The sequence below is a fragment of the Cibotium barometz genome, chromosome 46 (assembly GCF_041138505.1).
Source record: "Cibotium barometz isolate CiBa-2024 chromosome 46, ASM4113850v1, whole genome shotgun sequence".
Classification (NCBI taxonomy): Eukaryota; Viridiplantae; Streptophyta; class Polypodiopsida; order Cyatheales; family Cibotiaceae; genus Cibotium; species Cibotium barometz.
In genome coordinates, this window is record NC_141091.1 from 2,853,655 (window position 1) to 2,974,640 (window position 120,986).

The window sequence follows — 120,986 nt, forward strand, 5'->3', positions numbered from 1 at the left end:
AACAAAACCCAAATCGCAGGACAATGCTCTCACAGTAACTTAATGTTCTTCTTGGCACAAGTTAAATATGCTATACAGAGGGAGCTTTCTTCTTAATGGATTGTTTATAGGAAGTGCTGAAATGCCGGTTTTGAGAGATTGACCAGCCTTACGAACCCTCAGCATGCCATATGGGCCATCGAGAATTGAAAACATAATTATTCAGTGAACTGTGTCCCTTTGAGCCTCATTGACACTTGCATTGACTTTGTTTCTAAGATATACCAGCACTCTATAGTTCCCCAATAAATTTCTTCCTTCTTCAATGCTTTTTCGAAATTTTCCCTTTACGAACATGAAAGCGCTGTAGGCCAGATGGTAAGGTTTCAGGTAGCTCCATGGCAAGTGAAGGTATTGGGTTGAGTACTGTCAAAAGCCTTATGAACACAAAAGCACTGTAGGCCACAACAGGTAGCTGCATGGTTAAGTGAAGGTATTGGACCGCTTTGGCAGGCCAAGCAGCCTTGTGCTCCAAAAGGCATACATGAGCTGGCAAAAGTGCTCACCAGCTCACAGACGGGCAGTTCCTTTGTAAAGGGCAGTACAAACTGGGCTCTTTATTCTACCAAATGCCATGGTGCCATCTCAGCAGGTTATCATGAGTACCACTCCTTTCTGAGCTGGGCCGTAGGCTGGGTTCATTAACAGTGGGGCAGCTCAATGGACAGCCTCGAAGTAAAAGCGGCAGTAGGTCTATTCACAAGCAATAGACAACACAAAGCTGATTCGCTGAAAGTGCGCCAAATCAGCTTCCTACACCTGTTTGTAAGCCCAGCCTGAACTTACACTACTGAGTTGCATTGCAAATGTGGCAATTCATATGCATGAATTCAGAACTGAAGTTCCCCTTTAATTAATCATATGACCCTTTTCCCTTGCATCAAAAAAACATCCCATGAAGGATCTTTTGAGCTAAACATTAATGCATCTTTGCTTTGATAACCCCTTCCAACACTGAGGTGATATCCCCCATGTCCTACGAGCAACATTTTAAAACCAAAGACTCTGCTGGTCGATCCAATGAAAACCTCTATACTAAAGCTACTGCTTTTTCAAAATCAGAAGAGCTAAAAACACAACAATGGGATCGACCAGAAAGTCCAGGTAATATGAAAGAAAGTTTGCAATTATGAAGGTGAGGCAGCAGCATGCCTTCCAGTTTGACCCTTGGACAGCCGCAAATCCATGCCTGTTTTGAATTGAAAAAATGAATAGTCTGTCTATTACAATTAGATGTTTCAGCCACAAGCCAGTGTCGCTGGATTGTATCCTCATAACAACTTCTCTGTACGTGTCCTCTGCTCAAATATAAAGCAACTCTCCAGTGTGATAGCTATCGGCTAATGTCACAGTGTTACCACTGGTCTTTGGTGCCGTAAGCTGATCATATCATGAAATCCCGTGGACCAGATATGTTGATGAAAAATCTGATTCCATTGTATCCTGTCAAAATCTGACCGAAATTCCTGTGCACAACTTGCTTGGAATGCAGTCATGATTTTTCTGAAACAGAGCTGGAAAAATCAGAATCCATGCCCTTGGCCTTATCTGAAAGGGTCTTTGGTGTTGCATGTATCATCTCATCTGACTCTGCCATGAAAAGAATACAGAATACAAAATCCTGGAAAACGCCAATAATTCTGAATTGCAGCTCCATTGTGTCTCACACAAGCATGAAAGTGAGCATTTTCATTTTGTTCAGGATCCTTCTGTAGCATCATCAAGGCTTCCTAGAGCTGTATCCTTATTACTATTATCCTCTACATTCAGCTCCACAGAACCTTGAGCTTCCATTTTTTTTTTAATTTCCTCTTGTACTATTACTGTGCGTAGCTCAACAGAGGATTGCAATAGCTCCACTAATCTGTCCCGCAAACTTTTTGGCTCTTTTACATGCTGGACTTTCTTTGAAACATCGTGAGCTAGCCTGGGTTGTTCCAAATGAATTCCTCGCTGCTGCCAGTAGCCTACTCCTGGACAAACACCCTGAAACAAGAGTAGCTTGTCATGCACATCCTTTTGGTTTCCATGTATAACTGTACATGGCAAACAAATCATACCTTCAATGGAGCACTTGACTTTCCAGGTATATCTGACCCTTCTTCTATAAAGCCTTCCGAAGCCCAAGAAGAACACCAGCTTTCATTATAAGCCTGCCTATCTGCGGCAGTGGAGTTCAATGACAACCACGTGTCTCCGGTTTGTGATGATTCACTGCAAAAACTTCCAAGGTATGTACAGTGCTCCGCATATAATGATATCTCTGGGGTCATAGGAAACAGATGCCCTTCTGTGCTGAATATATATCTGTAGAGTGACATGTTAGTTGGTGTTCTCTCTCTCTCTCTCTCTCTCTCTCTCTCTCTCTCTCTCTCTCTCTCTCTCAAGGATGACACGTTATGTGCCTGGACACATGAGGTTCTTCTGCTGCCTACTTTATTGTACACACAGGGTCTATGAGATTACATCGACTCTGTCTATCCTTTCAGGAGCTAGTCTTTTACTTTTTTCATGTTGTCTTGACATCCAGTTTACTAATGGATACATGTAACAGCTTTTTGGTCTCATAGTCCCTTCTGGATCTTTCATAGATGTTAATAATATCTTTCTTTCTTTTCTCTCTCAGGGTGTCATTGGTCAGTGATGTCTTCCCACCACCTTTGGATTGAGTCAAGGAGATTTGAGAGCATCAAGGAGAGTGGTATACCATCTATTGGGGGCTGATGCTCCTCTTATGTTTCATGTTTCATGTTCCTTGTATTCCATGATGAGATTTCCATGGAAATTTTTGTATTGTTCCAGTGGGATAGTTTTGTTTTGTTCTATTTTATTTTCTATTCCATGATGAGATCTTCCATGGACATTATTGTATCACTTTGGTCTCATAGGCCCATTGGGACCTGGGTCTTTAGTAGACGCATAATCTCTCTCTCTCTCTCTCTCTCTCTCTCTCTCACGAGCGAGGCTCTCTTCTCTCTACAAATGGCATCAAGGCATAGTCTTCTTGATACGATCAGCAGCAAGGCGCAATCTTCTCGATCCTCAGGCGACGAATCGCCAGGGCAGAGGCAGAAGTGGGACGGCAGAGCTCCGTGCAGTGAGGGAAACTATGGCAGGGGCACGCATGAGCAGTGGTGGAGATGTGGGCATCAGCAAGAGCCGTGGCGGGGGCATGCACTGACCACGAGCCATGGTAGGAGCGCGCACTCAGCAGGGGCCATGGCGGGGGACTTAGGTTGAGGGCATAGGCAACGAAGAGGGCGGGGTACAAGTAGCACCCCCCAATAAAAAAAATTCTTTGCAAGATAGGCGTGGGCGTGTTAAATATTAATAGTGATGAATGTGGGAATAAACAGGTGCTAGATGGTTGTGTAAACTCGCACCTATAGTGCATGTGAACAACCACTAGTGTGAAAGTTCTTTTGTGTATGGGAACAACCTCTTAAGAGGATCTTATGTAACCAATGATATATGTGGGTAACACCTCTTATGGACACTTGGCATCATAGGTTTGATATGTGGCATATGTGGTGGCAACCTATGTATACAACTTGTAAAGGGGGGTCTTTCCTATAAAAGGACATCATTATAATGTTATGTATGCCTAATCTTTCAAGCTTATCTCGTGCCCTCTCTCAATCACTCTTGTTTAAACCTTGTGATTAACCCCTAATACCCTACATCTGGTATCAGAGCCTTTGCCACTACTATGCACACTCAACATTACCACCGTCTGAGCCTCTGCCGATTTCTTTCACCGCCTGTCCAGAGCCAGCCCCGCCTTTGCCCCAGAGCCCATCGTAACTGCCCCAGAGCTGACCTAGTGGCCAGCGAGCCACTGCCGCCCAACCTGCCAGCTGTGCCACCCATCTCTCCGGCGAGCTAGCGTAGGGGCAAACATCACCACTAGAAGTTCCACCAGATCCGACGGTGCTCAACCCGTATTTGCCACCGCACCTCCAAGATTGGTGGCTTGACTTTTTCCTGGCACTCCATCCTCCACGCCCCTCAGCAGTTGCGCTTCGCCATCGTCGCCAGCTGCCCGGGATCTTGTTCATCACTGGCAAGACTTATATGTATTGGTTTTTTTTTTTGGGGCCTTTCTCTCAGAGATATCTTTTTGGATGAGGCATCCATTGGCACTCCTGAATTCAATGCAAATCTAGGCACTTCTGCATCATCAATGCAATTATCTTTCCGGAGCATTGTTTAAGCTTATTTAGGTGTACATCTTGGTTTTGGTATTCTCTTGTTTCTTGCACATAAATCTGCTATGGGAAATCTCTTATTCTGAGGATGCCACAAAGAGCACCAATTTCAGACCTTTCTAGGTTTAGTGGATTCATGACAACCGAAGACAGTCTTGACACTCCCAACTATTCATTATTGTGAAGCTTCATGATGAAGAGTCTTTTGATAGCCAAGGGACTGTGGGAGATTGTTGATCTCATTCCCCCCCCCAAAAAAAAGACAGGTTCTTCATGTCCAAATCCATAAACTTGGCCATATTATCAAACTCATCCTCTGCCTGGAGGAACTATTCTCGAAACATTGTCTCAAACTCTAGACTTGGTTTATTCATGAGTTCTCTCCATGTCAGGGCTTTCCCCTTCAGGAGACCCCCAACCATCTGAATCTTCCCGGCTTCCGGAAATGGGTAGAGCTCTAAGTGTACATTCCTGCTATTGAGCCAAGAATCAACCAATTACTGCCCAGCTGACGTACAACCACCTAATTCCGCAAAAGTTGGATCTCTTCCCGGAACTCTGCCCGGAGTGTGCCATCTTCTCCTCGAAGTAAGCTTTCTCAACCCCTCTACCATCTCCTGCTACACCTCCAGGTGTTCCCCCCACCCTTGAGGATGATCTTCCTCATGTTTGGAAACCTCATCAACAAAGTGGAGTCGTGCCGCCATGGTAAAGGGAGATAGAAAGAAAGAAAGGTCTGCTACTGCAAGATACCTATGTGACCGATTCTGAAATTCAGAAAAGCCGGGGAAAGAACATGCGTTTCACGCAAGAAACTGCTCAAAAGCATGCAAGACAAGGTGACCCACGCACGAGAGATGAAGAGCTGGCTGAGAATCCTCCTCAACTCCAGGGCTGTGTGCAGTCCTCTGCGCAACACCCACTGGCTGCAACTTCTGTCCGGCTGCTGTCCTGTGCATCATCTGCCTAGCTGTAATACCTGCAGTAGGCGCCCAGTTCACAGCACAAACCAGCCTTAGTAGACAGCCACTTGATGTCCTCATGGAACCCGCACATGATCGCTTTTCTCTGCATGTCTGGCAGCAGCCTATTCATAGGTGCTTGCCCCATGCTAAACAACCACATACACCATGAAAAACACAGACAATCTGCAGTGCTGACAATGCAGAGACAACCTGCGGTTTCCTCCGAAAAAAAAGGATTTCCCACGACAATTTCACCCGCATGCATGCATACAAATCTCCCCTTCTCCCAAAATCCACATCAATCCTATCCTGCCAGCAAAACCCTATAGTAAGCACCTACTTCTTGCAGATTCAAAATGCAAATATGGTGACCGTGAGATACCTGGCTTCAGCAACCTTCAAAAACACAAACAACATGCAAACCTTGCTTTACCGCCTCCATACTTAGGTTAGCTCTGATACAAACTGCAAGGGACTCCTCCCAAGGATCACCTAATACACATGAATAAACAAGATTAGAGAAACCAGGTAAGCTCACCATCCAACTGTAAGTTTGCGTGCCAAACCTCCCCCGAACCAGGGCTAAGGTTCCACTCCCACAAGTCCATGCCAGTCATACCTGGTGTCCCATACCACTAGTGCCTACCCTTGGTAAGACTACCCGTGATCCGCCATGTCCATGGTAGGTGTAAGCCTCTTGGTCAAACTATATGCCCAAATAGTAGTGCAAGAGAACCAGATCTGCCATCTCATATGAGGTCTTTAATTCAACTTTGAACATCCTCACTGTTTCCAGTCAGCAGCATGTCATTGACATAAGTACGAGCACAGTTAACCCCCATGATCCTCTTTAACATAGAGGGCGCTCTCAGTTGGATCCGCTTAGTTGCACGAGCCAAGATGGCATGGAGAGTCATCATTCAGTCTCACTACAAAGGCAGCCTTGGTATTATTGATCCTTCTATGCACAACACAGCCCTTCGGGGCAAGTTGGTCAGCCCTCAAAGGACTTTCTCATGGCCCGTATCTACACCTGCACTCCACTTCTTAGCGGTCTCTAGTTGATGGATCTTCACAGCGACGAGGACCCATGGCCTTAGCATGGTGTTCGAGGGGACCGATTCGCGACCAGCCTCTTCTGATCCTAGGATAACATTCATTATGCGCTTCACTGGTCTCCCCCAATCCCAGGCGAGGGCAGACTTCATCAATTTGGAACCCCTTGATTACGCTTCCTAGTGGCAACATGCTTGGCTACCATCCTCACCGCTGGCCCGGTCTCTTGGAGAGAAGCTCACACCTTAAGATGGATTGCCGCAGGCTTAGGAGAGGAGCCTAGCTAGTGCAATGCCGTTGTGTCTCCAGAGGGTGTCCACATCTAGAATAGAGAGCCGAGACCGACCTCCAACTGCCAGCTGAGTGCCCATTGCCAAGCTCCTGTGTGCTATCTACCACAAGAAAAGAGGAATCTTCCGTGGCCGCAAGCTGTCCCATAGTGGCTTCCAACAACCACAGAGGAAGCACGCAGGGATGCCGTGTCTGCTCGTGTGCTGCTGCTTGTTGGCATACTGTTAACCTCTAGCATCTGAATCATGTGGCCCAGACAAATAGTGCTCTCAAAGAAGGGATGTCGAGAGGGGAATCCTTGGGGGCAAAGGGATTGTGCCACTGCCACTCTCTAGGATCCCACTGTAGACGCATCAGTGGGCCCTCCCATAACCATAATCTCCAAGACTCTCACTGGCCTTTTTGGGCTAAGGTGGCTCATCATGCCATCTGTGGCCATGAAACCCGATCACTCTCACCCTCTGCAAAGTGCAGCTGTGGAGGTCCTCTATCGAGGAAGGGGGGGGGGGGGGGGGGGGTTCCAGCTCAATCCACCCTGTGGCCTTATAGAAAAAGCCATGAGGGTGCTTCCATTTGTAGCATGGACTGCCATCGGGATACCATGTCTGGTAAAAACCCCTACCCACTCAGGGAGAAGTGGATCCTGGACCAGTACGAGCCGCACAAGAGGGATGGAGTCGTCGATGTCGAGGGTGAGTCTGTCTCTGCCTCGGATCCACGGTCACCGCGAAACGTTTCACTATTGAAACGAAACGATGCTAAAACAATTTATTTCGGAACAAAACGTTGCAGCAGGTTTGGTTGCGGATCCTCCACATTTTCACCATGGACGATGCACCAGCCCACACCACAGCCTCTGCTTCTGAGACAACACCAGCCCTAGCATATGAGGAGTGGGACAGGAGCTCGCCCCCCTTTCTCTCATCACAATATCATGACAGCCCCTTTATCAGTAGCCCCAATCGGGAGGAGCCCACATCAACACTACTGCAGCGTGGCACATTTGGCGTGCTCGCTGCAGCAAGACCATAGAGGCCACTACCATGCCACGTGCTGAGCCCATCAGGAGCATATGGACAGCTTCGGAGCGGCTCTCAACGTATTTGAAAGCACACAGAGGCTTTTTTGCGGATTTGGAGCAGCGATCCTTTCCTTGGGGTCAGAGAGAGTGAGGTTACTTAACATTACAAGCCACCTGTTTGCCTATTCCCCCCTCCCCCGCATGGTATGAGAGAGCCTTCTTCTGTGAGCTGCCAGCCAACAAGGAAGAGCCCGTCTCTCTCCCCTATTCTTTTTCTTGTCTCCCATGATTGAGAATCGATTAAGTACTTAGCCGATTCAGCTGCATTTTTGGTAACTAATGGCAAGATCTTTTCTTTTTTTTTTTGGGGGGGGGGGGGGGGGGGGGGGGGGGGGTAGATCAATCACACAAGAGGTGGATAGAGAGAAGAAGCTACAATCAAACCTATCTAGAAACCATCCATCAAGCAAGCAAGATTCAATAGAGCACAAGCAAGAGGGTAGGGGAAGAGGGAAACCTCACAAAGTATTCTAAGAGACCCCCCGCACCCCCCCCCCCCTCCTCTGATGCAACCTCTGTCCGAGAGTGGCCAGCAATGGTGGGCCCTAGAGGAGTTCTTAGTGAGTGAGCCCGATCCATCTTGCAGCCAGATGCCCTCGATCCATAGCACCACAACCCTCCGTCCGACAGAGGTAGATCCAGGAGATTCTCCACCAATATGACATGCTACCATCACACAGGCTTGACATTCCCTTCGCCATCAGATCAGTTCTAGCCAAGGTGGGTATCCTCATTAGCTGATCACCACATATCTCACTCTACACATCTCCTAAGTACATGTACATACGCTAGTGTTAGATGTTTTCATTTTTAGTTTTCCATGGCTTGGTATATCCATGGTACAATTGTATCACTTTTGGTCTCATAGACCCTTGGGGTCTTTCGTAGATGTTAATATTACTTTTTTTCATTCTCTCTCTCTCTCCCTCTCTAATATTAGCTGATCACCAGTTTTTTCCAGCCTAGAGGGGTGGAGAGAGAGGCAACAGAGCCCATCACAGTGGATACGAGAGTCACAGCACGCCTATGAGAGTCACATTGGATCGGGCACGCACACTCTAGAGAGTCGGACCCCGACCACCCCCAGCTCCTCAGCCCCGGATTCAGGCGATCCTGGCCCACTATCGAGCAGCCTCATCCTCACAGCAGACTATCGACATCTCTAGTCTTCTGGTATCACCCATGATGGACATCCTCGATGGGCCCTTGACGTTTACACAAGGTTGATTGACTGTTTTTATTCAGCTCTTCCATATGCCATCACTTATTATTGTACCCTATACCTGGCAAGTAGGATCTAGATTTTTCATCTTGTATAATCTCAGAGTCTGAGATTTAGCTTTCAGTTTTCAGTTTTAGTTTACTGTTGTTTTCTCTTATTTCATCCATGACGAGATTCCATGGACACTATGTACACATCATTTTGGTCTCATAGACCCTTTGGGTCTTTTGAAGACGTTAATATAACTCTCTCTCTCTCTCTCTGTGCACACACACACACACACACACACACATAATAGACACAAACTGTCATCTGAAATAGGAATGCTTCAAGTACACTCCACTTAAAACTTCTTACGGATAAGGTCCTTTCTCCACCAAGTTATCTCCATCAACTGCAAGGTCGAAAAGAAGCCAAAGGTATTTGACCTGAGTTAAAATATAGAGAAGGCCATGTTTCAGTATCTTCAACCAAAATTCAGATGTTCAAAACCCCCCAGCCTAAACATAAACCCTAAAGGGTACAATAAAACTAAATAATCTATATCCCACCTCAAAAACAAGAACACTCTAATTCCTGCTGCTTTTGTCTTGTCTAGTTAGTAATTAAAACATGATTGGCTTTTGCATTACTAGAACATACAGTTTCTGCAAGAAAGAAGCTCTCCATGTGATCATCTTTTACATGTGACTCAACATCAGCAATGTGGCAATACCCGCATGGACAGCGCGCACCATATTGTATACTAGCCACAATATCACGACCTACATCTAGGTACCTGCAAAAGCAGCCTGAACCCATCAACTCATCAATCCCACATGCCTGCCAACAAATCAGTCCACTGTATGCACATTTTCAATGTAGATCGTTTTCCTAAACACTTTCAAGTATAGAGATCACACATGGAGTCCCTAGTTGCTTTGTACAGCCAATAAGTGCTCTCAATCAACTCAGGTCGTAGAGGATAGCTTCGTTGACCTGGCTGCAATCAGGCAAGCAAAGCCTTACACAAGAGAAAAGCTCAATACAAACCTCTCCAAAAAGGCCTGCAGCAATACAGCTTATGTTTAATTCATGAAAGAGCTTTGATTCTTATTTCACAGCACCAGAAGAAAAAGTGACACTTTCCAACAAAACACACAGTAACACGGAAGGATAAGGTGAAAACCATTGGATTTACCTGCACGCTCGAGGTTGCCAAATTGAAACCTTCAGGAGTGAACCCATACCTTTTCCACACATTGAAAAAAGCTTTGTGAGTGCGTATGGCAGGTTCCAAATCTCCAGCAAGAACCTGTTACATAGATTTCTTTTTGTTCAATCAGATAAATTCCTTTTAGGTTCAGATATTTGAGGTAAGCAGCAAAAGAATAATGTGACACCAATGGCCTTCTACGGAGGTTTGCCTATAGTAAAGCTATAAGCACCATGGTGGACAATACAAATCAAACAGAAGCATATGCATGAGTTGTGGCAGTCCCAAAACATGCAATTGTCCACCTATATCACCGAGCAGGTTCTCATGCATGACATGAGAACATACACCCACAATTTTCAAAAACCAAAAAGTTGGTGAGTCATGTATTGAAGGACTCATGGTGTCAAGGGCCTTTGTTGCAAGCAAAATGTACTTTAGAAATGGCCTTAGGGCCATTCTATCTACACAATGTGCTTGAGCATAGGATCTCCTCGTGGAACGCTCTTGGTACATGACTCGAAATCTACAAACAAACCAAACAAACAAGATGGGGGTGCAGGCCTGACTCACCTCCCAACCTCGACAGCCGTGGGCAAGCCCACAAGACTTGGCTGTCCCCACTGAGCCACGAGTTGAGCTAACTAGATGGACGTACCGACCAATCTCTACCTCGTGACGTCCCATACCACCACAAAGCTACCCTCGCGGGCCTCGAGACTGCTGCCGGCCTCGGTTGCATGAAGCAGGTGCACGTCTGCACTAGATCCAAGCTCCTGACCATAGAGCTCTCACAAAGACACGCGAGACTCTATATGACTAATGACTAACCTTGGCCACCCTTTTATAGGCTCTTGGCCGGTCATCGGGCATCCACACTTGGGTGCCCACCCGTCCATACGTGGGTGCCCGCCCGTTAGTCTATCCCTAACTCAGCTCGCCATTCAGCCTGCTCCAAGCTTCCCCAAACCTCGAAGCTAGTCTTGTGTGGGTGTAGCACACGGTAGATACACACTGTGCACATGACATACTCCCCTTCCTCTAAGAGCTCACTCTTGAGCTCACTAAAAAGCCAGGTGTCCCCACCGAGCCACGAGTTGAGCTAACTAGATGGACGTACCGACCAATCTCTACCTCGTGACGTCCCATACCACCACAAAGCTACCATCGCGGGCCTTGCGACTGCTGCCGGCCTCGGTTGCATGAAGCAGGTGCACTTCTGCACTAGATCCAGGCTCCTGACCATAGAGCTCTCACAAAGACACGCGAGACTCTATATGACTAATGACTAACCTTGGCCACCCTTTTATAGGCTCTTGGCCGGTCATCGAGCATCCACACTTGGGTGCCCACCCGTCCATACGTGGGTGCCCGCCCGTTAGTCTATCCCTAACTCAGCTCGCCATTCAGCCTGCTCCAAGCTTCCCTAAACCTCGAAGCTAGTCTTGTGTGCGTGTAGCACATGGTAGATACACACTGTGCACATGACATACTCCCCTTCCTCTAAGAGCTCACTCTTGAGCTCACTAAAAAGCCAGGGTACTCTCTCTGAAGAGTAGTCAATGTCTCCCATGTAGCGTCCTCCTCAACACGATCCTTCCACTTAATCTTGTATTCCGTGATAAGCGTATTACACAATCTTCTTTCACTAAATCCAACAATCTTTTCAAGTTCATGTGGAATAAATGTCATGTCCTCGACATCTATGATTTCTTGAGGAGTAACTAACTGGTCTGTTCCACCCAGTACTTCCTTACGTCTACTGACATGAAGGCAAATCCAATTCATATGCGACTGAACCAATCCGTCATGTAATACGAAATGGTCCACAGCATAGTCACAAGGGACGGGGGACGGGGGACGAGGGGCGGGGACAGGGACGGGATGGGGGACGGCCATAAGTAGGGAACGGGGACGGGGGAGGGAACGGCACTCAAAAAATACTTTTTTTATTATAGAATGCACTATATATCCACGCATCTCTGGAATCTTGCGTGTGTCTCTCTCCCATGTCTCTGCTAGGAATACAATGTCTGCATCTTCCAATACATCATTGAGGCCTGCCCCTTTGTGCCAAGGGAAACCTTTGCAATTCCAAAACATCACTTTGAGGGGTCTTCGGGTCCCATGGACAGCGAGTCCCTAGAGGGTGTTACCTGATTCTTTTGCTTCTTGTCTTGTCTCACGTGCCTCATAAGACTCACGTCTCTCTTTTTGTTGTTTGGGTGTTCTATCCTCAGTGACAAAGTAAGGTGTCCCTTCTACTCTACACTTATTCTACTTTGGAAGTACATCAAAATGAGCACAAATTTACACTAAAATGGTAAGCTTTTGAGTCATATTAATAATTAAGTAGAGTCATGACTCAAGAGTCAGGAGTCAGGACTAAGCCTTAAGGAGGCAGAATACATGGACGGACTCAAATGAGTCAATGACAAAAAAGTGCTGAAGACTAGAGGCTAGAGGCTAGAGCTAAGTAGTAAGGCCCATGAATCATGATCCATGAATGATCATCCACGTGAAGTGCTCGCCTCATGGTCATGGGTAGCTTGTGCCAAAGAAGCATCAAGCTCATTCTCAGTCTCATCCTCAACTGGCATGCTGCTCCTGCACCTCATCCTCTTGTTGCTCTTCTTGTTGACTCATCTCCCACTCGGTGAAGGAATCTGCCTTCTTGGTCACGCTCTTGCAAAGCATTCGCAAGTTCGCGCTGATGAAGACAAGGTCATTGGCACGCTCTACCCCGAGTCGGTTCCTCTTCCTAGAGGCAATGTGGCTGTAGGTACTCCAAAGTTGCTCCAAGCAAGAGAAGCTAACGGCCTGGCTAAGTATGCGGATGGCAAGCTGCTGCAGCTCCGGTCCATCTAAACCAAAGACCTCCCACCATAGAGCAGCACCAACTTTGGAGCAGTCAACCTGTGCATCATGACAGCCATAGGAGCCATGAAATGACCTGTACATCGAAAGCTGGTCCCTGATCTTGCGCCTAACTGATGCATCAGGCACAAGACGATCCAAGATAATCCTCCATCCAGCGCTCACCTCCCGGTCGCTCTCCTGCTTGTTGCCTTGGAATTCTGGGTCCACCACATAAACTGCTGCATGCAATGGAGAGTAGTAGGAATTCCACCTTCCTATACACAAGGCATGGATCTCCTTGTATCTGTCTTTGTCAGGCACGAAGTCTTTCAGCTTCTCTATCATGCGATCCATGGCCTCGTAGACCTTGCCTATGCATGGTTGCATAGCGTCTACAATCCTCAATAGGTGGACTATGGGCCTCACCATAGCATCTGTGGTCTTCACACGCTCCCACCAAGAGGCGTCATCCGCCCGTAGCCTACACTCTTGGCTAGTGTTTGTATGGGACTCTTGCATGGCGACAAACTCGTCGCTAAGGAAAAGCCCCCTCAAAGCACCGCTACAATCCTTCAACCGGCCCAACATGAGAAAGTTGTAGGCAAACCGGGTGTCGGAATATTTGAGGAGAGAGAGACAGGACCTCTTGTTGAACTCATGCCGAAGTCTTTGGTGGTTGAGGACAAAGGAGACCATGGTGTTGGCCTCCTCAATGAGCGGGCTGATCCATGGTAATGCCCCGATGTCCTTGAGGAGGTTGTTTAGGCAATGAGCCATACAAAAGGACACCGTGACATGTCCATACATACCTTGGAGAATAGCTCCCGCCGCCCTATTGGAAGGCTCCCCATCTGCAACAAAGCCCACTACATGCTCGGGGCCAACGATCATAGTTACCGCGGAACGGCGTTCCGCCTTCCTGGAACGCCGAAACGCCGCTCCAAAGCGCAAGGCGTGCCCGGAACGTGGAAACGGGAGCCGGAACGCAGCACTTGCCGGGGAACGTGGCGGAATGCGTGTCGGAACGCCGGAACGCTAGGGCGGAACGCACGTTCCGGGCGTTCCGGAAAAGTGTACTTTCGCTAAGTCGCCGGCGGCCGTTTTTTTCCAGCGTACGGCTCTAGTTCGCTTCTGCGCCTGCTTCGTTGGCTGCGCCTGCTGCTTGAGTGCTCTCCCTACCACTCCACCCTTCCTCTTGGCTGCCCCCTTGGCTGCCCCACACTCTCCATTCCACCTACTACCCCACCCTTCCTCTTGGCTGCCCCACACTCTCCCTACCTTGAGCCTTGGCTGCCCCACAGTGCACACTCTCCCTACCTCCTCTTGGCCCCTCCTCTAGGCTCTTGGGCCTTGGCAAGTTGGCCCCTTCTTTTGCTCGGGTGGCACTCGTGACTCGAGTCTTGAGCACTCAGCAGGTAAGATTTAAAATTTACGCAATGAACATTGGATTTTGGAGATTCTAGTTTGCTGCGTTTTTTTCCACTTTGTGGACACTTTACTTATGTCTCATGCAAGGGCATTTTGCATGTTTTTTTAATTTTCAGCCATTTATCAATTTCAATGGCACCTCCTCATGGCAGAGATGCAGAAAACAGATCCCCTTGGTGGAATGAGGTGGATCTTGTGTCCAGATAGGGTCACGCAAGTGGAAGTGCCACTTTTGTGGATCCATTAAGACTGGAGGCACGGATCGTGTGCGAGCCCATTTGTTGGGGGTTAGAGGCAAAGGCATTTCTGTTTGCCCTACAGTGTCAGGAGCAGATATCATACGATTGCAGGCACTTGCAGATAGACTTGATGCAGCAGGGAGTCGGCCCTCTGTTCTTGATCCTCGAGGTACATCATCATCAGCTACACCTGCAGGCGTGGCATCTTCAGCGAGTGCATCTACCCCATTATTTGGGGCTGCTCCACAGCCATCCGCACATGGAACAAATGCTTCCCAGACCCAGGCTTCACGAGGTCCAGTGCAGGCTAGTCTTGTGGCATCATGGCACCCTGGGGGGAGGGCACAAGTAGATGCATCAGTGGCACGGTTTTTTTGATGCTGCAGATGTTCCTTTGGTAAAGGCCCGCAACCCATACTTTGCAGATATGGTGAAGGAGATTGCTTCTTTCGGACCTGGCTATGCTCCACCTTCATCCGAGGCATTGCGCACTACACTTCTAGCCACAGAGAGGACGGCCATAGAGGATGCCTTGGGACCCATTCAGGATGTATGGCGTAGATGTGGCGTCACTATCATGGGTGATGGTTGGAGTGACACCAGGAGCCGCTCCATTCAGGGTATCCTTGCCTACTCCAGAGGATGTAGCTTTTTTATTAAAGCTATTGACAATTCAGAGGCGGGCAAAACTGCAGAGAGATTGGCAAATATTTGGAGTGAAGCCATTTAGTACGTGGGTCCCAATAATGTCATCCAGTTTGTTTCTGATGGAGAGAACTCAAACAGGGCAGCAGGGAGGATCATTGAGGATAGGTACCCACATATTTGCTTCACTCCTTGCATGTCACATGGGCTCAACAATCTCCTCAAAGATATTGGTAAGATGCAGTGGGTGGAGCCTTCTATTGAAATGGGCAATCACATTGTTTCATTTATCACTCGCCACCACTACATTTTGGTTGTATTTCGACAGAGATCCCCAAAGGATCTCTTAAAGTATTCAGATACACGCTTTGCATATAATTTCCTTATGCTAAAGCGTCTTTTTGAAGTGAAGAATCATTTGAGGCAGCTTGTAGTTTGTGAGGAGTGGGATGCATGGCGAGAGCGTACCTCAGTGTGGCAGGTATTCGATGCAGGTCCATTGTTCTTGATGACACTTTTTGGGACACTGTTGAGGTATTGTTGCAGGTTGTGCGGCCAATCATTCTTATGTTGAGGCTTCTTGATGGAGATGAGCCTTGCATTGGCAAGGTGTATGAGGGGATGGACAGGATGATTGAGAGAATCCTATCTCTATAGACTTTGGATGGGGGTAGGAGACAGGAGCTATCTCGTCTTGCGACAGGCAGGTGGACAGAGTATCACTCTGCATTAGAGGCTGCTGCATTTGTGGTGGATCCAGAATTTCAAGGCAAAGGACAAGAGACAGATGCAGAGGTTGTGTAGGGTTGGGAGGATATCTTGAGGAAGCTTGTACCCAGTGCAGATGATAGGAGGAGGGTTCGTGAAGACCTTTCCTTCTATCGACAAAAGAGAGGCCTCTTCGCTTTGCAGGATGCACAGAATGATAGGTTCAAGATATCCAGTGCACGGTGGTGGGAGGATTATGGGGCAGATACACCATTGCTGCAAAGATTGGCCATTCGAGTGCTTAGCCAAGGTGCTAGCTCCTCGCCATGTGAGCGCTTATGGAGCAGTTTTGGGAACATTGCAAGCAAGAAGAGGAACAGGCTTGGTGTCCAGAAGGCAAATGATCTCGTATTTGTTAATGCAAACTTGCGTTTGCTTAACAAGTTCAGGGCTGAGTGTACTCCAGAGCCATTTATTGGATTTTGCCTTGATCTTGATGACAATGATGGTGAGGATCAGCCAGAGGGAGAGGATGATGTGGAGCAGCATGAGGATGAGCAGATTGAGGGACAGCCTGGACAGGAGGATGAGATCCCACTTGCTGATGACTAGTCTTTGACTCACCAGTTACCTTGGCCCTTGAGGCTAGTTTTGTACTTGTCATGCGATGTACTTTCTTTTTCAGTTTCTATATATCCACATGCGATGTACTTTCTTTTCAGTTTCTATTTGGAGTTTGGACTCTTTAAATTTTTAATGTTTAAGACTTTAAAGTTTAATCTTGGATATTTTAAATGTTTTATCATTTTAGTCCTAAATGCCGACATGTCATATGACGTGGCGTTCCGCGACGTTCCCGATCCACTCCCGTTCCCGTTCCCGCTCCTGTTCCAGCATCCGACGTTCCCGGAACGTTCTCGTTCCGTGGTAACTATGCCAACGATCTCCATGGTGGTAGCCCACTCCGCCGCAAGCACATCCGCGCTCTTCCCAGTGCCGGATGCATCATGAGATGAGATGAAGTATATCTCTCCATGGGAATATGCAACCATGCTGTGAATACTCCTCTTGAGGGTGTCACTCCATCCATCCACAAGGAGGGAGACTCCGTTCCTCTCCCATTGCCGCTTTGTGTTGTCAGCCGCTTGCTCTACAATGCGCTTCTCCTTCTCGAGCAATGTAGTGCACAAGCTCTCGGACTAGGGGGGCGTATAGGTTGAGCCATACTCCCCAATCTTCTTAACCATGACCTTGAAGTATTCCAACCTATTCAAGAAAGTAATTTACTAATGAGAAGGGGACTAGGATGATGAAAACATGAATGATGAATTGGCAATGATCGATTGCACTTACCTAGCCGCTTGAAAGGCAATGTGGTCGTGGAAGAAGAAGCGGGCCACCGCCATATCCACCTCCTCCTTCAACTTGGGGTTCCAATTCTCCCCAAGTGTAGATTGTCGCTGTGGGTCACATAATGATTGAGAGGCCGTGGAGATGGAGGGTGCCGGCATCGTGGATGGAGTAACATTCCGACTTGATGGTGAAGGTGATGGGTGCATGATCCCGATCCACCACATGACTCCATTGTAGAGGCTTGAGTTCCTCTCCCCATCGTCGCGGGATCCACGGCCACTCGTGGTGTCCTTCTTGTCGCTTCGACCGCTTCGTAGACGCTAAGCTTGTCAAGAAGTTCCCGTCTCTTCTCGGGTGTGACATTCGTGCAAAACCTCACCTCATGCCCACTCTTATGCAAGAGGTGGGCTCGCACTTTGTCGGCGCCACCCGTTCGCCGGTACGGGCAAAGCTTGCATACCCATGGCCGAGAACCGCCTCCATGAACGGATGTGATGTAGTTAACCTCCTCCCACCATGTCCTACGAGAAGCCCCGGCACGTGAGGAGGATGCCATGGTTGAAGATGGCTTGACTCTTGAGCCTTGAGGAATGAGAGAGAGAGAGAGAGAGAGAGAGAGAGAGAGAGAGAGAGAGAGCCTTGAGGAATGAGAGAGAGAAAGAGAGAGAGCCTAGAGGCTTGGAAGTTGGAAGACTCAAGAGGCTTGAGGGAGAGAGAGAGAGAGAGAGAGTCTAGATTCTAGAATCTAGATAGTAGGGCGGCGGCCACCGGGCCTTGTGTGAGAGCCTAGAGGCTTGGAACTTGGAAGTTGGAAGAGAGAAGAAGCTTGAGCCTTGAAAGCTTGAGCCTTGAGAGTTGTGTGTGCTTGTAGCCTTGTAGAGGCTTGTTCTTATATAGATAGGCAAGAGAGAGAGAGAGGAAAGCCTCAAGGGCAAGAGAGAGAGAGAGAGGGCCAAGCCTCAAAGGCTCAAGGCTCAAGGGCCAAGGCCCAAGGCCAAGCCAACAGCCATAAACGGCTAGAAACGGGAAGTGCAATGGCCAAAAACGGCGAGTGCAACGGCAAAAAACGGCGAGCAACGGCTCTCTGCCGTCCCCTCACAGTGCCGTCCCCGACCGACGTCCATCCCTGCGCCGTCCCCTGTGAGAAACGTGCCGTGGGGGACGTCCCCGTCCGTCCCCGTCCCGAATCGCCGTCCCCGCGTTCCAAGCTGCCGTCCCCTCCATCCCTGTGACTATGGTCCAGAGTATCTAGGGGATAATTTCGGAGATCGACCTGTCCGTAAAGTCTCGGAATCTTTCGGAACTCGCAAATACACTATCGTTCCTTCAGAGAACTCTCTGGGTGAACGATGTCTATTAGAATAAAATCTGTCTCGGTCTTGAGCACTTCTAATAGATTCCTTCGCCACTTGTAACATTTCTTACATATCTTGCAAAAAATTACGAAATCAAAATCTTGCATTAATTCAGTCCAACAAGCTTTCCTTCCTCTCAAATCGTCCGCATCACACACATACTTGATTGATTGATGATCAGTCAATACCACAAACTTGGAGCCATATAAATAATGTCTCCAAACCTTGAGAGCGTGAATCACAGCATAAAGCTCCTTCTCAAGGGTTAGCCAACGAGATTGAGTGTCGTCTAGCTTTTTACTTTCAAAAGCAACAGGTCTACCATCTTGAAATAGAGCACCTCTGATAGCATAGTCACTGGCATCAGTTTCAAGAACATAAGGCCGACTAGGATCGGGTAATGCTAAGATAGGTGCTTCCTTGACTTTATCTTTCAAAAGTCTGAAGGCCATATCCAAATCGTTATTCCAAGTGATAAGCTGATTTGACTTACGTCCACGACCTTTCAACAAGTCGGTCATCGGTAGTGTGAGCTGAGAGTACTCTCGCATAGATTTCCGAAGAAAAACAACAAAACCGAGAAAAGAACGAAGTTGTTTCACTGTTTGCGGTATAGGCCAGCCCAGAACCTTTTGAACTCGGTCATAGTCAATGCTCAATCCATCTCTAGTGATCTTGTGTCCCAAGTAAATGATGTCTGTCATGAAAACTCACATTTCCTTAAGTTAGCATATAGTCGATTCTGTCTTAAAATAATTAAGACAATCGTGAGGTGTCTAACGTGATCCTCAAGAGTACGACTATATATCAAAATATCATCCAGAAACACAACCATAAATTTTTCCAAATGTTCACGAAAAAGATCGTTCATCATTTGCTGGAAAGTGGCTGGAGCATTGGTTAACCCAAAAGGTAATACGAGAAACTCGTAATGGCCATACCTAGTCCAAAAGGCGGTTCTTTCGACACGCCTTTCATGAATACGTATCTGGTGATAGCCAGTACGTAAATCTATCTTCGTGAAATATTTCGCTATTACTAACTGGTCAGTCAGGTCATCTGATCTAGGGAGAGGATAACGGTTCTTAATTGTCATCTTGTTCAATCTCTTGTAATCTATACACATTCTCCAGGTGTTGTCCTTCTTTCTCCTAAGCAACACAGGTGTATCCCAAGGTGATTTATTGGACGGATCTGGCCCATCCTCAAATAATTCTCGAGTTGTTTAGCCAACTCATCTTCCTCAGCTTGGCTCATCCTGTAAGGTGGAATACTAACAGGGTGAGCACCAGGGATCAGGTCAATACGATGATCTACTGCCCTTTCAGGTGGTAAGCCCGATGGCAGTTCCTTAGGAAATACATCTTGAAACGAATCAAGTATCTTCTGTAATTCTTTGCTTTCAAATACACTTAATTCATTGACATCCATAGATCGTATGAGAAATGAAGAAAGTGGAATCAATATACAATGGAAAGCAGTATACAAAGAAGAATCCATTATATTACCAAAATCAACTGTATTTACAAGAGGTCCCTGAGAGGGATGTATACAATCACCTAAGATACTATACTGGGTGTTCCTATGTTAAAAAGAAAAAATATGACTAGACCAATCTATCTGGACTTGAAGAGTCTTAAACCACTCAATCCCTAATAACAAGTCTACATGTTCTAGGTGCATAATATAGCATTCCAGAGTATCTTTGTAGTCCTGAATCTCGATCGGTAGCATCTCCACCTTTCGATTCCATACTTGCCGACCCGCAGGTAGGCGTACCTCATAGGTATGATCGCTGGGCGTTGTATCAAGACCCGATTTCTGCACAAGTTTGTAGTTAACAAAGTTGTGTGAACGGGTCTAGAAGAATGTGGATTCTATGGCCATTCACTTCTCCATAAACTCGGTGAAGATCATGCAAGCCAAAAACTTTAGAGTTGAACAGACGATCAGAACATGTACTAGGGTGAGAAAGTACAGTAACTTACGTACCTATCAAAGACAACTGGTTAGCTGCCTTTGGCTTGGGTCCTGAGTTGTGGTCTTTGCACCGTTTTGCTTCGGACACTCGTTACGCATGTGTCCTTTTTCTTCACAGATGAAGCAACGTCCCTCCTTCTTTAGCTTCAAAGCCTTAAGGAGACGTTTCTTCTTCGCTGGTGTCGAAGTTGAATTCTTTGAAAGTTGGTCCGAAGACTTTCACCCATTGGTGCAGAGAACTTCCTTTTGTGCTTGTTCCCCTGCTCGGTAACGGGTTTAGACTTGGAAGAGACCATTGTATCATCATAGATACGAGCGGAATGAATGGCCTCGTCCAAAGTTTTGCATTTGTTATTTTTAACCTGTAAACGGTATAAGTCGGGTAAACTGGCTACGAAAAATCCCAAAAGAGTTGTGGGATCCATCTTCGTAGCTTTCATCTACAAGTCTCTAAATTTCTGGAGGTAGACCTCATAAGTGAGGTTTTGCGAGGTCATGGTCAAAGTAGTAAACCGGACAACATCATAATCATCCTCCTTCTAGAGGAATTCTTTCTTGAAGACGTCTTCGAACTGTGCCCAAGTCCTTGGTTTAGGGTTCAGTTCCTTTCACCAAAGCAAAGCTTTGCCTGAGAGGAAACCTGCTGCTAATTGGATCTTTTTTCCATTATCATATGGATGAAACTGAAAATGGACTTGCCACTTATGTAGCCAAGTGTCCACTATCTCCTTGGTACGCTGCTTTTGCTTGCTCCCAAACTTTTCTGAAGTAATATTGGGGCCCAAAGCAGATGCCAAGGTATCCATATCCGAAAGAGTAGATAGGGTAGTGGTCAACAAAGAGATGGAGTTCTTCAAAGCCTGTATCTGCGCGGCGATTTGTGCGTGACATTCCGAGGAAGAAGCTTCGAGAGCAACTTTAAATTCTTGGAAATCTGATTTTCACACATAATCGTCGAAAAGATTGGCATCGGTATCTTCCGTAGCTGGCAGGCCTTCAGATTCGATAAGGGGCTCCAACTCGGATTCTTGGGTCGATATCTTGAAGAGGCAAGGTGAGAGAAAAAATATCTATCTTGCACAAGGAAAGTGCTAGAGAACCTGAGAGCTTGAGAGCTTGAGAACTTGAGAGATGTGTGGCAAGAAACCCGCTTAAGGGAAATTTATAGGCTTCCCCAAAAGCTAACTGTAGCTTTTGCTTTTTATTTTTTTTATTTTTTTAATGATATATATATAAAGAAAACAGAATATATATATATATATATATATATATATATATATATATATAATACTTATTAAGCAGTAAGTGGGTTTTTTAGCCCTTTATTAAGGTTTAGCCAAAAAAAAAAAACGAAAGCAAGGTAGCGTGGCATGGGTCCTTGTTTTTTATTATTATTATTTTTTAACAAAAGCTAAAAATATCGAAAGCTTTTTTTTTCTTTTGATCCGGCGACTGCTTTTCTCTGTAGGAATCTTAGCGCCACTCGTTGACTGCTCTTTGCGCTCGCTTGCAAGCGCCAACTGGAGTGCCTGGAGTGCCGCTATGCGCAAACCTGCCTGTCTGTGTGCGCCGCCTGCTTGCCAGTGTGAACTGTCGGACAGTATGTACCAGCCCGCTTACCTGTGCGAAGGCCGCCTACGCCTGCCAGCGCAAAGCAGCTCGACTGCTTGCATATAGTCTGGCTGCCTACGAGCACTGGCCCCGCCCGCCTGCCTGCCTGTGTATACCAGCCGCCAGCGACCAGTTATCCACCTGCCTTGGCTGCGCATACAAGCTTCTTGGCATGTACAGGTTGTGCTACCACCACCCAGGCATCACTTCTCTCTCTCTTTTAACAAACAACAACCGACTCGCTTTTTCTTTTCTCTCTCTTCAAACTGTTTAAACAGTTCAAGAACATACAGCCCTTCTTCTTGCTAAACAAACAACCCTTTCTAGACCACAATCTCCATCATCACGGGTTCCTATGATGAAAAAGCACATACTTAATCTGAGAAACAGCAGTATGCAAATAAAAAACAGCAAGCTTCTCGAACTCATACCTTTTCTTCGATCTCTTTTTCTCTACCTACTGACTTGCTCGTTCACAAGGCATGCTCTGATACCACTGTCAAATCCTCGTAGGATCTCCTCGTGGAATGCTCCTGGTACATGACTCGAAATTTGCAAACAAACAAGACGGGGGTGCAGGCCTAACTCACCTCCCAACCTCGACAGCCGTGGGCAAGCCCACAAGACTTGGCTGTCCCCACCGAGCCACAAGCTGAGCTAACTAGATGGACGTACCGACCCCCATACCGCCATGAAGCTACCCTCGCGGGCCTCGAGACTGCTGTCGGCCTCGGCTGCATGAAGCAGGTGCACGTCTTCACTAGATCCAGGTTCCTGACCATAGAGCTCTCACAAAGACACGCGAGACTCTATATGACTAATGACTAACCTTGGCCACCCTTTTATAGGCTCTTGGCCGGTCATCGGGCGTCGACACTTGGGTGCCCGCCCGTCTATACTTGGGTGCCCGCCCGTTAGTCTATCCCTAACTCAGCTCGCCATTCAGCCTGCCTAGCTCCAAGCTTCCCCAAACCTCGAAGCTAGTCTTGTGTGCGTGTAGCACACGGTAGATACACACTGTGCACATGACACATGGACTGCCAGGAGATCTTAACAGTCAGCCATAGACCAAGTTTTCTCAAAGTTATGTATTGAAGGGCCCATGCATCAAGAAAAAGCTTTCTCAGTTGGTCACAACCAATCTCATCAGACAAATTCGAGGTAATGCATAAGGGCACGTGCCACATCTCGTTACAGTGCTCTTATAACAATAATAAGGCTTAAGTCATGATTGGACTCTCGATAGGGCTGCCTTTGCAGGGGAGATAGGCAGAGTTCTATTTTCTCTCTCAATATGAAGTTTGCGGCAAGGTCCTAATGGAGTGATCAAACCAGTAGCCATAACCTGTTCTAAGTTGCATGCAATGCTAGAATGTTGTGGTCAATTGTTGAAGCATGAACAATTGATGAGTGCTCAATATATCGATGACCAAGTTTTCTCAACAAAATGACAAGTCATGTATTGAAGGGCTCATGCATCAAGAAAAAGCTCTCTCAGTTGGTCACAACCAATCTCATTAGACGAATTCATGGTAATGCATAAGGGCATGCGCCACATCTTGTTAGAGTGCTCATATAACAATAATAAGGCTTAAGTCATGATTGGACTCTCCACAGGGCTGCCTTTGCAGGGGAGATAGGGAGAGTTCTATTTTCTTTCAATATGGAGTTCGAGACAAGGTCCTAATGGAGTGATCAAACCAGCAGCCATAACCTGTTCGAATTTGCAGCTGCAATGCTAGAACGTTGTGATCAATTGTTGAAGCATAGACAACTGATGAGTGCTCAATATATTGATGGGAAGATGAACAACAAAAGCTTTTTAACCCTTTGTGTGTTCCATACATGGCTGCTGAGTCAAAGTGGATTTGATTTCAAACTGCTGTAAGTGAGCCTGAAAATACTGCCTCTACAAAAGCATGCAAGTGATGGATGTCCTTTGGCCCACTTCATATGAAACTTGAGGCTGTGAACACTATGCCAAAGTATGTGCATTCTTTCCCTATCCCCATGGCCTTCAACTGTAACCGCAGTGCAGGTCGCATGAAATACTCAAAATACTTGATTAAGATGCGCGCGCACGCACACACATGCAAATGAAGCATAGATGCAGCTAGCAATCCTATGTGTATGCATGATGTGTTATGTATGTTGTACACCACATTGAAGCCCCAATAGTGGGCCGCCACACCCCGGCGGCCCTCTCTTTCCGTCCTTGGGAATTTTATTCCACAAGGGAATCCAAATACAAAAGCTCAGCGGATGCTCGGTGAAACTCTCACCCAGAGCACCAATTTTCAACCAAAGCGCATCACACCCTACTAACCCAACTTGGGGCCCAAGAGCACACATCAAACCAATCAATTATGGATTCCACAAGATTCTTCTTACCACCAGGAAGACAACTAGATCACACTGGAGTAGATGGCAATTGCAGCAATCAGTGGAAGCTGACCAACCCACACCCAAACTTATGGGCACTGTCCACACCCAAAAGAACCCAAAAACTACCCGGCACTAGTGATCCTGGTCCATCCAACAAGAAGACCACTTAATGAAATAGTCCATGCTGCTGAAACTCCACACGGCTGACATCAAAGCGAATCCCATCCGTATAGCTCTTTGATGCCAATGTACAAGAATGACAAGGCATTATGTCCTGTTATACAACAAGGGCATGGCAGTCTGCACTGCTCTTGAAATCAACGCTTGGCCCTCTAGGCAGCCCAAGGATTCGACCATTAGCTAGCCTTCAATCCGTACAATATCTTGATTGTATTTTGTACAACACTAGTACCTACCGTACCATAGTCGTCATGGTACGAAAATACGATACCGTACGGGAATTTTCAGTACGATATGAAATTTTCGGATACCGTACAATAAAATACGGTTGACCTGCTCACACTGCCCACACAGCCTTAGCTTCAAGCTTGAATGTGAGGGAAGGTTGGGGGGGGGGAGGAGTCTACAGTGCTTGAGGAGCCAGAACATGGAGATGTGTCTCTCCCAGTTGCATCTCCCAATTGTCTCCAAAAAAGAACCTGCATGGGTAATGCAATACCAAAGGTCTCCCAGTGTAGCGTTTATGACTAAGGAACCATCCTTGCACAAATACGAGCAGTGCATCTAGGGTGATAGGTTTAGGGACTCCTCTCTAGATCAAAATGGCCATGTCCAAATCTTCTCCCTCGTACATAACTTGAGGATATGACTGTCTAGCCTACCTATACCAGGGATCTCCAAGTGATGCAGCAAGATTCTCTCATCCTACCAATCAAGTATACACTACCAGTCTACCTTGCCAGATTTTTTAGGTCTCTCAGCAACCCCATATGGAATACTGAGTGGACACGAAAGTTGCGAAGTATTACTTACGGGCATTTGGGATCTTCGTTAAGCAGGATTTCTATATTTTTTTTAGCATTTGAAATTTTTTTCTCAAGGTGGGGGGGGGAGGGGGGAGATCCATACCGTACGATAGCGTATAGTACTGTATGGTACAAATGGGTTCGTACCGGTACGAGAAACAACTATGTGCTGTACTAGCCCCCTGACCAGCTTAACGAGCCCTTTAACCAGCTTTAACATCCCTGAGACGAATTGTACAAGTCCGTTGACCTGCTCACACTGCCCACACAGCCTTAGCTGCCTGTTCACACCGTCTAGCACTCTATTTACACTGTTTAAGCTGCCCAACAGCTTGTTTACAGTCCAGCAACTTTTCTAACCTGGCCAGCAATCTGCCCGCCATGCCCAAACTCCATACCACCTCTGGAGTTTGTATGCACGTCAGTTAAGTGAGCGTGCACATCCTTACAGCGTGCCTGGCTGTAAACCTCATGGAGAACCTCAGGATTAGCATACATGAAAGAGTGGGAATTTGGGCTGGTCGATCAGCCTTAAATATGTCTTGGTGTGCTTTTCCACAAATCCATGTTGGTTTTCCCCATAACAAGTCACTAAAGGTGTGCTTTTCAAGTTTGTCAATAATAAACCTATTAAAAAAGGTAAGCATGAAAAAATAATAATATTTCAGAGTGTGAAATTAATACAAAATAAAATAAAATGATATTTCTTTGGCTTAATTCTCCTATCTTGCCGAGTCTGGCACTAATTTTCCAAACAGAAAGCTCTTGGGAGATCACAGACTCCATATACCTGCAAATGACAAACCACTCTTGATCTTGTCACACACAGCGATGATACCATGATCAAGACGTTGTCACACAATCCTTATCACCATGAATCGGCCCCCTGCGACTAGGTGATGTCTGGCCTAAGTCCATGCTCAACAGGGCTAGTCCACCCTCAGCATGGTCAATCTTGCTCTAGCTACACACGGCTTGCTCACAGCAGGTGAACAAGTCTCTCCAAGTCCAACTTGGGATCAAGCCTCCTGGTTCAACTTAGAAACCGGCCATGATGCTTCTGGAACCAACTTAATCAAGCGTCCATAACTCTGCTTCCCTCGGCTTCCACGTAGGAAACCTTCCCCACGCCAATTCAGGTACTTGCCACGGACCTCCAAGTTCAATAAAGAATTCCAACCAAACAAGTACATCCATGCATAGGCCACCTTAATAATCTGACGGTTAAAAATTCCCTTGCCTCCCTGGCTTCATTTCCAAACTGTCTTCTTCCAAAAGTTCCACGTCTTTAGAACTCTTCCAATCGATGTACAGCCCTAGCTATGCCTTGGGATTAGCAGTCAACCCTAGAGCAGCCTGAGGAACAACCATCAACTTCCTAGGAGAGTATGCATCATATCTGCCTTCATGTGCTCGATCAAGCAAAAATCAAGATCTCTGAGTGTAGGACAGTTTTCACATGAGGGTGAAAAACCCAAGCTTTGAAATGTAACCATGGCAGGTCGCGTGGAATACATAATGAATCTCAAATTTAACTTAATTAAGCAAATGAAGCTGCAGCTAACAATTTTGTGTGTATGCATTGTGTTGTGTGCGCCATCATACACCACACTGAGGGGCCATGTACACCTGAGCCCCCCCTCCTCTTCCTCCCCTTGTCCGGAACTTAATGGAATTCAAATACAAAAGCTCAGTGGGCGCTCAGTTAAACTCTCACTTAGAGCACCAATTTTCCAACAAAACATTGCACCTCCTTGGTAACTTAACTTAGGGCCTAGGAGCACACATCAAACCAGCCAATGATGGGTTTCAACCAGGCGTTTCTTGCCATCACAACTGTAACTAGGTCACACCAGAGTAGCCAGCGTCTTTGGACATAGGCACCTAAACCTATGGGCACGGGTGGGAATTGATAAGTCCACACCGAAAATAGCCCAAAAACTACCTGCACCAATGACTAGTCCATCCAACAACAAGACTACTCACTAAAACAGTCTAAATGAAATTTAAGATAAAAGAATATTTATTGGCATAAATATCACGTCTCAGCATTTCTTGGCCCACGTGAGTTTTTTATGAGCTTCACTATTGTTCCCTTTATTTGATCTTTTGCAATTCCCTTCTTTTGATGCAGGTCTTTCGTGCACGCTTGCATTAGTGCGGATTCCCTCATGGGAAAAACTCACATATCTGCTCTGTTTTTTACCTTACTGAGGACGATGAGGCCATGGAAGGGGCTTATTCAGAGCAGCTGCTGCAATTTTTGGGAAAGATAAAGCAGATCAGCCATTGTTTGTCTGTGTAGGTAAAGAGAAAAGAAAGCAGAGTGAAAAAAAACCCACACATAAGTTTAAAAACGCTAGAAAGATGCCTGCGCTTTTCTTTTCTTTTTTTAAGCCCTGCTTTTCCTCTGCTACCTGATAAAATAGGACGCTTCTCCTATTAAAAAGTACACATCCATCAAGTGCCTCCCCTCTCTGTCCATCGATCATTGTGCAGAGACGGCCACTGCCCCTTGCCTTGGTTCAGACAACCAGATGGGCCTGCAAACCCGCTGGGTCTCTTGTTGACACTCTTCTGCGCTGCACTTGGGTGGTGAAGACGTGTTTTCACACCTTCGTTAGTTAAGGTTTTGGGTTTGTACTCAAGGCTCTTCACATGCACTTGTTCAGGCTTTGATTTGGGGTACCGCCAAGCGGGATGGAATGCCATGGGTGCCCTGTAGCCGCCCACAATCTTGACGCTGATTTGGACGTGAAGAAAAAGCACGTAGGGGCAACTTCCTCTAGAGTGACCTATGCATGTATTGATTCGCACATGGCGAAATAACTGCATTAGAGTACAGTCAAATTCGTCAACTTTTACATGCGCCGTTTCTGGGCTGAAGTCCACGATCTCGAGGCCGCCATTCTCCTTGCAATTGTTTGACACATTCCCTTCTATGTTGGATATGCATTGATGTGAATTCAGTCTTTATACATTTTAGCCCAAATGGTGCCTTTGAGTGCTGGCCTTTTTTGAGCACAACTAGCCGAGCTGCATCATTTTTTAAGCTGACCACTCCTGCTTGTCCACAGTACTCTGCCACTACCTGTCCTGGTATGCCAATAGTGTCTCTACTTTAAGCAACCAAAACCCTTAATTTTTGAGGAAAATACAGAGATTATTTTCTACATGCTAGCAGAGGCAATGTTCAAATGGCTTTTCACAGCACAAAAGGTAACTACCTTAATCATCAGAGCAGTTTTCTCTCTTCTTAGAAGCTTTCCCTTTATTGGAGATTTGATATCAGCATTGCTGATTATCATTACAACAATAAAATGCACAGGATACCTGCAAACCGGGCCAAAAAGCTTGCAAACTGTTGAATAAAGGCCAGACCACCACTGCAGAGTTCATGTTTACCTCCAAATACCTGATAAGCCATTACCAACCACTTTAGTAACAGCAACATCTGCAATTTTATGTATTTAAATTCTCTTTGTATTTTTAATGATATCAGCTTTAATGCTATTTGATGTAAATGATCTGGGAGAGTAAGTGCTTCAGTTGCCATAAAATAAGCCATTCTAAGAGAGTGAGCGCCCTGCCTTGCCCTGCAAGTTTTGAATCTTCCTAAAACCAACATCGTGTGCAGAATCCCTCTGAGAATGTGAGTAGAAATTTTTTTAGCAAATGTTAGCGATGCATTCAGTGAGAGGTGAGGTGACATCTTCTATAACATTTAGGCATTTTTGCCTTCCACACTTGCCAGCTATGCTACAAACAGCTCCCAAACCGTGTCATCCATACAAGAAAATACTGTGTATCTTATAAGAGGAACTAAATCTTTGCTATATATTCTTGCATGACCCTACTAAAAGCCTCTGAGATCCTACGCATGGCATCTGAGTGAGTGCTCCCCACAAATGTGTTTCTCTACATGGTCCATGAGCAGTGTAACCTTTTGTAAACTTTGATAGGCTTCCTGCATACTCTAGAAGCAGGTTTGAGTAATCTCAACCTCAATATAGCATCCTACAAAAGGAGAGACTGCTATGACTACTTTCTGAGTTCACCACGTGTGCCTGTGCATGAGAAAACACAGAAAGTAAGTGTTTTATAAACCACAATTGTCACCTAATAGAATTTTTGTTGTCCTTGGTTTGAAGCCCAATACTCAGCCCTGTTACTCCCCATAATGCCAAAAGCTGAAGGATCAGGAAGGGATTGTAGTGTGGGAGCAGGAGGAGCACCCGGCACTCCCAATATAAACATGACTAACTGAATAAAATATTATCCCCTGAAAGTCATTAACCATCCAGCTCACCAACTGAAGAGGGTAAATGTTTTAGCATGTTACCCCTGTTTAGTCACAAAAATGGTTGCCATAGCTGCCCCTCAAGGGCAAGGTGAGAGAATTGGCATAGCAGACCCTTCAGGTGCAAGGTGAGAGAGAAAAAAAGAAAGAAAGTTATATTAACGTCTTCAAAAGGCCCATGAAAACAAAATGATGTGTACAGTGTCCATGAAATCTCGTCATGGATGAAATAAGAAAAAGCAACAGTAAACTAAAACTGAAAACTGAAAGCTAAGATCTCAGACTCTAAGATTATACAACATGAAAAATCTAGATCCTATTATGCCACATATAGGGTACAATAAGTGATGGGATATGCCGATATGGGAGAGTTGAATAAAAACAGTCAATCAACCCTATATGCCTGGCAAGGGCCCATCCAGGATGTCCATCATGGGTGATACAACAAGGCTAGAGAGAGAGAGAGAGAGAGAGAGAGAGAGAGATTGTATTAATGTATGAGATTGAAGGTGGCCTCAGATTGAATCAGTAGTACAAAAATATTTTTCAAAGTGAGAAAGGTGACGCAGGACAGCAAAAGTAAAAGTTGGATGACTAGTAGTTTATCCCTTGCAATGTTTCTCGACAATGGAGCACCTCCTTGATGAAGGAAGAGAGAAAGAGAGAGAGGGAGGGAGGGAGGGAGGGAGGGGTTTTAAAGAAGTTAAATTCTTAAGCAATGACAGGGTCTCATGCTTGTCTTTCAAATTTTTTTCCCATGGATCTGTATCTCATGGAGCCATTGTATTACTCTTTGGTCTCATAGACCTTTGAGGTCTTCTGATGACGTTAATTTAACCTTTCGTTCTTTTTTTATTTCTCTCTCTCTCTCTCTCTCTCTCTCTCTCTCTCTCTCTCTCTAGTGAATAGTTTTGATTTGTTCTATTTTATTTTCCGTTCCATGATGAGATATGCCATGGACATTATTGTATCACTTTGGTCTCATAGGTCCATTGGGCCTTTAGTAGATGCTTGGAGCCTTCCGTAGACATTAATATCACTTTCTTTCTCCACAATGTAAAGCTTGTTAACATAATTGCAAGAAATTTTGCAGATCATAAAATCTTACCATGGGTCATTGTAAAGGTATTGCATAACAGCTCTATAGGCTTCATTGAAGATGTATAGATACTCCTCATCTCCCAACAATAGATATGCCTAGCAGCAAGCCAGCAGGCTCGATTAGATAATTGAGAAAACAAAAAAAATGACATTAGTATTGGAAGAAAATGGGAGCACAATGGAATGAACTTATTATTTCTCATGGTCCAGCTGTTGAAGACATCTTCACAACTCAAGTCATCGAGTCGTTAGAAGCGCAAAGAAATCAAAAGGCACTTTACAAAGGATACACCTCCAATTCAGACAATAAACTTAGCTTTGTAATTTGCTATCGATGTAGCTGAGTAGCTCATTATGAAAAAGCATAGAGATAAATGAGCGAGTCATTTTTTCATTATCTCATAAATGACAAAATATTCAAACGGACAGAAACGGCACACCACGAAAGGTTTTGAAAATGCCAAAAAATGAAAAAGTAAACACCATATAAGCCTGCTACCTGTTAAGGTAATTCTTCTAATGCTAAATATAGATTGCTGATGCACTATCATTCCCTATGCAAATACTAGTTCAAGACTGAAGACACTCGCAGCATGATTGCCATGAAAGTGGCTGCCAAGTACAACTCCTCATGCTACATAAACATTGAAATGATTCCACACGAATATGGCAAGGAAAAAGTTGAGAGAAATAGAGGAGAAACATGGGGTGGATCATAATAAGGAAGAGATGGCAAGGAAATTTGAGAAAAATTAAAACCTAGAAGAAAACATGTGTGTGAAAAATCTTGAAAGGAGAGAAGGAAATGAAAAATGAAAATAGAAACGGACACAAACACGGAGACTCGAGAGAAACAACATTTCTGCACTTCTGGCTAGAAAACGACCGTTTTATGATCCTGTCACACAAATGCTCACACCGTCTTCTGTATCCTGAGTTTCGTGAGTTTAGCAATCCACTTTAATACTTCAAACTTTAAAGAGATATGAGAGAGAGATATGAGAACTGTACACCAGATTGGGTCCCGAATTACCCCCACTGAAGGGCCCCCTATCCCGATAACGAGATAGTATTTGCTTTATTTCTTTAGAGAGAATGACTGTGGACTGTAGATAAGCCAAACGCAAGATCTCGGAGGATCAGAGATTGGCTGAACTGTACACGGCCGATGACCTGATCTCGAGCCTATGCACTCTTCCCAAGGGCATGAGGAAGGGCTGCACACCTGAGGCTGAGAAAAGGAGACGGTGGACTGTTCTAAGCTATGTTAGAATGCTGTAAATGCTTATGAATACTGTGTTACCTTCACCAGATGACTGTTGCATGTATGGATGATGCACAGAAGGCAGGGAACTGCTGTAGAACTGATGCAAGACTGAAAACGCAGGCTGTACTGCTGCTGGACAGAAACGCAGGTGTACGGCTGCTGCTGGACAGAAAACGCAAATGACTGTACGGCTGCTGCTGGACAGAAAACGCAGGCTGAATTCTGGTGTTGAACTGAGGCTGGACTGTATGCTGAATCAGGGCTGATTTGATGCTGAATGCAGGCGACTGTTCACATGCAGAACATGCAGGAATCTTATGCTGATTTGGGGCTGATCTGATGCGCTTATGGCTGTAGGGCTGCTGAAGATGCATGCATTGGAGAACCAAGGTTGGCTGAAGCAAACTCAAGCACTCCAAGGGCTGGATGAGACTAGTCTAGTGCTGAAGGCAAGGAAACTCCTAGGGCTGAGGAGGAAAGCTCTTAGCACACTGAAGACTGAATGAGAAACTAAGCCCTATGCAAGCCTATTTATACTAACTGGAGGTTGGTCAAGTTGGCTGGTCATTTAATAAAGTTTATATTTATAAATGACAAATAATGCAAATAATGCTAAATAAATACTATAAAATATGGAAAAAATACCAGATAAATCCTAGTAAATTCCCTAAGGCTTCTGGGATGTTCTAAATGATGCACAGGCATATGAATGCATAATATGCAGGATGCAGAGTGCTTTCTGATGCAAACCCTAAGGCTTCTACTGACTCTACATGCATGAATGATTCTCTCCAAGTGGGTTAAGGGACTTGACTGACTGACTGACCTGCGAAGGCTAAGGAATGACCTACGTAGCTCGTGCCTAACTTATCCTGGACTGAGGATGTACAATGGGGTCACGGCATGCGACAAATATCATCCTACTCGGTTCTAATACTGTACAACTGTTGCACTGCTGATGATGAGTCATCTTGTCACCATGCACTGAGTGCAGAGTGCATGTGACATACAGTGGTTCTCACATCATGGGATAGACATTGAGCGGTTGCCACCTTTTCAGTATGATCAGTCTGCTCCACGGGGTTACCTCTCTCTCAATGAGAGGAACAGAGTGATGAGAAAGGACATATGGCAGCGCTACATACAAGAGACATGGACAGCACCAGAGAGCCCACTACCACCGAAGATGCTGTATTACAGAGACCACTTTATGAGCATCTCACGGGATGGGTTTATACAGCGACCGCGGTATATGGATGTATACATGCCACACAGCTCTCGCGTTGCTATTGGATAGCTACGAGTCTCATCACATCAGCTAGAGATAGAGGCTGGGAGAGCGGCACGGGTTCCCAGAGCCGAGCAGATATGCAGATTGTGCCGCGAGGAGGTGGAGACTGAGGATCACTTTGTATGTAGATGTAGAGCCCACCAAGGGGTCAGAGATAGTTATGCAGGATTGTGTGAGGAGCACTCTTCACTACAACAGTTGATGGAGGCCTCGGACCAACAAACAGCTTGGCAGACTACGACTAGAGCTTCATAGTTCTCGAGAGAGACTCCTCACAAGGGGTGGGAGACAGTCCCAGCTCACAGATTTGTCCAGAGAGCTATGCCACTGCCAGCAGCTGATGTACCACGTGGGGTGACCGCACAGAGAGCAGAGGAATTGAGAGCCAGGAGGAGACCTAGACAGACTAGACACAGAGCACCCCGACTCCGTCACCGAGAGATAGCAGCTATCCGGATGAGACACCAGATGGAGACACAGGAGAGGCTAGCTCGCTTTCATTCAGACTCAGGGTACATGTTCACGCCACTCACAGCCTCAGCATCGGCGATGTATGATATCTTATATCCCTCCTATGGCACTGGATGGAGTTAGACATAGATCTCCATAGCATGCTTGTACTACCCCTTCAGCATATAGAGATGCATCTTGCCTTAGCACTCCATCCACATCCCCACCCCCCTTTATATTGTTTGTATATGGGCTCCACCGATCCATGATGATTCACAGTTGTATCCAGGCACATGCACACTTTTTCTTTCCTTTCTTTCCCTTTTCTTCCGATGACCGGAAGAACACAGTTGTATTATTTTTTGTCTCATAGGCCGACTTTGGCCTCTCGTAGACGCTCTCCCTCTCCCTCTCCCTCTCGCTCCCTCTCTCTCTCTCTCTCTCTCTCTCTCTCTCTCTCTCTCTCTCTCTCATACAGTTTACATATAGTGGAGAGCTTGTGGAGTATGTTACCTCATATGTATACCTTGGGATCACTTTTCTTGGACCTCAGTTCTCGATGCGGTAGGCGGCCGAAACTAGATTGATGAGGGGATATGCAACGCTTGGCTCGCTAGAGAGGCAATGCTCAGAGATATAGTTTCAGGAGCCGAGGACGAAGATTTGGCTATTTGATACTCTAGTTACACCTGCCCTACTATATGGTGCCCCCATATGGGGTCCCAACTTATACCACAAGTCGCACCGGCTGAGAGTGGAGACTACCAGATATGGGCCCAGGGCGGCCGCACCAGCGGACAGGATATGCCAGCTCTGTCACACAAGGCCCGAGACAGAGATCATTACATATGTCGATGCCTTGTATACTATGAGTTGGGGGGGGGGGTTCCATTGCCTCTTCCGAGCTAGGTTCGGACCACTTTCCAGGATCATGGACTTCCTGAATCAGAGATGCCTGGGACTTTTTCTTCTAGAGCTCAGTAGACACAAGGAGTTCTTAGTGAGATCCAGATCAGTTGTACTTGCTCGAGGAACAGCACAGAGAGCTCTCGCCGACTTCTTCCATACCAGCACTCCGAGGGCCGATCCACCCATCATACCCAGACCACAGGCTAGTGCAAGAGCTTGGCCGAGAGGTGTGACACTCAACAAAGCCACTGAGTTATGCAACGCTCGACACCCTAGACCCCATGGCCACGCCACCAGAGGAGGATCCAGGCCATCATCTCCTATCATCGCAGGACCTTCTCGCGCCGGCTCAGTTTTATCACCTTAAGCACCATGTCACAACGGCCCATGAGAGATGTATTAGGGTGATATGAGAGCTCTCTGCTCATGTACCTAGATCAGATTTTATAGTTCTAGACTTTTGTTATCTTTCTTTATTACTATTTTGTACCCAAGATGATGTACCTTTTTTTTTCCGAGGAAAGATCCTTTTATTAGTTATATAAAAAACGCCCGTAGGGCTACAAAAGATCCTCTCCTGCTCATAAGAAAACAGAGCAGAGAACAAAACAAGGCAGCCAGGGAGACTCTCCCTAGGTGCTGAAAAGTACAAGCATCAGTACAAAGAACTGAGGAGCTATATCATACAATAGGAGGGGGGAAAAGCCAAACAGGTGGCCTGTAGTGCCAACGGGGGGAACCCCGCGTGTAAGTATAGAAGGGGCCACTGTGCCAAGTGGTGTGAAAAGCCTGGCGCCACAAGATCGCCTCATCCGAGTCGCCCCGGATGCGGTCATACTGTCCTCGCAGGGTGTGGATCAACTCCTGCCAAATCCCCCGAACAGTCTCTGCTGGTGGCTCCAGTCTCCCCTCAAAGGCCCTGAAACACCGGGCCCTCCAGGTGAACCAGATGGTGAGGCTGCTGAGGAGCTCCCATCGTAGATCCCTCTCCTGTGTCCAGCTGGCCGACGAGAAATCCGCTGAAGGAACAAGGCGAGGCTAGCCCCTAATGAATCTGATGGCCTGGCTGTCCTGCTCCGTCTCATAGCCCATAGCAGGCCCTGACGAAGTCGACCAAGCAGCGGCACCCCACGTATACATACCCTCTGGAGAGAGGGGGGCCAGAATGCGCAGCATCCGCAGCCAAATCTGCTGCGCCTGAGGGCAGTCCCATAGGCAATGTCTCTGCGTCTCCAGAGGGTGGCCGCATCGGACGCAGGCCGCCGGAAGACCGCTGTAGGCAAGCCAGGTGCCAACTGCTAAGTCCCTGTGGGCGACCAGCCCACTGGAAAGTCGAGATCCTGCGTGCCTGTCGACTAGCCCAGAGCCGGGTCCAAAAATCCTCCACGAACTCCTGTGAGAGTCCCTGTAGCCGCCAGTGCCCCGATGCAGCTGGAGAGACCATCCTCCTCGCCGTCAAAATATGTCGCCCCAACCGAACAGTATACTGGAAAAAGGTGATCTCTGTGGCCTCAAGGGATGCATAAGGATCATGCCACTCATACTCACCAGGGTCCCACTGGAGCCAGGCCAAGGGGCGCGCTGCATATGCCCATATGCGCCAATCAGGGAGCACATCTGCAGGGTCTGGGTCAATATGCCACTTCCGAGAAGCGGCGGCCACTACCCGTATCCTCTGAAAGATGCACTTTGCAACCAAAGACGACTCCACCTCCACTCTCTGAAGTCTGCCCTCATCCTGGATCTCATAGTAGAGGCATCTGCCATCCTCAGTGCAAGCTCTGACAGCAATCAGGATCTCCAACTGTGTAAAGGCTCCCATCCACCGTGGGGCCACTAGCTCGAGAGGCGTGAACCACTCCTCTGTGAGTGCCTCCTGAATGTCATCCCTCATAATCAACCCCCCTACCAATCTCCAAAACTACGTGCTGGGCCTGCCGCCAATGGTCCCCAGGCTAGACGAGGCTGAGAACCCAGCATATGACCCTGCTCTGTGCGAACCGCTGGGCTCCAGATGAGTGGCTGTCTGGCCCGCTCCTCAACACAAGGAGGAGGTCTCTGAGAGAGCCCCGGTCTCAGCAACTCCCAAGCTCTCAGGATGCTCAAGGCAAATCTGTCCTCCCATCCTCTACTGAGGCCTGTCCTCCTCATCTCTATGAAGATCCATCGTATCTCTGGTGCCCAAGTGCCCCCTACTGGGGGAGCCCGAGCCTGCAGCCGCTGCAAAAGAAGCTCTTTCCAAGGCTCAGCGCTTGGAAGCAGCCCCCGAACAATAAGCTTCCCCAATAAGGCTCTACTCTGATCAACTGGATCTATAATGCCCAATCCTCCCTGGGCCAGCGGAAGTGTAATAACTGCCCAAGCAACCTTTGCCCGGGCTGGCTGACCATCCCGCCCAGACCAAAGAAAGTTCCTGATCAGCCTCTGTACCTGGCTGATGCAAGAGCTCGGGAAGATCCAGCAAGACGTAATGTACCACATGGTCGCTAAAAGCACCTGATTTGCCACCACCACTCTCCCAGCCAAGGATAGCCGAGCTGTACTCCAATACAAAAGCTTCTTCCGAATGCTCAGAAGAAGCGGGGCAATCTGCTGCTCAGGTGTCAAATCTAGTCCAATCTGGCATCCCAAATATCGCACTGCTGTGCCAGGAGGAATCCATCTAAAACCCGGGTCTGGGCTCCATGCCGGAGTGGGAGCGCTACTGATCCAAAAGGCCACTGTCTTGCGCCAATTGATCAATGCTCCCAAAGCTGCACTAAAAACCTGGAGCGACTCCTCTACCCGATGAAGATTGGCCTCCTGGCCATGCAAAAATAAGCCCGTGTCATCAGCAAACTCAGCATCGAGTAGGTCCTCCCCCCGCACTGGGAACTGGAGTCCTCTCAAACCAACCTCCTCTGCCGTCAGATACATGCTCATAGCCTCAGCAAAGAAGAGAAAAAGAAACGGGACGAGAGGACACCCCCTGACGGACTGATCTGGTCAGCTCAAAACTCGGCCCCCGTCCTCTTGCAATCAGCACCTGGCTACGAGCTGTGGAATACAAAGCCGCCACCCCTCGAATCCAACTTGGCTCAAAGCCCAGGCGAAGCATAGTGCCCTCTAAGAAACCCCAATCGACTCTATCGTATGCCTTCTAAAAATCGAGAAGCATCACGACCAAGTCCTCCCCAAGAAATCTAGCTCGGGCCGTCGCCTCCCAGAAGGTGAAAATGTTGTCAAGGATACTACGCTCCTTGACGAATCCTGTCTGGGTAGCATGAATCAACTCCCCCAGGAAGGGCTGGATCCTCAAACTCAAGGCCTTTGCTAAGACCTTGTAGACAGTATTGAGGTTCGTAATAGGTCTCCAATGCCGAATATCATCTGATACTCCCTCCCCCTTGGGGATAAGAAAGATCAAGCCCTCTGAAAAGCTCTGTGGCATCACCCCAGTGTCCAAAACATACTGAAAGCCCCTGCGGAGGCCTGGCCCCAAAAGGTCCCAATAGCGCATAAAAAAGGCAGGCGTCAATCCGTCCTCCCCTGGGCAACTATGGCGCGGGAGGACCCTCAAGGCCTCAGCAAGCTCAACCTCTGAAATAGGCTCACCCAGAACTGTACGCATACGATCTGTGACCCTCCTCTGCACATGGGCCCACACAGTCTGTCTGCAAGCATCCCGAGCCTCAGTGGCTCGCTCCGCTGAAAGCAGGTCTCTATAGAACCCAGTGGCAATGGCTCTGATCTCCTCGGGCTCGGTAGCTACCGATCCGTCCGGCCTCCCAAGCTGGCGGACTCCTGCTCGAGCATGGCGGGATCCAGTAATCTCAAAAAACTCCCCAGTCACTCTATCACCAAGCTGCGTCCACTGAGAGGCCTGGCGACGATAGTAAAACTCATGTCTCTGCTCCTCTGCCTCTCTAACCTCCTGGCGTGCCTGGCTCAGCTGGGACGCCACCCACTCACATGCAGGCTGCTGCTCCTAAAGGCGCTGAAGCGAAGCAAGGCTGCGTCTCAGCCGATGCTCCTGCTCGCGAGTCTCTCCCAGCCGTGTCAAGGCTGCAGCGTGCAGAAAAGAGCTAAGCTCGATGAGTCCCTGGGCACACTGGCCTGCTGCATCCTGGTCGGAGCTCTGACTATCATGCCATATCCTCTCAATGTCCTCAGCGAGACTGGGATCTGTAAGAACCCTCTCTGGGATCCTCAACTGCAAGCTGGTCTCCCGTGTCCTCTCCTCAAGTGTCAAAATAACTGGCGCATGGTCTGAAAAAGAGGTGCCAGCGAGAATGCCAACGGAGCCCCCTCGCTCCCCTAACCTCTCGCCAACATAGAAGCGATCAATCCGTGATAGATTAGTCCCTCCCTGCCGGCGATCCGACCGAGAGAAACTAAGACTGTCCTGAGAGCAGGAGAAGGCCCCATGCTGCCATGCATCAGTGATCCTCAGTGACATGCAAAATCGCTCCCAAGCTGCAAGCTTCGTGCCGTGCACTGTAACATGACTGCCTCCCACCCTATCGGCCGGGTCCTCAAGCATGTTGAAGTCTCCCTCGACACACCAATGTGCTGCCTCTGGCAATGCATCCGTAACCTGGGTCTAGAACTCTGCTCTGGCACTAGCATGGTTGGGCGCATAGACATTGAGCAAGCCAAAGAGCTCATCATGCGTCCTCAGAGAATGACATACTGTGCTCTACCAAGCACAATGATCCCGCGATCCACAATGGCCTGTTGCCATACATCCGCAATGACCATGCATACTCCTCCCTGTCCACCCAAAGGGCCAAACCCTGCAGACCAAAAGGTGTCCCATCTACCAGGCATCACCGACCCATATCTCCGGATCCTGCTCTCACCCAAGTGGTGCTCCTGCATCATCAAAATATCAATACTGCCCCCAACCAGGCATCTCTGAAGCTCCTGCCTCAAGCAACCACGATAACGTATATAATGTGCTCCGCCAAGGCCCTGTACATTCCATGAGATGATCCTCATGGGTGACCTGCTGAGGTGGATGCTGTCTCAGCCGTACGGCGGGCCTTCGCTAGCGGCTTGGATGGAGAATAGTCCCCATCCGAGCGGCTAGGAATCTGCCCGCCCGGTGTGCTGCAAGAATCACGGATCAGGCGCCAGTGGCTGTGTCCCATGGCGACTGCCACTATGCGAACGACCAAATGACGAATCCCTGAGGCATCCACACTCCCGGGATCCAAGAAAAAATGAGCCAACTCCCATAGTCGGCCTATCACATCTGTCACCTCCAGATCGCTCACATGGTGAGAAAACTCAACTGCCTGAGTCTTCAAAGTGCTAAGAGCGAGCTCTAGAGTCCACTCCCGGTCGCATGGGCCACAGAGAGGGAACGAGAAGGCCACTGTTGAATCAAGTGCCTCCTCCCCGCGGGCCGGAGGTATCACTACATGCACTCTGATGGGTGCCGGCTCATGGGGGCCCTCTGCTCCAAAAAGCCGTGTGAAGGAGTAATCAAAAGCCTCCGAGCGCTGTCTAGTGCCGAGACGACTCAGCCGACTGCGGATAGATGATATCCGTGAAGCCTGAATCGGCATGGTAAGCCTCGAGCAAGGTGTCACCATTGAGCTATCTAATGGTCCTCTTATCTTCTTGTGTGAGCTTTGGGCTCTGGATGAGCATACTCCGTAGTGGTGCTCCATCGCTAGGACTGGCACGGCGTGATTCGTAGTGCCAGGGACGGGTGGATTGCACACGGTGTATGTTTCTGGATTACCACCGCTAGGACTGGCACGACGTGATCCGTAGTGCCAGGGACGGGTGGATTGTACACTGTGTGTGTACCTGGAATTGACTTTCCGGTGGGCCTGCTTGTGCCCGGAAATGTCAAGTATTGTGCAAGTACATGAACGGAGATTATCCTTTAACAATGTTGCATTGTGCACTCATGTTTGCCTGCCTTTGAAATGTTTTCGCGTGAACTGGTTTCGTTTGCATGCCTGACATGTGTGTCTAGCTCAGGGGTCGGGGACGCCCTCCCGTGAGCCGTGGAATGCGTTGTCTTCTGACAGGTTTTGTGGCGTGTGAACAGGTGGGAAATCCTTATTTTAATAAGAGTTTTAAGTTATAAGCCTTATAACTTACAGGTTTCATACTTCATTAAAAGTAGGTGGACACTTTATAAGTGTGGGCACCCTCTTTTGGCCTGGGCACCCTTTTATAGCATGTGGGGTGGGGGTTGGCCACCTACCCCACCTACCACACCCAATCCTTTGCATGGGAAGAAGGCGCCTCACTTCCAGCCCTCTCCCTTGCATTCGTGAGGAGAAAAACACGACTGCTTGCTGGGATTTTGAGAAAACAGGCCGTACAGCAGCTGGAGCACTCATTATTCTCATGAAACAGGTCGTACAGCTCCTATTCCAACTATTGTTTGAGGACTGAACCACACAGCAGGTACAGCAGGTATATTATCCTCATTTCTTGCTGATTCTGGTCGTACAGTAGGTACAGCAGGTACAGGAAGTACAATATCATCATTACCTGTTGATTCTGGCCGTACAGCATCTTTGGAACCCTTTTCCCATGGACTGAATGGTACAGCTTCTCTCTTTTCACTTCCACGCGTGGATTCAGGTCTGGACAGCTCTCTTTTTCTCTCACGTGTGTACTCAAAACAGCTAGCAGGTGCCCTCTTCACTTCCCCGTGTGATTCAGGTCAGTACAAGCATTCACGTGTGATTCAGACCAGCAACAGGTCTCTTCACTCCCACGTGTGATTCAGGTCAGGCCAGTGGGGTTCTCCGCGTGGATTTAGGTCATACGCATTCCCTACAAGTGGCCCAGGTTGTTTCACTCTTCCTACTGGCTGTACGGTGGCTCCAGAAGATTTTCATCGCGAAGAACGAGGAATTCTCCTGCTCTCCTATGTCTGGACTCCTCTTCCATTCACCGAGTCAACTCCGTGAGGGTGCCCCATCGCTAGGACTGGCACGGCGTGATCCGTAGTGCCAGGGACGGGTGGATTGCACGCGGAGTGTGACTCTGGAAGGTGCTATGGACGGGGCAGCCCTTGGTGATTGCAGACTCGGCATCAACAAACATATTCGGGTTTGATACTTTGTTTTCATTGTGCATTGCTTACTGGAAATCTGGCCTTGGGCCCGTGTACTTGTAACAAATTCTCCCAAGTAATAATATCATTCCTTGGGGGGGGGGGGGCCGTTCCGGCCTCAGTGTGGTGTCATCTATCTATGCTCAGAGTTGTTAATTACTTTTTTGCTATTTTGTCTTGTGCTATTGTCTTTTAAGAGTGTATATTAAAGTGCTAATTGGAGAAGTGAGTCCAGGAAGGGGTGACCCCTGCTTGGGTCTCGTTTCACAAGGTCGGTGCTCAGGGCCCTCCGGACTGCAGGTGAGCGCTAGGGGACTGCCAGGGCCTCCCGGGGAGCTGAGGCGGGCGGGGGGGGAGGAGGGGGGGGAGAAGGGGGTGGAGAAGGAGCCGCTGCCGAAACCGGAGCGGGGACGGGAGGAGGCGAAGGTGGAAGCGAGCCGGGAGGGGGGGACGGGGGAGGGGGGGGTGGGGGTGGGGGCGAAGGAGGGGGTGCTGGCATCTCCTGGTCCTCAGTCGGCGCCGGGGTCTCCTCCTGGAGGGGAGCAAAGCTGTTCCTCACGGGAACCCAGTGATGCTGAGACTGTGGCTGCTGCTGCATCGGTCTCTGGGCATGCTGCTGTGGCTGTCTCCCTCGACGGCGCCCCTGTCCAGGCTGCCACTCCGAGGTCTCTGTGGGCTGAGTAGGTGTCCCGGAGGCTGCCTGCCGAGCCACATCTGTGGGCGGGCCATCAGGGGCCTGCTGCTGCGGTGAAGGTCGGGGTCTCCTGCGAGGGCAGGCCTTGGCCAGGTGGCCGACCTGCCTGCAAATAAAGCATTGGTTCGGGAGCCCCGAGAACTCCACTCTCTGATCAATCCACCCCCCCCCCCTATCCTAGGTAACTGAATGACCTTCGGAAGGGAGGAGATGTCAAGAACCAAAACTCTGACCGAAGGTGGCCCAGCTGCTCTAGCCACCACTGAAGCTGCTGTGGGGCCAGTCTCAAGCAGCGAGCCCACCAGTGCTCCTAGCCTCGAAAGGAGCGGAAGGTACTCGCGACGGAGTCCAGGGAAGCAAACTGTAACATGGAAAAGGCGCTCTCCCTGCTAGGTCAAAGCCATGCTGCCAAGGTCTGAAGAATGCCCGAGCGCCCCTGATGTCAAGGGGACTCAGGGCAAGGACCTGGGCCATGCTCTGGGCTGTCTCGAACTCGATCTGGTAGTGTCCACGGCCCAGTAGCTGAACCTCCAGGATCTTGCCCACATCTGCAAACAAGCAGGCGGGCCTAGAGAAGATCCCGGATCTCCCCTCTGCTGGGGCGAGTGCCGACTATACGGCAGATGGTGGAATGTGCCTGGAGGCGTTCCACCTCTGCGGCAAGGTTCGCTTCCTCTTCTGGCGAAAGAGAAAGCTTGATGGGGGTATCCTCAGGGGCGGGCGAGGGGGCTGCGGAAGAGTCCCTCTGAGGTATTTAAGAGATGAGAGATTTTCCATGATAAAAAAATATTACATTAATAATAAATTTAATTAAATTTACTTCTTAGAATATCTTTTTAGTTGTTTAACTCTTTAACAACCAAAATATGACAATAGTGTGAGCTTATATGGTCATTTACTTTAGCTTTACTAAAAAATCGATGTCTCCACTAAAGTTCTCTCTCTTTTCGCCCTCTGCACCCCCTCCTGCTAGCCCCCCTTGCCCTCCCTCCCGCTAGCCCCCCTGCCCTCTCTCTCTCTCTCTCTCTCTCTCTCTCTCTTTTCGCCCTCTGCGCCCCCTCCCGCTAGCCCCCTCTGCGCCAGCCTCCCGCTAGCCCCCTCTGCACCAGCCCTCCCTCCCGCCAGCCCCCTTGCCCTCCCTCTCTCTCTCTCTCTCTCTCTCTCTCTCTCCACTTTTCGCCCCTGCTCGCCGCCCCCCCCCTCTCTACGCCCCCTCCCGCTAGCCCCCCTACCCTCTCTCTCTCTCTTCGCTTTTCGCCTCTGCTCGGCCACCCCCCCCCCCTCTGCGCCCCCTCCCGCTAGCCCCCCTGCCCTCTCTCTCTCTTCGCTTTTCGCCCCTGCTTGCCGCCCCCCCCTCTCTCTCTCTCTCTCCCTCTCCCTCTCTCTCTTCGCTGTTCGGCCGCCTCGCCTGGGCTGGCCCGCCCCCTGCCTCCTTATGCCCACCTACCGACCCACCCACCCACCCACCTACCCTCCCTCCCTCCCTTCCTTCGTCAGGCCCCCAAGGCAGCAACATAACTCTCTCTCTGCTGAATCTCTTCTCTTTTCTCTACATGGCTTGCCCCCCCACCCCCCCCCCCTCCCCTGCTGCTGCTGTTTCGCGCTACGCGAAGGTGTCATGGATTAATTTCCAGTCCATTGGCTGTGCGAAGTACTACAAAAAGTCATGGCCAAGACCGGAGTTAAAGAGGAGCTCGTGAAGGTGGAGGACAAGCTCAGCACAATTATCAAAGACAACAACAAGATGGTCGACTCTTCCGTTACCGCAATCATAAACCGCCTCTCTAAACTCGAGAAGGGATTTGACAAAATCCAAGAGCTCGAAGAGAGAACATCCAAGCAAGAGGTTGAGATTTCAGCCTTAAAGGAGGAACTAGTGGAGGCCAAATTGCATGCTAAAAGTCAAGCGGCTGAAATCTCAGCCCTCAAAAAGGAGTTGGAAGCCACTTCACAAGGCAAGCTTGAGGATGGAAAATTTCAGCCCTCCTTTATTGAAGAGCTGAATACCATCAAGGAACGAATGAGGATCATTCGAGAGGAGGAGGAGCAACATAAAGAGAAGACATCTTCATGGGTGGAGGTGATCACAGAGACACAAAAGAAGATGGTATGAGGCGGAGAAATGGATCGAGGTCGCCAAGAAAGGGAAAGGTAAAGAATCGCCACCCATCCCCACTCCCACCATCATCAACATGACCCTTGAAGAGGAGCAAAGGAGGAAGACCCGGGCCTTACATGTACGAGTGTCCGGTCTAAAAGACCGTGATGATGCGAAAGGGGAAACCAAGGAGCTCTTCTCTATGATGGGCATTGAAGCCACGCACACAAAGGCATGGAGAGTGGGAAAGAAGAGAGAAGGTAGTGGCAAATCTTCTAAGGAGAGAGCACTTATCATTCGTTTCCCCTCCATGGAAGTGAAGAAGGACTTCTTGAAGAGACGTCCTACACTCAAGAAGACGGGAATATTTCTTGGAGATGACCTCACACTCTCGCAACTTGCCCACATGAAAGAAGTTATGCCCAAGATAAGGGCAGCCCGAGAGAAAGGGAAAGTGGCCTTCTATAGAGATGGTAGAGTGGTGATTATGGAGAGGCGCTCTTCATGACGGCGCGAGACCTATGGGACTACACTCAAAGTTGCTACTTGGAATTGTAATGGATCTCTACGCCTTGATGTAGGGGCTTTTGAGGATAGTTTCACTGGGAGGGACATCATCTTCTACTGTGAGACGCATCAGGCTCCTGGACAGTCCATGCCACATGTTAGTGGATACTGATGGGAGACAGCTTGTAGACAGGAGACTCATTTAAGAGCATAGAGGATGGGGCTCAGGAGGAGTGGCAGTATTGTTTAGAGAGGAGCTGCAGCCACTCATACATATAGTCCGCAGAGATGAGCAGGCTAGGTACATGTGGGTTAGACTGAGGGCAGAGACGGGCAGATATCTCTACATTGCTATATGCTATTTTGCTCCTAGTACATCAATGTATGCATCACCTAGTGGGCAATCTCCCTTTATTATTTTGGATGATGACATTTGGGAGTTCTCCAGGGATGGTGACATCATTCTCTTGGGGAATCCCCAGAGATTCGCAGATGCGATCGAGATGTTTTGTCGCGCATTAGGAGCATTGATCAACTGGCACAAGTCGTGTGGTTTCGCACCCGCCCTGACTTGGCACCCAGTTGAGGCTTTCCGGTGGATCCTGAGGGGCACTCCCGTTTGCAATCTTGGATGCCAGGTGGGCATTGATATTTCTCCTGAGCAACAGCTCGCCCCTCTTCTTCTCAGTATTCAAAAGAAGCTTTTATATTGGAGTTCTGTGAGACTCTCCCTAGCAAGTAGAGTAGTGGTGGCGAATGAGGTTCTTCTTGCTACTATGTGGTACATCACTTCGTGTTGGGCCTTCTCTCAAGCTTGTATTGGCCAGGTACAGCGTTTGATCCGGAACTTCTTATGGGCCGGTTGTGACGGGAGGCCTACCAGGGCCAAGGTGACATGGAGAGTGATCATTCAACCACGACGTAGAGGGGGGGCTAGGCCTCATTGACCCTCCTATTCAATGCCATGCCTTGCTGAGCAAGCTAATTGTTCGATGACTCCTTCCCGATGGAGAGCCTTAGAAGGATTTCTTCTTGGTCCGGATTTCAGCCCGCACCCCGAGTCTAGGGGGCCTTTGGCCGCAGAGTATTAGATGGATCTTCACAGTGATGCGGGCCCGCGGTTTTAGTCCAGCTTTTGAGGACAGATTTTCTGCCAATTTACTTCGAGCTTGGGATCACCTCAGGCTGGCCCTTGGGTAGTTAGCTCCGGTAGCTTCAGAGGAGCGACTTTGGCAACCATTGGTCTAGAACCCCTTGATCCATTTACCCAGCGGCCACATGTTGGGGACCCGACCTCATGTATCATGGGGAGCGGTGAGCATAGGACCTACCAGGTCCCTTAGAGACTAGGTCGCACACAGACAGTTACCCCCGGAGGTGCAAGAGAGAGACCTGACAGGGATCCTGTCAAATGCACAGCGGAAAATGAGAATTGCTGTGAGAAAGAAAACGCAAAAGTATAGAGAGAGAGAGAGAAGGTGTATAAACTCTGCTATATATAACAAGATCCGGTACAAGCGGAAGTGGGGGAACAAGGGTGGTATTTATACCACCCTAGGCTGCTGGGCGGCCAGCCCAAAAAACAGCCGATAGCCATTGAAGAGGTCCACGACTGAAAAACCTCCAGTCGGCCAGCACAAAACCAGTTGACCAGGACCATATCAGGTCGGCCAGCAATACAACAAGGCGGCCATGAGAAAGACCAGTCAGCTAGCTTTTAGGATCCCCCACGACAAAGAAAAAAATAGCGAAGAGCATGGAAAAATTGGAGACTACTCCTAACTCAGGCGGGCACACCCACAACATAGGCCCTCACTCCCTACTGAGTAATATGGTACAGATAGGAGATGACTCTAACACCCCCTCTCACCTCCTGGATGTGGAACCAACCCCAGTGAGCTAGAGTGCTGCCGAAGCATCACCTGAGGTAGAGACTTTGTGAAGAGGTCCGCTGCATTGTCCTCTATGATGTCACAAGCCAAAATCTTCTCATGAACAAATTGATATTGTATCTCTATGTGCTTGGTCCAGGCATGGAAGACTGGGTTCGAAGCAATAGCTATACAACTCTGGTTATCGCACTGGATGACCGTGGGTTCCTTCTGTGGAAACCCAATCTCGCCAAGTAACCTCCGCAACCACACAACCTCGCAAGCAGCACCACAAGCAGCCCGGTACTCTGCCTCTGTAGAAGACAAGGCAATAGTTGGTTGCCTCTTGCTGCTCCAAGAAATAGCTCCTGAGCCAAGGGTAAATCCGTAGCCTGATGTAGATCTCGTGTCTAGATCTCCTCCCCAATCTGAGTCACTGCAACCGTGGAGTCTGACTCGGTCCGTCATTCCCCCTCTAGTGTCATAGAAGAGTCCAAGATCCTTCGTATCCTGCAAATACCGCAAGATCCGCAATCCTACGTTTCAATGAGTCTTCAAAGGTGTCTGCATGAATGAGCTCAACAACCCCACTGGAAAGCTCAAGTCCAATCTGGTGTTCAGCAACCAAATCAATGAACCAACAAGCTTCCGATACAAGGAGGCATCAACCTGCTCACAAGGATCATTAACTGTTTGGTATTCGGGTCCATCGGTGAAGAAATAGGCTTGCAGTTCTCCATCCCAAAGGTCTCCAGCAACTCATGAACACCTCTGGGTCTGCCAAATCTCCAATCCCAAAAAGAAATGGAGTAAGCATAAGTCGGTCATCTCAAACTCCTTTGACAAGGCAACCTTCGTCACAGCTATGTGCTCCACATGACTGCCAGTGAGAATAAGATCATCCACATAAAGGATAATCAAAGTGACCATATCGCGTTCCCGAAAGAGATACAAGTTAAGATCTGCAATTGATCTTTGAAAACCTTTCCGTAGAAAGAAGGAATCAATCTTCTGATTCCAAGCCCTGGGAACATGCTTAAGACCATACAAGGCCTTCCGTAAACTGTAAACCATCCCCTTGGATCCCGAAACCTCAAAGCCTGGAGGTTGCTCAATATACACCTCCTTTGCAAGTCACCATTCAGGAACGCAGATTTTACATCCATCTGATACACCGGCCACTGCTGAGAAGAGACAAGGGCAAGAACTGTCCGAATCGTGGTCATCCTTGCTGTCGGTGCAAAGATATTCTCATAATCGATGCCAGGCCGCTAAGCATAGCCCTTAGCCACAAGTCTCGCCTTGTGCTTGTCCACTGACCCATCAGACGTATACTTGGTCTTATAGACCCACTTGACACCAATGACTGACTGTTTTGACGGCCTCAGAACCAACTCCCAAGTGTTATTCTTCTCAATGGCTTCAAGTTTCACTTGCATGGCTTTCCTCCAAGTCTCCTGGGAACGAGACTCCTTAACAAAAGTGGGCTCTTTGTCCCGAATGATATGAGACATTAAAGCATAGTTCACCTGTAAAGGCTCCTCTAACACACGAACGCAAGAACTGGAATGTCCCTGCCTGTTGCCAACATCTGGCAAGCCATCCACCATCTGGTACTGGAAAGCCCGCCGCAACGTATCCACATTCAAGTGGCCATGACAAAACTGCCACAAATCACCTAACTGAGGACTTGTAAGAGAGTGCTGAGAGTTTGTAAATCCCATTCTCCACTCCGTCTTCCCAAACAACCTTGCCTCTTGCTTTGTCTCGGAGAGCAACAAAATGCTCATCAAACTCCACCCTTATGCCAGCCTTGCAAACCTCATGCGCTAACAAAACCAAGAGCTGGGACATAAGGAACTCAAGAGGAATGCTTCCCCCCTTTGCCATCAGGAATAATCTCCAACCTGCCCTCACTGTGAATCGGGATAGTGGATTTGTCACCAATGAAGATGTGACCTATCTGGCATAAAAGATCCTGTAATAACTCTCGGGAAGGAGTCATGTGCCTGGTAGCACCACTATCGAGAATCCACCCCCAAGTATCCCTGGCGGTGAGACCAACTACCTCCCTGCTCAAAGAAGATGAAGCATCTGTGTCCATAATCTCCAACTGCACAAAAGCTGGAGTCTTTGCAGCTACAGCTGAAGAATCAGCACTCTTCTCAGTATTCTGCTGAGGACACTTCCTCCAATAGTGACCCTTCTAGCCACAATGGTTACAGGTCTGCTCGGCCTTCAAAGCATCACGCTCTAAGTCGGGCCTCTTCTCACAAGACTTCTCCGTTGAGGACTTCCCTTTGCCCTTGTTGTTGTTGTTGTTGCGGCCTTTCGACCGTTGGCCAATCAAGGCCTTAGAACCTCCGCCCAATGGAGGGTTTGTAAAATGCTCCAAAACCATAGGCACAAGCTCCTCCCATGTGATGGTGCTGAGCCTCCCACTGGTGATTAAAGAGGAATAGAAAGCTAAATACTGAGAGGTCAGATGAGACAGCAAAGTGATGGCCATGACCTCTGAAGATATCTCCTTCCCAGCCTGAAGAACCTCCAACTGAAGAGCCTGGAGTTTGTTGATGTGGTCCCACATCGTCGAGGTCTTTGTAGGATTCATCACTCACATCTCCACTTCCAAGGAAATCTGCTTCATGGGTGATCCCTTGTTATACAAAGAAGCCAAGTGCTGCCAAATTCCTCGAGCCAGCGTCATATGGTTGATATGATTAATCACCTGGAGTGTGGAATTAAGGAAGATGAAAGAACGCACTCCGGCATATTGACACGATCCCATAACTGTGCCTGAGCCTCCCATTCTTTCCTAGTAGAAGGTAAAAGCTCCCCGTTCTCCAACTCTAGCCGTGGAACACCAACCACAATGAAATCAGCCAAGTCATAAGACTCCAAGACAGACTCCATCATTACCTTCCAAATGCCATAGTTGGTCCCGTCCAACTGTCGATCCACCGAGAATGTGGGGAGAGTGGGGATCTTCACATGCTTCTCAGCCATCTCAAGCAAATATGCCATCTCAAGGGTTCACAAGGTCTTGTGAAGGGAGCGTGGGTGGGGAAAAAAATGAAGAAGAGGCTGCAAACAGTGATAAATTCCAAGTCCCGAACAGCCCACAAAAATTCTCCAATCAAAACCAAAAAACAGCAAACCCTCAAGCTCTCACTGTCTACAAGCTTCAAGCCACCTGGGGCTCTCATACCACGTTGGAATGCACAACGGAAAATGAGACAACTGCTGTGAGAAAGAAAACGCAGAAGTATAGAGAGAGAGAAGCTATATAAACTCTACTATATACAACAAGATCTGGTACAAGTGGAAGTGGGGGAGCAAGGATACCCTAGGCTGCTGGTCGGCCAGCCCAAAAAACAGCGGACAGCCACTGAAGAGGTCCACGACTGAAAAACCTCCAGTCGGCCAGCACAAAACCAGTCAGTCAAGACCATATCAGGTCGGCCAGCAATACAACAAAGCGGCCACGAGAAAGACCAGTCGGCCAGCTCTTAGGATCCCCCACGACCAAGAAAAAAATAGGGAAGAACATGGAAAAATGAGGAAAAAATGGAGACTACTCCTAACTCGGGCGGGCACACCCACAACAAAGGCCCTCACTCCCTACTGAGTAATATGGTACAGACAAGAGATGACTGCTAACAATCCAGGGCAGAGATAGGCTCAGCATCAACATGGACTCAGCTATCCCTCAAGAGTGGTTGACTCCTATCCCAGACCCGACTCCACCGGTGTGGCTAGGCGTGTTTACCAGGCATGATATTCTTGTGGCAGTCCATGGGGCAGATGAGGGTAGGGGTCTCATGGCAGATTAGAGAGATTTGAGCTCCCCTTAGAGGATTTATGTGGCTGCACCTTACAGAGGGTGAGGGTGATTGGATTTCAAGCTTGGGAGTGGCACATAGACCCACCACCTGCCAAGGTGGCTAGGGAGAGATTCTGGCGGCTATGGATATGGGAGTGCCGACCTCTCACGCGCCTTGAGTGGGACCCAGGCGAGTGGACTTGGCATGACCCCGCTGATCGGAAGGAGACTCTGGATGCCCCCTTCTTTGCATATACAGTGCGGCTAGGCCGCACTATCCAGATGCCAAAGATTGATGGCTCCCCGGAAGCAGTAGCACACTGGCAGCCACAGGGCCTCTCACAACGCTTCCTCTCAGATTTTTGGAAGAGGCTTTGGGACAGTTTTCGACCTAGAAAGTCAACCCTCTTTCTTTGGCTAATGGCACGCAGGAGATTGGCAGTCAGCACTTGGTTTGCAGTTGGAGGTAGGCTAGTAGCTTGCCCGAGGTGCGGCCACCCCGAGGAGTCTCAATGACACTATCTTTGGGATTTCTCGAAGGCTCAGCACGTTTGGCGGCAGATTCTCCGCATCTTCACTATGGACAGGGCATCGACCCGGATCATTACATGGGGCACTATCGCTTGGGCCACAGAGGCTGAGGTGGTCAGGGCTCACGAGGAGGATGGGGGAGGGCTACCCCTTCAGGTCTCTCACCACCGCATTTCGGCAGTACCAATTACAGCCCCACCTACAGATCACTGGCGACCAGGCTCATGCCAGCGATGGGAATTTTGCAGTAGCATCGCAGCCTGGCACATATGGCGAGCTAGATGCAGCGAAGCCACTGAGGGTACCCACACTCCACCGAGTCTATCAGAAGCATTTGGCTTGATATCATACATACCCTCTACGGCCAGTGAGAAAAGTTGCAAGGAGCTCTGACCGCATGAGGAAACGGCAGGAAGCTTTCTTGAGGCTTTGGTGGCCTGGCCCTTTTATCACTAATAGAGGTGATGACCCCACTTGGCATTACAGACCACCTGTGTGGTTGTCCCCGAGATAGCCTTCTCCTCATAGAGCAGCCAGCCAGAGGAGAAGTGTCTCTTTCCCCTCTTTTGATTATTTGATCCCCGCCCTGTACATGAGGCGAGTTTGTATCTAGCCCTTCGTGGTTGTATTTAGCCCTTTGTGGCTGTTTTTCATTAACTAGTAGAAGGATCTTTTTCCCGTTTAAAAAAAAAGTCAAGAAATTATTTTGGCATATTTCATTACCAGTATTAGGCTCACCTTTAATAGGTATTCGTAGAAAGAATCTATGCTTGTGCCGATACCAGCATCCTGTTAACACAGTAACAAAACTTGAACCTCAGCCAAAAACTATCATGTACAAGTCTTGAAGCTGTAAGCTACATACACTAAAATAACCTTGTGAGTCCACTCTCCAGAGAAAACATTGATATGTGCTCCCACCAGACCAAGCTGTGACCGCTGTGCCCACAACCCTCTGACTGCATTTCTGGCAACTGTCTCAAACACTGCTAGCAAACTTTCTGTTAGAACAAAGTGGTCAACCAGGCACACTTTTTTTATCACTAAAAAAGGCATATGGTAGAATTTCAACAAAATCCGGTGCTTTAAGATTCAAGGGAGATTCATTGCTGCCCAGTACCAAAAGTAACCACATTGTTCCACATATTTGCTGACTGCATGTACTCCAGTCAGCATTTTGATCTTATAGCTAACCTTGCAGGATCAAGATAGCTAGGAGAGGCTCTAATGAGAGAACCTATGGTTGCTATAGGTTTACCTGGATCCTTGCTCAAGCGGCTCAATACTCCAAACTCTAAAGTTAGAGTCCCACCACCTGCTGTAGATGTCACCTGTTAAGAGAAAAAGTGTTTGTAAATTGAAGCTCGTTACAAGAAAACACATTACAATTACTCATATTCCCAAGAGGAGCACGATAAAAGTTCTAGCATGTTTTATGATTGCCTTGTTTAGTAGTTTGCACAAGCCTTGTGAAGAAATAATAGAGCACTCCCAGATTAGATTTGGGGGACAGGACATTAAGGCTACTTTGCAAAAATCTGGCACACTGCTTCATGATAGTCTCTTGCTTCCACCCGCCAAACAGAAACAAGGGTGCCCTTGTAGCTCCCTTTGATACCCATGCAAGAATTGCTGCCCAAAATAGCATTGTGCCTTTCAAGAAAGGGGTCCTCATTCAAACAAAATGATGAAGAGAATGCTTAGTAATTTACCTAAGAGACAGCCCCAAAAATTATTTCTAGTTCATATGTTCAATCATATCGCTTCAAGAAATAGGCAATTGATAGATTGATACTCAGCAAATAATCCCTCCCAAAGATCCGCAAAGCCTGAGAGTGCAAAGCCAAGCTGTAGCCAACGTCCTAAAAGTGCATCTCTGGCCCTGTCTCTATGGCCCGCACAATAGAGAGCCAAAAAATGCTCTAGCAACCGATGGGAAGGAGCAATCCCATTACAAAGGCTCTATGTCTCACCCTAGTGATTGTAACAAAGATAGGCCCGACTATGCCCAGTTCACAACCACATTTTCCTTGTGAAAGAGCCTGCAATGCATGTCTCAACTCATCCTTTGAAAGGGGGCATCCAACGAAGAACAAGACTCTGATTTCCAAATCGGGAAATCTTCAGAAAACAGGCCAATAGCAAGAAAAGGTGAACCCTAAAATGGAAAGGTACAGACTCTCAGGAACAAAGATAGGGACAGAAGAGGGCTAACCACAGATGAAAAACCTACCTATCTCAAATAGAAGGATTCGAGATTATCCCATAGGAAACAGAAATAGAAAATGAAAGAGAGCAAGCAACAGAGTCGCATGCTGCACACAAACCCTAATCTATGGCTACTTTGCAAAAACCCTAATTTGTTGTTATTGAACATCTGAAGTTACTATAAGACTTGATTTGGGGCATGTGAAGCTGCCCGATGGCTGTCCTACGGACAGCTTTGGAAGCTGATTTGGGACTGTTTAGAGAAGGGCAAAGCTACTTGGGAACCTACAGAAACTCCTCCACTTGTTCTTGAGGTCATTGACTTGTACCTGTGTGGAAGGTTGTCCAAACTAATTGAAGACTCTTAAAGCACTATTGAAGACTCTTGAAACATATTTGAAGAGTTTGGATCGTTTGAAAGACTAGGAATATCTTGAAGAGCTTGACCAAGTAATGGAAAGCATATGTGCAATGAGGGTCCTTTGAACACCATTGAAGGCTCTTGGTGAAGATTATAAAAGGTATGAGAACCAGTAGCAAGAAAGTATTGCTGCTCACACGATCTTTTGGCCACCTTGGAAGGCTCTTGAAGAGAGATCTGGGAACCTATGGATCTCCAAAGACAACAACAAAGTATTGTTTGTTCAATGTATTCATTTCTTTTTGTTGTATTGCAAACCTGGTGATGTGAAGATCACACACAAGCTTGTACTACAAATACTCCCTTTTGGTAATAAGGTACCTAAAGAAGGTGGGGAGGGAGCTCAGCCCATCTTTGTCCGTGAAAATGGTTTTGATGATCTTGGTAATTTTTCTTCCTAAATGATTGCAAGGTGGTTAGAAATGTAATATACGATGCGTATGATGCGTACGATACGTGTTCAATAAGTACAAAAGTAATGATAAATAAAAAAAGGTGCATTGAGGATGCCACTCTTTTTTCTGGCCTGAATAATATAAAATATGGTATTTTGCAAACAATTATGTACACATAATACGTGCAGGTTGCATAGTAAAGCATATGGGATGCATGGATGAGGCATAGCGGCTGCTTGCTAAGGTCTAGGACAAATAGGAACTTCAGAGTTTATACAGAAGCTTGCGCATTTTGTACAGCAAAGTACGGAACACTCCGTACGGTATCCCACAGTGCACAAAGTATTGTACCGTTCACCAGTTGAGTTTGAGTACCGAATGCAACTATGAATACATGTGTACCGTTCACCAGGTTGAGTATGAGTACCGAATGCAACTATGAGTATGTGCAAGTTTAATTGAATTAATAGTTGAGTGTTTCCCCGGTTACATCCACACAAATCTTCTATAGATCATTTGGAGCAACCAGCCAAGGGAGAAAAAACTAGTTCTGAAAAGCAGTAAAACCAGCCCCAAAGAGCATCAAAAGCATCCTGAATAGCAGAAATTAGCACACCGGTTTCCTATTCCCACTAACTTCAGCACTTGGAAGAGGAATTACACAAGGTTCCCTTGCTATTCACAACCCGAAATCTGAGAACACAATAGCTAACCACATGGTTCAATACTCAGAAAATCTAGAAAAAATTCTCTGTGAGTTTGTACAGTTTATTCACTTCAACAATATACTCTCGCACACAAAACTACAGAGTCGTTATGGTAGGCCATCTCATGGCAAGAATATTTGGATCAGCAGTTGAGGCTCATCTTAGTGATCGGGTAGAGAGACAATGGATCCATGCCATGGGCCACACAGGCTTTGGGCAAGATCACTGCACATTGGACCACATCTTCACACTTCAAGCCATCATTGTGGAAGCCAGCAAGCACACTTATGTCAAAGTGCTTCATCTTTTCATTCCAACTTTTAATGTGCAAAGTTCAAGCATCCCAATCATGTGGCAGGTGAAATGACACAAATTACTTCATGCTGTTTCTTGGTATCAATTTCTTAAGACTTATCACAACTACTACTCTCAACACCCCTTTTAAGCACGTCCAACAGATCCTTAAAAATTTCAAACTTAGGTTGAAAAATACAATGTTTCCTTGCCTTGCTTTCATGATCATTAACACCGTAGAAAAGATTCACAGAACCATAAGGTATACCTGAAATTACCGATATGAACTCAGATGGCATTAGGAAGCAAATTAAATGACCATATTACTTAAAAAAAATAAATTGGTGCAAATAATTATTTACAAAGACCATAAACAGTTGCAAAACCTGTGGGAGTTTCAAAAGCAGGTAATAGCCTTCGGCCTAGATCCTCCGCAAGATGCAACAACTCATTGTCATAGGTATCCACCTGCAATCCCTGCAATACATAAACTTTACATGTGAATTGAAGTGCTCATACAAGTTCAAAGGATCCACTTAAACAATTAGAAGAGCAAAAAAATAGTTTAATATGTCATTAAAATAAAAAGAAAAACTTCACCGTGGCAGGATCCTTTGCAATAAGATGAGCTGATAAGAGACCTCCCAGAATGCGTATATTTGTCTCAAAAACAGAGACAGTCTTATTCTACATAGACCAAACAGATACACTCATAAATTACACTTCAAACCTCCTGTCATCTAGACTAATATCAAATGATTAGAAACTTCACGTTATTTCCCAAACTTAACAAACCAGAGTGCAACCTTGATTCCCTGAGTGTCTACACACAAATCTTCAAATCATCAACTCCATCATGCAAAGCATAGACAACGTGCTATGACATTCCCTACTCGCATTATCAGTGCCCAATAGAGTAGATGCAAGTTCATGCATAAGGATATCTCACCATAGTAGAAAAATCTTCATAAATAAACCATCAAACTAAATTTGTCCTGCAGACTCTGCCATGATGAACCCTAGAACTAAAGAAAAATACACGCGCGCGCGCCTGCACGCGCGCACACACACACACACACACACACAAGTGCATGCGCACATAGAGTAGCTGGTTGGGCAAATAGAAAGAATTAATATGAAGCCACTGGCTGCAATACTTGGATGAAGACTTCAAACGAATCTGCATGTCCACTAATATTACAAAATGATATGCCAATGAAAAGTTCAAGTTTCTTTCCATACTTAACAGAAACCAGCAATCTTGATTCCATGAGTCCACTCCATCATCCATAGTATAGACTATGTGCTATGACATCTCCACTCATGTCATCAACGCCCAAGAGTAAATCCTTGTCCAAATCATGCAATTAAAATAAAAACCATACAAGCATGTCAACCCTGTGTGTGCGTGTGCACGTGTGTTTTATTTGTTTAATCATTTATGTATATACCATCAAGAATCATTTCAGCCCAGAGAAAACTCCCACTCAACCACCAAAATCCAAGTTTATCTATTTCAAATCCTCCAAATCAGCACAAGTCTCTAGCATGGGATTTCAGCTCCAAGTTTTTCTCATTAGCTTCACATCAGCCATCTCTTTCAACCATCCTCTACCATTGGATGCCAAGCAAAGAGAGCATCCAGTCTATATCGACAAATGATTTCAGCATGCAATCAAGAGGCAATAATGAGTTTTAACCGAAAGCAGGTTTTCAGATTTTTCTTGAACCTATAGCACTTGGATAATACAGTCAGCAGTAATCGAGTGCCGACAAGTGCATGTCTTCATTGTGTACAATGTCAGCAGCATGATCATCCTTGAACTGGAAATTCTGTGTTTCTTCAGGCAGGAACGCTCATCCCTGCATGACCGTTAGATGTCGCCGAATATATGAACTTCAACAAACGCAGGTTCCATGGCATCCAAACTGGTATCAAGAACCACATATAGGCTTGTTCTGCAATGACTAATTACTCCATGTAGATACATAATTAGGTACATAGATAGATAGGTAGATAAATAGATATATAGATCAAGCCCTCCAAGGCCAAGATGGATTAAGGGTTGTTGTACAAAAAGTAGATAGATACATGCCCTAGAGGAATCATACAAGGGAAATGATGCCATTGGGATGCCCTAGAGGACTCATAGGAGGGATATGGTGCCATTAGGATACCCTAGAGGTCTCATAGAAGGGATATGGTGCCATTGGGATTCCCTAGAGGGCTCAAAGGACGGATATGGCACCATTGGGTTATTTAGGAGGGATATCTAGTATTATATTTGGTCATGTTTGGATGGCCCATGACATTCCAAACATGGTGGGGGTCCATCCTAGTATTGCCCTATGGCAGCATATTACATTTGTCACTATGTATTAGTTCTAGGATGCACAATTTTAAGGTTGATGGATGATGGGTGTAAGTAAATATGAAGAGGTGCAAGTGTGCACGATTGTGGGATAATATAAAAGGGCATGGATGATGTTGTTCACATGAATGGTTGGTTGAATCTAACAACTACCATCTTCATCATCAATGTAATCGTGTATTCTTCATGCAATAATGGAATAGCAATAATAGTGTTCTTCTCTATCATTTGGTGTGCTAATGTGTGTGTGAGAGAGAAAGAAAGAAAAGAAAAGATATATTTAACGTCTACGGAAGGCCAAATTTGCCCATGAGTCCATGTCCTGAGTATCATGGAAAGAAAAACTGAAATGAAAAGCTAATCCTAGTCATATGTAGCTCACTATGCAGTCACTATCTAGCATGCTATAGATGTACAATCGTAATAAGCCGACTAGGGAAAAGATCCTCCACGACTAGGGAAAAAAAGCCCAAGACTCCATAAAATGGGGAATAATATGGGAAAACATATGTGAGGGGTGACCAGCCCCTATAGCTAACATGGTCAGTCTTGGAGGCTAAAATAGGACACCAAACAGGAAGCCAGCAACAAGGGGATGATGTCTAACAAGAAGGATGTCATCATACATAACTAGATGAATCCAGGAACATGCCCAAATTCACTTTTTAGGAACGTGCATGTTATATACTCATGGTAGTCAACCCACAAGACTATATAACTATCGACTCCAGTATGCATAAGTAAGGACTAGATACTACGACATCCCCACTAACGTCATCAGTGCCTGATAGTGGGTGTAAAACTTTCTATCAAGATATGCTCTCACACACGCACTCCACACACACACACACATAAGAGCATATATTCACACAAAGCCCTTCGTACTAAGTTTCTGTCAAACCTCCGGAGATGCAGGGCAGACTCAGACTCGGACAAGTCATGATATCATAGTCAAATGCAAGAGCTCTGTAAGATAGTCCCTTTTGGTCCACTCTTACTTGACTCGGACAAGTCATGATATCATAGTCAAATGCAAGAGCTCTGTAAGATAGTCCCTTTTGGTCGACTCTCACTGGTTTTGATAAGTGGAACCAAAAAGCAGAAAAATCTTAAGTTTATTGTGTAATCTGTAAGTGAAAAACGCCCCCAAAAATATATATATATATATATATATATATATATATATATATATATATATATATATATATATATATATATGAGGAGGATCTATTTCATTATTTTCAACATTTGAGAGTTTGCAATCTATTGGTGAAGCATCATCTATCAATGTGGTGTGGTTTGCTGCTGGTCATTTTTGACCACTTTTGACAACTTTTGTCCAGTTTTGTGTAGTTTTGCCAGAATTGACCAATGCATGCGCTGAGGTTTGAGCAACATTTGACTCATACTGACCAACACTGAGCAGGGTTTGACCAGCGTTAACTGATGTTGGACTCATTATTCTACATGGAAGCTGCTATTCAATAATATCTTATAAATTGGGTGTTGCCTTTTGATAGCAATAACACTCAGTGCTGGTATGGACCTGCAGGCCTAAGGCTCTATATTTGGAAAGCATCAGGAGAGATTATTGGTACATAGTTATCTGATTTTGACTGTGTATGGTGTGACTTGGCTCTAGTACAGAAAGTTCCTCTCGCCAGGTAGCTGATATACTGCGAGAAATGGCTTTAATTCTTATGAAATAAAAGATACCCTACAAAAGAGAACCAACCTTAGACCATGTCCGTGCTTAGCAACAAGGACAATGCCAAAAGAAGCAAGACATTACCCCCAGAATCAAATGTTTTGGTTTTTTAGGGAAGCTGAGACAGGAAGTGTGGTAGGAAGGTTTTCCTTTGTTAGCTTAAAGGTTCTATACCCGTTAGCATTCATTGCAAAAATTACTGTCTAATGAAAACAAAGAAACTGTTGTGTGAGATACAGGAAAAGGATGTTTACTTTGTCAAAACGTAGATTTTTTCCAAGCCATTCAACAGCAGCACTGAAACCAGTACGATCACCGAGGAGTGCAAGCATATCCAAGGAATCTACCTGAGTAGCACTCATATAAAAAACCTCAACCCACAAGCTGAAAAATCAACGCGATCCTTGTTATTATGAATGGGGACAAGTATCATCTGAAATAACATTTACTTTAAGTTACCAGAGTTAATGCATATCCACCAAGGGAGTCTTCTCCAGTGCAGCTTAAAGGCCTCAATTCATCAAGAGGAAACGCATGCTGCATATAGCCCTCAAAAGCGTGATAGAACATGTCTCGGACCTGCCATCAAATCAGGCGAACTGTAATTTCTACAGCAACATATGTATTATGCATCACTACATGTAATTGCGATTGCCGATGCATCTAACAAGATAGAGACCGGTGCACCTACTGTCATCAGACATGACCAACTCATGAGAAACAGTAAACCATCAAGTTACTGGAGTCACTAAAATTAAATTGAAGAGCTTGTAGAGGCAATCGTTTCAAGTCTACTCTTGCTTCATTCTGATGAGTGTAGACCCAGGAGCAACACAACAATCCAAAACCAAAGCAAGTTACTGGAGTTACTGAAATTAAATTGAAGAGCTTGTAGAGGCGATCATTTCAAGTCTACTCTTGCTTCATTCTAGCTGCACCCACCTAAGGACCAGCACCAAGAGCTCTCACTGAATTCTTCCAAACTACGACTCCGAGAGCAGATCCACCCACTACACTCGACCTCCAGGTTGATGCAGGATCCCGGCCGAGAGGAGTGACACTAGACAAAGCCATCGAGCTATGCAAAGCCCGACGCCCTGACCCCATGGCCCCAGCCCACGCTCGCGTCACCACAGAAGGACCAGAGCCATCATTTCCCACCACCACAGAACTTTCTCCCGCCAGTCAGCTTAGCGGGATATTTTAGGGTGATGTGAGAGCTTGACACTCTTTGTATTGGGATCAGCTTTGGCATTTCAGCTCTTGTTCCTTTCTTTTTTTGGGAGTACCCATGATGATGAATTCCATGGACATGATGTAATCTTTTGGTCTCATAGGTCATTTTGGCCTTTTTAGGCGTTAATATAACTTTCTTTCTTTGTTACTGTTGTGCTCACAATAACAAGTCCTTTAATCAGTTGACAATTAAAATACCATTCACTTTAGAATAAAATGAGAGGAGACACCTGCTTCGTCCGTGGCATTGCCTACAGGTGGATAAGAAGGGCCTACGGGCAGTGAAAAATGGTAGCTAAAGGAGGATCTTGGGCCTATGGCCAATCGGGGAAAAAAAATGGGAGAAGACACACATTGGGACCGTAACGTGCCGACCCTCCCGATGGACCTCTGTTAGGGTTAGCAGCAACAATACACAGCGCGTGCGTGCGCACACACAAAGTGACGCAATCGCGAGGGAGAGATGGCACATAGCTCAATTAGATTTCCTTGAAGTGAGTGTACTATACAAAGAAACGAGTACAAAGATATAAGTGAAATAAGAGGGTGTTCCTATGCACGCGTAAAAAACCTCCTAGTGGGGAAAAATGTGCCTTGGCTTGTCCTAGAGTGTTCACACACCACTGCCCATGACATAAATGTCTACAAAACCCACTTGGAGTGATGATGTGAACATGTACAAGGATATGGCTTATCAATCCCCAAAAGCAAATAAGCTTAAACCTTTGCAGAAAGCTTCAAGCTTTTCACAAGAAAGAGCCTTCATGTTGGGTACTCGGAGCTTCGAATGCGTAAACCAACCCTTGTATGTGTTTGTGTCCACGTGTGTGTGAAACAGCCCTTAGATGGCTTAGTGTGTTTATGTGTGTGAACAACCTCTTATAGCCATTCTATGTGTGAATGTGATAAGCAGTGATGTCATAGGCACTTGCCACGTGTCAATGCCCTAGTGTGTGTTGTGTCAAAAGATAAGGCTCTAAAGCCTATAAAAAGCATTGTACTCCCTAAAGCTTTTATCAAATCAATCATTGAGGTGTGCATATACCCTCTCTCTATCTCTAATCAAGTTCATCGCTAGCTTTCTCTGTCTGCATACACTACCAAACACCATGAATTTGATTGATCCCCCATAGTTGTTGCTTCAACTATGTGCTCTCTAACCCTAATTACCACATTCATGAACAAATCTACCACATTGTCATGTGTAAAGACATACACCAAGCTGATCTCTCTTGCACGAAGCCTTTCCCTGACATAATGGTAATGCACCTCAATGTGCTTTGTGCAAGCATGAAACATTGGATTCCTTGCAATTGCCAATGTGCTTTAAGAGTTGGTGTAGATGGGAGTGGAGGACTGTTGTCCAACACTAAGATCTGCCAAAAGGCGTCTAAGCCATACACACTCCATGGTAGCTACAAATGTTGACTTGTACTCAACCTCAGCTAGATGTGGCCACTATTGGGTTGTTTCTTGCTGAGCCATGATATGCATAAACCACCAAGAAAGAAACAAAACCCGCTAGTGGACATTTTGGTGTTGTAACATCCTCCCTAGTCCGAATCGCTAAGGCATGCACCTATGACTCACCCCCCTAGGATAGAACAATCCAAGGAACTAAGTGCCTTGTAAAGGTAGCGGAAAACCCACTTGGCACCTTACCAATGCCTGGTACCTGGGCAATGCATAAATCTACTCAATTGTGAGACCCCATATTGAATGTCTAGTCACGTGTTGCATAAGTAGATCAAGCATCCAACAACTTGTTGATATAGTGTCCAATCAAAAGACTCACCTGAATTCTAAATGCTTAGCTTCACACCTATCTCAACAGATGTAGCCACAAGCTTACAATCCTCAAGACTAAACCTTTTCAGCAGTCTCTATATATACTTTGATTACATCAACATCATCACGCGGTGAACTAAATGCCCAGATAGTAATGCAACAGACCTAAATCTGACATCTCAAAGAAGCCTGTCATTCAACCTTAAAGGCTGAAATCTTCTCAACGTCGGGACCTGTGAGTAGCATGTTATCAATGTATAATACGATGACCAACAAATCCTCTTGAATCTTCCTAACATAGAGGATGCTCTCTATGGGACTGTCACAAAACCCATGTGCATCTAAATATGCATATATCTTTTCATACCATGCTCTGGGAGCCTGCTTAAGGCCATACCAAGATTTCCATAACTTGTACACTTTGGCTTCCTCACCCTTCTGAACAAAACCATGAGGCTGAGATACATAGACCTCCACATGCAAATCACCGTTCAAGAAGGGCTCGCCCCTCCCTGCCCGTTTGTTGTCTTTTTGCTCCCTGCTCATAAATATTTTGCCCTTTCCTTGTTCATCCCCTGCTGGTCCTTTGCCCGTTGCTCTGTGTGTGTGTTGCCAGTGTTATTTCCTGTTTTATACCCCTTCCCTTCCTTTTCTTGTTCTCTTCTCCCTCATCATGGCTTCAGATGCAACCTTGTTAACCACTTATGAGCGCAAGGAGCGCACTCAAGTTCACCTCACCGATGCCTTGCAGAAGCAGCGTGTGCTTGAATTTTCTCCTTTATTTTATGGCAGGCAAATGGTACATGCTATGCCATGGTCCCCCAATAAGGACTATCAAAGTCTCATACGACATCATTGTCCTGTCTGGGTGGAGGTGGTTAATTTCCCAAACTATATGCGAGAAGAATTGCCAGGATTGGCCGCTGCACTGGGCCAAGTTATCTGCCCCCCTCGCCCTGATGGGAATCGTAATAGATTCTGTATTTTGTGGGACACAGATACCCCTACCCTCCCCTCCATTGCAGTCGAGGTTGAAGGTTTGCCAATGGGCCAAAAGTACTTTGAATTGAAATGGGGAATTTTTGCAGGTGCTTGTTTTTCATGCCATAAGTACGGGCATCTGGCCTCTGAATGCCCTATTGTCTTGCATCCCCCTCCAGCCACTGCTATACCTTCTCCCCTGGTTCAGCCCACTCATAAGCAAGAGACTATTGGGTCCAAGAATTTGGATAAAAATGCCTCCAAAGTTGGGAAAGTGGCTTCGCAAATGCTAGACATAGCTAAAGGCAAGGACAAAGGTAAAGAGAAAGAGAAGGCCCCTGATAATGATGGTTTTTTACAGCCCAAGAGGGTGTTGAGGCAAAGACCCCTTCAATCTCGCCACTAGGATGCATCTACTCCTACTCCAGGCCAAGCCTCTACCTCAGCCACTCCCCCGGTTCTTCTCAATTGGGTTGGAGTTCTCAAAAAACACATTCCTGTTTGTGAGTCTGAGGAAGGGCTATCCTTTGACCCAGGGAAGGAAGGGCTGCAGCCCATGATGGCTGATGCTTAAGCACTCTTTGGTTGTATATTCTTGGTCTCCTCCTTTGTATATATCCTCATGCTTGACAAACTCCATTGTGTCACTCTTAATGTACAGGGCCTCTGCAATCCTTCTAAGTGGAGGCTAGTGTGGAATTATGTTTTAACCAAGCAGCCGGACATTCTCTGTTTGCAAGAACATAACCAACATTCTATGGCTGGCCAGGCTGGCTATTTTGGGGGCTATGATATCCACTATGCAGGTACTAAGCATTTCTCGGGTCTTTGCATATTAGTCAGACATGAACTGCAGCCCCAGCTTGCCTTCAATGATTGTGATGGCAGATGGATGGTGATTCAATGTGATGTCAATGGTGATATTTGGGAATTTGCCTCTGTTTATGCCTCGCAAACTTCTGCTTCCAGAGCTTCCATGTGGCATGCTATTGCTTCTTACCCATGGCGATCTTGTGCTCTCTTTCCCCCCCCTCCCCCCCCCCCCCCCCCCCGAAAAAAGATCCTTTCATTAGTTATATAAAAACGCCCGTAGGGCTACAAAAGATCTCTCCTGCTCATAAGAGAAACAGAGCAGTGAATACAGCATGGCAGCTCGGGAGACTCTCCCTAGGTGCTGCAAAATACAAGCATCAGTACAAAGGACTGAGAGGCTAAATCATACAATAGGGGGGGGGGAAGAGCCAAACAGGTGGCCTGTAGTGCCAACGGGGGGATCCCGTGTGTAAGGTGTAGAAGGGGCCACAGCGCCAAGTGGTGTGAAAGGCCTGGCGCCGCAAGATCGCCTCATCCGAGTCTCCCCGGATGCGGTCGTACTGTCCTCGCAGGGTGTGGATCAACTCCTGCCAAATCCCCCGTACAGTCTCTGCTGGTGGCTCCAATCTCCCCTCAAAGGCCGTAAAGCACCGGGCCCTCCAGGTGAACCAGATGGTGAGGCTGCTGAGGAGCTCCCATCGTAAATCCCGCTCCTGTGTCCAGCTGGCGGACGAGAAATCCGGTGCCGGAACCAGGCGAGGCTGGCCCCTAATAAATCTGATGGCCTGACTGCCCTGCTCCATCTCATAGCCCATAGCAGGCCCTGATGAGGTCGACCAAGCAGCGGCACCCCACGTAAACATACCCTCTGGAGAGAGGGGAGCCAGAATACGCAGCATCCGCAGCCAAATCTGCTGCGCCTGAGGGCAATCCCCAAGGCAATGTCTCTGTGTCTCCATAGGGTGGCCGCATCGGACGCAGGCCGCCGGAAGACCGCTGTAAACAAGCCAAGTGCCAACTGCTGAGCCCCTGTGGGCCACCAGCCACTGAAAAGTCGAGATCCTGCGGGCCTGTCGACTAGCCCAGAGCCGAGCCCAAAAATCCTCCAGGAACTCCTGTGAGAGTCCCTGTAGCCGCCAATGCCCCGCTGCCGCTGGAGAGACCGTCCTCCTCGCCGTCAAAATATGCCGCCCCAGCCGAACAGTATACTGGAAAAAGGTAATCTCTGTGGCCTCAAGGGATGCATAAGGATCATGCCACTCGTACTCCCCGGGGTCCCACTGTAGTAGCCGGGCCAAGGGGCGCGCTGCATATGCCCATATGCGCCAATCCGGGAGCACATCAGCAGGATCAGGGTCTATATGCCACTTCCGAGAAGCGGCGGCCACTACCCGAATCCTCTGAAAGGTGCACTCTGCAACCAAAGGCGACTCCACCTCCACTCGCTGGAGTCTGCCCTCATCCTGAATCTCATAGTAGAGGCAACTGCCATCCTCAGTGCAAGCTCTGACAGCAATCAGGATCTCCAACTGTGTAAAGGCTCCCATCCACCGTGGGGTCACTGGCTCGAGAGGCGTGAACCACTCCTCTGTGAGTGCCTCCTGAATATCATCTCTCATAATCAACCCCCCTCTGAAGTGACTCAGCCTCTCCACCTGTATCTCCTCTGGGAGACTGCGCAGAAGGCCTGCCAGTCTCCAAAACTACGAGCTGGGCCTGCCGCTAAAAGCCCCCAGGCTAAACGAGGCCGAGAACCCAGCATATGACCCTGCTCTGTGCGAACCGCTGGGCTCCAGATGAGCGGTTGTCTGGCCCGCTCCTCAACACAAGAAGGAGGTCGCTGAGAGAGCCCCGGTCTCAGCAGCTCCCAAGCTCTCAGGATACTCAAAGCAAATCTGTCCTCCCATCCTCTACTGAGGCCTGTCCTCCTCATCTCTATGAAGATCCAGCGAATCTCTGGTGCCCAAGTGCCCCTTGCTGGGGGCGCCCGAGCCTGCAGCCGCTGCAAGAGGAGCTCTTTCCAAGGCTCAGCGCCTGGAAGCAACCCCCGAATAATAAGCTTCCCCAATAAGGCTCTGCTCTGATCGACTAGATCTATAATGCCCAAACCTTCCTGAGCCAGCGGAAGTGTAATAACTACCCATGCAACCTTTGCCCGAGCTGGCTGACCGTCCCGCCCAGACCACAGAAAGTTTCTGATCAGCCTCTGTACCTGGCTGATGCAAGAGCTCGAGAAGATCCAGCAAGACGTAATGTACCACATGGTCGCTAACAGCACCTGATTTGCCACCACCACCCTCCCAGCCAAGGATAGTCGAGCTGTACTCCAATACAAAAGCTTCTTCCGAATGCTCAGAAGAAGCGGGGCAATCTGCTACTCAGGTGACAAATCTAGGCCAATCTGGCATCCCAAATACCGCACTGCTGTGCCTGGAGGAATCCATCTAAAACGGGGTCCGGGCTCCATGCCGGAGTGGGAGCACTACTGATCCAAAAGGCCACTGTCTTGCGCCAATTGATCAATGCTCCCGAAGCTGCACTAAAAACCTGGAGCGACTGCTATGCCCGAAGAAGATTGGCCTCTTGGCCATGCAAAAATAAGCCCGTGTCGTCTGCAAACTCAGCATCAAGCAGGTCCTCCCCCCGGACTGGGAGCTGTAGTCCTCTCAAACCAACCTCCTCTGCCGTCAAATACATGCTCATAGCCTCCGCAAAGAAGAGAAAAAGAAAGGAGGCGAGAGGACACCCCTGACGGACTGATCTGGTCAGCTCAAAACTCGGCCCCCGTCCTCCTGCAATCAACACCTGGCTGCGAGCTGTGGAATACAGAGCCGCCACCCCTCTGATCCATCCTAGCTCAAAGCCCAGGCGAAGCATAGTGCCCTCTAAGAAACCCCAATCAACTCTATCGTATGCCTTCTCAAAATCGAGAAGCATCACGACCAAGTCCTCGCCAAGAAATCTAGCTCTGGCCGTCGCCTCCCAGAAAGTAAAGATGTTGTCAAGGATACTGCGCTCCTTGACAAATCCTGTCTGAGTAGCATGAATCAACTCCCCCAGGAAGGGCTGGATCCTCAAACTCAAGGCCTTTGCTAAGACCTTGTAGACAGTATTGAGGATCGTAATAGGCCTCCAATGTCGAATATCATCTGATACTCCCTCCCCCTTGGGGATAAGATAGATCAAGCCCTCTGAAAAGCTCTGCGGCATCACCCCAGTGTCCAAAACATGCTGAAAGCCCCTGCGCAGGCCTGGCCCCAAAAGGTCCCAATAGCGCATAAAAAAGGCCGACATCAGTCCGTCCTGCCCTGGGCAACTATGTCGCGGCAGGACCCTCAAGGCCTCGGCAAGCTCAATCTCTGAAAGAGGCGCACCAAGAACTGAACGCATACGATCTGTGACCCTCCTCTGCACATGGGCCCACACAGTCTGTCTGCAAGCATCTCTGTCCTCAGTGGTTGGCTGGCTCCGCTGAAAGCAGGTCTCTATAAAATGCAGTGGCAATGGCTCTGATCTCCTCGGGCTCAGTAGCTACCGAACCATCCGGTCTACCAAGCTGACGGACTCCTGCCCGAGCATGGCGGGGTCCAGTGATCTCAAAAAACTCACCAGTCACTCTATCACCAAGCTGCGCCAACTGAGAGGCCTGACGACGATAGTAAAACTCATGTCTCTGCTCCTCTGCCTCTCTAACCTCCTGGCGTGCCTGGCTCAGCTGGGCCGCCAACCACTCACATGCAGGCTGCTGCTCCTGGAGGCGCTGTAACGAGGCAAGGCTGCGTCTCAGCCGATGCTCCCTCTCGCGAATCTCTCCCAACCCTGTCAAAGCTGCAGCGTGCAGAAAAGAGCTAAGCTCGATGAGTCCCTGGGCACACTGGCCTGCTGCATCCACTGACTATCATGCCAGATCCTCTCAATGTCCTCAGCGAGACTGGGATCTGTAAGTACCCTCTCTGGGATCCTCAACTGCAAGCTGGGCTCCCGTGTCCTCTCCTCCCATGTCAGGATAACTGGCGCATGATCTGAAAATGAGGTGCCAGCGAGAATGCCGACGGAGCCCCCTCGCTCCCCTAACCAGTCGCCCACATAAAAGCGATCAATCCGTGATAGATTAGTCCCTCCCTATCGGCGATCCGACCGAGAGAAACTAAGACTGTCCTGAGAACGGGAGAAGGCCCCATGCTGCCATGCATCAGTGATCCTCAGTGTCATGCAAAACCGGTCCCAAGCTGCAAGCTCCGTGCCGTGCACTGTAACATGACTGCCTCCCACCCTATCGGCCGGGTCCTCAAGCATGTTGAAGTCTCCCCCGACACACCAATGTGCGGCCTCTGGCAATGCATCCGTAACCTGGGTCCAGAACTCTGCTCTGGCACTAGCATGATTAGGCGCATAGACGTTGAGCACGCCCAATAGCTCATCATGCATCCTCAGAATGACATACTGTGCTCTACCAGGCACAATGATCCCTCGATCCACAATGGCCTGCCGCCATACATCTGCAATGACCATGCAAACTCCTCCCTATCCACCCAAAGGACCAAACCCTGCAGACCAAAAGGTATCCCATCTACCAGGCATCACCGAACCATATCTCCGAATCCTGCTCTCACCCAAGTGGTGCTCCTGCATCATCAAAATATCAATGCTGCCACCAACCAGGCATCTCTGAAGCTCCTGCCGCAAGCAACCTCGATAGCATATAAAATGTGCTCCGCCCAGGCCCTGTACATTCCATGAGATGATCCTCATGGATGACCTGCTGAGGTAGATGCTGTCTCAGCCGTGCGGCGGGCCTTCGCAAGCGGCTTGGATGGAGAGTAGTCCCCATCCGAGCGGCTGCGAATCTGCCAACCCGGTGTACTGCAAGAATCACGGATCAGGCGCCAGTGGCTGTGGCCCATGGCGACTGCCTCCCGCTCTGACAGAGCAACCTCGTGTATACATACATATCCAGGGTCGCGTGCTAAGTCTGCCACTATACGCACGACCAAATGACGAATCCCTGAGGCATCCACACTCTCGGGATCCAGGAAAAAATGAGCCAACTCCCAGAGCCGGCCTACCACATCTGTCACCTACAGGTCGCTCACATGATGAGAAAACTTAACTGCCTGAGTCTTCAAAGTGCTAAGAGCGAGCTCTAGAGTCCACTCCCGGTCGCAAGGGCCACAGAGAGGGAACGAGAAGGCCACTGCTGAATCAAGTGCCTCCTCCCCGCGGGCCGGAGGTATCACTACATGAACTCGGATGGGTGCTGGCTCATGGGGGCCCTCTGCTCCAAAAAGCCGAGTGAAGGCGTAACCAAAAGCCTCTGATCGCTGTCTAACACCGAGGCGACTCAGCCGACTGCGAATAGATGATATCCGTGAAGCCCGAATCGGCATGGTAGGTCTCCTCTGTGGTGCTCGAGCGAGGTCGGTGCTCAGCGCCCTCCGGACTGCGGGCGAGCGCCAGGGGACTGCCAGGGTCTCCCGGGAAGGCGAGGCGGGTGCGGGGGGAGGAGGGGGGAACGAGGGGGGCGGAGAGGGAGCCGCTGCCGAGACCGGAGCGGGGGCGGGAGGAGGCGAAGGTGGAAGCGAGGCAGTGGGAGGGGATGGGGGTGGGGGTGGGGGGGGTGAAGGAGGGGGTGCTGGCATCTCGTGGTCCTCAGTCGCTGCAGGGGTCTTCTCCTGGAGGGGAGCAAAGCAGTTCCTCACGGGAACCCAATGAGGCTGAGACTGTGGCTGCTGCTGCAGCGGTCTCTGTGCGTGCTGCTGTGACTGTCTCCCTCGGCGGCGCCCCTGTCCAGGCTGCCACTCCGAGGTCTCTGTGGCCTGAGCAGGTGTCCCGGAGGCAGCCTGCCGTGCCGCATCTGTGGGCGGGCCATCAGGGGCCTGCTGCTGTGGTGAGAATCGAGGTCTCCTGCGAGGGCAGGCCTTGGCCAGATGGCCGACCTGCCTGCATATGAAGCACTGGTTCGGGAGCCCCGAGAACTCCACTCTCTGATCAATCCATCCCCCCCCTATCCTAGGTAGCTGAATGACCTTAGGAAGGGAGGAGATGTCAGACACCAAAACTCTGACGGAGGGTAGCCCAGCTGCTCTGGCCACCACTGAAGCTGCTGTGGGGCCAGTCTTGAGTACCGAGCCCACCAATGCTCCTAGCCGAGAGAGAAGCGGAAGATACTCCCGGCGGAGTCCAGGGAAGCAAACTGTAACATGAAAAAGGCGCTCTCCCTGCTCAGCCCCGCTGCTAGATCAAAGCCATGCTGCCAAGGTCTGAAGAAAGCCCGAGCACCCCTGATGTCAAGGGGACTCATGGCAAGGACCTTGGCCACACTCTGGGCGGTCTCGAACTCGATCTGATAATGTCCCCGGCCCAGTAGCTGTACGTCCAGGATCTTGCCCACATCTGCAAGAAGGCGGGCCTGGAGAAGATCCCGGATCTCCCCTCTGCTGGGGCGAGTGCCGACTATACGGCAGATGGTGGAATGGGCCTGAAGGCGTTCCACCTCTGCGGTGAGGCTCGCTTCCTTTTCCGGCGAAAGAGAGAGCCTGATGGGGGTGTCCTCGGGGGCGGGCGAGGGGGCTGCGGATGAGTCCCTCTGAGGCGAGGCGGGAGGAGTCTCCATCAGAGTCTGAAGCTCAGGCGTAGGCGAGGCGAAAGCGGAAATCCTGCAAGAAACGGGCTGCACACAGAGAGGCGGAAGACCGGAGAAAAAAGGAAAAGCAAAACCCCCTGGGGGGCGGAAGACAGCACGAAAAGGGAGGGGGGGGGGGGTAAAAGTGGCGAAGGAGAAGCCCGCGGGGGGGGGGGGGGGGCAGCTGCGCGAATGTGGGGCGGGGAGGAGAATGCTGGCGGAAGGGGGGTCGGGGCGCTGCCGAGGCGAGGTAGGCGCGAAGAAGGGGGTGGGGCGAGAAGGCGAGGCGGCGAGGAGGGGGGGGGGCGAGAGGGCGATGAGGGTGCGCAGCAGCGAGGGAGGGGGGGCTCAGCAGCGAAGCAGGCGAAGGGGGGCAAGAAAGAAGACGGCGAGCAGAGCAACGAGGGAAGGGGGCGCAGGAACTACAGCAGGCGGGGGGGGGGGGGGGGGGGGGGGGGCAAGAGCAAGCGCAATGGCGGGGGGGCTGGTGTGCAGTACGCGCAAGCAAGGACGAGGGCGCAGCTTCAGCGAGCTCGTCTGAATCGTGATCTTGTGCTCTTCTTGGCAGAGACTTTAATAACTCTCCCATGCCATCAGACAACACTACTCATAGATCTCATATGATCCCTTCTGAAAAGCGATCATGGGAGGAGTTACTTACCACGACACATGCACAAGATTTATGGACAGCCATGCACACTGGAATAGTGGGCTACACCTATCATCATAATGCCTTTACTAACTACTGGGCTCGCTTGGATAGATGGTATTTACTGCATGCTCAACAATATACAGATTTCAGTCTTCATATTGAGGTTGATCACTCTCTTGGTCTCTCTGACCATGCTCCTTTATGGCTGAATATTCACTTTGGTCAGCCCTGGGATGACATGCCTTTACATTCCATTCGGATGAAACATATCAATAAAGGATACCTGCAGCATGCACAATTTCAACAATTGATCCGATATGCCAGAATTCCTCTTGCAGCCCATGTCCATTATGACTGTAATTTTGCATGGCAACGCCTTGTGGACAGGCTTCAGCATGCTATTCATGAATATGGGAGTAATTTCATGCCTGACTGGAGAGCTAAAGTTCAGCATGCCAAAGCAGTAGTTCAGTCCTTGACTGCACATTCCCAATTGCAGCCCCTCTCCTCTCAACAAATGGACACTCTCTCTCAATCAACAGCTCTCTTGCAAGCTAATGACCGACAGAAATTGGCCAAGTGGCAGGTTCGGGCAAGGATGACTCAATTCATGGATAAAGGTTGCTCTTCAAAATCTTTCTTTCAAGGGTTACATGCTTCCAGGAGGAAGACCTCTTGCCTCAGAGTCCGTAAACTGGATGGTGAATGGACTCGGTCTTTCTCAGAGCTCCAACATGAATGCTTTTCTTATTTTCAGAAACTGTTTGCACCCCCTGCTACCACTTCTTTGCACGAATTACAAGCTCGGGATACTCTTTTACAGCATGTTCTTCCCATTCTCAACCCACAGGAAGCTCTCAAACTTGATATGCCTTTCACTGATGTGGAGCTTGATCATGCCTTGTCCCATCTCAGCACTGGTAAGGCACCAGGGTATGATGGCCTCACGGTGGAATTTTTCTTACACTTTTGGGAAGACCTTAAAGGTGTTATCCTGCAAATGATTAATAAGGCTTGGCATACAGGAGTACTCCCCCAATCATGGAAGCATGGCATAGTTAAACTCATCCCCAAGCGGAATTTGTGTGAGCATCTCATGGATTGGAGGCCCATCACATTGATGCCTGTTGTTTACAAACTCTTTGCTAAAATGCTGGTGCACCGTCTTCACCAAGTGCTTTATGAGGGTCTGCATCCCTTGCAATATGGCTTTGTTCCTAGGCGACAGATCCATGATAATATTGGCAATGCTCTCATGGCTATTGAATATGCAAAATATTCTGACCAGGATGTTTTTATTATGCAAGTGGACTTTGCTAAAGCTTTTGACACGGTCAACTGGGATTTTATCTCACAGACAATGGCTCAGATGGGATTCGGGCCAAAAATGGCTAATGTCATCTACTGCTTGTATGCTGACTCTACAGCCCAATGCATCCTTGGCAATCATCTTTCTCAATCTTGGTCCTTGGGTCGTTCGGTCAGACAAGGGTGTCCACTCAGTGCCCTCTTATATGCCATTGCCACTCACCCACTTCTCAGATACTTGGATCATCTTACCGCGCAGGACCTTCTCATTAGTCTTCAGATTCCTGGAGCCCCTCCCTTTATGGCTCAGGCATATGCAGATGACTCCTTCTTTATGCAGCATAATTCTCCACAGCAGTTGAAGACTCTTATGGACACTCTCTCTATATATGGCATGGCTGCTGGCCTACATGTCAATTTTGACAAATCCAGCCTCATACCTCTGCATTTATATGATTGGCATGTTCTTTTATGGCCCGGACACATTATGCAGCCCTATGATGTGGTCCGCCATCTTGGTTACCCTATTGGCTGGTACATCACTAGGAAACAACAGTTAAAGTGGATTTTTGACAAACTTCATGCCAAGCTCCACTACTGGAAGCTCTCCACCTGGCCACTCCATGTTAGGCTCCGGATTGTCCAGTCGATTATCATGGCCTATGTTCAGTACTATTTGCCTTTGATACATTGGACCTCTCAGGACACTTCTGCTTTCATGTCTCAAGCTATGGAGCTATCATGGAAAACAAAGTCTTCTGCTAAAGCTTTAAGACTTATGCGGATGGCAAAAGTTTGTTCCCCGAGGATGCATGGCGGATTGAACGTGCTGAATATTGCGCATCATGTCTTGGCAAGGAACATTCCTCTCCTACTCACCTTTTTTCGTCAGACGCAACCATGGACTCATATGCTTGCAACCATGTACACGGCCTTACGCACTTCTACACATGGTGCATGGATCACTGATCACTGGGAGGTCATTTTGGGCAGATTTGTAGGTTCTATCCCACGCTGCCCTTTTGCCACTTCACTTATTTGCGATTGGAAACAGGTCCTTTCGCATGCTCATTGGGCACCCTTCCTTTTGTCTCATGCCAATTCCCTTCAGCAGGAAAGCATTTACTGGAGTGCTGTTTTTTATTCTCCATTGGCCCTGCAAGAGCCGATTCGGGCATACAATCTCAGCACATTGGGGATTAGGTGCATAAATGATGTTGTTGATGCTACTGGTCAAATGCTTTCCTTCCCTCAGGCTATGGCTTCCTATCCACTAGCCATGAATCACAGGTTCATTTGGAGGAAAATTGCTGACTTGCTGCAGCCTTTTCTTCCCATCCCTCCTTTATCTAACAGGGACAGATTACGGATTGGCAGTTACACCCGGTGGGCTCAAATTCTCGTCCTGTTATTCTTTCTGACCTAATGGTTAGGACGACATACTCTTTCCTCCAGCCATCACCATGGATTCATTCACATGCTAATTCTCTTTGGCATATGACAAAATCACTTGCTTGGTGGCGAAAGAATCTTCGCAATTTATGGAGGAGTAAATTGCCTCTCAAGCAAAAGCTTTTCCTATGGCGTTGTCTTACAGGTTCCTTATCTCTGGGGGTCACTCTTGCTAAACGAAGGATTGCATCTACTTCTTGTCTTCGATGCATGGCCCCTTCTGAAACGGTGCCTCATTTGTTTTCGACGTGCTCCAGCACTAAGGCCTTCATCCGCAAAATTTCCATGTTACTTCGCCTTTGTTTCCCTAACTCTTTTTTTGGGAAACACTTTTGGCTTTTTGGCAGACTCCCTACAACCACGGTCCATTACTCTTTACTTTTGTACTGGGTCAGATATTGGGCTTTCTGGACCATATGGCAGGATCACAACATGAGATATTTTGGGAAACCTTTTTTGCAATCTTATCAGTATTTTAGAAGCTCCTTACGGCAATCTGTTTATGATGCTTGCCACCAAGGAGATCTTCATCAGTCATGCCTGGAAATAGTTTCTCTTTGCTTCTGATTTCCCGTTGAGGCTCTCCGTTTTGGAGACTCTCATGTAAATTTCATTGATAATATACTGTTCATGGATTTACCCAAAAAAAAAAAAAAGTGTGTGGAGCTGCGCAAGCCTGACTCTAACTAGGGATTTTCGACCGTACCTGTTGCATGTACCTATTTTGCCGGTGAAGGTCTCGCATGAGTGTTCTGTTGTGAGAGAGCCGCTTGCTGCGTTTTGGAGGGTTTCCAACCCCAGCGCAGTGCCCAGGACCCCTCCTGTCCTGTTGCGACCCATGTGACTAGGGTTTTTGCTCTTTCGACCTCCCTATTGAATCTGCTGCCCACCTTGTGAAGCACCTTCTCTACGTTTTCTCCTGCTGCCCACCTTGTGTGTTGTGTGTGTGTGTGTGTGTGTGTGTGTGTGGTTGACAATTGTTTTGGCGCTTGTAAACAATAAACAGAACAATGCTTTCACCAAAAAAAAAAAAAGTGTGTGTGTGTGTGTGAGAGCAAACTCCCTTTTATGCCTACTTCTTCTTCAGAGCGGATTTTCTCCTACAAACACAGGAAAGACATGGGGAATCGCATAGATGAAGATGACCGATGTTTGCACGAGAGTTTGTCAGAAGAATTTGCTCAAGCAAGGAATACATGGGAGGGTCCCTTGCCAAAAATGAAATTTCAGATTCTGGTGCAGGATCTCATGGACCCAATGAAGCAGTATGTGCAAAATGTAGTTATTCTCTTTTTCCCTGGCAAGAGGCCTTCAGCCCAACATGTGGCTCAGTGGATAGTCTCCGTCCTGAAAAAACATGCTGGAGTTTTCTTTGGTGCCCATGGGTTTTATGAGGTCTTGCTTTTGGATAATGATGCAAAATATCAACTGTTAGAGATGTCTCCTCTTATGTTCAACACACAAATGGTGCATGTGTTGCCTTGGTCGCTCACGAGGGATTTCCAAATTTTGATAAGACATAAATGCCCGGTATGGGTCGAGATACTTGCTTCCTGGGATTGTGGCAGGATTGGAGAAAGTAGTTTGTCCCCCCCCCCAGAATGAATGGAAACATGAATCAATTTTGCATATTGTGGGATACTAACAAACCCACCCTTCCAGGCATTGTCATTTGACTCAGGGGACCTTATGATAGGAGAAAGGCCTTTCAAATTGAAATGGGGAAAATTTGCAAGCGCGTGTTTCCAATGTGGGAAATTTGGACATATGTAGTCACAATGTCCCGAACCGCAATTGCAGCCGCCTCCCTTGGCTATCCCTAAAGAGCCAGATCTTGTCTCTGCAAGGCACAATATCCAATAGAAGGCTAAATCAACAGACGTTACACACATTTACAATAATGTAAATGAAAAAAGCAAAGGAAAGCAAGTCTCGGTATCTCAGCCAGTAACTTGATGTCTACCTCCAAGCAAAAGGGCAAAATGCAGGTCTCAGAGGCTTCGCAGGGTTGGACCTTGCCAAAAAAGCCTCTTAAAGCAAAGCGACCAATAATTGAAAGAAACTATATGGTTCCTATGTCTGATGGCAAGCAGCCAAATGTCTATGCGAACAAGGGAGACGATGGTATAACCATTGCTGATGCTTGGGCAAAAATTGCAAAAGGCACAGATAAGGATGTCCTCACAGTGTCAGGACAACAATCCTATCTTGGGGAGCATTCTGATCCTTACTTTGAAGATGATCTTGGTGATGATGTTTTGGATCCAAGTGATGTTCCCATGAACACCGCCTGATGTCCTATAATTAAAGTTTCATGGCCTTGTACATACTCTCCATTGTATATACATGATTGCACCGATCAAATGCATTACACAATCACCCTCTTCATGTGGCAGGTAGCACATAGGAGCTTGGTAGTTGGCACTTGGTTGGCCATCAGGGGTAGACCAGCATTATGTCCGAGGTGTGGCCATCCCCCGGAGTCTCAGCATCATTATGTTTGGGATTGCTTGAAGGCTTAGCAGGTTTGGAAGAGGATCCTATGCATTTTCACTATGGATTGGGCCCCCGCCCGTATTGTTATGTGGGGCACAATTGCTTGGGCCACTGAGGCCGCAGTTGTCATGCCATATGAAGAAGAAGGTGGGGGACTAGCCCTCCAGATCTCTCATCTTCGCATTTCTGCAGTACGAGTTCCACCTCCACCTACACGTCGCTCGTCTCCAAGTTCTAGCTAGAGATGGGAGATTTTCAGCAGTATAGCGAGCTCGATGCAGTGAAGCCATCGAAGGTACCCTCACTCCGCCAACCGAGTCCATTTGGAGCATTTGGCTCGATATCATTCATACCCTCCATGGTCAGTGGGGGCAGTTTCAAGGAGGCTCAAACCACATGCGGAAGCGCCAAGAAGCCTTCTTGAGGATTTGGCATCACAGTCCCTTTCTTAATGATAATGGTGGCGAGCCCATTTGGCATTATTGACCACCTGTGTGGTTGTTTCCTCCTCCCCCCATTGTACGAGATAGCCTTCTCCTCTTAGAGCAACCAGCCAAAGGAGAAGAACATCCTCCCCTTTTATGCATCTTGATGTTGGATTATATCATCTCCAGATGGTCTACATCACCATTTTCATGCTTGTATTGGCCATTTATGAGGCCCTGCATTGGCATATCTTAGCAGATATTATTCAACATTTTTCTACCATTTTTTAGGTATTTTTCAGCATTTATATAGTATTTTATGCTATTGATAAGGGCTGACTCCCCTTTCCACCAGTTCATCTCATTTTTCAACATTCACTTGAGGTCATTAGCAGCTGCTATTGCTTCTAACCATTGTACAGCACCTACGGGCTTCCCTCGTGCTCAATTTTCAGCAATAAACATCAGTTTCCAGCATTTACAGGTCTTGTACCTGGGCCTGTATCTGTGTTTTCTATTTGCTTCACTTTCTTTCATGGTATCAGAGAAAAACGCCGACCTGTGAGCAGAAGAGAGCTGTGTTTTCTATTTTGGAGCAGAGGCTTTGACAGTTTGCTGCGTTTTCTGCAGGTTTCAGCATAGCAGGTGCTGCGTTTTCTTCCGGGAGTAGAGGCTTCCTCAAGATTGATGCATTTTCTTCATTTGACACTTGGGACTGTTGTATTTCTGAATTTTCAGCAAAGATTGCTGATTTTTATGCTGATTGGATTGCTGAAGCCCTCTTCTAGGTGTTGAGGACAGGGATCTACATCTTGGAGAGATCTTCCTTCTTTCTCTTCTTTCAGTTTCCCACCCTCCCTCCCTTTCTTCTTGCTGTGCACAGCCTGAGAGGAGGACTTGCTGATTTTTTCAGCCCCTTTCTTCAAAGAGGTTTCTTGTCAGAGTACATGGCTTCATGAGGTTTCTCTACTACTGATCCTTCTCCTGTTGATTCTCCAACACCATCATAGCCTGGATCCCTTGCTCCCGCCAATCCATAGGTGGTTCCTATTCCCAATCTTTCCTCTCCTGCTCCCACCCCTACCCACATACCATCCTACAATCCTCCCCAAGTTAGTGACTCCTTGAAGCTTACAGCAACCAACTATCATACTTGGTCTTTCTACACTCAGTTGTTGCTGGAAGGAGCCGGTGTGTGGATGGCTATCTCCACACCTCACTTGGTGGACCCTGCTTTGAGAAGCATATTGGATGCTCGGGCTTGTCTTATCATCATCCATTGCATGACTCCATCTATACGGGCACAGTTTGTCTCTTATCGAAGTAATGCTCATCAGATGTGGACAGAGATCCAGAGGAGGTATGAGAGAATTTCGACAGTGAAGATTGCCAAATTGGAGTCAGATCTAGAGAAGCCTACAATCAATGAGTCAGATAACTTGATTGAGAAGATTGGAGGGTTCACCCATATCAAGCTGCAGCTTGAGGAGTACGAGAGCACCATCAACAATCCCATCCATAAACTTCTTGGTAAGTTGCCTGCTTCCTTTGACTCTTTCAGGGATAATATTTATTTCCGTGATCAGAAAAGGCAAGTCGGAGTCTACCTTTGTTGCCTCTGACAAGGACAAAGGCAAAGGCGGAAAAGGGAACTCCAACAACAACAACAACAACAATAATAAAAACAAAGGCAAAGACAAGGGTAAACAGGATTCTAAGGAATCCAAGGACAAAAGCAATGAATGTAAATACTGTCGCAGGTCAGGTCATACTGAGGCTTGTTGCTTTGCTCATCGTGATGATTCTCGAGCAGCCAAAGCCAAGGCCGTCAAAGAGATGGCTCGTGCTTTGTTGCATCATGCAGGTCTCCCTCCTGCTTTCTGAGGTGAAGCTGTGGCTACCTCAGTTTATCTCATTAACTACTCTCTCACAAAAGCGGTTGAGGGGATGACTCCGGAGGAGGCTTTTACAGGCCACAAGCTGTATGTTTCTCATCTTCGTGTTTTCGGTTGTGTTGCTTATGTGCATGTCCCAGATAAGATAAGGACTACACTCACCCCGAAGTCAAAGAGGATGATCTTCACAGGCTACAGTCTGAGATCCAAAGGGTACCGCTTTTGGGATCCGGATGTAGTAGAGGACTCATCCGATGCTACTGGAAGTGGTGATGAAGTAAGCATTGGTGAGGGTAATCCCGGAGTCAAAGCAGGACTCATAGAGGGACTGGGAGCTGCAAAGCTGATGCAACGGGAACGGGTGACTATGAAGGAGCAACTGGCACCGGGGTTGCAGCAGGGGGAGGAGCTGGACGTGGAAGAGGTAAAAGATCACTAGCATCTGTCGGGAATGCATCATCCAGAAAGTCGGAAGATGCATCGAGTGGAGGAGAACCAATGCCAAACAAGCTCTCGTCAAACCGAGCATCAGGAAGGCTAGCCTACCTTGGTGGGTTTGACAACTCTTTAGAGATTCTAGTCTCCCTGAAGCACAGCTCCATAACCAGATCTCTACCATCACCCCTGGACCTTGCCGTTCATCTCGGGCTTCCACATCTCAACACACAGTTAATTATACTCTCATGAGTTCTATCCAGGAGATCGATGAGTTTGAGAATCCAGAGGAGGCTCTTTCACAGCCGCAGTGGCAGCAAGCCATGGAAGCAGAGATGGCCTCTATTGAGAGGAATAACACTTGGTCTTTGGTGCCACGGCCTTTACATCGTTGTGTTATTGGTGTGAAATGGATTTTCAAAGTCAAGTTTCATGCAGATGGTACTTTGCACAAGTACAAAGCCCGCCTTGTTGCTCGAGGATATGCTCAGAAGGCAAGTGAAGACTTTGATGAGACATTTGCTCCTACAGCCAGGTATACCACCATCACGATTGCTTTGGCTCTCGCTGCACACTTCAGATGGCCCGTGTTCCAGATGGATGTCAAATCCACTGTCACATGCACTCTGCACTCAGTGCATGGTGACAAACTGGCTCATCATCAGCAGTGCAGCATTTGTACATTATTAGAACCCAGTAGGATGATATTTGTCGTACGCCGTGACCCCATTGTACATCCTCAGTCCAGGATAAGTCTGGCACGAGCTACGCAGGTCATTCCTCAGCCTTAGTGGGTCAGTCAGTCAGTCAAGTCCCTTAACCCACTTGGAGAGAATCATTCATGCATGTAGAGTCAGTAGAAGCCTTAGGGTTTGCCCCAGTGCTTCAGTTTTCCGAAAAGGTTATTACTTTAGCACAGCAGTTAGGGCTATCCGTGCAGGCCAAGATGGAGCAATTCATTCGTGATTGGACTAACATTCGGTTCACAGTTCGTAACTTTGAACCAAGTAAATATGACCCGGCTCTGACTCTCGCTCAGAATGAAGAAATGAAGATGAACGGAGGCAAGCCCAAGCAGTCAGCACAGTCCAGTACCAAACCCCAACAAGGGAAGGGTAATTCGTCTTCTAAAGACACTAAGACAGACACCAGAGTCCTAGCTCTAGTTCAGGGGGTAAGGAATCCAAGCCTAAGAAGACCCCTGAGGAAAAGGCTCAAGCAAGCATCACTGGAGGCTATCTTCCTCCAGAGGAGCAAAGACAGCATCAGTCAGAAAACCGATGTTTTTTTTGTCATACCATTGGGCATGGTAAGAAGGATTATCCAAAAAGGCAAGCGGAGCAAGCCTCCAAAGAGCCTTCTGCCGCAGTTGCCGCAGTATCCCCCGCTCCTCCAGACCCGCCTGCTACCGCCAATGCGGTTCAAATCTTACCTTCTATGCATCCCATGCCATCCGTGGTACTTGATGCTATGTAGAAGGGTGAGGCAACAACCACACAGAAAAGCCTGATCCGAGCTTATGGCTCTGCCAAGGGCCGCCCGACAGTTCATAATCCTTTTTGACATGGGCAGTTCTGAGGACGCCATCTCTCCCCAGTTGGCTACCAACATGAGCTGTACCTTAGTGCCCTATCATTTGGAGGTAGACGGGTTTACACCTAGTCTCCGCACCCACATATCTCAACAGGCACATCAGTTTTCTTTTCAAGTTCAAAAGGCCTCATTCCAGCGAGATTTCATTGTCTCTCCTCTTTTGGGATGTGACATGATCTTAGGAATCCAGTGGTTTCGTCAGTATGAACCTATTCCCAATTGGCGGCAGGACACCTTTATCATCTCTAAAGGTTTTCCTAAGCCTGTCATGATTCAGGGGGATAGAAGCATTCTTGGTGTTCCTATGATTTCTCATCTCCAAGCCCGACAAGCTATGTGCAAGGGAGCAGCAGAAGGAGCATTGATTTATGCTCAGACAGGTTCTATCTCATCGATAACCACTGTCTCATCTTCTTCAGTCCCTCAGTTGGCAGATCTCCTTTCTCATTCAGACATTTTGAAGGATGATCTCCTACCCAGTATCCCACAGTTAGCAGAACCTCCTAGCAAGTTTCCCTTGTCTTTCCAAGACTTTCAAGGGCAAGCTAGAACAGCAGTCCACTTAAGTGGCTCCCGATGATGCCAAGTGCCCAGTGGAGTGCTCAGCACACTAGACAAGGTCAGCTCTTCCAACAGGTTGGAGGAATGATCAAGTACATCTCTGGTCAGCATAATCCAGTAGCAGATGCTCTTAGTAGAAAGACCAGCATCCCAAATAGTCAGGAGTCTACCATTCTCAACATCTCTGGAAAAGACTTAGCAAGCATAGAAGATCAGTATGTCAATTCCGCAGAGTTTGGCACTCAACCCAGTTTAGCCCTCAATTTTGAGCCTGGCCATTATCCAGTTCACAAACAAGCCAGTAAGTTTAGACGAGATATCCACTTCAAGAAAGGGGATAGGGTCTATCAGTGCATCATGAAACATAGATTGAAACAAGTGGGCAAACATTGTGCCAAGCTTTCATTCCGTAGTTTTGGCCCTTTTCCAATAGTCAAAAAGTTAAGTGATGTCTCCATGAAGTTAAAGTTACCTACCAGTTGGACAATGCATGATGTTTTCCATGTTTCTTGGCTAAAACCATATGTTGGTCCAGAAGTGTTTGATGTTTCAGATGAACAGCAGCCAGACGTGGTAGACGAAGCAGAAGTTATTGAGCCCAAGCAGATCCTTCTTCATCGTTGGAAGCATGGTTCCGATCGACGGATACGTCAGCTCTATACGAAATTCCGAGATCGAGGTACCCATGAAGCCATATGGCTAGACGAGGAGTTCTTCCAGGAGTACCCCCACTTGTTGGTGGACTACTTGGAAGCCATGAACCTGCCGCCAAGCTAAGCAGGAGGGAATGTCACATGCACTTTGCACCCACAGTGCATGGTGACAAACTGGCTCATCATCAGCAGTGCAACATTTGTACATTATTAGAACCCAGTAGGATGATATTTGTCGTACGCCGTGACCCCATTGTACATCCTCAGTCCAGGATAAGTCTGGCACGAGCTACGTAGGTCATTCCTCAACCTTAGTGGGTCACTCAGTCAGTCAAGTCCCTTAACCCACTTGGAGAGAATTATTCATGCATGTAGAGTCAGTAGAAGCCTTAGGGTTTGCATCAGAAAGCACTCTGCATCTTGCATAATATGCATTCATATGCTTGTGCATCATTTAGAACATCCCAGAAGCCTTAAGAAATTTACTAGGATTTATCTGGTATTTTTTCCATATTTTATGGTATTTATTTAGCATTTATTGTCATTTATAAACATAAACTTTATTAAATAAATGACCAGCCAACTTGACCAGCCCCTAGTTAGTATAAATAGGCTTGCATAGGGCTTAGTTCAGTATTCAGTCTTCAGTGAGCTAGACACCTTCCTCCTCGGCACTAGGAGCATTCCCCACCTTTAGCCTAGACTAATCCATCCCTCTTGAAGCTTCTGCGTTTGCTTCTCCAGCCTTTGAGAACCAGCGTTAGCTTCAATCAGCAATCTTACACAGCAATTCAGTAGCAGTACAGTTCCTACAGCCATCAAGCGCCGCAACCATCTGTACCCTAACGCAACATACAGCCCATAGGCGACTGCATACAGCACCCTTCCAGGCCCAGTACAGCAGGTACCCTCTGCGTTTTGAGCATATATCACAGCCAGAAGCTGTTCAGGCCAGGTCAGCCCTGCGTTTGCAGATCTACAGCAGTTTCCAGCATTGCGTTTCAGTCTACAGTCTGCGTTTAGTCCAGCATCAGTTCTACAACAGTATTATGCCTTCTGTGCATCATCCCATACATGCAACAGTCATCTGGTGAAGGTAACATATCATTCATAAGCATTTACAGCATAGTAACATAGCTTAGAACAGTCCACCACAGTCCTTTCTCAGCCTCAGGTGTGCAGCCCTTCCTCATGCCCTTGGGAAGTGTGCATAGGCTCGAGATCAGTTCATCGAGGTGTTTCTACAGCCGTGTACAGTTCAGCCAGGCTTCCGATCCTCCGAGATCTTGCGTTTGGCTTATCTACAGTCCACAGTCATTCTCTCTAAAGTAATAAAGCAAATACTATCTCGGTAACATGGATTATATCATCTCCAGATGGTCTACATCACCATTTTCATGCTTGTATTGGCCATTTATGAGGCCCTGCATTGGCATATCTTAGCAGATATTCTTCAGCATTTTTAGGTATTTTTCAGCATTTTATGCTATTGTGCTGTTGTCGACCTGCTACAGCTGGTCAACCAACATATGGGGGAGTATATAAGGGCTGACCCCCCTTTCCCCCAAGGATGCATTGCCAGAGGCCGCACATTGGTGTGTCGGGGGAGACTTCAACATGCTTGAGGACCCGGCAGATAGGGTGTGAGGCAGTCATGTTACAGTGCACGGCACGGAGCTTGCAGCTTGGGACCGGTTGTGCATGTCACTGAGAATCACTGATGCATGGCAGCATGGGGCTTTCTCTCGGTCTCAGGACAGTCTTAGCTTCTCCCGGTCGGATCGCTGGCAGGGAGGGACTAATCTATCACGGATTGATCGCTTTTATGTGGGCGACTGGTTAGGGGAGCGAGGGGGCTCCGTCGGCATTCTCGCTGGCACCTCATTTTCAGATCATGCGCCAGTTATCTTGACATTGGAGGAGAGGACACGGGAGCCCAGCTTGCAGTTGAGGATCCCAGAGAGGGTACTTACAGATCCCAGTCTCGCTGAGGACATTGAGAGGATCTGGCATGATAGTCAGTGCTCTGACCAGGATGCAGCGGGCCAGTGTGCCCAGGGACTCATCGATCTTAGCTCTTTTCTGCATGCTGCAGCTTTGACACGGTTGGGAGAGATTCGCGAGCGGGAGCATCGGCTGAGACGCAGCCTTGCTTCGCTACAGCGCCTTCAGGAGCAGCAGCCTGCATGTGAGTGGGTGGCGTCCCAGCTGAGCCAGGCACGCCAGGAGGTTCGAGAGGTAGAGGAGCAGAGACATGAGTTTTACTATCGTCGTCAGGCCTCTCAGTGGACGCAGCTTGGCGATAGAGTGACTGGAGAGTTTTGGGATTGCCCTCAGGCGCAGCAGATTTGGCTGCGGATGGTGCGTATTCTGGCCTCCCTCTCTCCAGAGGGTATGTTTACGTGGGGTGCCGCTACTTGGTCGACTTCGTCAGGGCCTGCTATGGGCTATGAGATGGAGCAGGGCAGTCAGGCCATCAGATTTATTAGGGGCCAGCCTCGCCTGGTTCCGGCACCGGATTTCTCGTCCGCCAGCTGGACACAGGAGAGGGATTTACGATGGGAGCTCCTCAGCAGCCTCACCATCTGGTTCACCTGGAGGGCCCGGTGCTTTACGGCCTTTGAGGGGAGATTGGAGCCACCAGCAGAGACTGTACGGGGGATTTGGCAGGAGTTGATCCACACCCTGCGAGGACAGTACGACCGCATCCGGGGAGACTCGGACTGTCCTGCACATGAAACACGGCAAGTCCGCGCTGTGAGTCTCCCTCTAGAATGATGTCAGTGGTTCTGTGTATCTGGTATGGTACCGGATGCCAAATCACTGAGTAGATAGTGGTTAGGACAAGGGGCCAGCCCATAGGGCTACCCCGGATCTTAGTGTGGGCATGGGAATGGTGTAGAACCACCCCCATGAGGGCCAGGAAGGCCCAGGCTGAACCCACCAGCCATGGAGGGGCTGTAGGACAGCCCTAGAGCAAGATTAAGGCAGTTTCCAGGAGATTACAGCCTTTATATGGCTGTAGGGCAAGTATGGGGCAGCCCATACAGGCTGACCAGCCCTTGGATTGTGGGCAAAAGCTGTGCCCAGCCCTCTGGAAGCAGGCGCATGATGCCCAACCAGTTAGGAAAAAAACGCAGCATTTTATGTGATTTATTTCAGCATTAAATGCTGGAAATTCAGTCGTGGGAGTATTTTATGCTGGCCAACTGCTTTAATGCTGGCCGACTTCTCATGATTGGTTAGTATAAATAGGAGAGTCCATAATCCCAATTGTTCATCTCATTATTCACCAAGAGCTCAAGCAAATCAAGGGCTAGACAAGCCAAGGGAATTGCTAAGCAAAGGGGTGGAGAACTGAAGGTCAAGGGCAAGGATTTTCCAGCCAAGAAAAGGTCCAAGATTGCTGTATTTTCTTTCAGATTTCTCATCATTCGAATAAAGCAAATACACCATCCGTGGTGGGGACCCTACATAGGGTAATTGGGACCCAATACTGTGTCCTCTCCACCTCTCCCTCTCTCTCTCGCACTTCTCCTTTCAGTTTGTGCGTTAATTTCCGTCACGAAAAGAGTGCTGAATTCTGAGTATTGAAGTTACCAATTCTTCTCCGAAGCTTCCGCATATTACAGTGGTATCAGAGCCTACTTCAAGTACAAAGATTCAGCAAAGAAACCAGAATTTTTTCTCGCTCATGTGGTTGGTTTTTAGATGCCGGTGGACTACCCCTTTCGGAGTGACTCCTGTCCCTCGAAGGACGGTTGGTTTTTTGCCTCCGGAAGTCTCCCACACAGATAGTGGATGGTCAGATTGCGTTCCGGAAAGGAATTGCATTTTCCTGCTATGGCGAGCTTCGACGATGAGAGAGACCAAGAACCATGGGACCAGAGTGCACCAGGCAGCCCAGCTAGGGCACCAGGCTTGAGTGTCACAGACATGTTCCAGCAAATGATGCGAGCAATCGCAGAACAGACAGCCAAGTTGGATGAGCAGAAGGCGCAGATCTTGGCTCTGGAGGAGCGTACCCGCTCTCCAGCGTCGCGTTTTCCATCTCCTCCTCCCTCTCCTTCCATACCCCAGATACCAGATCCTCGACACAGGGACCCTCTCGCGCGGTCACAACCGCAGCCAAGCTCCTTGCTTGAGTTGCAGATGCGTGCATTGGAGATCCGACAACGAGAAGACGACGCCATGGTCGGGACGCGTGGAACACGAGCGTTACCTCAGAGCCTTGGACGCCAGATTGACACCGGCGGCGCCCTCGAATCATTTTCTCGAGAAAATGAACTTTAGTTAGTATAATGGTAAACTCGATCCCACAACTCTTTATTCATGGTTACATCAATTTGAAGCTTACTTTGCCGCAGTTAGGAAAACAGATACTGACAGAGTGATCTTAGCCAGTTGGTACTTGGAAGGTGAGGCCATTCCTTGGTGGACTCAGTGGGCTCATGCCCACACCAGAGCAGGTATGGCAGCTTATGTGTGGGACGAGTTTATCCGCGACCTTAAGCAGCAGTTTCTACCGCCCCACTACCTTGAGCGACTCGAAGACGAGTTCAGGGGAGCGCGTCAGAACGCGCAACCAGTCCTTCAGTTTGCCAATAAAATTTTGACTTTATGTCTGCAATTAGGCTTATTTGATACAAACAGGAAAGGGCAGTTTTTGTATGGCCTGGACACGCAAATCCAATGGGAGGTGCGTATGTTTAGGCCAGCCACCTTTGAGGACGCACTCTCGCTTGCGCAGAGTGCAGGGTCTTCCCCAAGACAGAGCCCGGGAGCCTCTCGCTCCAAGAACTTGAACAATGAGTCAAAGCTTACTCCAGACCAGAAAGCGGAGGCAGGCAAGACAGATGGCAAGTTGAGTGCTGAGGAGCTTTCTCAATACAAGGAGGAGGATAGATGTTTCTTTTGTCATACAAAAGGACATTCTTCTCGGGATTGTCCTAAGAAGCATCCAAAGCCCGCCGCCGCCGCCTCCACAACTTCCGTGGTGAGCTCAGCTCCCACACAGACCCCAGCGGCTACCCCTAGTTCTTCAAACCCCGCTGCTTCAGTTGGAGCAATTATTAGCAGGGAGCTCGAAGATAAGCAGAAGGGCGCCCATGACCAGGAGTATGAGCGCAACGAATTGCTCAAGTCCTTTGGCTACATAGGTGGCCAGAGAGTCGTTGTCTTGTTTGACAGTGGCAGCACGGAGGATGTGGTCACAGAACAGGCCGCTAGGCGTGCCCGTTTCGAGCTGACTTCGGTGGACAAACAGGTTGAGGGTTTTAGCACAGGCATGACAACGAGCGTCAAGTATGAAGCTCTAGCGTGCTAAGTTAGTGATTCAGGGCAAAGAGTTTGTGCGTGACTTATGGTTGCCCCTCTGTAGGAGCAGACATAATTTTGGGTATTCAGTGGTTTCACAAGTTCCTCCCTGATGTCAAGTGGGACAAGCACAAGTTCCAGATCAATCGGAATGTGTCAAACGCCCCGGTGACCATTAAGTGTGGGCCAGGAATTCCGAAGAAAAGGCGCACAGTGTGCGATGATTTACATCCAAACAGCCCAGATGGTGGCCAGTGCTTCCGAGAAGTACTCGGTTCTCCACGAAAAGTTCCATAAGATTTTTCTTCGGGACAGTCTCCCTCCCCAGCTCCCCCCGTCCAGAGCGGAGGATCACAGGATTGACCTCCTCCCAGGCTCGGAACCCCCAAGCAAGTTTCCGTATCGCCTTTCCAAGGCAATGGAATCGGAGTTGTGGTCAGGACAAGGGGCCAGCCCATAGGGCTACCCCGGATCTTAGTGTGGGCATGGGAATGGTGTAGAACCACCCCCATGAGGGCCACGAAGGCCCAGGCTCAACCCGCCAGCCATGGAGGGGCTGTAGGATAGCCCTAGGGCAAGATTAAGGCAGTTTCCAGAAGATTACAGCCTTTATATGGCTGTAGGGCAAGTATGGGGCAGCCCATACAAGCTACCCAGCCCTTGGATTGTGGGCAAAAGCTGTGCCCAGCCCTCTGGAAGCAGGCGCATGATGCCCAGCCAATTAGGAAAAAAACGTAGCATTTTATGTGATTTATTTCGGCGTTAAATGCTGGAAATTCAGTCGTGGGAGTATTCTATGCTGGCCGACTGCTTTAATGCTGGCCGACTGCTCATGATTGGGTAGTATAAATAGGAGAGTCCATAATCCCAATTGTTCATCTCATTATTCACCAAGAGCTTAAGCAAATCAAGGGCTAGACAAGCCAAGGGAATTGCTAAGCAAAGGGGTGGAGAACTGAAGGTCAAAGGCAGGGATTTTCCAGCCAAGAAAAGGTCCAAGATTGTTGTATTTTCTTTCAGATTTCTCATCATTCTAATAAAGCAAATACACCATCCGTGGTGGGGGCTCTACAGAGGGTAATTGGGACCCAATACTGTGTCCTCTCCACCTCTCCCTCTGTCTCTCTATTTTCTGCACTTCTCCTTTCAGTTTGTGCGTTAATTTCCGTCGCGAAAAGAGTGCTGAATTCTGAGTATTGAAGTTACCGATTCTTCTCCAAAGCTTCCGCATATTACGGAAAGAATGGGTACTATGCTGTGATACCCACAAAGAAATGCTGCAAGAACTGTACATCAAAGTATATATAGAGACTGCTGAAAAGGTTTCATTGCAGGTAGAGACACTCCGTCTTCTCATTTTGCTTGCATGATTTCAACTCATGTATTATATAGTTCAGCTACTACATGAGGCTGAAGTCCAGCTTTGCAGCTAGAGCTTAGAGGTTGTGGTTTCAAATACTACGGATGTCCCTCTCACTTATGAATGTAGGTTCACATGGGTTAAAGAGTGATGCACAAAGGTGGATCAGAGTTAGTCGCCACATCTCATGCTCTGGATGTCATCAAAAACACCAAATGCCCCTTCAGTTCACCGCTTGATTTTCCATGCTGTGAATTGACACCCTAATTGAAGTTCAACTGCCCTTGCTTGCCTATGCATGTGGGATGTTGACATCAAATCTTTACAACTGGCATTTGTTCCATGTTGAAGCCAAGCAAAAATTGGCAGGTACGGTAGTGAATGTACTAGAATGTGTGCCCAAAATGGGCAAAAGAAAGGGGTGGAAGTGAAGGTATTCGGCTCCTCAAATGAGTCTTGTGCAAGAATTGAATTAGGCAAATCTGCTACTAACATGCCCACAACCCAATGCAATCAAGTTCTTTCATAAAAAGTGGGCCTAAACAAATTGGCAAGATAACATCGCATACAATTCCCGATATATAGCTAAGAAATGACTGAAGTGTAGCCATTCGTGAAGCCAATTTTTTAGATTTAGAGGTGATGCATTGTATATGGTTTTCAGGTTGATCTGTCAAATTTATACTCAAAAAAGCGCGGGGACAGAGACGAGAGAGGACCTCGTCACGCAGCTGAGCAGCCTCCTCCCGAGTGACCCCAGCAGCCAAGGCGTTGCGTGGCAAGAGAAGAAGAAGGATGCAGCAGAAGAAGCACCACCACCACCACCATAACAGAGACATTCCTCTTCGCTGCATGATTGAACTAATAATCGGCTATGCAGAGAACTAATGGTCGATTGATTACGCTCTCTGGCTTCGTAGAGATCGATTCCGCGATGAACATTTCGGAGTTTGTTTCAGACCTCTCGGCCCTTGGGTGGCCGGACACCACGCCTCAAAGAGGCACTTAAAATGGCTTCTAACTTACGAGAATAAATCAATTTGCTCACGTTTGTAGAATAAATCAAACGTTTGTTCACTTACCCGAATAAATCAAACGTTTGTTCACTTACTAGAATAAATCAATTTGCACATGTATATTAGTTGAATAAAAGCTTAGACTTTTCACAAATTAACAAGACAAGCATAACATAAACAAATTACAAGAAGAAAAGATAAACATTACCATCAACACCATGGAGTATACGGCATCTCTTCTTGCTCAGTCGGGTCAAAACTTCTCCCTCATACGTGTAGCTCCCTTCATGACATGAGTATTTTGATATTGTGTTCCAAAAAATAGCCCTGGAGCTAAGAATAGATCATTCGTACAAAATTGGGCTATGCTTTTCCACTTTAACAAAAATAGCAAGCACTAAGAGTTGTTCACACACAAAGTGTATAAAACTAAAAATCCACTATCACATGCGCTAATAAATAGTAACCCCATGCACAAGTGTGGATAGATAATATGTACAATCATTTGGCTGAAGGTCAACCAAAAATAATAATGTTTACGTCTAAAAAATACTTGCACCAACAAAATCCATACAATACCTCAATCGGTGCCGCACAGTGCAACACCTCGATCGGTGACCCTTGCACTACTCATAACCCATGCGACACCTTAGTCCACAACCTCACGCACGTGCGATACCTCAGTCACTATCCTCACATGTTGTTAACCCATTTCTAAGGTTAACAAGAGCTACTGCCATTATCTTACATCAAGGAGTCAAGGTAGATACACCAAAATGTCATACATTCCAGATATGAAGCAATGGTGTCCAAATCTACAACTTCGACAAGTGCCCGTAATGGTTCGACGGAATATTTATGGCGATTCCCGCTTCAAGAGCATGTGGTAGTAAGTTAGGATGAAGTCCCAAGTGATGTACTTCATGGATATATTATGAGAGTAGTCATTGTAATAGCATTAGGCCTCTTATGAGCCTAAAGTGCCCGACCGGCCACAGTTTAAGTGAGTGTGAACACTTATGGCCATGTATATAAGTGAAAATCTTTCATAATATAAAGAACTCTCCCATTGTACAATAGTGTCTTGTTCTTGCTAATCTCTCTCTCTAATGCATGCTAGTGAGTGTGTGTGAGTGAGGTGAGAGGAGGGATGAGTACACGTAGTGCAATGCGGCATTGTGACAACGCTCGCGGGAGACATGGTGGAATTGCTTCTCAAGAGTTTCGAGACCTCAAGGGTTATGAGCTTGGTCTCATCGGAAAAATCCTCACGACAGTTTGCGGTTCACCAACAAAGTAATCTCTTGTTGGATGTGTTTCAAGGGGGGTTAGGGTGAGCCATAACACACGTATCACCTAAATCCATACTAACAATCAAATCATGTCATGTGATAAGGCACAAACACAATACACCAAAATACACTAGCATAGTATCAACATGCAAAATATCATCTGCAATACATAGTCACTAGTTTGGCCCCGCTAATAACACTAATGCATTAGTATTTTTATTGTTAAAATCACTCACGATACCAATAAGTTAGCATGAAACAATGGCTTCTCGGGCGTCCCCAATTAGCCATAGAGGGCGTATGGTAACATCCCTCTTGCTCAGGTTGGTTACTGTTCTCAGTTGCGTGTTTGCTCATATGAGTGGATAATATCGGAACAAGTGAAAAAAAAAATGCTCAAGCATCCATCTAGCATTTTCTCTTGAATGATTTAAATTTTAAAAGCCAAAAGTTATCTAGTATAAGTGTTGTTTATACGTGTAGTGGTGTGTTCATGATCTACAATTTTGTCTGGTTCTGATTGTTCTACATCGTCAACTAATTGTGGAGGTTCTTCATAAATAAGATGAGTAGGAATTGATCCTCTAAATGGCCTGTCACGTAGGCTGTAACGCCTGTGAGACCGACGACGGCAGACCGGATGGCCAGACGGGGCTTTAACGTCAACGCCTCGGCCGGAGCACCGAGGACATGGCCATCCAGGGTTCAGCGGGAGAGGACGCCCATGCAGAGTCATGGGCGGCCAGGCTAGTGTGAATGGCAGGCCACACACTATATAGCCTGGGGGATGAGGGGCAATCCTCATTCTTCCTCTGTGGCTGGGTGGTGAGCCAGAGGCCGTCCCCTCCTGTGGTAGCGCCCGTAGTGGTGCTACGATAATCTAACATTGGTATCAGAGCTTGGCGTCGGGATCGCGAGTGGCGTCCGAAGAAGGCCCAGCCGTTTAATGATTGGCTCTCAATCAAATTTGGGGGGATAACCTTATCCCAAAGGTCCTACAGCAAGAAGTCGTGGAGGAGAAGAGGTTGGCCATAGTTGGAAGGAAGGTTCCCTCTATTTTCTCTCTCTCTCTCTCTCTCTCTCTCTCTCTCTCTCTCTCTCTCCGTGTTGCACACACCCAAGTGAAAAATTACAGGTAATAGTTTTTTGCTTTGGAGCTTGTTAATTCTCTATAAGAGAAGTCGACTGTGTGTGTCTGGAGCTGTGGGGAGATGAGGGTCGATTGTGTGTATCTGGTGCTTCCAACTCTATGGAGCGAACCTTGTAAAAAAGGAACCGGCGGCCTACCCAGCGGGCGGCCTGCCTGGTGCTGCCGATGGCCACAGGCGGGGCCAACCAGGCCAGCGCTGACGGCGGCCAACACATAGGCGGCCAGCCAGTCCAGCACACAAGCGGCCAGCCAGGCCAGCGCACAGGCGGTCAGCCCACAGGTTGCCAGTCATGCCAACGCAGTCGGAGGCCAGCCAAACTAGTGGCGACGGCCCCACAAGTGGCCAGCCAAGAATTTTTATTTTTATTTTTTTGTTGAACAACCCTGGAGTATCCCTTTACTTCCGGGATTATCCCTCCATTGCCGGGAGAGAGGGGGAATAATTTTTTTTATGAGTTGCAGGCACCTTTCTCTCGGATCGGAGCATCCCGGAGTAGCGACTCTTGTAGAGGCTCGCAGCGCAACACAAATCGGCAATCGACGACAGTCTCGCAGGCGACCGTAAGGGGGGTGACTATTCTCTCTCCACCACTGCTCATTTTATTAGCATTTTTTTTTGTAATTTTTGAGTTCTCGCATTTTTATTTATGCAAGAATTAAAATATGTTTGCTAGGCATAGTGTGTCCCCATCGCCTTCTACTTCTCTAGGGTTTTCAGGTCTCTTGTCCTCGGTCGCGGGTTTGACCCCGACCGAATTGTCAGGCCGTATACGCTCGACCGTTGTCCGATCCGGAGTGCGCTCACGCGTGATCCGCCAGCGCCCTCCTCGTCTCTGTTGACCCCGCCTTAGGACCCAGTGAGCCCGCAGCAACCGCAGTATAGGCAGATGACCCCTTTATGGCCGATGAGCCAGATGACATGAACACTGACGTTGCCGAGGAGACCAAGGAGGACCTCAACGATTATGACGACAACGATTATGACCTATTGGACCCTGCCGACGTCCTGATAGAGACGGAGCTCTCTAGTGGACTTTTTAAATATCTTAATGCAAAACTGAACAATATGGGTAAAGTCCAAGCTGACTTAGTCGTCACGATGCTACAGAGCATCTCCACACGGTTAGACGCACTGACAGCCGCCTCGGCTAGTACTCCGACTCCTTGTGATAGACGAGCTCCTGCGACACGGGTGAGCGTAGCCTCGCCAGTGGTGGTTGCAGGAGTACAGGCCGACGCGCCTGCGGGGCCATCCATAGAGATATCTTTGTCGTTATTGAAAGACTTGAAGCCGCCTAGTTTTGGTGGCGAGGAGAAGGAGAGAAACAAGGACTCAGTCAACATGTTTCTAGCGAAGTGGTCAGACTTGCACACACTGCGACAGCAGCCTAGCCGGGTGCAGTCCCCTGTAGAGGCTAGCCTCTTATTAATCGGCAAAGCATACAAGTGGTGGATGAGTTTGACAACTCGTCCTGCCACTTGGACGGAGTTTGAAACGATGTTTCAAAAAGAGTTTTTGCATGTTAATGAGGCGGAGAGAAGCTGGGAGTTATGGGACAAGTGCTCGATGGAGAACAAATCCCTGACTCAGTACATCTCAGACTATAGGGAGATAGTACTCAAGCTAAAGGGGATCGATGCATTCCAGACATTGCGAGGCTTTAAAAGAGGCCTCAAAGATGATTGCCTTGAGTAGGTAGAGCCCTTACAACCTAAAGACTTAGCAGAGGCAATTAAGTATGCGCAGATATTTGATGACATCAAGCGCCATAGTGCGCGTGGTGGTTCGAGCAGGGCCGAGGGTAGTGAGAAAAGGAGGTCAGGCCTTAAAAGAAAAGGGTTCCGCAGTCATAAGCAGGGGGATAGGATGGACCAGGGAGGACAGGGTGGTCATTGGTCTAAAAAACCGCGACCATCCAGGAAGAAAAGAGACAGCGAAGTCCAAAAAAAGAGGAGTATATTAAAGCGCGAAAGGAAAATCACTGCTTTAATTACAAAACGATGTAGGGCACACAAAGGCTGAGTGTCCAAAGCTTAAAGCCAGCACGAGCGGTAACAACGAGCCCAAAAGAGATCTAAGCAGTTGCATACAGTGCTTGCAAAGACTCTCTCTCAGTTCCGCAGAGTTCAGAGAGGTGACAGTGTGTCATTGTGATGAGCATCACGCTTGTTCAGTGACACCAGCGATTTGGCAGCCTACTGTAGGTCCGCATGACATGGTGCGCATGTATGGCACCATAGGTGGCCGTAGAGTCACAGTTTTTATCGATGATGGAGCTAGCCACAACTTCTTGAACTACTCGTTAGTCAAGAAGTTGAGGTTGACTGAGACCCAGAGCGATCATGAGTATACTATTGGCCTAGCCAACGGGTATGACAAAACGGTATGGAATACCGTAGTATTGGGGGTCCCATTATCTATGCAGGACTACGAGGCTCCGCTTGACTTTCAGGTCATGCACTTAGCCAGAGCAGACGTATATCTAGGCAGGGAGTGGCTATATGGCTTGGGTCCTAGTCTAGCTCGGAGTTACCTACATAATACGCTACGTTTTGAGCATGGAGGTAGAGTCATTACCCTGCAGGGCAACCGTACAGTCCCCGCCACACCACTTATTTCCTCCATGGAGCTGTGCATAGCGGTCCGCAGAGGCCAGATAGCAGAGGTATATGCTTGTTACCCTCTTTTAAATTATGTTTTCGTAGATGAAACTGTAGATGATGTTTGCGTAGACAAACAAGGAAAACAAAATAGCCTTAAACGAGACCCACTGTTTGAAAACCTTGTTTGGCATGCATGCGATTCAAACAAGAAAAAATCTAAGGTGAAAGAGACATTAAAGAAAAAGTACATAGATACTTTAATGAATTTATTAGAGGAATTTCAGGAAGTTTTTCCTGATGATTTGCCATATGGCTTACCACCATCTAGAGAAGTAGACCATGGCATTGAAGTTATGCCAGGATCAAAACCTATAAGCAAACCTGCTTATAGATTAAGCCACTCCGAGGCACAGGAGGTGGAAAAACAATTGACGGAATATTTGAACAAAGGCTTCATTCGGCCTAGTTCAAGTCCGTGGGCATCGCCTATTCTTCTGGTAAAGAAGAAAGATGGATCTATGCGGGGATGTGCATAGACTATAGGGCTCTTAATCAGATAACGATTAAGAACAAGTATCCGATGCCATGCATGGATGAGTTGTTTGATCAACTCTATGGATCGAGATACTTTACAAAAGTAGACCTGAGATCAGGGTATCATCAGGTTAAAATTAAAGCAGAAGATGTTGCGAAGACAGCATTTAGGACCCATTTCGGGCATTTTGAGTTTTTGGTTATGCCATTTGGGCTAACCAATGCTCCAGCGACGTTTATGACGCTGATGGATAACATTTTACGTCTATATCTGGGAAAATTCGTAATAGTTTTCCTAGATGATATTTTTGTGTACAGTAAGATACAAAAAAGAACACATAGAGTATTTGCGTCTAGTGTTCGAGTTGTTGCGAGAGCACAAACTATTTGCAAAGAAGAGCAAATGTGAATTTTTTGAAACAGAAATTCACTACCTTGGCCATATTATATCCGCCGATGGTACGCGGATGGAGCCAGAAAAAGTACGATGCTATTCTTAAATGGCCAGCGCCGAAGAACCTCAAGGAACTGCAGATTTTTCTTGGCATGTCGGGGTTCTACCGACAGTATGTGAAGGACTATGCGAAGATCGCAGTCCCGTTGACTACGGTCAAAAACTAAAAACATTAGTTGGGGGGAAGCCCAACAGAAGAGCTTTAATAAGCTCAAGGTGTCCGTAGAGCAGCTGCACCTGTTTTTTTTTACTATTGTCGATCCAAATGAGCCGTTCGTCTTGGAAACAGACACTAGTAATGAGGCCATTGGGGCCGTACTTATGCAAAGGGGACGTCCAATTGCATTTGAGAGTAAAAAGTTAGATCGTGCGCAGCGTAACTACTCGGCTTATGAGAGCGAGAGTTACTAGTGATAGTTCATGCATTGAAAAAGTGGAGCACTATTTATATGGTGCTTCTTTTGAGGTCCGGATGGACCATGAAAGTCTGAAATGGCTTTCAAGTCGAAATGAACTGAAGGGTAGAAAAGCTCGGTGGACGGAGATTATATAGGAGTTTGACCTTCAGATACGTTACCAGAAAGGTAAGTATAACGTGGTGGCAGAGGCACTTAGTCGCATGCCACAGATTAATGAACTTAGTTTCAGAGTCTTCAAGAATGATTTCTTGGAGTCACTACGTGGTTTATGTGAGCACGATCCATCTTTTACAGAGGTCTGGCACGCTGTACGCGTATGCACTTCTTCACAGACGCGACCACCTCCCTCATTGGCACGGATTGCTAGTTCGGAGAGACTGGCCGAAGGTGCAACGGGAAGGGAAGCGAGAGTTAGTCCGGAGAGACTAGTCGTGTCTTCTGGGTATAGTTTGGAGCCGGAGAGCTCTGACGTAGGCCCTTCATCACCTTTGACTGCCACGGTTTCAAAGGGGGATGATAAACTTTGTCGGGGGGAGAAATATGCTAATTACTCCATTGACGACGGGTACTTACTCTACAAGGGCAGAGTATGTGTACCAACTATTGGTGACTTTTGGGCCCAAATTCTTAAAGAAAGTCATGATAGTCCAAGTGCGGGTCATCCCGGGATTCAGAATATGCACTAGTAAAAAGACAGTTTTATTGGCCTAGTTTATTTAAGGATGTCCAGACTTATGTGTTGAAATGCAATCAGTGCCAGGTCAATAAACACAAACGTCTTAAGGTTGGAGGACTACTCCATCGGCTGGAGATTCCTCGGGGGAAATGGGAAAGCATTTCCATGGATTTCATTACCAGTTTACCCAAGACAAGTCGAGGGAATGACTCGGTGTGGGTGGTAGTGGATAGGTTAACTAAAATGGCAAAGTTTATCGCTACAAAGAAAACTGTTAAAACGCCAGAGTTGGCAAAACTCTTTATTGAACATCTCTACAAGCTATATGGCCTGCCCGTAGATATAGTGTCGGATAGAGATAGAAAGTTCAACAGTCATTTTTGGAGGGAAGTCTTCAAAAAGTTGGATACTACTCTGAGTATGAGTACGGCAGATCATCCGGAGTCTGATGGTCAAACTGAAAGAGTTAACCAAATTCTAGAGGATATGTTGCGTTCTTATGTTAGTAAGAAGCAATCTAATTGGGAAGAGTACTTGCCCTTATTGGAGTTTGCCTTAACAGCTCCAAACACTCAGCGACTGGATTTACACCATTCATGTTAATGTATGGATTCCAGCCGAGATCTCCGATGGCTGTAGGTCTAGAAAAGGAGAAGATTCAATCTGTCAAGGATTTCCTTGAAGATATGAATGATATGCTCAGAGCCGCACGTGAGAGCATTTGAATGGGAAGGTAATTCTAATATATAGGCCAAGTCATTAATCTTATCTAACACTTGGAAAGGACTGTATAATCTAGGCTCCAATTTGATAAGTAGAATCTTTTCTATGCTTTTGAGCCTTTTTTGTTAATTTTATACCCAAATTATCAAACGAGGTAGTCCAAAAATCACTACAAAATTTAGAATCTGTATCTGAAATGATAACCCTTGGTAAACCATGATGATTAAATATGTGCTTTAAAAATAGATGTGTGACTTGATTAGCACTAAGTGTCTTTTTATACGTAATGAAATATGATTGTTTACTAAATCTATCAACAATGATCCATATCATATCATTGTCACTCATTAGCTATAAGAGGATAACTGTAAATAATGAAATCCATATAAATTTGCTCCCATGGTTCATTAGGAATGGATACTGGCGTAAGTAATCCTTGAGTTTTTCCCTAATAGCTTTTAATTTTTTGGTAAACAATACATGTAGCTACAAACCTAACTACATCTCTTTTCATCATGAGACCAATAAAAATATCGGACTATAGTCTGTAGAGTAGAGGATACTTCTCTATGTGTCTAGCATAAGGGGGTTGGTGTAACTCTTCCATGATAGATTGTTTAAAAGGTCATGTTAGGCATAATCTCTTTTGGAAAAAGAGATATCTATCATGATAAGAATATTTTAAGTGTAGAATCCAACCACTATCTCTCATTTTGGTCCAAATGTCTACAAAGTCTAGGTCTTGGTCACAAGAGTCTCTTATAGAGTCAAAAGAAGAGCTTTCTATTATGGTAATATTCTGAATATTGGGCCTATAACCACATTCTCTTTGCCAAAGGTTGGTAGAGAGTAGTAGGCGAAAAACTTTGAATAAAAGCAGTCCATTTAATTTGCCGATCAGGTATGAGAGGTTGCGAAAGTAGATGTCTAATACTCAGCTAATCAGTCTCAATGATAAATTCAGAACCCATTAAATAATGTTTCTAAATTTTTAATGCATGTACTATAGCAGTCAATTCTTTATCATATGTGCTATAGTAAGTCTCAAGAGATCGAAGTTTTCTAATCTCTCAGAAGCTATGGCATACCCATCTTGCATTAAAACAGCTCCTATGCCCGAATCACCAACGTTAGTAAAACACCCACAAAGAAAGGTCTAGCAAAATCTAGAAGTTGTAATACTGGTGCATTGGTGAGTACTTCTTTTAAAGCATTAATGTTTTTTCCTTATTTCCACGTCCATTCATACTTGTTTACTTTCTTAAGAAGAAAAGTCAAATGATGAGCAAGATAAGCAGAATTCTTCAAAAACCTTCTATATAATTGCATAAGCCAAGAAATGATTGAATCTCATGGATTAAACAATATTGCTACTTGTAAACTTTGATTACAAATTGATAGTTGTCTGTCCACCCATGTGCTCTAGGTAAGGAGCTTTGATAGCATTCTAGACAAACTCTCGACGGAAGATGTTTTCCTTACAAGAGTGCTTGAACGCATTGAACACAATGATGAACTAAGGCTATTAAAGTAGTGTATATTTAGTGCCCAAAGTTAGCATAGACATAGGTCAGCCACGTCGGTCAACCCATGACCTAGTCTAAAATGACCAACTGACCATATCATCTGACTGGGAACATATAAGACTATAACTAAGTCTTGTAGAACCTTTGTGCAGCTCTCACAAACATCTGAGATCATTTGGACCCTCAAACAGTCCCCCGTAGTCTGAGAACAATGTGTCCTCAGTTTATTGTGCAACACTCACACTAATGTGATCATAAAGCTCACACAAAGAAAGCATCTTTCCAAGGTACCATGCCTGAGGGGCCTATTCCAGCCCATACAATGCCTTCCAAAGTCTACACACTTGTTTTCTAAATTGGGTATCTCAAACCTAGGTGGCTACAAATTGGGACCCTATTAGACTACAATAAAGTCACATTGAGATGGAGCTCCCATGGCCATTTGCTCTAAGACCATCTCGACCCTCAAAACAGGGCCCCAACCTAAGAACAATGTGTTTTCGGTTTGTTATATCCACCACTCACTATAATACGGTCACATAGCTTGCACAAGCATGCATCCTACTTAGTAGAGTGCCAAGTTTAAATAAGCCATCTCCTAACCATCTGGCCACATCTAGCCACCATCTAGTGTCTAAACTGGGAATTGTTGGCTGCTCGGGTGCTCATAATAATGGCTACGCCTCATATAGGGGGCCTTTACCAAGTTCATCATTGTTGCAGTATTGAGTAAATTCTCTTCCAACAATCCCCCTCTCAATATGTGAACTACCCCTTCTGCCCAACATCGAGTCGATGAAGATGGCACTCTAGTAAATCTCTTCCAAGAGCCTTTGTGAAAATATATGCACAATTCCCCATTGTCGGGCAGTAGACAAGCTCCACCTCTCCATTCACAATAAGCTCATGCACATAATGACACTGAATCTCAATGTGCTTCGTACAAGCATGAAACACCAGTTCTTGGCAATCACCATGCAACTTTGATTGTCGCACAACATTGTCACTCCCTTTTGAGTAGTAGCATATCTGCTAAAATCCTTCTCAATCATATTGCCTCACATGAAGCAAAGCATTTGGCCTTGTACTCAGACTCTATAGAAGAAAGTGCACATGTAGGCTGCTTCTTGTTGATCCATGATATCATTTCATACCCTAATAAGAAAACACTAACCAAAAATAAAATTTCTACTATCACAATCTTGAGCCCAATCTGAATCACAAAATCCAATCAAGGAATTACTCGATTTGTGTAAGTGATAATATACCCAATGGTACCTTTGATGTTCTTTAATACCCACAACATTACGTTTGAGTGGTTCTCTTGGGGCTGATTTGAGAACTTGCTAAGGACAGACAAACTACAAAGCTGATGTTAGGCCGTGTATTGTGCACACAGAAAGATCAAACTCCCCACCAACTTTATGTACTCCTTCATATCCATAAGTGGTGAAGCATCTTTATAGCAAGCTTTGCATCAACCTACACTCAGCTATGCCGAATGCCTTCAAAATTTATCCTACATACTTTTGTTGAGAAATGAAGATTCTATCTAACTCTTGCCACACCTCATTCCCTAAACAAAAATGCATAACCCTAAGGTTTATAATTTCTAACTTTGAACTCAACATCTCTTGTGCATATCAGATCTTCTCTTCATGATTTCTCATCATGATAATGTCATCCATACCTACCTTGCTTAGAGAAAATATATAAATTTTCATCGACAAGACAGGCTTTTAGAAACACTAATACTTACAAAAAAAGCATCTATCTATTGATACCATGTCCGAGGGGCCTATTTAAGCATGTGCAATGCCACCCTTTGGAGTCTACACACTTTACTTTCTAAACCAGGTATCTCAAACCTAGGTGGCTATGCTTGGGACCATATTTGACATTGTGCATCTTCCATGTCTATTTGAAACTGTCTAGATCCTCAATCAACTGAGAACAGTGTCTCTTGGTTATGCAGTCACAAAGTTTGCATAGAGAAAGTATCCATTGGTACCATGCTCGAGGAGCTTGTTTTAGCCCGTACCGTGCCTTTTAGATTTTGCACACTTTGTTTTTTTGAACCGAGTAGTATCTCAAACCCAGGTAAAGCTCCCATGGCCATATGAGACCGTCTTGATCCTCAAATAGGCCCTGCAGCCCGAGATTGATGTCTAGTGCTCAGTAATGTGGTCACATAGCCTACACAAGCATGAATCCTACTTGGTAGAGTGCCAAGTGTAGGTAAGTCTTCTCCTAACCATTTGGCAACCATGTAATGTTTAAATTGGGAACTGTCAGGTGCTCGCGTCTCACTACAATGGCTACTTCTCATATAGGGGGGCTTACAAAATAGAGCACATCCATCACTTTTGCAATAACAATATGAGGGTGGAGCATTGAGAAAATGATTTTCCAACATCCCCCCTCAATGTCCCCTTGTACTTGAACTACCTTTTTAGCCCAACAAAATGAGTTGATGAAGATGATGCTTTAGCAAATCTCTCCCTAGAGTCTTTGCAAAAATATCTACACAATTCCATGTTGTTGGGCAATAGACAATATCCACCTCTCCATCCATAATAAGCTCATTGAACATAATGATAATCTCAATGTGCCTCCTACTACTGTTGCTGAACACATTGAGATTTAATATCATTATGTGCATGACTTGCAGTAAATAACGACATGAGGATGGAGCATTGAGAAAATTATTTTCCAACACACCCTCCCCTCAAACTCCACCCATATGTGAATTACCTCTTTGTTTGGCATAAACGATGAGGTCAATGAAGATAGTGCTCCCAACAAATCTCTCCCAAGAGCTTTGTGAAAATATCTGCACAATTCCATGTGGTTGTGGGCAGTAGACAAGCTCCACCTCTCCATAATAAGCTCATGCACATAAATCTCAATGCGCTTCACGTGAGCATGAAGCATCGGGTTCTTAGAAATCTCCATTCAACTCTAATTGTCACACAGCATCACTGTTGGCTCCCTTTTGAGCAATGCCCACCATGTCTCCTAAAATCCTTCTCAACCTGATGACTGATTCAGATGAAGAAAACATGATGCCTTTGTAGGAAAAAGGGCCAATGAAGGTGTTTGCTAATCCACAATTTAATTCCATACCCAATTAGAAAATAGTAACTAGAAATAAATTTTCAATTATCATAGTCTCCTACCCAATCTAAGTCACAAAATCCAATCAAGAAATTTCCCGATTTATAAGCGATGCCATACTATGGTACCTTTAATGTACTTTAACACCTGCATCCTTGCCTTCTTCCAATGGTTCTCTCGAGAGATTGATTTCAGAACCTGCTAACGACAAACCAACTAAAAAGCTAATGTTAGGCCGTGTATTTGTGCATGGAAAGATCATACTCCCCACCAACTTCATGTACTATTTCATATCCATAAGTGGTGAAGCATCTTCCATAGTAAGCTTTGCATCAACCTCCATGGGTCCACTCAGCCATGCCGATTGCCTTTGGAATTTCTCTTGCATACTTTTGTTGAGAAATGAAGATTCATAAGCCCAAACTCTAAACCCTACATCTGTTGTCTCTGCCAAACCTTCTCTTCACGATTCCCCATCATGATGATGTCTTCCACATATAGGACAATAATCATGTATCTATCTTGCTCAAAGAAAATATACAAAATTGCATCTGACATGCTTTTAGAAATATTAATATCTAGAAATAAAGTATCTATTGCTGCTCTGCTGCTGCTGGTATCATACCTGAGGGGCCTCTATAATACCTTCTAGAGTTAGCACACTTTGTTTCCTACACTAGATATCTTAAACCCAATTGGGACCACATTAGACTCTGTGCATCTTCCACGGCCATCTAGACCCATAAACGTGCCTCAAAGCCCAAGAATAGTGTGTCCTTGGTTTTCTCTCTAGAACTCACTAAAGCAATCACATACCTCACATAAGCATGCATCCTAATTAGTAGAGTACCAAGTATACACAAGCCATCTCCTAAACATATGGCAAGATTTGGCCACCATCCAATGTCTAAACTGACCATCGTGCCTGAGTGCTCACCCACAAACCGGCTATTGCTCATATAGGGGGCCTTACAAAATAGAGCACATCCATCACCCGCGTAGTAACAACACAAGGGTGGAGCATTAAGCAAATGATTTTCCAACACCCCCCCTCAATGTCCACCCATAGGTGAAGTATGTCTTCAGCCCAACACTGAGTCAATGAAGATGGCACTTTAGCAAATCCCTCCTAAGAGTCTTTGTGAAAATATCTACAAAAATTCTTTGTTTTTGGGGAGTAGACAAGCTCCACCTCTCCATCCATGATAAGCTCATGTACATAATGATACTGAATCTCAATGTGCTTCATATGAGCATGGAACATCGAGTTCTTTGTAATCACTATGCAACTCTAATTGTCACACGATAACAATATTACTCCCTTTTGAGCAACACCCATGTCTCCTAATACCCTTCTCAACTAGATAACTTCACGTGAATCAAAGCATGATGTGCCTTGTGTTGAGCCCATGTAGAAGAAAGTGCCACTATAGGTTGCTTCATATTGATCCAGGATGTAATTCCATATCTAATAAGAAAAAGATATTGTACTATCACAATCTCTTGCCCAATCTGAGGCACAAAATGCAGTTAAGGAATTTATCAATTTGTATAAGTGATGCCATACCCAATGGTACCTTTATTTGTATAAGTAATGACAGATACACAATGGTACCTTTGATGCACATTTGTATCCTTGACTTCCAGTGGTTCTTTGGGGGCTAATTTATGAACCTACCAAGGACACATAACTGAAAATCTGATGTGTGTCACACATAGAATGATCAAAATCCCCACTAACTTCATGTACTCCTTTATATCCACACAAGTCGTGAAGCATCTTCCATAGAAAGCTTCGCATCAACCTCTATAGGTGTAGCCACTGACTTCCACTCGGCCATGCTGAATGTCTTTAGAATTTCTCATGCATACTTTTACATAGAAATGAAGATTCCATTTGTCTCTTTTACCAGACCTCAGTCCCCAAACAAAAATGCATAAGTCCAAGGTCTGTCATTTTAAGCTATGAACTCAACATCTCCTGTGTATGTCGGATCTTCTCTTCATGGTTTCCCATCAAGATGAGGTCGACCACATGTATGAAATTGATCATGTACTTGTCTTGCTCAAAGAGAATATATAAATTTGCATACAACAAGAGTTTAGAAAGACTTATACTTACAAAGAAAGACTTACACTTACAAAGAAAGCATCTATTCATTGGTACCATGCCCAAGGGGCCTTTTCAGCTTGTACAATGTCTTTTGGAATCTTCACACTTTGTTTTCTCAACTGGGTATCTTAAACCCAGGTGGTTATAGGAGAACAAGGACCATATTAGACTTTGTGCAGCTGGGTATCTTAAACCACCTGGGTATCTTTAACCACCTGGGTATCTTAAACCCAGGTGGTTATAGGAGAACAGGGACCATATTAGACTTTGTGCAGTTCCCACACCCACCATTTGAGACCATTTGTATCCTGAGGAACCACAAAAGACACAAAAAAATAACTAAAGAACTAACAATCCCTGATGTCTCCACTTTACCAACAACACCCAAGGGTGAACTTTGACACGTACGGGTACAAAGTCTTAGTTACCCAAGCAAATGGATCCTATACTTCTTCAAAAGCCAAGGTCAAGCAACCAAAATAGGTATGGACCCTAAAAGTTGGTATAATAAACTTGCAATGGATAACATATGACAAGATGGTATGGATCCCAAGGAGAGGGAGAAGCATTACATGAAGAATTGATCAAGCCACCCAGGGTTGGATAACCACATAACTCTCCCTCAAAGCCCAAGGAGATTATTAAGGAAAAATCTTGATCTGGGCGCTAACACACGGTCGCCATCAATAACAAAGCATAGGAGCCAAAGTACATTGAGAATCATCATCGTGCGCAAAGCTAATACACAAGCTAACACAGGGTGGACATCAATAAGAAAACATAGGAGCCAAAGTACATCAAGAATCATCATCATGCTCAAAGCTAATAAACAAGCTAGCCAACCCAAAGCAGACATGGGTATCTAAAAAGACCAATAAAGGTAAGGTAAAAGTAGAGAAATTGACCAAGGAAGAAAGGGAACAACTCCAAAGGAAAATTCAAGACCTCCCCTCAACCTCTAGTATGAAAAAAACTCCTCAAAGCCTTACCATAGAATGGCCCAAAGATCTTGAAGTCTGTAATCCTTACATGGGCTAAAACCTTGTTTGTAAAGAGTATGCTATTACCCTCATGCTAAATCACAAGAAAAAGTAAGGTATTAGTAGCACCAAGCAACACAAAGTAAAGACCAAGCTAAATTATCAAGGAGCCGACTAACACCAAAATGTGCGAAGAGCAGAAGAGTCAAAAATTGGGTTGCAAAAGGCTAAAATATGCCAAGGGCATAAGAGTCAAGAGTCGGGTTGCAAAGGCCAAAATGTGCCTAACAGTAAATCCTAAGCACAACACAATATCTTATTCTCATAATGTCTTTTATAGTGGAGTCACTTGTGCTAGGGAGAGAGAAGCATAACTGTCAAGTCAAATCACCTTATGTGGGATGTGGTAGGGATAATGGTCAAGTCAAATCGCCTATGTGGGATGTGGTAGGGATAATGGTCAAGTCAAATCGCCTATGTGGGATGCAGTAGGGATAACTGTCAAGTCAAATTGCCTATGTGGGATGCGGTAGGGATAATGGTCAAGTTTGAGTCAAGGTTGATGGAGTAAAGAAGTAAGTCCCACTCACGCACTAATCATAGACTATACTTAAGTAAAACATTGACTTTGAGAGCAAGAGAATGGAAGGGAAACCTTCCTAAGCTTGGCCTAGTGTACGACCCATCGCCTGAGAATTCCATGTTCCATGATAAAATCCTCTCTTTGTAGATGCTCCTTCATCGGCAAAGCTTTTTCTCAAGATTTAGCTAGCGCTTGTACTCAGCACTTGGTGCTCATTATGTTTTCGAGAGGATTAGCTCCCTTGCCACCAATATTCCAGTCCTATCTTTGGCTTAAGAGAGGATCGGGTCAAGATCACCAAATAGCCCCATAGCTATCACCTAGAGACCTTCTATAGGCACTCTCTAGACACATTTATAGAATAATAAGCACTCATGGAAATTAACAAACACATCTCTCTCTCTCTCTGTCTCTCTCTCTCTCTCTCTCTCTCTCTCTCTCTCTCTCTCTCTCAATGATGCAATCAAAATACAATCAATAAAGCTTGACATTATATTCATGAGAGGAGTCATTGTACATCTATGACAATATTGTAATGATAGTAGAGTACATCTATGATAGCGTTGTAATGATAGGAGAGTACAATCAGCCAAGAAGGCTTACTAGTCAACTTGCTCAATTGGATAGAACTCAGAATAGACAGTACAGACTTAAATACTTTTTACAAAGTTTGTGGGTTTTTATGCCCTTCTAGGATCTTGGTAGCCCACTACAGGCATTCCATGATTGGTTGTATCCTATTCGGAATCCCTTTGTTTTGTGCTTCTTGGTCTTCACACCCACCTTCCCAGATTTCATATCCTCAGGTTGACCTTAGTTTACAAGTTGTGTGAGTATACTCGGCTCGACAGTCTTGATCTTCTTGCTATAGCCACTCACAAACATGCTTTGGTTGTTCCCATCCATCCCACTCAGCCTAACCATCTTGATCTTCTTGCTATAGCTGCTCACAAATATGCTCTAGTTGTCTTCCCATCCATCCCACTCGCTCTACTACTCATTGTTCTATACTTGGGCTTGGAACAGTTCTTTAGCTTCTCAAGTGAGGCTTTCACTCTTCCACTATGACAAAATATCCAAGGTAAAATCCTTGTCATTGTTAGCCTATAGATCCCCAATGAGTGTTGCAAATCATCGATATCACACCTTTAGCTGATCCTAACTTTAAATTGCACTTTTCACATTGCCATTGTGTTGGATCATTGATCGCAAAGTTCAACGTTCACATCGTCGATCCTAAATAACCAGATCACATGTACCTTTGATCCTCGATTCCCAAATCTCAGATCGCTTTGATTATTAATCCCAAAATCTCAAATCGCTTTGATTATTAATCCCAAAATCTCAGGTCTCTCCAACCTCCAATTACCAATCCCAATCATCGGCCAATTGTCTGCTCACATTTAGATTATTGTCGGTCCAAATCGCTCACTTTTGGATCAGGGAACTTTTGAATCAGATCATATCCAATTTGATCATTCATGTTCAGACCATCAATAATTAGATCGTCTAAGTTCAAATTACTTGTTTGATTGCATAGCTCCCACAACTAGTGTGGTTGGAGAATGTGTTTGTGTGTATTAGGGTTTGTAGGTTGCCTTTCTTATCATTTGAGATGAAAAGGGGTAAGCCCCATAGGGGAACCTTTACACAAATCACGGCACAGAGGGCTGGAAGCTAAGGCTAGTAGCATATTGCAAAGATTTCCAGGGCAGGAAGACCTATTACATTCAGGGTGTTGAATTAGTGCACAAGGGCACCACAATGACTATCATAAGGGGTGTAGCTAGGACCCATAGGCCCATAAGGAAGTAGACTACCACCGCAACCAAGGAAGGAATCCCCCTTATATCCCTTATCAAATCGCTACAAACAGGGTGGAAGAGTTGGTGGAAAGCGTAAATGGCTACATGCTCAAATTTCACACAAAGAAAGCATATCATGCCATCGTGCTGTTTCCAGATTGCCACATGCCTGTTCTTGAAGATGTGAATACCAATAAGCTCCTATAGAAGGTAGGGCTCCTTAACTTTGTCAGGCTACCACCTTGGGGGATGGACTTTCTTAGATGCTTCTAAGCAATGGCATCATGTGACCACATGAGTAAAGGATATTCCATGGAGATCCAATCCAAGGCCAAGGTAGGCAAAGGGTTATTTTAAGGCTAACAATGGAGGAAATCCAAAACTTGCTAAGGGTGCCCATCGTGAGTTATGCTTGTATTAAATGCAATGCCACAAAGGCTAAAAGGAGGATAGTTGTATTTGGTCCCACAAAATTTACAAAGCCTCACTAGACTAACATCAAGATACCTTATCTAGTTACCTCGACCAAAGAAATATGTACAGACTTCTCTTTTTACAAGCCAAACCGTTTTACAAAGGGACACATAGGGGTACTCTTTAAACTTGACCGAGCTTACAAAGAGTAAGATGCAAAGGCCATAATACAAAATTTTACAAAATTAGTATTAGAGAATTGGAAAAATTGCTGAACTTGGGAGGGTAGGACTTCTTTTAACGAGAATTATCTATGCAGGGCTAGAGGCCCTTCACAGCTCCCCAGACTAATGGAAAGTCCCTTAGAGGGGCATACATCCATACATGCTTCACAATAGGGAGGAAATAAATAGAGACATTCACTCCCCCACGTGTAAGGAAGCCCAGGGTAGAAGAGGAGACACAAACCATAACTGAGAAAGCACCCAAAACCAAAGGACAAAGGTAGAAGCTCAAATTAAGAGGGATAGATTTGGTGATGACTTCAGAGTTAGATACCAACATGAAGAGAACCCCATCCTCAAGGCCACAGCCCCACAAGGAAAAGACAAGGCCAAAGAAAAAGAAGCCCCCCCTGCACAACCACCACCACTAGACAGGACCTACAAGAAAGCATAGTAGTGCAAGGACCAGGAGGAGAGTCAAAGAAGAGAGTGCAAGTAGTGCCATAGATTATGGGACCTTTATCCCCAAATGCCAAGCAGCTTGCTAAATGGATAGCCAAGATGTAAGTGCTAGCTAGGTGACAGCTCTGAGAGACCTAACCATAAAGATGTAAGTGCTAGCTAGGTGACAACTGCTGCTGAGAGACCTAACAACAACTGGACAGCCAGACATCCAAGTTTAGAGCCATTCCCTAACCACAATTGGATAGATGGACATCCAAGCTGGATGTATCGAGTTAATCTACAATTTTGCAGCTCATCTCAACTGTATGTTTTGTAGCTGGCTTCACAATGTATAGGCACAAAGGGCCATAGAAGGTGCACAACAGATTCCCATCTTACAAGAGTAGATAAGATTGCATGAGGCCCAAATTCATGAAATGTTTAAATCCAAGGATGTATTTCTTACAACCATCATAGAGATGTATTTCTACAACCATTATAGAGATGGAGAGAATGCATTGAGAGGCTAATTAAAGTCTATAGCAGAGCTTAATAGTGTCATGACCCAACTCATGACAAACCAAGCAATTTTGAACAAAAAACAAAGCCATTGGGACACTAAAGAAAGAGAAAGAGAGTGCCTTGCAAAAGTACTCATGTACCTATACCTGTATCATGGCCTCATAGAGAAGTCCATAATGTATTGTGAACTTTATGTACATGAGTATCCTCCTAACTTCGCATCTAAATGTGGCTTCCTTGGGCCTACATAAATCGACTCACAAATCCAAACAAATAGCTCAAATTTTGCCAGATGATAGTCACCTTGCTTTTTTAATTCCTTTTTTTTTTAAAAACGGGGCCATCGCCACTAGCATTTTCTTATTAAAAAAGTAGGGCCATCATCGCTAGCCTTCGGTTGATGGTGTTGCAGCCCCTAGAAAGGAAATCGTGTATATTTGTGAGTTTGCAAACAATGAGGACAGGCGGTAACAGATCAGGAGACCATGGAAGAATTCATGACTCTACATTGAAGAAGTACATAGCCAAGAAGTTTAACAACATCATTATCTTTCACAAGACATGTTCTCTTGGAGGCGGCTCAAACTCCTTTTTGAAGATCAAGGAGCTTCCTTCAAAACCATCCTCGTCACATTAAGCTTGGAGAAGGTTATGCTTGTGATGAGACACTCTAATCTAGTTAGCCTCTTCTCCTTTGATCGAGGTGGGAGGATTCATTCATAGGTGGACCTTAGCCCTTAGCCTTATCTCATTGGGATCAATGACCCATATATGATCTAGCTCAACCTTGAAGGGAAATCAATTCTGATTCTAGCTCAAGCTTTTAAGGGAAATCAATTCTAACTGAAGACTTAAATTAAAATTAAGTATAAATTTTCAAATCAAGTGCAAAATAAATGTATAAGTATATAAAATATATTTTTTATAATATTCAAAGCTTTACTATTTGGCTACGCATATAGATGTGGCATATACATGTGTGTATAAGATTAATGTGTAAGAACAAATTAAACATTCAAGGAAACTATGGCCCTTTGTCAAAAGTATGCCTCCATCTTTACATGCAACGAACAAGCTGCATGTCCTTCTCGGTGATGTGGTGTGACTTTCTTTGCATGGATGATTACGTTCATAGTGTCACCAAATATATCCACCATGTAGCCTTGATGGCTTCTTTTGTAAGGCTTCCAAAGCTTGGTTTTTTATGACCACCGAGAAGGAGTGCCACCACCCATAGCTCGGGGCCAAAATCTTCCTAAGCCATAGTTACTCATATCCTCCATGATCTCTCGGATGAGACAAGAGAATGTGGCCTTGGGGATGAGCAGCTCCATTGTCTTACTTCCTGATTTCATAGAGCATCAAAGCCAACGCTTTACGCTATGTTGGAGGTGGTTATGGTCGGGTCTTTGAGGGGGTCAACTCTCATGGCAATTTGCTTGGTATGATCCATGGTCTTGAAGAGGAGAAATGAAAAACAAGGAGAAATGAATTGAAACTCACATTTATAGCCCCAAAATTAACTATGTCCAATATATTTATATTTTTATCTAATTACACAAAAAATTACTATGCTCACTAGCGCGGGTGGATTGCCTTGCCTATTGTCAACATGGGTATGCTCACTATCAGTGTCATGGGAAGGATTCCCTTGATGCATAGTTATCGGAGGGGGCACCTTGCCTTCCAACAATTTTCTTTGTACATGCCATGACTCAAAAACTAGAAGAGTGGAGAAATGAAATAAGGATGGTTCCAATGAAGGAAATGAAAGCAACTCCTTCACACTTATATATAAGACTATGATAACTTTTCAATATTATGATGAGTTATCAACAAACTAACTTATCTATTATCACTCATCGAAACTTACTATTAAGATAACTTACCAAACATCAAATATGATAATGTACTTGTGCTTTATACATAACCAATTTCAGCTATGAAAACTTATCCAACAACATTTATGACAAATTACTTATTCTTTTAGACATAACCAATATAATAATCTTCCTTGCATTATCCAAATATTATAGGAAATCTTTTACATTTTCACATATGAAAGACCACTATCACGACATTGCTCTTATGTTTTCCATTTGATGCCATCTCTCACTTGAGTTCTCAACCAATTTGCATGGTGTTCACTAGCTATTGAATTCTCGCACTGTGCTTTTCTTATAAGACATATTTTCTCTCCGAACTACTTGTGTCCCATTGGACTTGGACATCTTCTCCTCTAACCTTATCCCTACCTTAATGTACCGTCATTGGAGTATATGTCTCATGGGATTGACATCACGTGGACTCTGCCTCTGTGAGTTGTTGCCTTTTGGAAATCATAGCATGCTTGCCAGTGAGATCACTCCATACGTTATGTAGACCATATTGTCAAACTTCCTTTATTTGCAAAGCAAAGACCATGAGCCTACAAGATGCATGAGAAACATCTCCACAAACAGACTCCAAACAACATGTCCATTTTTTCAATAGTAACTTCAAGATGACTCCAACTGTATAACATGTGATGCTACTTGAAGTCCAAGCCTCTGTCAGTGATATGTAAAATGTAGTCACCACCTCCTTAAATTCTTTAGCATTATCTAACATAAATGCTACAAAAGTTGTGCCAATTTGTCAAGTGCAATCCATGAATTTACCTTTTCTATTTGTGTCCTTCCTCCAAGAACGGCCATGTCAAATTTCTTCCATGCATCATACATCTCTAGTTGTCACACTACATGAACAAGAAAACATCAAAGGATCCCTAACCAAGCTGAAAGCCATACTTCTCCCACTATATGAGGTTCAACCAGAGGGAGGCATGTGTGTAACGTATCAGCAAATGGTGGCAGATATAGTTGGCCCATTGGTGGGGTTAGCATCTCGTTGTATGTTAGCTTTTGATGCGCTTTGTCCCTCCTTTTTACTTAACCTCAGGGAGAAATGTTGGACAGGGAGAAATGTTTGTCCAACAGGTCTGAAATAGGGTCACCACTTGGGAGGTTTGTATAGGATCACCACTTGGGACACCGGACACCCACATCTAACACGAAATCGTTGGGCTTATTTCCTTTTAAAAAGGGGGCTTTGAATGTTTTGTAAGGTGCGGCCACAGTGCCACGTCAGAGGTATCTAATTGTGGGCGATGGGCGATTTCTACGCACACGACCTGGTCCACGATGGGGCATGAAGAGGGAGCAACACAATTCTTTTCTGGAATCTGTATCACCAAAAAGTCAAGAAGAGCAACGCGTTTTCTTCGGTCGATCGAGGAGGAAGGAAACCAGTGCAAGGAGATTTTTCAAGGTAAAGCAAACGAATCAGCGGGATCATTGATAAACCTCATTTTGTGCGTGTGTGTGTGTGTGTGTGAGAGAGAGAGAGAGAGAGAGAGAGAGAGAGAATGGTCACAAGCGGCGTGGATTGGGCGAGCATTCTTCTGCAGACGCTAGAAGAGAGTCCTTTGGTGTTGCAGAACACGTTTAGGAAGAAAGAGCTGCGGTCCAACGGCTGGCAATGCCACATCCTCGCCTGTATGTTTTCCTGCCTCGCGCCCAGAATTCGAGCGGAGATCGCCGATTGGAGGCTGGGATGCTGCGGCAACAACAGTAGCTGGGATAATATGATCGAGGAGGAGGAGGAGGTTGTGCAGGTAGCCTTCAGGGAAGCCTTTCACACAATCAGGCAAGCGGAGAGCTTCGTGCAATCGTGCGATGGCGAGGACGCGAGCAGCCTCATCGTCTCCACCGCCTGCACAGGAGAGGCTCTCACTGTCCACGTGCACAACCTCTTCTGGTGCGCCTCCAGCCTTCTGCTGGCCACCCGCGTGGCTCTGGGCTTCCCGGATGATAGGCTCACTGCGCTCATGGAGCAGCAGGTCCACTGCTGGAGCAACAGCATCGCGCGTTACATCGGCCTCGGCGCCGAACTGCTCGACTTCAAGCACTTAGCCTCCTTGGCGGAGACTGAGGTCAACGACAAGGAGGAACTCAATCTATTCGATAACGCCGGAACAGAAAGCCCCTCTGTCGCGAGGCTTCTCTCGCGCAGACTCAAGTGGATTCTCTCTAGAGATCAGCTGAAAGGCAATTACATTGAGTCCCTACTGCGCGACCTCAAAGTAGACCCCAAAGACTTGATCTTCGAGAACAGGGCTGCCATGGATGAAGCCTCTGCCCATGAAACCGAAGAGAACCGAGAGGAGAAGTATGCACTGGCTACGTGGGATGGGCTCCGCGTTGCTGTGAAACGTTGCCCCTCAAATGCATTGAAAGAGAGCGCTGCCACGCTTCTCAGGATGCGAAACCCCTTCATTCTGCAGCTCATCGGGTGGTCGGAGGAGGCCGACCCAGCTAATGATAAAACTTCGTGCTACATGGTGATGGAAGCTGTGAAGACGGATCTTAGGAGCTTCATCAAGGCTATGTGTGAATCGAACGGAGCGGAGAAAGAGGGCAGCCTCCCCTTTCCTTTCCATGTAGCGCTGGATATGATGCTGCAGCTTGCGAGGGGCATGTGGTATCTCCATCGCAATGGGATTGCCCACAAGGGCCTCCGATCCTCCAAGGTCCTGCTGTGTGAGGGCTATGCCCGGCTGAAGCTATGCGACATCGGGCTCCCCTCTTTTGCACAGAACGATCATCCTGATTACCCTGCAGATGTTCACAGCTTTGGGCTGTTGTGCATAGAAATTCTCACAGGCAAGCAGCCTGCCGTCAGCAATTCTGCTCAGGAGGAGGAGAACGACGTTGTGAGGCAACGTCTGGTGGAGATGCTGCCTGCAAGCACGCCCATGCTGCTGAGCGATTGCTTGATTGCCTGCTGTGATACCAGGCCTCAGCAGCGCCCAGAATTCGGAGTCATCTGTGGGCTGCTCCGACACCTCAAGCTTATCGTCTCAAACCCCCGTCGCTTAGAGCATCTCCTCAACTTCTCCACCAACGAAGCTGCCAAGACACCGTCCAAGCTCAATGATTCTGCTTCTACCATTAATCCCATAAGCAAAGCAGCGCCCGATGATATGGAACTCCGCCTTCAACTGATCGACATCAACGTGCACGTCTTGCACACAAGCACTCCTTCGGAAATCCACCCACTCGTCGCTGCCGAGGCTTGGTGTGGCGATACGTTCAAGAAGCCGCCCATGTCCCTCAAGGGCTTGGAGGCTATTTCCGCGCAGCTTCTACAAAGGCTGGCCGAGATGAACAAGGCCCCTGCTGAAGGTGATCAGGATGGGACGTCAACGGCATCGAGGCAGCTCAAGTTCGTGGTTTCAAATGCGGGCACCGTCAAGACCTCCTTGGTGGTGGACGGTTGTGGGGGCCTACTAAAGTCTGGATGGACGAGCACGAGCATGGGGATGGGCACATTGGAGATGTGGCTACCGCATTTGCCTACAGAGTGGAAGCAGGTGCAGAAAGTGGCCCTCGGTGTGGCCTTGTGCTTAAGGCACGTGTCCAAGACCCCGCCCAAGATTGGTTTCTATTCGCCGGAGCAAGGCAACATCGATGGGTTCTACCCAATCTACCCGCGCAACGTTCTACTCAACAGCCAGCTGAAAGTGGCATTGCTATTGGACAACACGCTCTCCGCTTGGAAGGGTCTCGTCCAATGGGCTGGTGTTCACCCGCAAGTGGGAGATGGGGACAACATCTTGCTGTCCATCGAGGCTTACACCACCTTCTACTTCGGTCACCTCCTCTCCTCCATCATCAAGGCTCGCCACTCCAAGGCGCATGACCCCCCTTCTTCTTCTTCGGATCAGCATTTCGAGTTTGTGCTCACAAATCTTGCCATGAGATGCATTCAACTCAAGTACCTCTCCATGACGGAGGTGGTTACCATTCTTCTCAACGAGTATAAGCCCTCTTCAAGGCCATGAAGTCTCATCTCAAGCCATCTTATTGGCTAACTCTCGTGATTTTACGATGAATACCTAGAGCCTAGACTTTGCTCATTCTTCTTCACATTTGGGCCTCCATGACACCCATCCATGACACCCAAGTCTTTCACATTTGGGCCTCCATGACACCCATCCATGACACCCAAGTCTTATGATCGTTTGATGCAATGTATATAGCAAATATCATACCATGTGTAGACTTCTCATTCATTGTTAAAGGTGCATTGTCATGCTAGGTCGGGGCATGAGGAGTCCTTTAGCGCCTTCTATCTTCTTTTTTGATGGTGATGATAATACTCAAAAGATCAAGATGTTAGTGCATATTCAAAATATAAACTCACTAGTCTATTTATCATTAAATTGTTATGTTAAGTTCTCGTAGACCCATCAAATGTTTGTATTTTTCAAAAAACCTTAAATGGGTGACTACAACAAATGCCTATCTTATTTTTGTTTTGCTCAAGGTTTACTTTTGTTTTGGTTGAAGTCAGTGGGTTTAGGGGTGCAAATGTTTTTTTTTTCAATGGCATTTAGTTTTCTTCCTAATTGCTTTCAATTTAGCTCGAAAGGTCATGGGCAAGAGGTTGCTATTCCATCAAAGTCACTAGAGGCTTACCCTCGACCACGTCCATATAGCATAAGGTTTGGTTTCAACCACGAGAAATTAGGAGCTATCTTTTTGGTAGGCGAACAATCTTCCCTTGGCTAATTACACCCATAGGTGAAAAGATTAAACTTGCTCACTAGACAATGTTCTTTGAAGATGGTGGGATTTAAAATTGTGCCCTTGGGCTTCAAGTGTGAGTGATTTACCACTAGAGCACAACGCATCAACAAACTCAAGGTTGCTTAAAACTAGCATGTAGGCATTATGATTATGTGTACATGATTAGCTTCGTAAAATAGTAAAGAGGCTATTTAGAGGTTATTATTTTATGGCTCATTGAGTTGTGTATAAGATAAAAAATTTGCACCTCTTAAGAAAGTAACTGTTGATAAGTGAGGGAAAGTGTTAAGACGTGAAAAGAAATGTTTTACTAATCTCACGTGAGGAAAAGTGTTAAGATTAGCAAATGTTTTGCTAATTTCAAGCCACTCTAAGTTCATCAATATTGATAAATATATAAGTATCACTTGTTATACTTTGGAGTTAATTGACAACACGACAATGAAGTTGTAAAATAAAAAAGACATAGCTTATTATCAAGTTTTATGAATTAAAAAATTATGTGAATATTTTTATTTATCCAATGCAACTTTGAAAAATGAGTGATATAATGCAAATGAAAGAAAGGAAAATCATGAAAATAACACGTCTATGTTAAAATAAAATCCAAAAGTAGTTTTAAAATATATTTCAAAAAATACAAATTTTAAATTAATCTCATTAAAAAAAAGTTTAATAAGATAATTTCTCATAGTTAAAAAAGCTTAAAAAAATTGATCGATGTGTTACTCAATGCCTTAAAATTTACTTTTAAGAATTTTCATATAAATACTTCAATGTAGGTGGAATTCAAGGGCAACATTTTATTATGGTTAGCATGACATGACAGAGAGAACTTTCATCTAATTGAGGCTACTTAAGAAAGATACATAGAGAGCAACACGAAAGTGAGAGATGTTTGGAATGAAAGAACAAAGTTCCATGCGATCCTCATAATAATCGAAAAGTGTAAAAGGTACTAGAACACATGACTGTGTTAGTGTTACCCTTGTTAGTGGTATCCTTATTAACATTGAGGCTCTTCCATGATCATGTTAGTGATACCCTTACTGATATTGAGGCTCTCCCAATAATCTAATATGAAGGGAGTCGTTCCAGAGTTCGCGTTGGGCTTTTAACACAATGTTTATGATGATGCTTAATTTATCATAAGATGATTTGTACATTTTTCTACTAGATAGTGTTATATCATAATGTTTTAACACCTATGTTTTCTTTTGGCCATTTGATGGGTTGAATCTCCTTAGTGTGTGTATGTGTTGATATTATGGTCACATGCACTTAATGAAGTATAAACTTTTTTTGAGCCATGCGAAAGTTTATAATGTAAACTCAAAAGAAAATTTAAAGTACTTCACTAAGTTTTGAAAAGAGTTAAACTTATTTAAAATTTTATCCATAACATGCTACTAGTAAAAGTATTTCAATAAAAACAGTCTTATATTTCTAGGCTCAAATTATAAAAGTTTAGTTTAGTACCCATATTAATAATAATGTGTGTAGGAAAATATTTACTAATATTAATTTTTGAGCCTTGAAACGATATTAGTAATTACGGTCATGTTAAGGTTCTAAGCAATCACATATTCATATTAACAACAAAAGAAATATTTTGAGGCACGAGAGGGTTATTAGTCTCATTTCTTTGAGGATACAAAGTTTATTCCTCATTTTTGTAAGAGGACATGATGTGTAGTGCATGTAGGTATAGGAACACTCACAAGTAGTAGGATCTTTTACAATGCAAAACTTTAAATTCAAACTGCACAATAATAAACATAGATAATAATAATGTATTACTAATGTGATACAATAAATGGAAAATACCCCACACCCATGTGCTCATATGAAGGGAGCTTTGACGGTTAATCTATAACTATAGAGATGGAGGTTATATGCTAAGGAGTAGGTAATAGAAGCTAAGGAGTAAACTTGCAGTGATGGTTATTGAGTTATATAGAGAGGGGGATGAAAGTGTCTCTATATACAAGGTTGGATACATAAGATATCCATGACTAGAGTATGTTGGTCCTATGTGGTCATAGTCAATGCCATCCTCTCCATTGTTTTGAATAGACCCATAAAAAGAACTACAACAAATTGGCAGGCCTACTACAAATTTAGTGCACTTCCCATCTTTGACCATGTGAAAATTCTACTCTTGCATATAGCCTATTTGGCTATGTGCTAAATCTTATCTAAGCCATCTCTACACTATCTCCCTTTGTGCTATAGACAGCTCTTTCTTGTGTCTTGAGAGAGATTGAGAGAGATTGAGAGAGAGAGAGAGAGAGAGAGAGAGAGAGAGAGAGAGCATTCTAGCATTGTTCCTCTTCTATGCTTGTATGGTTCATGCTTGTGTGGGAGAGAGAGAGAGAAAGTGATTGCCTTATGCGATGGTGCGAGCGACTCTATGGTGACAGCGTGGAGGTGGAGCTTAACAAGTGAGCTTGGAGGCCTCAAGGGACTCAAGTTCGAAGCACTGGTAAGTGCCCTATGACAATTGTGATCTATTGCTCATCCTTTAGGTGAATGCATTGAGTTCCCTCTTGGAGGTGTGGTAGCCCATAACATTTTTGGCGCCGCTGCTGGGAAACACCTTTATTTCTTCTGTGCTCTTGGAGTTTCAGCTCCCATTGTATAAGATTCATGATTGCCCTTGCATTCTGGTAGTGCATTGTGTAGAAAATGAATGGATAAGATTTGTGTGGAAGTAAGAAATCGTGTGAAATTGGCTGTGATTGTTGTGTATGTGTGTGGTGGTGGAGTGGTCTTAGAATAGAGCTTCATTGTTTTTTCTTGTTAATTTTGATATTTGCATCATTGGAAGCATCAACGTGAATGAACAGGTTGGTGTTCTGTTTTCTTCTTTTTAAAAAAATCACAAAAATAAAAAACATAAGGAGCCATTGACTGTGCTGTGAACTTGTATTCCACTCCTTAGGCATGGCACAATCAATTTGGGATCCTTTGGATAAGTATTTTGCACCCAAAAACATAACATTCGATGCGGGAAGTTTTCACGTGAAACTGCAGAAAAACGCTCATGCCGTGAACTTTTTCTACAACTTCACGTTGCAAATCGCTCCTGACATCAGCGCTACAATCAACATCGCAAATCACGGGATTGCCTTGCCAAAAATAGGTAACCTTATCCTGACATCTCTGATGCCACAAAGTTTGATAAGATTTCGAACACGTGAAAGTTCAGAAAAATGTTCACGCCGTGAACTTTTTCAGAACTCTTCACGGCGTGAACCAATTTGTTCACAACATGAGCCAATTAGAAAACCTTCATGGTGTGAACCCTTTTTTGTTCACGATGTGAACTTTTCCTTGCAAACTCACGGTTTAGTCCAATCCAGTGAACAGTTAGAGTAAGGCCACGAAGGTCGGTAAGGGAGGGACACCCACAAGAAGGAAGAGGGGTTCTGTAAAAGCAAAACTTTTTGAACATGTGAAAGTGTAGAAAAACGTTTATGACATGAACCGTTTTCTAACACTTCACGCCGTGAACTATTCTTTGCAATCTCACGGCTTCAGAAAACAGAGTGATAGAATCGGATTAAAATTAAATTAGGTCAACAAATTAGCTTATCAAATCATACAAACATGCACTTAAGATCTAGAAAACTCATCGGAGACGATCTTACACCCGACGATAGTGCATCCAATCACCCAGGATCTTCCTATCAAAAAAGTGTGGGTCCAGGTCATTCAACAGGCACACACCTGAGTGTCTTAAATAAGGAACCTGACCACCGTTGAAACTAGTAGTGAAGAATCCATGAAAAAAGGGCTCAGGTACTCTGGATTTGGGGGAGAGGAGAAACCACCCTCCCCAACCAGGTCTAGTGGTATCATTGATATCGCCCGATGATTTTTTGGTCTCCAAACTAGTTACAACGGAGAAGCGCAATCTGTGGGCATGGGTCTGTCAACCAATGCTGGACTTGGTCCACGACTAGAAGTGTCCATCCAACGTCGAATTCTAGGCTATTGAACACCGGCACCCCCCGAATGAGACAAGACATGGAAAGTGCCGCCAGAACGGGTCAAATATTCTTCCTCGCCTCGGAGGAAGTAGAGTTAGATCTCAGAAGGAGCTAGGTGGAACGAGAGCTATGTGAGTTGAGCTTAAGGAAACAAGAACTCGATACTCGAAGGGTGAGGGCTGAGCAAAAGGAAATAGGAGGTTTAAACCTACTCCAATCACGAGTAAGGAATCGGAATTAGTCATGGGAAGAAGTGAGGGACAAATTCAACTTGGAACCCATAAATGAGGAGCCTAGAGTTGAGGAAGGGTTTACAACCATAGAAGAAGAGGATAACCTAGCAAGAGTGGCGGACGAAGTGGACCGTTTGTACACCAAAAAGATATTGAGCAGATGATTAATCATCCTACATTCCTACAAGACATGGAACTTCTAATTCTACAAAGGTGAACTGAGGCGAATAATGATGAGCCACTCCAAGGTAGAGTGGTAGGACCATCCCATGGACAGGAGATACCTAGAAGAGCCAATACAGGGAGGGGATGAGGTCTAGGA

At 46.5% G+C, this 120,986-nt stretch overlaps 2 protein-coding genes across 9 annotated transcripts; one reads left to right on the forward strand and one right to left on the reverse strand.

Moving 5' to 3' along the window:
- Positions 1–1,141: 1,141 nt before the first annotated feature.
- On the reverse strand, positions 1,142–90,214 carry LOC147611807 (Glycosyl hydrolase family 47 protein). 8 transcript variants are annotated; one of them, XR_015263594.1, is made up of 17 exons: positions 89,928–90,214; positions 60,082–60,201; positions 59,877–59,969; positions 56,143–56,229; positions 55,929–56,019; positions 55,755–55,810; positions 52,776–52,848; positions 52,394–52,503; positions 52,256–52,306; positions 31,015–31,103; positions 28,940–29,021; positions 10,043–10,156; positions 9,765–9,844; positions 9,578–9,640; positions 9,220–9,290; positions 2,100–2,346; positions 1,142–2,025 (listed from the first exon to the last, which is right to left on the reverse strand). XR_015263594.1 is itself a non-coding variant. In XM_086783649.1 (17 exons), the coding sequence occupies exons 1-17, from the start codon at positions 90,060–90,062 to the stop codon at positions 1,738–1,740; spliced, it is 1,923 nt and encodes a 640-aa protein (XP_086639775.1). In that variant the 5' UTR covers positions 90,063–90,211; the 3' UTR covers positions 1,142–1,737. The 8 variants fall into 8 exon arrangements, 3 of the variants coding, with proteins under 3 accessions (XP_086639775.1, XP_086639776.1, XP_086639777.1); XR_015263595.1 differs by having other exon boundaries at positions 9,505–9,653; XM_086783649.1 differs by having other exon boundaries at positions 9,505–9,640; positions 89,928–90,211.
- Positions 90,215–113,028: 22,814 nt separating this feature from the next.
- LOC147611808 (uncharacterized) lies at positions 113,029–116,039 on the forward strand. Its single transcript, XM_086783655.1, has one exon. The coding sequence runs from the start codon at positions 113,211–113,213 to the stop codon at positions 115,686–115,688; it is 2,478 nt and encodes an 825-aa protein (XP_086639781.1). The 5' UTR covers positions 113,029–113,210; the 3' UTR covers positions 115,689–116,039.
- Positions 116,040–120,986: the final 4,947 nt, after the last annotated feature.

Bases quoted from the DNA above. Each gene is read 5' to 3' on its own strand.
- LOC147611807 (XM_086783649.1), bottom strand. From the start codon at position 90,062: ATGCAGCGAAGAGGAATGTCTCTGTTATGGTGGTGGTGGTGGTGCTTC. The intron at 56,020-56,142 runs GTGAAGTTTTTC...TATGTATTGCAG, and splicing joins TTGCAAAGGATCCTGCCACG to GGATTGCAGGTGGATACCTA. The intron at 31,104-52,255 runs GTGAGCCTAATA...GCTTGCTGCTAG, and splicing joins TCTACGAATACCTATTAAAG to GCATATCTATTGTTGGGAGA.
- LOC147611808 (XM_086783655.1), top strand. From the start codon at position 113,211: ATGGTCACAAGCGGCGTGGATTGGGCGAGCATTCTTCTGCAGACGCTA.